The sequence below is a fragment of the Mustela lutreola genome, chromosome 15 (assembly GCF_030435805.1).
Source record: "Mustela lutreola isolate mMusLut2 chromosome 15, mMusLut2.pri, whole genome shotgun sequence".
Classification (NCBI taxonomy): domain Eukaryota; kingdom Metazoa; phylum Chordata; class Mammalia; order Carnivora; family Mustelidae; genus Mustela; species Mustela lutreola.
Genome location: NC_081304.1, coordinates 18583301 through 18720491, shown reverse-complemented (window position 1 = coordinate 18720491; position 137191 = coordinate 18583301). Strand labels below are relative to the sequence as shown.

The 137191-nt window shown below is 52.9% G+C and overlaps 7 protein-coding genes across 17 annotated transcripts; 4 read left to right on the top strand and 3 right to left on the bottom strand.

Moving 5' to 3' along the window:
* Positions 1-4909: 4909 nt before the first annotated feature.
* On the top strand, positions 4910-10140 carry NAGS (N-acetylglutamate synthase). Its single transcript, XM_059149010.1, has 7 exons — positions 4910-5488; positions 6071-6345; positions 6461-6674; positions 6931-7111; positions 7465-7636; positions 7735-7917; positions 8535-10140. The coding sequence occupies exons 1-7, from the start codon at positions 4919-4921 to the stop codon at positions 8686-8688; spliced, it is 1749 nt and encodes a 582-aa protein (XP_059004993.1). The 5' UTR covers positions 4910-4918; the 3' UTR covers positions 8689-10140.
* On the bottom strand, positions 10114-13570 carry TMEM101 (transmembrane protein 101). The gene is made up of 4 exons (XM_059149011.1): positions 13393-13570; positions 12910-13090; positions 11906-12052; positions 10114-11128 (listed from the first exon to the last, which is right to left on the bottom strand). Exons 1-4 carry the CDS (start codon positions 13527-13529, stop codon positions 10820-10822), a joined length of 774 nt encoding a protein of 257 aa, XP_059004994.1. The 5' UTR covers positions 13530-13570; the 3' UTR covers positions 10114-10819.
* A 12182-nt stretch (positions 13571-25752) lies between these two features.
* Positions 25753-47435, bottom strand: LSM12 (LSM12 homolog). Its single transcript, XM_059148500.1, has 5 exons — positions 47231-47435; positions 45262-45395; positions 29739-29848; positions 28223-28349; positions 25753-27429 (listed from the first exon to the last, which is right to left on the bottom strand). The coding sequence occupies exons 1-5, from the start codon at positions 47352-47354 to the stop codon at positions 27337-27339; spliced, it is 588 nt and encodes a 195-aa protein (XP_059004483.1). The 5' UTR covers positions 47355-47435; the 3' UTR covers positions 25753-27336.
* Positions 47436-50007: 2572 nt separating this feature from the next.
* G6PC3 (glucose-6-phosphatase catalytic subunit 3) lies at positions 50008-54531 on the top strand. Of its 4 annotated transcripts, none has more exons than XM_059147537.1 (7): positions 50008-50116; positions 50292-50543; positions 52379-52485; positions 52910-53000; positions 53184-53302; positions 53492-53633; positions 53863-54531. In XM_059147537.1, exons 2-7 carry the CDS (start codon positions 50326-50328, stop codon positions 54224-54226), a joined length of 1041 nt encoding a protein of 346 aa, XP_059003520.1. In that variant the 5' UTR covers positions 50008-50116; positions 50292-50325; the 3' UTR covers positions 54227-54531. The 4 variants fall into 4 exon arrangements, with proteins under 4 accessions (XP_059003520.1, XP_059003522.1, XP_059003523.1 ...); XM_059147538.1 differs by lacking the exon at positions 50008-50116 and adding an exon at positions 51026-51183 and having other exon boundaries at positions 50406-50543; XM_059147539.1 differs by lacking the exon at positions 50292-50543 and having other exon boundaries at positions 50096-50116.
* Positions 54532-56468: 1937 nt separating this feature from the next.
* Positions 56469-92985, bottom strand: HDAC5 (histone deacetylase 5). 7 transcript variants are annotated; one of them, XM_059147533.1, is made up of 28 exons: positions 92829-92985; positions 87166-87375; positions 81307-81466; positions 80013-80084; positions 68495-68751; positions 68236-68380; positions 68038-68152; positions 67624-67754; positions 67376-67522; positions 67164-67276; positions 66718-66849; positions 66282-66504; positions 64062-64273; positions 63492-63788; positions 62582-62747; positions 61848-61981; positions 61375-61495; positions 60902-60951; positions 60631-60738; positions 60183-60238; positions 59945-60032; positions 58655-58774; positions 58299-58396; positions 58004-58122; positions 57346-57479; positions 56976-57060; positions 56686-56851; positions 56469-56593 (listed from the first exon to the last, which is right to left on the bottom strand). In XM_059147533.1, the coding sequence occupies exons 4-28, from the start codon at positions 80077-80079 to the stop codon at positions 56554-56556; spliced, it is 3324 nt and encodes a 1107-aa protein (XP_059003516.1). In that variant the 5' UTR covers positions 80080-80084; positions 81307-81466; positions 87166-87375; positions 92829-92985; the 3' UTR covers positions 56469-56553. The 7 variants fall into 7 exon arrangements, with proteins under 7 accessions (XP_059003516.1, XP_059003512.1, XP_059003514.1 ...); XM_059147529.1 differs by lacking the exon at positions 81307-81466 and having other exon boundaries at positions 80013-80087; XM_059147531.1 differs by lacking the exon at positions 81307-81466 and having other exon boundaries at positions 68236-68377; positions 80013-80087.
* A 15597-nt stretch (positions 92986-108582) lies between these two features.
* HROB (homologous recombination factor with OB-fold) lies at positions 108583-124370 on the top strand. Of its 2 annotated transcripts, XM_059149581.1 has the most exons (11): positions 108583-108834; positions 110194-110244; positions 111663-111727; positions 113495-114631; positions 115775-115858; positions 116940-117080; positions 117873-117981; positions 118169-118254; positions 118546-118671; positions 120872-120989; positions 123747-124370. In XM_059149581.1, the coding sequence occupies exons 4-11, from the start codon at positions 113696-113698 to the stop codon at positions 123836-123838; spliced, it is 1692 nt and encodes a 563-aa protein (XP_059005564.1). In that variant the 5' UTR covers positions 108583-108834; positions 110194-110244; positions 111663-111727; positions 113495-113695; the 3' UTR covers positions 123839-124370. The 2 variants fall into 2 exon arrangements, with proteins under 2 accessions (XP_059005564.1, XP_059005563.1); XM_059149580.1 differs by lacking the exon at positions 111663-111727.
* Positions 124371-128244: 3874 nt separating this feature from the next.
* ASB16 (ankyrin repeat and SOCS box containing 16) lies at positions 128245-135957 on the top strand. Its single transcript, XM_059150125.1, has 5 exons — positions 128245-128635; positions 130457-130724; positions 134213-134705; positions 135092-135205; positions 135669-135957. Exons 1-5 carry the CDS (start codon positions 128335-128337, stop codon positions 135852-135854), a joined length of 1362 nt encoding a protein of 453 aa, XP_059006108.1. The 5' UTR covers positions 128245-128334; the 3' UTR covers positions 135855-135957.
* Positions 135958-137191: the final 1234 nt, after the last annotated feature.

The following is a 137191-nucleotide window of genomic DNA, read 5'->3' as shown; positions in this document are numbered from 1 at the left end:
CTGCTGAGCATGGAGCTTCTTCCTTTTATCCCTCCCCACTGCTCGTGATCTCTCTCTCTCTCAAATAAATAAATAAAATCTTTTAAAATAAATTAAAAAGGGCACCTGGGTGGCTCAGTGGGTTAAAGCCTCTGCCTTCGGCTCAGGTCATGATCCCAGGGTCCTGGGATCGAGCCCCGCATCGGGCTCTCTGTTTGGCAGGGAGCCTGCTTCCCTTCCTCTCTCTCTCTACCTATCTCTCTGCCTACTTGTAATCTCTCTCTCTCTGTCAAATAAATAAATAAAAATATTTAAATAAGTTAATTAATTTAAAAAATAAAAAAAATAAATCTTTTGGGGGGGCACCTGGCTGGTTCAGTCAGTTAAGCTGTCAACTCTTTTTTTTTTTTTTTTGAGAGAGAGAGAGAGAAAGAGAGAGATCATGAGCAGTAGGGAGGAATAAAAGGAGAAGCAGAATCTCTGCTGAGTAGGGAGCTCAATGCTGGAGTCAATCCCAGGAGCCTAGAATCATAACCTGAGCCTCAGGCAGATGCTTAACCAACTGAGCCACCCAGGCACCCAAACCACCAACTCTTGATTTCGGCTCAGGTCATGATCAGGGTTGTGGGATTGAGCCCCATAACAGGCTCCGAGTCTGCTTGAGATTCTCTCTCTCCCTCTCCCCCTCCCCCAGCTTGCACTCACTCTTTCTAAAATCAATCAATCAATCAATCAATCAATCAGTCTTTTCTAGGGAGAGCCCTGGCTGTCTCAGGCAGTAGAGCATATGATTCTTGATCTCAGAGTTGTGTAGAAATTACTTAAAATAGAATCCATAAAACACACACACACACACACACACACACACCCCTTTTCATCTACTCCGCCCTCCTCTCTCTTATTCTTTTCCTTGTAATTTACCTGTTGAGGAAACCAGGTTGTCTGTCCTATGGTTTCCCACAGTGTGGATTTGGCTGACTGCGCGCCCATGGAGAGCTTTCCGTCTTCACTACTGCACATGAGATTAAGTTTTATTCTCTTTCCCCCCCTTTTACAGGGGAGACAACGGGGGCCCAGAGAAGTTAAGTGCCTTGCCCAAACCCTGGCAACCAAGGAAGTGGCAGCACCAGGCCTGCTGGTCTCCAGCCAGGGAAACAGGACTGCGTCCTCAGAGCACCCCGTTCACGACCAGGCACATAATACGTGCTCACAAAACTGTGGTTGACCAAGGCCTCTGTTCTCTCCCGCTGGGCTCTCCCTCCTCACGGACGGAGAGGGCCACCTTGGGGCTGTCGGGTGGTCCTCGAGCCAGTCCCACAGCACAGGGTCCACAGAGCCAGGCTTCCCTTTCCACCTCTTTCCTTCTGTCTTCTCTTTCCTTCCTTCCTTCAATGTTTCCTGGCCACTTCACCCATGCCAGACCCCATCACGGTGTGTGAATGAGTACAGCTCTGTGCCTCTGTCTGTGCGTAGACGTGTGTGAACTCGGGCCGGGGGGGGGGGGGTGTCCGCCTCTAACTCTGTATGTAGTGTGTGTGTGAGTGTGCGCGTGCCCACACACACACAAAAGTCCACATACATTCATGTCTCCAGATCTAAGTGTCCCCATAGTTGTCACTGGTAACAGCTGGTATGTCTTTGTGTGTTCTCAGCCCCTGCCCACATGTACATGTCTGTGTTCCTATGAATGACCCAGTGGCCGCGCGTGTAAATTGGCATAATTCTGCACATGAATGCGTGTCTGGGTGGACCCGTGTCTCTCTGTTCACCTGTTGTGCCTGTACATGTGCATCTCGCCATGTGTACACCTGTGTGACAACGAGTGGTGTGGGTCTCCACTGTTCTGTGGATCTCCGTACACTTGTGTGTCTAGACATCTGTGTTTCTGCGTGCAGCCTAGTGGATGGTGTGGGATGTTACATTTGTGTACTCTGTGTGTGTGTGTGTATCTCCCCTCAGGTGCTTTGATTGGAACCGTCAGCTGTCATCCCGGCCCCTAGACTGGCTGTCACTTCCTGTCACTCCTGTCACTTCCACGCCTACCTGTCCTGAGGGGCAGCCAAGGAGGGCTCTAGTAGGAGGGACAGCCTGGCCCTTCAAACCAGCTCCCGTGCTCAAGGCTGCAGCCCGTGCTGAGGGAAGTGTCTGGAGGAGTTGGCGGATTGTGTCTGTTCCCAGCATCTCCATGACCCAGGGCCTGGTGAGAAGACAGGAGCCTGATTCTGGGCACAATGACAACAAGCTTTGCTCTGAAAAACAAAACGACGGCCTGCTTTAGGGGGAATGAGGAAAATTCTCTCTGGAACCCAGACCCCCAGGGATCCTGGCGGCCTTCAATTCAGAGGGGTGGGGTCGGGTAGGGGTGTTGACCTCTTACACCCACACTCATCTCCTCCACAAAGCAGGGCCAGTTCTCCAACCAGAGGCTGGCCTTCCCCCAGAGAGAGGCAGTGAGGACACAGTGGCCCCAGGGTCACTGGGCCTAGAGTTAATCATCTACTCAGGGTATCCCTGGGCCCATTGGCTGCCTGGGGACACGGCCCTCTGGGCTAAAGCCCAAGGCAGTGGGGCAGTAGGAAGCAGTTCCCCAGCCCCTGTCTGCCCCACCAGCCTACGGGAAATGGGGCTGAAATGGGTGGGCCCCTGGTCGGAGGGAGACATCCACTCTGCCCTCAGGGAGCTCCCGTCTGAAGTGAGAAGTCAGCCTTGCTCTCATGGAGGCCCTGAGTTGGGAGGAGGGGGAAAGGGCCTGGAAGAGGCATACGTTTGGGAGAGGCGTGAAGAGAGGACAGAGCTGGGGCAGAGAGACAGGAAAGGAGGAATCCTGAGTGGGGCAGGGCCAGGGAGGGTGGGAGCACCGATGAGAGGCTTGGAAAGTGATTAGTGCCCCCAGGAGCTAGGACCACCTCCCTTGGGGGATTCTGGGAAGTGTAGGGAAGTAGGGGGTGGGCAGGAGTAAATTGCAAAGAGACAGAAGGCCCTAGAGGTGCCCCCACAGAGTAGGGGGTACAGACCTTCCATGCTCTAAGGGAACCCAGGATTTCTAAGTAGGAAAATGGAAAAGTCATTGGACAAGGTCACAAAGGTCAGCTCCACCCTCCCCCTGCCAGGAGTCTCCTGCCCAGGATAGCACCTGTGTGTGTTGTGTGTGCGCACGTATGGGTGCAGGCATGAGTGTGTTGGCGGGGGATCCTGGGACAGGGTGGGCGTGTTCCCCCAGCATCCTCTGAGATACTCAGGAGAGAAGCAGCTCAAGCCACCACTGGCGGTTCAGGCAGAGCCCCCAGAGTCCTGACCCCCAGCCCAGGGAGCACAGAACTGCATGGAAGGAAGAAGTGAGCAGTAGCGAGAACTTAGGTTGCCCAACATCTGGCAGTGACGCTAACAGCAGTGTGACCTTGGCCAAGTCACTGCTCCTTCACACTTGCTTTCCTCCTCTACAAGGACAGCGTGTGGGGGATCCAGCACCCAGTACAGTACGGAAGCGCAGGATGTGTACAACGGATAGTGTGGGGGGTGCTTCTGGCAGCAGGCGGATACAGTATCAAGTCACAGTGAATCACATCCTGTGAAAGTTTTCAGGTCCTTTTCAAATCTTGTTTAGGAGCATGCAGCTGGAGCAGAATTGCTTTGCTTCAAAGAACAGCCCCACTGTTGATGAGAGGAACAACCTTGGCCTTCCCATTGTTCTGTGCCTTGATTTCCTCACCTGTAAAGTGGGCAGAATAATAATACCCATCCTGGCGTCATCGTGAGGACGAAATGAATTATTATATGTGAAATGCTTTGCACAGTGCCTGGCATTCCACATGTCAGCAGAAAGCCTCCCAGGCTGCAGGGTGCTTCTGACACTGGGCACTCGCCGGCCTTCTGTGTTACCAAGAGAGCTGGCAACACTAGCTGGCTGGAACTGATTAAGATTTCGTTCTGGCTTTATTCTTAAGGCTTTCTTCTGATGATAGCAAGGGGATACTGGTTTTCTAGTTACAATCTTGACAGGGATAAATTTTGATAAATTTTAAATTTAAAAAGTTTCCTAAGGGGCACCTGGGTGGCTCAGTGGGTGAAGGCCTCTGGCTCAAGTCATGATCCCCAGGGTCCTGGAATTGAGCACCGCATGGGGCTCTCTGCTCAGCAGGGAGCCTGCTTCCTATCACCACCCCCTCCGCCTGCCTCTCTGCCTACTTGTGATCTCTGGTCTCTGTCAAATAAATAAATAAAATCTTTAAAAAAATAATAAAATTAAATTTAAAATTTCATACTAATAAGGGGTGACTCCCCTTTCGGTTCCCTTTCCCATCAGATCTGGACGCTTGTCTTGGTGGAAAAGGGCTTATGTTTGGGAAAAGGAGGGAAAAGAACACTGAAGCTGGCTTCCCAGTGCTTACAGTCTCGAGCATATAGCTGATGGCCTGGTTTCAAACAAGGTAATGAAATAAAATAAAAATAAAAAGTAAACTAAAATAAATAAGAAGGGGTGATTTAAGAATATGACAAAATTCTTCCAAGTGGTACCCACTGTCTGGAGCCTGCAAACCCTGGTAACCTCATAACTCCAATCTTCTTTGATCTCCGATGATAGGACAGAGGCATCCCCGCCCTCAGCAGAGCTGGCACACCTGCACCTTCCTTCCACTCCTCCCTGCCTCTCCTTGCAGTCTCCTCCCTCAGTCCCGTGGCAACAGCGGCAGCGGCCACTTGCTCTCCCCTCCTGCCCTCCTCACACTCCCGTTTAAGCATCCAGAACCCGCAAACCGCCAAAGCCACCCTGGGTCTCCTAAGCCCTTCCTGGAACCGGCCTTGGCAGCAGATGAAAGACACCTCGCCACCCCTTATCTCTGCCGCGTGACCGGCGCTAGTGGGTTCCGCTCCCCCCCCCAGGGGCGGGGGATACTGGTGGCCCCGCCCCCTGACCCATGCCCTGCCTGACCCTCCTCAAATGCACCCAGAGAAGACTCTGCGCCCCCAGTCCGCGCCCCGCCCGGGCTGGTCCAGCCCCGCCTTGCAGCAGGTTAAGAGCCCCCCAGAGCCGGGAGCTGTGGACAGAAGCGCACTCGTGGGGGGACCAGCCAGTCTGGTTGTCATGGCGACGGCGCGGTTGGCCTGGGCCCTACGGACCACCTCCGTGGGAGGAAGGCTGCGCGGTCCCCGAGGCCCTGGGGGTGCCCGGAGACTGAGCGGCAGCGCACGACGGCGGACGGCCAGGAGCGCCAGCCCAGGTCGCCGGCTCAGCACCGCCTGGGCGCCGGCCCAGCCCGCACGGGAAGGGCCCGAGGGCGCCGAGGACGACCTCCGCTCGCCTGCCCCGGAAGAGCAGGAGTGGACACCGCCCCCGGCGCCCCCGGGCCCTCCCGACCCCCCGGGGCCCCCGGCCGGCCGCTCGCTGGTGCAACGAGACATCCAGGCCTTTCTGAACCAGTGCGGAGCCAGCCCCGGGGAGGCGCGCCACTGGCTCACGCAGTTCCAGACCTGCTACCACTCCGCAGACAAGCCCTTCGCAGTCATCGAGGTGAGCGGAGGCCGGCGCCGGCCGTGCCACAGCGACGGGATGTATGGGGGCTGTCCGGCGACGTGTCGCCAGGCATGGCGGGACCCGCTGCGCCTCTGCACAGCGGAAGCTGAAAGGGTGAGACGGTGCCGGGACGAGTGCCCGGCGCCGGGTGAAGCTGCGCACTGCTTCCATAGTCTCACGCCCAGCCCAGGCGAGGAGACTGGGGGACCGTAATCCCCCAAGTGTGATGCGCTGGAGAAGTCTCCCCACCACGCACACACACCGTGGGCGCGATTATGGGTTCAGATGGGAACCCAAGTAGGGAACTTGGACAGGAGCTGCCTGGGTTACCCCTCCCCCCAAGAACTCATAGAGTCCAAGGTCGCAGGGAGGCACAGAGGGAGGAACACCAATGCGAGATAAGGGGATGGCAAGACCCAACGGGGCAAAGGGCGGAGCAGGTGGGCGCCGGTAGCCAGGAATGGGGCCTGACTGCTCCTGGGCAGGGCAGGGGACACCGACAGGGCTGGGGGTGGGGGGTGGTCAGGCTGCGGGAGTCAGGGCCAGTGTTGCCCCTTCTGAACGCTCCCTCCCCCACAGGTGGACGAGGAGGTACTCAAGTGCAGTAGCGCCGTATCCAGCTTGGCCTTCGCTCTGGCATTCCTGCAGCGCATGGACATGAAGCCCCTGGTTGTCCTAGGGCTGCCCGCTCCCACGGCGCCCTCCGGCTGCCTTTCCTTCTGGGAGGCCAAGGCACAGCTGGCCCAGAACTGCAAGGTGCTGGTGGATGAGCTGCGGCACAACGCTGCCCCTGCCGTGCCTTTTTTCGGCGGCGGCTCGGTGCTGAGCGCGGCTGAGCCCGCCCCTCACGCCAGGTTAGTGCGGGTCCCGCGTGCGCCCGGCGTCCTTAGACCTCGCCCGGCCGCCCGCCCCGCCCCAGCCCCGCAGGCCTGGAGGGGGCCCTCTTGAGCACAGCGTCTGGCCCCACAGCTACGGCGGCATCGTCTCCGTGGAGACCGACCTGCTACAGTGGTGCCTGGAGTCCGGCAGCATCCCCATACTGTGCCCCATCGGGGAGACGACGGCGCGCCGCTCCGTCCTCCTCGACTCGCTGGAGGTGACCGCGGCTCTGGCCAAGGCGCTACAGCCCACCAAAATCATCTTCCTCAATAACACAGGAGGCCTGCGCGACAGCAGTCAGAAGGTGTATCCCCTCCGTTCGGGCGCCGCTCGCGGGACCCCGGTCCCGGCTGAGTCCTTCTTGGGCTCCCTGCTCGCTCGCCTCCCTGACGGGCCCCAGAGTCAAGCCGGGTGGCTAGGGAATGGCTTGGTGCCCAGTTCCGAACCCTCCTCAGCCGAGGACTCCGGGAGGGTGCGAGGGTAAAGGGGTCCGTGGGGGTTAGGGGCGCCGTCCGCGGCCGGCTGCGGGCCAGAGGCTCACCCCCTGGGCCTGGACGCAGGTCCTGAGTAACGTGAACCTGCCGGCCGACCTGGACGTGGTGAGCAACGCCGAGTGGGTGAGCACCAAGGAACGGCAGCAGATGCGGCTCATCGTGGACGTGCTCAGCCGCCTGCCGCACCACTCCTCGGCCGTCATCGCCGCCGCCGCCACGCTGCTCACCGAGCTCTTCAGCAACAAGGGTGCGGGCCGCGCCGGGGGGCGGGGCGGGGGCGGAGACCAGGCAAGACAGGGTTTTGGGGGAGGCAGGCGGGTCTAGGGGAAGTAGGTGGGACTCCGCACGATGGACCGAAGTTGAGGGACAAACTGCCAGGAGAGAGCTTCTCCCCGTATGAAAATCCTGCACGTATCTCTGCTGACCGCAGAGATCACTTCATCGTGGAGATCTTCCCAAGAGGGCCACTGTCCCACTGGCCCCTGTCATATCCGGACACCCCTCCCCCCTCCGACGACCAGGCAGAGCACAGGCAGGAGCTGATGGGCCCTGGCTCTCGGGCTAAACTAACCAACCCCTCGCGCTCTGCGCCACCCCCAGGGTCTGGGACCCTGTTCAAGAACGCAGAGCGGATGCTGCGGGTGCGCAGCCTGGACAGCCTGGACCAGCGCCGCCTGGTGAACCTGGTCAACGCCAGCTTCGGCAAGAAGCTCCGGGACGACTACTTGGCCTCGCTGCGCCCACGGCTGCACTCTGTCTACGTTTCTGAGGGGTGAGCCTGCGGGACCCAGGGGACAGGGACCGAGGGACAGAGCTGGGCAGCTTGTGGCCTAAGAGAGGTCCCAGCCTGCCTCTCCCCTGCTGCGCCAGGTACAACGCGGCCGCCATTCTAACCACGGAGCCCGTACTGGGAGGCACCCCATATCTAGACAAGTTTGTGGTGAGCTCCAGCCGCCAGGGACAAGGCTCGGGCCAGATGCTCTGGGAGTGCCTGCGGCGGGACCTGCAGACGCTTTTCTGGCGCTCCCGCGTCACCAACCCCATCAATCCCTGGTAGGTCCCGCCCCCCGCCCCCGCCCCAGCTCTCCACAGCCACGCCCCCCGAAGGCTGGGCCTCCCCCAAGGAAAAGGCTCCACTCCATGTGATCCCACATTCCCCAAGGAGCAGACCACACACGGAATCTGAGATTTCCCCAGAAGCAGAGCACACTTAAACACGCTCTGTCCCACTGCAGTGGATTCCTTGAAGACACTCCCTGACTCTCCCAGAGTCCTTAGAAGAGTCCTGATCCTCCAGTCTCTATTCCCGGCCTAATGGCCAAGCGCTGACCCCAGGCCTACTGCAGCTCCAGCATAATGGTCTCTCCTTTCTCTTTCCTTCTACAACTATGCCCTCATCCAGCTGTGTGGGGACCAAGAGGTGAACAAGAACCCCTTCCCTGGAGGCACAGAGCAAAGGACGTCCTCAGTCTAAGCTTCCTAGCTTTGGGACTCTGGCAGGTCAACTAGCTTCTCCGGGCCTTAGCTGCTTCTCTGTGCAAAGAGCATACCACACCACCAGGCTCTTGGCGGCTGCTGTAAGGATGAAACCGGATAACAGCAGGGTGCCTAGCATGTAGATGGCATGCCTAAAAGCTTGCCCTAAAAGCTGCCTCCTTCCCCCCAACCAGGTACTTCAAACACAGTGATGGCAGCTTCTCCAACAAGCAGTGGATCTTCTTCTGGTTTGGCCTGGCCGATATCCGGGACTCTTATGAGCTGGTCAACCATGCCAAGGGGCTGCCGGACTCCTTCTGCAAGCCAGCTTCTGACCCAGGCAGCTGACCCTCACTGCCTGCCCTTCAGGCCCTGGGACAACCAGGGTGAACCAAAGTCATGCCTGCTGGAGGTGATGATCCCAGGCAGCCACAGGCTGGACCAGGCTTGATGGCTAAGTGATCTGCAGAGAAGGAAGCGGCTCCTACTCTACTCTGTCCAGAGGGGGGCGCCCAAGAGGGCACAAGCCCAGGAAGAAGGGTGTGTCCAAGACAACCCCCCACCCTCACCACTGGCTCCATAACTATAACCAGATGGCCTTCCTTTTTCAGTCTAGAGATTTGGGAAGCCAGGGTCGAGGGCTTGCCGGTTTGCCTTCAGGGCGAACCTTAAAGGTGGGCCAGTCTCTGTGGCCTCCGTTCTGTTTCGAGACCCCCTTATCCAAAATATCACCCCCATTTGCTTGATAGTCCACCACTTACTTTAATCCCTTTGGGTCTTACAACTTTTCAGGAGGCCTTGATTAAAACACAAATACTTGTCTGAGAGTCAGCTCACACTTGAAAGGAAATGAGCAGTGACCTTCTGGGAGCAAGATCTTGAGGGCTGGAGAACCAGGGGGCTCCCAGAGGGAAGAGAGGAGCTAAATGAGATGGAGTGCCTCCAAGATGAATGCTGTCACCGTCTCCCTCACCTGGATGTCAGCAGCCCCCAGTGGGGCTCCCCTCCACCCCACAGACCAGACCAACAGCAGCCCCAGCTCTCTTTCCAAGCAAGGCCCAGACTTGGATGTTTTCCCCTAGACCCACTGGAGGCTGTGTCCATCTGCTGAGAACACCTCAGCCAGCAGGAGCCCAAAGCCAGAGGTCTCATTCCACATTTTTGACCCCCGCGATGTGACAGGCCCGATGCTGGTCGCCAGGCTACTTTCAATCAGGAGGTGCATGGACAAGCAGGGAGAGGACCATCATGGCACAGCAGGGCCATGACAGAACCAAACCCCAGGAGCAGCTTCTGCCTTCCCTCAGAAGAGGGGTGACAGAGCGCACAGCTGTGTGTGGGCATTAAGACAGGCCCGACCTGGAATCCAGCTGTGGCTGCATTTGCTCTGTGGCTTGAGGGAAGCTGCTCACCTTCTCTGAGCTTCCATTTGCCCCATCTGTAAGATGTAAAATCCTCAGAGTGGACACTCAATGCTAGCCCCCCTGCCCCCTGCCAGCTGCCCTCACCAAAGATTTCTTCAAAAGAAACCAGGAGGAAAAAAGGGTAGGCAGAGACAAGCTACGACACAGGGACCGAGGCGATGGATCAAAGGCAGAATACAGGGAGGATCTTGACTAGACAGTCAAAGGCCTGTGGGAACCCTCAGAACAGGGCAGAGATCACGGGGGAACCAAAGTGGGGCTTAACCAGATGCGGTCTCTCAAAAAACCCAAGATCAATCCCAGCCAATGGCAATGTAACCTGCAGGGAGAACAGAGAAGCAAAGCCAAATGTCTATATAAAATGTTTATTTTTGGAGGACTGTGTGGTCTGGTCTTTGGGAGGGCACTCACCCCAACCAGGCCAACCATAGAGCTGGAAACAGCAGGCAGGAGGCAGGAAGCTAGCCACCGCCTGCCCTACCCCCCGCACACCCCGGGCAGCGGCCTGCTCTGCTTTCAAGGTGGGGCAACAGCAAGTGCTGTTTCTGCCTCCAGCACACCCTGAGAACGCACTCCGCGGCACCTGGCCCCTGGCTCCTCCCAGCCCCGAACACGTGTCAACACACACAGTCTCAGTCTCAGTCTCCAGAAAGCACTGTAGAGCCTAGCTGCGCTTGGCCAGGTTCAAAAAGGAATTTTTCACATCTGCTCACTTCTGGTTCATGGTCTTCCTCTGTCTTCCATTCTCAGTAGCCCCCCCCCAAGCCCTGCCTTACTCCCTTCTCTGAGACAGGAGACCCAGGGAGCAGCTGGCCTCAGGTCTCCCACCACTGAACAGGAAAAAGCCCTGTAAGGCATCATGAGCGGGGCTCCCACCCACCCAGGGCCGAGCCCAGGTACCAGGGAAGAGACTTGCCTCTTACCAACACATACACACACAGCAAAGAACCAAACCAACAGAGTGGAAAGCAGAAGGAAACAACGGGGCCAGCAAGCAGGAAGGCGGGTGGCCCTCGGTGGCTTGCTGCGCCCATCTCGGCCTCTCCCCGTGCCACTCAGCCATCGGTGGCCAGGATGACGGCAGCCCCAAAGATGCCCACACTCTCTCCAAGGAGCTTCATCTGGTTCCAGAACTCAACGCGCCGTGTGTTGTGCCAGTAGGCGACATTGCCATCAATGAGCAGCATGACAGGGGGCAGCAGAATGGCCAGGATCTGGGCAGCCAGGGTCACGTAGTAGCCCGAAAGGAAGGCCAGGGCCAGGACGCCGTACAGCACGAAGAAGAGCTGGATCATCAGCTCCCCTCCCGGAAGATGGTTCAGATAGGCCAGCCGGTCCTCCTTGCTGTGCTGCAGCGAGTAGGCCTAAAGACACACCATCCTATAAGTCTCTCCTGCAGGCTGAGGAGCCTGTCTGGGGACAGCTGGCCCTGAGATGCCAACTGCAAGTCAGCCTCTGCTAGCGGGGCCCCTGACTCCTGGCTCAGACCTGGGGCTCTCTAAAAGGAGGGCCTGCATCTCCCCCCACACAGGCTAGGGAACTCCGGAGGTTAGGGCCTGTCTCTCCTCACCTTTGGGGCTCAGGAGGGCAGAAGCGTGTCTCCGCTGCCAGACTGGGGCTCTCACCTCTGAGTACAGAGCTCTGCACATGGGATATGGTGCCCAGGAACCAAGATGAAGCCAAGTGACCTGGAGCCTGTCCAGGTCCCCAGCCACACTGGCTCCCCCTAGGTCGTCCACTAGGGAGTACCATAACTCACTACTCCAACCAACTCTAAGCAACAGAGCCCCATCTGGTGTCTGAATCCCACCAAACCTCTCCTTTGCTCCCTCTCCCAGTCCTCTGCAGGCTGAAGCCACGAGAGGACCAGTCCACCCTGTTCTGCTGACTCTCAGGCTTGGGACTGGACAGTCAATCCAACCTCTTCTCTCCCTGGTGGCAATAATGCTGGAAGAAGGGACCCTCAGCCAGGTCTCAGGCACTTGAATGGTTCCTGAGCCCAATAGCTGGCTGGGGCAGTGTCCAGGAGGCAGACCATCAGGAACTATATATGCAGGGCCTTATTCTGCCCACCTCCCTGGGTTCTGCCTCACTCCCAGGCAAGCACTTCCAGCCAACCTACCAGCAACCCCCCAACCTACCACGCAGATGAGGTAGATGCCCAGGAACACCTGGCCGGTGGACTGGAGGGAGCGGCTGCGGGGCTTCCGGCGGTACAGCTCCCCAGCGCCGCTGGCCAACACAAGAAAGCCGCCGATGATAGCAACTGTGCGCGAGTACATCCGGACCTGGACCGAGGCGAGGGGACCCCAGTCAGGAACTGCAGCCACCACCTTTCTCCTGGCTGTCTAGAGCACAGCACTGCCCATCTCTATACATCCCATTCCATCCGATGAACCCTCTTACCGTTTCCAAGTGTGGTGGGCAGGTGCAGCAGAGATAGAACTCTTTTTATCAGAAGTGGAAACTGAGGCCCAGGGGATTACTAAAATTGTCCAAGGTCCTACAGAAAGTGTCCAGATACCAAGAGTTGCCCCCTCTACACCTCCAGGTGTACAGACTCGAATCCCAATGTTCTTTCTGCTATAGAGTATAGTCTATCCCATAAAAAAAAAAAAATCAGGGATCCCACTGTCCGGTAGTTGTTCGCACATCTGCCACCCCCACTGGACTGACAGTCCCTGCCTCTGTCCAGGATTATCTACACACCTGCAGCACCTGGTACAGGTTCTGGCACTTCAGATTTACATGCCGCCCTAAATTAATTAAATTTCATGAAATCAGATGGCTGGAACCAGTACTCTCCAAGGTCCCTTTTGCCCTATATTCTGACATTACTAACTAATGGCATAAAGGGTTCTGGCCTCACCTGCAATGCTAACTGTCGTGTAACTTTGGGGAAGTCTGTTTCTCATCTTTGCACCTCAGTTTTCACGCCCTGAAAGACAGTCTTGTGTGGTCTCTGAGGGCCTTTCATCTTTGCAGTCTGTAACAATCTCCACAAGCCTAGGGGTTCTGCCTTCCCAGGCTTCACACTATGCAACTGGCTAGCACCATGCATTACCCGCTGCCCCGGGGTCACTGGGCACTGGCCTCGGGCTCCCCAGCCCCCTAGCGAAGTCCCGCCTTGGGCCGAGGTGCTCACCTTCAGCCAGTCCCCGTAGTGGACGTAGCCCCCGATGTAGGCGGCGTAGGTGCTAATGGCCAGCTGGAGGGCGGCCCCCAGCGCGAACCAGCGCCGCTTCACTCCAAAGGACATGAAGCTGGCGCACAGCACGGCTGCCCCCAAGTCGAAGTACAAGTAGGGCACTGGGATGTCGGGCTTCCTGCGAGCCGGAGAGGGGAAGAAGCAACGAGGACAGAATGAAGCGGGAGAAGAGCCTTACGACCCCCTAAGTTCCCACAAGCTCCCCTGCGCCCCTGAACCGGAGGCCCTTCTCACGGCCAGGACCCCTGCGCTACGCTCAATGCCCACCCTGCCCCAGACCAGGGCCCCTACCAAGCCCGAGATCCCAATTCTTCCCCAGCCCAAGGGTCCCAACTTCTTCCCCACCTCACTGCATCCCCGTTCTTGGGACGGGCCGTACCGCCACCCCACCGCGCTCGGCGGCCGCGTGGGCCCGCTCACCGGCGCGCCTCGGCCCTCTCAGCGTACAGCATGAGCTGGCTGAAGCACCCCCAGAATGGGCAGCGTGTGAGCAACACCGAACCCAGCTGCATGATCAGCTGCAGCATCCACCGTCGCGAACCCATCTTCGACGCCATCTTGGGAAAGGGCAGTCCGCTGCGGCGTCACCCCCGACGGGGAGGCTGGCGCCGGGATGCGACACGCAACTTCCGGATCTCGCGATGCGGCGGGGGCGGGGCTGAGGGCAGCATTTTTCCCCTTCCGACGGGAAATAGTGCTCTCGCTCTCTAGTTCCGGACAGAAGGATGTGTTCCAGCTGCGGAGTTCATCCTTTCTCCCTGCTCTGGGGCTTAAGGACCCCTCCTCGTGGATGCAAAATTGAAAACTAGACCAGAGGAAGGAACAGTGGGTGCAGGATATCAGCGCCGTGGACGAACTGGTGTTTGCTGCTAAACCTGGGCTCCAATCCTAACTCCAACCCTAACGGACTTGGGGCATATCCCCTGCACTTTCTAAGACCCATCTGTAAAATGAGGAGGCCAGGGGCACCTGGGTGGCTCAGTGGGTTAAAGCCCCGCCTTCAGCTCAGGTCATGATCCTAGAGTCCTGGGATGGAGCCCCGCATCAGGCTCTCTGCTCTGCGGGGAGCCTGCTTCCCCCTCTCTCTCTTCCTGCCTCTCTGCAAACTTGTGATCTCTGTCAAATAAATAAATAAAATCTTTAAAAAAAAAAAAAAATGAGGAGGACATCCACTTCCCAGCGTAGTTCAGTGCTTTCAGTGTGGCAGTGATGGTACCAGCTCATAGCAGAGGGTAGGTAGATGGTGTAAACATACACAAAATCTCTCTTCTTCTATTTAATTTTAGAGTAAGGTGTTCCCTTGGCTAAGTCACTCGTGGAGAAGTTTGGTCTCTGTCTGTCTTCCCTCTATCCCCTGAGAGAAAAAGCAAGATCCGATGTGGACACAGGGGACATCTCAGATCAGTCTGTTCTCTCCAGCTCCAGTGCTCCTGCTAACTTCTATTGGTTTAACAGCAGCAGGCTTCCAGCTGGCCTCCCCAGCTTCTCCTTTGGCCTCCTTGTTAATTCTTAGCCCCCTATTTTAAGTTTTCCTGACATCAGATACCCTTCCTTTGAATCCCTCAGCACAATGGCAATTATATATTTTAGATTCTTTGTTAACGACCAGATTAACCCTAGATTGTGAGCTTCGTGGGGCCAAGGACAGTCTTGGATTCCTGCTTACTATGTCCTCGCAGCCTAGTAGATGAGCTGCATTCAGGAAATACATGTTAAATAGATAAATGAACAGAAGATGTGGCCAGTAGGTCTCATTCATGGTAGGTAGTCAGTAAGTAATTCGTTCAGTAAGTGGGCGAAAGTTCTGGGCACTCCAGGATTGCCACCACAAAGCCACCCCCACCTATCTTCCTGCACCCCCTACCACCACCCTGCCACACACAAATTCATCTTCCAGTATTGAAGTTAAGACTACAAGCACTCCCACCAGGCTGTTTAATTCGGGTCTGTTTGCTTCCAATTGCCTGAGATGGGGAGAGGAGCCTCATGTGAATTAAAAATTCCCACTCAGCCAGTAAAGCTACATACAACACCTCTCATATCTTATTTTTTAGTCCCTGGAATAAAGCCTGGGCATAACAGAAACATGAGGGAGAGACAGATATATCCATCTAGGATATAACATCTAGGAAATGGGATTATTGTGTACCTATATGCTGGGGTGGGGGTGGGAAAGAGGAATGTCCAGACGAAGGGAATGAGAAAAAACTTGGATTAAAGGCCATTTTGTTTACCTCCCCCCATGCACCAGTGACAAACACGTGAGGTGAGTTTTCCACAAGTACATAGTACAGAATCAAATTTTCCCTTGGCTTTATTTTTCCATCTCTTCACCCATTCCCAATTCAAATGTGACAAGAATGCAGAGCCCTCAAGAGGAAGCTAAGGTGTTGAAGACTGGAACTGGGACACTGTACGCCCACAAAATAGTTGTAGGAGCCTGACTGGGTTGTCCCCACGGGAACAATACCCCTACCCCATCCCACCACCTTCATGACTTTATCAACAGCAGTGGCCAGGGACATGTGTGGGGAGGGGCAGGAGACGGATTCATGAAGCTTCCCTGGGTACCCCTCCCACCTTAATTCCCTCTGGTCTCCAGTCTCTGCCTTCTACTGCCCTAGTCCCTAGAAGGTTGCTGAGAAGTACTAAGGGTCAAATCCCTTTCTAGGCTTGGGAAAGATGCTAGCATTGTGCTAAGGCAGAGACCAGGTGAGTGGGAGGAATGCCTGCGAGAGGAACACAGCCATTTGTTGCCCCCTGCTGCCCACCCCCTCATTCTTCCCACTCCTGTCCAGGACGACAATTCAGCTGGAAAGACTTCTGAAGAACAGCCTTTTTTGTCGTCTACATCTCTACCTGATGTCCACCTCTCTATCTGCTTTCCCTCCTCCTGCTGCCTTCACTTCCCTTTGCAGCAGCCCCTCCCTCTCCAGAAGGCTCTCCCACTCCCCAGCTCCCCTGGAGCCCCACCTGGGCTTGTGCACTGCCATGCCCAGAGCCACAGTGACCAGCATGGTGCCCAGGGTATCCAGCACAATAGCTGTCTCAGGCAGGCAGAGCCGGGCCTCCGCACCGCTCAGCACCACCCCCAACTGGTGAGGGCCAGGAGAAGTCAGGTTGCCCAGGTTGACCACCCACAAGTGCCACAGGTGGTCCAGGTTTCCCAAAGGCCTACTGCAGGTCAGTCTTGCACCCAGGGGTTACTAGCCAGCAGCAGCCACATGCCTGCCATCTAGGTGTTTGCAGTCACCTTGAAACTAAGGTGTGGCAAGCAGTCGTCTACTGGAGAGAGGCTGCCTGGCGCAAATGAGGCTGCAGAGACCTCAGCTTCCAGCACACTGATGTTACTCCTAGCCACAGGGGACCTCCAGGCCTGCATGGTGGCCAGGCCACTCATAGCAGTTTCCAGCCAGCAAGAGCTAGTGTAGACAGAAGAGGCCCCCAAGCCTGGCTCTGCCCAGCTCGGTCAGCCATTTGGGACTTAGCTTGAACTGCTCAGGTTCCCCAGGCCCCACAGGCTGCAGGGGTCCAGGATGATAAACAGGTTGTGAGAGAGAGCCAGGAGGAGCAGAGAGTCTGGGGTGGTGAAGACGTCCAGGGGCAGGCAGGCCAGCTGGTTGTGGCTGAAGTGCAACCACTCCGGGAGACCCAGGCACCCCAGGGCTCCACAGCCAGATCCCACAGCAACACCCAAAGTCCCCACTCAGATTATCGTGGCTCAGCTCCAAGAGTCACTCTGCCAGAGAGCCTGAGAGGGAGGCTGAGTCGGGGGAGAACTCTCATACCCCGCACTTCCTGTGACTGGACAGGTGCACGGTGCTGGGCTCACTGCCACCAGATTCCTGAGTAAGGCCATAGCCACCATATGGAAGGAGTAGCCACACCTCCCCCATCCTTGCCCCATGAGGGGCTGGGAGGATGATAGCCTCAGGCCTGCATCAGGCTCATGGATATACAGACCTTGGTGCCTCACTCCTCCAGCCAGGACTCTGGGGAGTGTGGGTATGCTAGGGAGAGGAAAAGCAGATACTACTCAGGGGTCTCACCGTTTGCCATGTCCCCCAACATGGTCTTATGGACACCTCCCTCCATCTCCCATAATTTAACCTGCTACCAAGGCTCTGGCAAGTGCCATTGCAGCCTGAGACGCCAGCATTCTGATCCCCTACCCCCGCCACCTGTCATTCCCTTATGCCTACTAGGATGAAAAACAATCAGGGAAGATGGCCTTTTTAAAGTCTGGCACCCCTTCTTTCCTCTCACTCCATACCCACCCCCACTTATTTCCCACAGCCCAGGAGCACCTCTGCCTTTTCCTGGCCCTAAACACTCCCTGCGTCACTCAACCAGCCAACATTTGCAGAGTCCCTGTTCTGCAAGAAGACACAGCCTTGACTGGACCCTGGCTTAATCTGGCCGCTGAGGTCAGAAGTGCAAGGCACTCCCTTGTATTCCTGGCACCACCTGCCAAGTGCAGCCCCAGCCCAGGAATAGCAGTGAAAAGAATCTCAGCTCTAGTTACCTGCCCTCCTGGCCTCCTGCCAGAACCCCAGCCCCAAGCAGCAGAGACTCGATCTTAAGGAAGCCACAGCGCTGAGGGTGGGGATGGGGCAGGGGGCAGGTTGAGGACATCTCCAAGGCCTTGTGGCCTTATAACCAGGGGAGTAGGATCCTGCCCTGCCTAAGACCACCAATCCTCACTCCCCACACCATGGCCCTCCTTTTGAGCCCCACATCCTGGCCTATCACTTGTCAGGATGGCAGCCTGAGGCCCCTAGGAGGCCTCCACTCAGCACATCTCACATCCACAAGTCAAAAAGGGGCCAGGCATCTTCTTTTCATTCTATACTGCCTGCCTAAGAAATATGCCATCATCTATAATCTGCATATATATATATATATATATGCACATATATATTCGCCCATCTATAATCCATCTTCTCTGGACACAAAGGAAAGAAATACTCTCTCTCCTCACTGGGCCAAAGGTCAAAATACTCTGTTCTGGCCTTTGAAGAGTGTCCAGCATTGTCTCCTGAAAACAGACTGGTCTGGGGACAGGGTGTCTGTACCCACCACTTCTGCTTTCCCCTAGGAGGCCAACCAAGTTTCTTTCTGGGTTCCCTAGTGTGCTCACCAGCCCCACACAGCAGGTCTTAAGAGAATCCTAATGGCCATATGGAAGACATGGTTACCAAGCGCCAGGCATCTCATTAAAGGCTTGATTTAATCCTCAACTGAGACACTCATTTTACAGAGGAAACTAACACTCGGCAAAGATACATAGGCTGCCAAGTCACACTGTTGATCAGCGGCTGCGGTGAAATCTGACATGACCTAGACCTGTCTGAATCCGGCCATCCGCCTAACCACCAAACCACAGTGACCAAGACTGGGCCACTGTCTCACTTGCCAAACACCCCTCAAAAAATTAAGGTCTACGGGTGAATAACACAGATTATCACCAGAATGGGAAAAGCAGCTGAGCCACCATCAACTTAGAATATGAATCTGACCCTCTGACCCTTTGATTGATCAGATCTGGGCCCCTTTGAATTAGTTCAAGGGATCTGGTTCAAGGAAATTAAAATGAAAAATTTGAAAAATCACTGTCAATAATCTTTAAGGGGTACCTGGCAAGCTGTCGCTGGAGTGTGTGACTCATGATTGTGGGGTTGTTGAGTTCAAGCCCCACCTTGGGTATTGAGATTACTTAAAAAAATAGAACCTTATTTAAAAATTATAATAATCTTTTTTTAAAAAGATTTTATTTATTTATTTCACAGACAGAGATCACAAGTAGGTAGAGAGGCAGGCAGAGAGAGAGGGGGAAGCAGGCTCCCTGTTGAGCAGAGCCCGATGCAGGCCTCGATCCCAGGACCCTGAGATTATGACCTGAGCCAAAGGCAGAGGCTTTAATCCACTGAGTCACCCAGGTGCCCCCCAAATTATAATAATCTTCATTGGATGCCTGGGTGGCTCAGTGGGCTAAGCGTCTGCCTTCAGCTCAGGTCATGATCCCAGGGTCCTGGGATTGAGTCCTACATGGGGCTCCTTGCTCAGCAGGGAGTCTGCTTCTCCCTCTCCCCCTGCCCCCTGCTCATGAGCTAGCTCTCTTTCAAATAATAAATAATAATAAGATCTTTTATTTAAAATTTTTTCAAAATTAAAAATTATAATATCTGAGAAAATATTACAAACTGAAGGTTACCAGAGACGAGCTCGCTCATCAAAAGTTCCAACTTTCATTAAGTCAGACAAGTGTAACAACAGTTAACAAAATTCAAAAAGGTTCATTGAGCATGATGTGTGAGCAGTTACCTAGGACACAGCGACTACCAGGTGCCCGCATGAGGGCACCAAAAGTAAGTTATACTCAAACAACTTCGATTCCTTTTTTGATAGGCTAACTAGATGACTATCTCAGACAAACATCTGGATCTTATTAAAGTCTCTCATCACATTCCTTGCGATAATGAAAACACAGAAGACAGTTTATACAAACTGGAATTAATACAACACTGGGATGGATAACCGCTATATTATAGAATCAAGATTTTTTAAAAGCTCTTAACAGGCTGGAATAGTTGGCTGAAAAAAGCCATTTCACGCTCCCAGTCACATCTGTGTGCCCCTCGGCCGGGGCCTATGAGGAAAGGAAATATCCTGAAGAGCAGGGCCAGCTTGCTGGACACCTGAGCTCTAGCCATGGCTCTAGAAAGGAGCTGCTGCTTACAGGACAAAAGGACACAGTTTCACAAAGCAGTGAGCTCCCCATCAATGAAAGAGGTCAAGTAGAGACAGACAGTCTATTGAGGATGCTGGAGAGAGGATATTTAAACTGGAAGATGCGGCGCCTGGGTGGCTCAGTCGGAATCACCCTTGGGTGATTCCGGGGTCCTGGGATTGGAGCCCTGGGTTGGGCCCCCTGCTCAGCAGGGAGTCTGCTTCCTCCTCTGCTCTTCCCCCTCCCATGCTCTCTCTGTCTCACTCATTCTCTCTCTCAAATAGATAAATCTTTTTTTTCCCAAAGATTTTATTTATTTATTTGACAGACAGAGATTACAAGTAGACAGGCAGAAAGAGAGAGAGGGAGAAGCAGGCTCCCTGCGGAGCAGAGAACCCGATGTGGGGCTCGATCCCAGGACCCTGGGATCATGACCTGAGTCGAAGGCAGAGGATTTAACCCACTGAGCCACCCAGGTGCCTCAAAATCTTTTTTTTAAGATTTTATTTATTTGACAGAGAGAGAGCAAGAGAGAGCACAAGCGTGGGAGCGGCGGGCAAGAGGGAGGGAGAAGCAGGCTCCCCATTGAGCAGAGAGCCTGATGTGGGACTTGATCCCAGGACCCTGGGATCATGACCTGAGCTGAAGGCAGACGCTCAACCGAGCAACCCAGGTGCCCCTCAGATAAAATCTTAAAAAAAAAAAAAAAATTATAGGGGCGCCTGTGTGGCTCAGTCATTAAGTGTCTACCTTCAGCTCAGGTCGTGATCCTGGGGTCCTGGGATTGAGCCCCACATCAGGCTCCCTGCTCGGCGGGAAGCCTGCTTCTCCCTCTCCCACTTTCCCTGCTTGTGTTCCCTCTCTCACTGTCTCTCCCTGTCAAATAAATAAATAAAATCTTTAAAAAAAATTATAAACTGGAAGGCTGGACTATTCCCTATGAGCTGCAAAACCCGTGACATTTCTAAGTTAGGGTATCTGTGCTGAGCTTCTTATACCGCCTGGGCCATCCCGGCCCCAGAAGCCTCCTCTTTCTGCACACTGTTCACATACTGACTTCTGGCTTCTCCTTCCCATAGCCAGGACACAAGGAGGACAGTGGGACACTTTCAGAAAGAGTAATCTGAACAAAAGCCAAAATGTATCTGAGAACAGCTTCCATCTGCAGGGGTGAAGAGTCCATTACTGGATCCCAGCCAAACTGCCCCTCCCCCTACAGTGCCCACCTGATGAACACCCTTGGTTGTGCCCAGCTCTCCACCTTCTGTGTCCGCACCTCGGCCACTTGGCGGGACAACCTCAAGGTCACACAATGGGCATCTGGTTACACGCTAAATGCATGAGTTTGGACCTCAGCAACCATGCCATTTCTCCCGTGTCTACTGAACCAGTGGACATGCCCTCCTTTGCCCTCACCTCCCCGTTAAATCTACAAACACCAGCAACTGTACAGTCTTCTCCTTCCTTCCTCTTTATAGTGGAAGGAGAGCCTCTTCCCATCAGAGGCCAAAACATCTGTGGCCATGGATCTTGTCTACGACCTTCTGGAGTTCACGATGAGGTAATGACTCTGAAACACCCCAGCTGCAGCCCAGTCCCTGCTGAATGCCAGGCTTGTCACCCACCTGTCCGGCTGCCATCTGCTCTTCAGGGTTTCATGGGTAAGACAAATATGGCAGAACAAGACTCTTGATTTTTCCACAAAACTCTTCCTCTCTCATTGTTTGCCATCTACCTGGTAGCTGCTCTCATTCCTTTCCGCCCACCACCTCAGCCTCAAACCTTCTTCATCAGCAAGCCCTGTTCCTCTGTCACCACCATGTCGTGCCTGGATGACCGGAATGCAGCGATGTGATTCCACCTTTGCCCCTTGACAGACTAAAGCCCTCGACAGCTTCCAACCCTCGAACAGCTCCCCACTGTGCCAAGAACAGATTCCAGTCCCTACGATGGCAACGAGGCCCTGCCTGATCCGGCTCTTGCTCACGGGGCTTCAGCCACCTGTCTTCTAGTCATTCCTAAACACCCCAAGTTCCTAGCACCCTCACTTAGCACCTGCTGCTGCTCCTATCCAAGCACTCTTGGCTGGCACCTCGTTCAGATTTCAGCTTATATGACATCTCAAGGGGCCATTCCAGAATGTTGTCTTCAGAGCAGTACCTGTACCTCCCCACAATGACCAGGAGCAGCTACCTGAAACCAGGACAGAGACCAGAACAAAGGGGGCCGGATCCGAAAAGAAGCCACCACTTACGAATTCCTCCACTAAAACTAACTGCAGAGTCAGCATCAAAAGGGTTGATGGGACAGGTTATTTGAGAAGTCACTAGAAATATGCCTCACCCTCGCCTCACTTAACCAGTCAGGAAGCGAGTTAGTTCCCTGTTAAACTTTTCAACAAAATTGAAAATGACAGGAAAATGGGACGGGGAGGCCACAGCCCGCCCAGGGTTGGTCCCAGCCGCCGAAGCATGCACTCAAGAAACCTGAGGGAGAGCCCCGCTGCTCCCACCTTGCCCTTCATCTCCCATGTCCTTTGCTGATCCCTTGTCCTCTTTTCAAGCTGGACCTCCAGCCTTCCTCAAATCCCACTGCATCCTGGATGGCTTTACGTCTCCTCCACTCAGGCAACTCATCTAGTTATTAAACTGGTAACTTTCGAACTTCTACCTTCAATTATATTCAACAGCCGGGTGCTAGGGAATACTACAAAAATGAGGAAGTCATTATCCTTGCCTTGGAGCCTCAAAATTCCCCCATCAGACCACGCAAGGCAAACCTAAACAAATAACGTATAATGCACATCATACATGCCCCATGACGTGAGTAATACAAAAAAATTCTAGGAATCGCCTTCTACCTTAATTATCGAGGATGGCTTCCGAGGTGGCTCTAAAGCAAGGCATGGTAGGATAAGACAGACAAGATAAAATAAGACAGGCTGGGAGTAATCGGAGAGATCATCTATCCCCGTGTTTCTTCGATTGTAACAAGTCTAAGATGCTAAGATTAGCATGCCCTTCGTGAGCTGGGGATGAGGCAACCACAGCCGGCAAGTTTCATCCGACATGAAGCACACTGCAGTGTAGAAGTGCAAGGGGTAGGGATAAAGAAATGTTTTAGAATCTGGAAGTTTCGAAAGATGTTAGCCATCAGGGGTGGGAGTGGGAAAACGTTCGCCTTATTTTCCAGCTTTCTCTAACGAGCCATGTAAGTCTTTTAAAATAAAAAAGAACAAACTTGTTTTGAAACTCTAGCCCCAGTAGTCTATGACCAGTGGACGGCAGCCAAACAGCATCCTTTTCTCCCCTTAAGGTCCCCTGTGCTCTTAAGCCGAACCCCTTAAGTTTAGGCTGTACATGCTGATGATTCCTTTTTTTTTTTTTTTTTTTAAGATTTTATTTATTTGACAGACAGAGATCACAAGTAGGCAGAGGGGCAGACAGAGAGAGAGAGGAGGAAGCAGGCTCCCTGGATCATGACCTGAGCCGAGGGCAGAGGCTTTAATCCTCTGAGCCACCCAGGCGACGCCATGCTGATGATTCTTAAAGGAGAAATCTCTGGCATGAGCAGCCTCTTCCAGCAGTGATAAGAAAGCAAACGCACCATGTAAACAATGACCATCCTCCAATCCCAATTCCCAGACCTGCCCCGGCCTCTCTCCCCACCACTGCTCACCCTGCACGTTGCAGGTCCTAGCCTCATTCGTTCTCACCACCGTGTCCCTCATGTCAAGAAGACAGGCAGTTCTATCCCTGCGTAGGACTAAAAGATCTCAGTATCTTCCTTTACTCACTAGTAGGTCTTGTGGAAGAACAGATTGCAACACACACACATTCTTAACTTCAAAAATGTAAAGGGGCCTTTATCCTTCATCACGAGTTCCAGGCTGGAGCTCCTGACCTAAGACCACAGTGCCTGAGCAATTTTCAAAGCAGCAAGAAACTGCTCGGCCTCTTCACAGGACAGACTCAGCATCGGCTCCCTGTGCGCATGCTACCTAGAACGTCCTGACTACAGCTTTGCCACAGTAGTAAACCCGAAGGCATGCAGCCACGGGGAGGGGAAGTCATTGAGCGCTGGGGTAGGGAGGTCGGTGTGTCCTGCGGAGCTACCTGCACACGGGTCATCAGAGACGTGAGCCCTCCACACCATACTCTTCAACAGTTCAGTGCTCGTCCAATCTAGCCGGCCTTTTCTGCCACTCTGCCCTGTCTGTGCCCCATCCTACACCTGGCAAGCAAGTGAGCAGGGGACATGCCATCAGTTTGGAAAGTCAGAGCGCGGCAGTAGGAGCCCACATGTGGATGTAAGCCTGAGGTTTTGTTTCAGCTCTGTCAGCACAGGTAGCAGTGGTTCTCAGGACAAGTCACTTAGCCCTGTGGAACCCACTCTCCTTCTGTAAAAGGAGTGGTTTTCATATTATAATCAAAGGAATTCCCCTCGACTGCAGGGCAGAGGTAGAGGTGAAATCGGTTAGAAAAAAGGCAGGACTGAGACAACCCCCTCCCTTGCCCAACTGCTTTACCTTATCAACCTCATTTAAAATGCCATATAAGGGGCCCCTGGGAGGCTCAGTTGGTTAAGCCATTGCCTTTGGCTCAGGTCATGATCCCAGAGTCCTAGGATTAAGTCCCACATCGGGCTTCCCCTGCTCTGCAAGGAACCTGCTTCTCCCTCTCCCTCTGCCTACCACTTCCCCTGCTTGTGCTGTGAAATAAATAAAATCGTTTAAAATAAATAAATAAATAAAATGCCACATAAAGGGGCGCCTGGGTGGCTCAGTCGTTAAGTGTCTGTCTGCCTTCAGCTCAGATCATGATTCTAGGGTTCTGGGATTCACCCCCACATTGGGCACCCTACTCAGCAGGAAGCCTGCTTCTCCCTCTCTCACTCCCCCTGCCTATGTTCCCTCTCTTGCTGTGTCTCTGTCAAATATATAAATAAAATCTTAAATAAAATAAAAAATAAAAATAAATAAAATGCCATGTAAAGCCAGGCTTCCAAAACAAAGCCAGAGCCTCTGATCTCCGTCTGTCAAATAAATAAATAAAATCTTAAAAAAAAAAAAAAAAAAGGAATCATCAGCATGTACAGCCTAAACTTAAGGGGTTCGACATAAGAGCACGAGGGACCTTAAGGGGAGAAAAGGCTGCAGTTTGGCCTCTGACCAGCTAACATTTACAGAGCACCTTCCGGTAGCAAGCATTTTAAAGATCTTTAGCCTTCCACACCAACAGTAGGGAACAGGTATGAGTTCCACGTTGACAGTGGGGAACCAAAGGCTCAGACTGGTGAAATGATTTACCCACAATCTCAAAGTGAGGAAAGGGAGGGTGGGGATTCCAGCCCAATTAGTTATGCTTCCAAAGTCCTTGTTCTTTCTTCTTTACCTCACTGCCTTTTACACTGTCTTAACTCCACATTTGAAGTGCTTCAGGTTCCCCATCATTTCATAAACTAAAACTGAAGAGTCAAAAAAGTACTGTCTACCAGAAACAGTTGGTACCCACAGTCTTCCACTCACACCTACAGACTAATGGGGAGGAAGTGATGGTGTGGATACATGACACAGACCTTCCTCCCAGGCTTCTATTTTCCATTAATCACATTCAATCCTTTAATGGCATCTCTTACGGTTTCTAGAGCTTACAAGGCCTCCCTTCTGCCTCCCTCTTTCACCTTTTCCAGAAGCTTACACTTCCATGCAGACTAAATTGAAGGCCTGGTACTTTAAATCTACAAGTACCAGGCAGATGAAAGTACCCTTCTCAGGCTTCTCGTTTTTCTTCCAAACAGCCCATAACAAATGGCCTCATGTATGTGTCCAGCTCTGTGTGCCCCTACCCCACTCACACACACCTCCCAACCCTGGATCCCCTTCTCAAATTATACACTTTGCACTGTATCTCTGGGTGAGCTCCATGGAGTGGAAAGAGACAGGGTAAAGAGCAGAAAGCAGAGAATCTAAAGGGAAAGATTACCAAACACCCCCCCTTATGCCCCCACCCTCTGGGGTCTCTAAAGCACGTACAAACCTGAGACATGAGTGATGGTTAAAAAAATTTGGGTTTTATTGTTTTTGCTAAACAATACTAAAAAAAAAATTTCATTTTGAAGGCAGGGCTTGAATTATTTAATTTTGATCCATTTATTTAATTAAAAAAAAAAAGGAAGGGGAAAGAGATCATGGCCAAAAAGATAGTAGTTAACCCCCACCCCACCCCCAAAGCTCTAGCCAGTCACATGAGCATCACCCACTTCCCACTAGGTGCCTGATATTCAGCTGGTGGCACACTCGGCCCCACTGGACTGCCCTGAAGGCACAGGGGCACCGCGTGCCAGTTTTTGCGCTCAGCAGGTTAGTCAAACCAGACAAACTGGTGGGCTAAAGTCCAGAAGTTCTCTCCAGGTTTTCTGCCCATCGGCTGAGCACATACAAACTATCATAAGCTTGTAAAATTTAAGGGGGTGGGGAAGGGCATAAAAGCAGGAGGTTGGTGGGAGAAGAGAAACTACAGGTCACCCAAGCTTTCTCCTGGGCTAGTGGCTCTGGATACAGACTTCGAGAGACCCGGAGAGGTGGGCTCCAGGTTTCTTATGGAAGAAAATCATCCTTCGAGGAGGAGCTGAGACGTGCCATGCAAAAGTTTTCTTCCTGCAGAGGGCACAGGAGACAGGGCAGCGGACTCTCCCATCTAGGAGACAGGAGAGTGGTGAGGAAGTTCTTCTAGTACCATGAAGTAAGACAAAAGGCAGAGGGAGAATCCTGAGGTTCTGGCCCAATGTGAGACTGGTACACACACACGGTTAAAGACTAAAAAGCCATCAGGAACCCTCACAGCCGAATCCCACCTGCAAACACTGGCTCTAGAAAGTGCTGCAGAAGATTCTTGCTGTGAACCAAGTCAAGTTAGTTGCCTGGCTATAGGTGGTGGGGAGGGTAATACGTTTTTATTTTCGAAGGGATGAGGTGGGAAGAGCGGCCATGATCTAGTAAAAAGAGACCTGCAAGAAGCAGAAAATATTTAGAGAACATTTTAATATATATTTTCATATATATATTTAAAGTTAAGAAAAATAAAACTAATTCAAGCCATGCCCTGTGCAAAAAAAGGAAAAAAAAAAAAAAGAAAGAAAAAAAAAGACAAATTTAAAGTGAGACCTCTGTCTGCTGCTCTAGTCTCAACTTAAGTATCACAGTCAGCTTGTTACTTTTATTTTGGAAGAGAAGATGTAAAAGTTTCTTTCGATCACTCAGAAGGCAAGTGTAGCCACTTATAAAAACAGAATGGCAGGGACAGACTAGGAAAGTCAGAGGTGAAAGGGCAGAGCAGGAAAGGAATTTTCAAAAATAAAATTAACAAGGTGACTGTTCCAGAAGGGGGCTGTGAAAAGGACATGGTGGACCGAAGTCTGTTAGTCAAGTAATGATTCAACTTTTAAATTATTCTCTTGTTCTTTTTTGTTGGGTGTTTTGTTTGTTCAAGTCTAAGATTTGGAAATGCCGACCCTTTGTTAACAAGAGCCAACAGGAAATATAGGATCCCTTCCCTCCCCCGGCCTGCCTCCGCCGAAGCCACCACCATCGCCTCGTCGGCTGGATGCTGGAAGAGTCCTCCGTGTGTGCGGACTCAGGATGACAGGGCAGCCTCCTTCTGTGGTTGCTGGGCTTGTGAACGCTGCAGTATCTTTTGGCTTTCCACGTCTCTAAAATGTTTTTCAACCTGAAAGAGACCAGTTCAGCCTAGGTCAGAACAGGAGATGGGCACCAAGGCCTCCCAAACAGTTCATGCCAGGCCTCCACAGCCTGTCCTGGCTGTCCAGCTCAGGGACCATTCAGGCCCCTCTGCCCTCGCTATCTGCGGGCCTTCTTGGCCAGGGAGAGGTGGCGGCCTCTTTGTTTCAGCCGCATGTGCTGCACCTTCAGCTCAGACTGTCTAAAAGAAAGTGAACCGGTAAGCTCAAACGCAGTATGAAAAGAGATTATTTTGACCCCAACTCCCTCTCCCCTCTTCATGTAAGTGCAGAAAAGCTGACAGGGAATTCACAGTATTAGACTTTTTACACCCACAATGTTGGTCTCTTGATGCTCAGAGTGTTTTTACAAATGCTGCAACTCAGTCGAGACAGTCACATGACATATGCAGGGTCACAGACGCCAAAAGCAACTGATTGATACCAACCAGCCCATCCTGAGAAGAACCCAGCCTGGGATGAGAGGAACTGCTCAGGCGCAGTCCCATGGAATGGTCTGGCTAATTCTGAAAAGCCACACTGCCGAGGACATGGGGCTGAGCGCTCACTTTATCACACTGCCCAGTGGGTTCCCTCCCCACACAAGTGGCCCAGGCACAGCAGCGGAGCACTGCAGCACAGGGGACAGGGGACTAGGCAGGGCTGCTCTCGGTCTGGCATGTCAGAGCAGGCAGAGACTGCAGCACAAGGGCCTGCCCTGAGGCCGGAGGGGTGAAGGCCAAGGAATCCCTCTCTCTAAAGGTTCCCGGCTCCTTTACTTACTATTTTGCGTACATGGCTCAGTGCACTCCCCTCTTTGCCTTTACAGTTTTCCACTTGATATGGGGGTGTAATAACAACTTCTTCCATGACTACGATGTTTTTTTCTTGCCATTTACAGTCTTTAATGCTGGAAGGAGAAGAAAGCAGGTGAAAGTTGCCTCTTGGAGGCATCCCACACCTCCTGCCTGATGAATAAGTAACTCGGGAAAACTGACCCCAACTTCTCAGCTCACAGCTCACACAGTAACCAGAGGCCAGCAGCCCGTAGGGTGCCGTAGCCAAGAAAGCCCCTGGGCATCACTGGCTAGGAAAAGCAATGACATGATGCACATTCATTCCAAGGAGAGCCCAGAAGAATTACTCAGAAGCAATGGGGACCTAGAAAACCAGAGAAACCTTGGTGGCAGCCTCAGAAGTCTAATCCAAATTGAATTCAAATGAACAGCGAGGCTCAGGCCACTAGATTCAACTAAAGTAGCAGCCTAGGGCAGGGGCTGGCAACCTTTTTCTACAGAGTCAGACAGTAAGTATTTGAGGCTGTGAGCGCCATCCAATTTCTGTCATAACCACTGAATTCTGCTGCTGTGCCTACTACAAAAGCAGCCACAGATGATACATAAAGAAAGGAGTTGATCTGCCTGCAGTTTGCCAACCTTTGACCTAGGGGGAAATAGCACCTTTAGAAAGATGGGAAAAGAAATTCCCCCAACTTGCTATGATCTGCACACTGTCCCCTACCTCCCGAAACGGAAACCGCTCCTCAAACCAGCCCCTCTCAATTATCAGACAGCTGGGCACTTGCCAGACTGGGAAAACCCATTCCAGTTCACACTTGGGGAAACGCAGGGCAGCTGATATTCCTCAGAGTTCCCTCACATACCTGTAAATGTTCAGACACTCATACCACGGCCTCAGACAGCTCTGATGCCAGCTGCCATCTGTGCACCAGACCCAGGTGGTTAAATAGGGTAACAGAAGGCAGCAGGGGGGAGGGGGGAGTGTCAAATGTTTCAGTTTTTCAGCAGCTAGGGAAGCTAGTGGAGAGTCAAATGACTTCTGCTGTGACAAAATGTCTTTTAGGAGGTGGTAATAAGGTGGCCTTCTGCTTTCCCTAAACCCTATATACACCCCGATGTACAATTAATTAGAAAGAAACAGACACGTAACTCTCCCTTAGTAAAACTGCATCAGCTTCTGGAGAAAGTTACAAGATCAAAATAATAAAGAGAAAGAAGCCACGAGTTCTAAATTATTGAATATCAGTTCTGAAAGGGATCTTCAGGAAAATCCAATCCCAAACGAAGTTTTGCACTTGAAGGCACGAAGGCCAGGGAAGACAACCTGCCCGCGATTCCACCGTTCTCCTGGACGGGAAAACCCACGTCCCTGGACACCGAGGTGCTGCCGACACACTACCCAGCACCTCTGCTGACCTTCAGGAACACGACTACCACACAGCGCGGCCAGGCAGCATCGCCCCCCGGGGACAAGGGACCCCTATGCTCCCCCGACTCACGTCTTGTGTATGGTCTGGAAGAGCTGCTGGCCCTCTAGGGAAACACCAGCGCTGATTGCATAGGCCTGGCTCAGCTTCTCCTCCTTCTCTGTCCGTGCTTTGCTGGCAAGCTAGGGTGGGGGAGAGGAAAGAGACTCAGAAAAGCATTCACCTTCATTCTTCCCAACAGTCAGGACCTGTTGAGGAAAGGAGGCTAAGAAAGACTGGTTTGGTAGCTTCAGTTTTCTCAGAGTCCAAAAGTGAAACAAAGTGCACCCCAAGATGCCTGAATAGTTACCGCTACAGTGGCAAACATTCCTTCCATCCACTTACTGAGCGCCCACCAGGTACCCATGCACTGTGCTAGGCTAGAGATACAGCACGGAGGCGGGGAATGGACAGAGACCACGAACAAAAACAGAGTAACTTCAGACGGTGCTAAAAGGAGCTAGGCAGAAAATAAAGCACAGCAATGTTACACAGTGGGACTGGGAAGTGACAGTCGGGAAAAAAGGTAACGCACACATATCTATGAAAGGAGAAAATTAAGAATTTTTATCAGTCACTGCTAGAGTCTCAGGTTTAGAAATTAATGCCTATGACACCTTCAGAGACGAGAATTTTAGATTCTAAAGACGACCTTTCTGGTACCACTATCTGTGCTCACATGGGGAGCCAAAACTCAAGTAAACCTAACCCATGGATACTGTCGACCTTCAACTTAAAAGACCGATATCCTACTCTTTAGAATATGGAATGGTTTGCATTCTACTTTATGTTCATTCCTTATCTGCCCTCTAGTGGAATGCTCACAAACTGATCAAAAGAAATTCTAACAAACTCTAGTACAGTAGTTCCCCGCCCCTCCCCTCCTCTTATCCAGGGTCAACCTTGGTCTGGAAACAGCTGACGCTCCTCCTGGACATATCATCAGGTCAGGTCAACAATAACCTAATGCTACATCACAGTGCCTACATCATTCACCTCATTTCATCACATCACAGAGGCATCTTATCACCTCCCATCAGCACAAGGGTGAGTAAAAACAATACAATGAGGTATTCTGAGACAGAGAGAGAGACCATATTCACGTAACTGTTATTACAGCATATTGTTATACTTTTTGTTATTAATAATTATTGTTGTTAGTCTTTACTGTGACTAATTATAAGTTAAACTTTATCATAGTTATGTGTGTACAGGAAGGAAAAAAAAACAACTAATACATATAGGGCTCAGTACTATTTCCGGTTTCAGGCATCCTCCAGGGTCTTGGGACTACAAACCCTGCAGATAAGGGGAGACTACTGTAGTCTACTAAAATCTAGTAAATCCCTTCCAACAGGGGTGGGTTGCCCTGTCAACCCCTACTGTCCCTCTAATACACTTCTAGTCCCCACCCTACTGTACTCGTTGCTAGAGACTCCAGAAGTACAAATTCGTTTCAGTGTGGAGCAAAACAAATGTGCTGGACAAGATGGTTAAAATGAAAGGCAGAAAATACATCTGAAAGTCAAACAAATGATTTGGAGATTTTTCAGGCCCACAAACATGAGCACAATGCTGCAGCTAGTACACTAAAGACATACAGACACACACATGAGAACAAACAGTTTGTCCCCAAATACCAGCTCCTTATAATAGAGAGTCACACCTCATACACATCCCCAAGTACCTGGATATTTGGAATTCCTAAACATTTCTATTCCATTTTAACAGTGACCCCTCAAACCATAGACCAAATACAGTTTGTTTATTTAGGCAAAGTATCTAATTGTTAGCAAAATGAAGCACTTTATTAAGGTGTGGGTTTGACCATGAAGAAGAGAAAAGGAGACCTTTGGGTTATGGGGAGCACTGCCTCTGAGTTTCAAAAATCATCTGAGGGGTGAGGGGTATGAACACAGAAGAGAGAGGTCATGCATGCTGTCATTTCAGTGTCCCCAGGGAAAAGAGGAAAGAAAGGCCAGAACTCTGCAGTGATCTGAAGCCTGAGCTCCCTTTTCACATAGTCCCCAGCACGTGGAGAGAGGCAAGTACAGCAGCACTAAATAAATAATCTTTCAAGCCTGGTCCTGCCATTCTGGCCCTACCAGGCTAGAACTCCACAGAGAAAGAAATGCACAGGGCTGACAGTATTCCCCAGAGCCTCAGCAATCCCAACTGCAGCAAGAAAGCTCTTGGTCTCTATAGAAAAAGAACCACTGGGGCGCCTGGGTGGCTCAGTGGGTTAAGCCGCTGCCTTCGGCTCAGGTCATGATCTCAGGGTCCTGGGATCGAGTCCCGCATCGGGCTCTCTGCTCAGCAGGGAGCCTGCTTCCTCCTCTCTCTCTCTCTCTGCCTGCCTCTCTGCCTACTTGTGATCTCTCTCTGTCAAATAAATAAATAAATAAAATCTTTAAAAAAAAAAAAAAAAAAAAAAAAAGAACCACTGATGGCCTATTTTAAGCAGCAAAAAGCAAAACTTAGTCACCCAGAAAACCCTGATAATAAGGAGTTTCCCTGAGTCTCACTTGCCAAACAACCCTGTACAAAACCTGAAGTCTTCAAGGAAAGAAGGGAAAACCAGGGGGCAACAGTGCTCCCCTGGATTAACCACACTCTCCCAGGGCTCCTATGGAGCGCAAGTGACCAGGCAGCTATTTACCTTACCCTGTGAACAGGCAGGAAGGTCTCACTTGCAGGTCTTTTTAAAAATGTTTATCCCACGTGCTTGGGTGGTTCAGTGGGTTAAGCCTCTGCCTTCGGCTCAGGTCATGGTCTCAGGGTCCTGGGATGGAGCCCACATCAGGCTCTCTGCTCAGCAGGGAGCCTGTTTCCCTTCCTCTCTCTCTCTGCCTGCCTCTCTGCCTACTTTTGATCTCTGTCAAATAAATAAATATAATCTTTAAAAAAAAAATGTTTATCCCTGGGGCGCCTGGGTGGCTCAGTGAGTTAAAGCCTCTGACTTCAGCTCAGGTCATGATCCCAGGGACCTGGGATCAAGCCCCACATCGGGCTCTCTGCTCAGCAGGGAGCCTGCTTCCTCCTCTCTCTGCCTGCCTCTCTGCTTACTTGTGATCTCTGTCAAATAAATAAATAAAATCTTTTTAAAAAATAAATAAATAAATAAAATCTTAAAAAAATAAAGTTTATCCCTGGGGCGCTGGGTGGCTCAGTGGGTTAAAGCCTCTGCCTTCAGCTCAGGTCATGATCCCAGGGTCCTGGGATAGAGCTCTACATTGGGCTCTCTGCTCAGCGGGGAGTCTGCTTCCCTTCCTCTCTCTCTGCCTACTTGTGATCTCTGTCAAATAAATAAATAAACTTTAAAAAAAATTAAAAAAAAAGTGTTTATCCCTGGAACGCCTGGGTGGCTCAGCATCTGTCTTCAACTCAGGTCAGGATCTCAGGATCCTGGGATCAAGTCCCACATAAGGCTCCCTGTTCTGCAGGGAGCCTGCTTCCCTCCACCACCCAACGTAGGCCTCTCTGCCTACTTGTGATCTTTCTCTTTCTGTCAAATAAATAAATAAAATCTTTTTAAAAAACGTGGGTGCCTGGGTGGCTCTGCTGGATAAGCAACTGCCTTTGGCTCGGGTCATGATCCTGGAGTCCCAGAATCTGAGTCTCGCGTTCCCTGCTTAGCGAGGAGTCTGCTTCTCCCTCTGACCCTTCCCCCTCTCATGCTCTCTCTCTCTCTCTCCCTCTCTCTCTCTCTCTCAAATAAATAAAATCTTTAAAAAAAAAAAACAAAGTTTATCCCTGAAAACCAAAATCATCTCCCTGTGTTGGATCAGACAAAGCTGCTTCTATAAAGCTTGTGTTGACTAGACAAGAGAGGATACCCCCAGCAAAATATCCTTGTCACCTACATAGCAAATTAAAAACTAACCTCACCCATTCAGTAAGAGAGGAAATGGCTCAGGAAACCAGGCACCTATGCTGAATGTTTAAGAACAGAACTGACAAATTTAGGCTAGAAGAAGAAGGAAAAAGGCTAGGAAAGGAGTCACTTTTGAATTCTTGCCAGAGGCAGAATAAAACGTATATAAATCTCAGCCAGAAGTGATTCCTTTGGACAGCCTAAGTAACAGCAACAGTTAGAAAACAAGGATTTCAAAATACGCTTCCAGCCCCCCAAAATACCAGGTGTATAATCTCCTCTAAAGGCTCTGAGAGCAAAGGAGAATAGACTAGATGATTCTCTATTTCAACTCATAGTGCAAACAGGTCCCAAATGCTAAATGATAAAGTGCCTTAGAGGGGTACCTGTGTGGCTCAACTGGTTAAGTATCCGACTCCTGTTTCAGCTCTTGGTTTCAGCTCAGGTCGTGATCTCAGAATCGTGAGATCAATCCCTGCAGCAGGCTCCGCACTCAGTGCGAAGTCAGGTTGTCCCTCTCCCTGCCCTTCATCGCCCTTTCTTGCTCTCCAATAAATAAAATCTTTACCAAAAAAAAAAAAAAAAAAAAAAAAGAGCCTTAGAAAAATCAACAGAGGGGCGCCTAGGTGGCTCAGTGAGTTAAGCCTCTGCCTTCGGCTCAGTTCATGGTCTCAGTATCCTGGAATCAAGCCGCGATTTGGACTCTGCTCAGCAGGAAGCCTGCTTCCCCCTCTCTCTGCCTGCCTCTCTGCCTCTCTCTCTCTCTAATAAATAAATAAATCTTTTTAAAAAAAAGAAAGAAAAGTCAACAGAAATCAGAGTAAACTGACTGTATTTCAATTTGCCCCAATATTCTCAATTACTCTACTTGTACCTGCAATTGTGCTCTGGGGGATCTGGATGCAATGCAACCTTTGAAACCTCCTGCTGTCTGTTTATGAATTGTATTTTCATGGCAATCTGAAAAATGTTTTTATCTGATTCAGCTACATAGATCTTCTTTCACCTGGAACTTATACAAAGGGGTAAATTTCTCCCTCAGAGGAGCCTAACAAACAGGAATAAGGATGGTTACCCTCACAAAAGGAATCCAGAAGTCTCTCAAAACTGGGGGTGAGATTACCTTGCTCTTTTTAGGCATGTTCCTGAAAATTCATGAAAACCGTAGATAAGACTCCTTTTGTAAAGCAAATGACTATCACTCTACCCTCAAGTTAGCAGTTACTTAGGTTTGAATCCCCTCACATCACTCATGCATATGTATAAATGGTCCAGTTACTCCTAGATAGTAAGTTTACATTTACTGTCAAACCACTAGAGGGAACCAATAAAAGCTGCCCTCAGTAGAGGTGTAGGGTGTATAGGGTGTACCTTTTAAACCTGGGAAGACTGCACCTGGGTGGCTCAGTGGGTTTAAGCCTTTGCCTTTGGCGCAGGTCATGATCTCAAGTTCCTGGGATGGAGCCTCACATCCGGCTCCATGCTCATCAGGGAGCCTGTTTGCCCCCACCCCCCGACTGTCTGTCTGCCTACTTGTGATCTCTCTCTGTCAAATAAGTAAATAAAATCTTAATAAATAAACAAACTTGGGAAGATAACCAGGATAGCAATTTTTAAAAATTCAATGACTACCACCATACTACATCTATTTTCAGTGAAGCATGCTAGCTGCTGGCCTCTCTTCCAATCAAAACTGAAGTACTGGGGCACCTGGGTGGCTCAGTGGGTTAAGCCGCTGCCTTCGGCTCGGGTCATGATCTCAGGGTCCTGGGATCAAATCCCACAGTGGGCTCTCTGCTCAGCAGTGAGCCTGCTTCCCTCTCTCTCTCTCTGCCTGCCTCTCTGCTACTCGTGATCTCTCTCTGTCAAATAAACAAAAATCTTAAAAAAAAAAAAAAAATGAAGTACTAACTGTTGAGAATCTCCAAGACTATTAAAGGTAGCACTTTACAAACTGAGTTCAGGCAAAGTGAGAAGCACAAACCTATGAGTACTTATTACTAATGTGCATGTGGCTTCATTGAAATGACTGCACAAGACAACCTGTGCTTACCTGCCTCTCCTTTTATTTTGTATGAAACTCAGTGGAAACAACTATTCCTGGTCTACTAACCAGTGCTTCCTCCCGTGGCCGTTCTGGATATAGCAACTTGATGTGGGCAACAGAGAAAAGTATGTGAACTTGATACCAAAGCACATCAATATTAAAAGGCATCTAGTCATGCCTGCTGCGGGGTAACCCTTGAATGAGTGAACTAATGCACAAACCTCTCCTCCTACACTTAGTGACATGGAGAAAAGGAAGCAGCCACAACGACAAAATCTAAGCGATACGCACTTCATCTTGTTACTGAGTCACCAGCTGGGCCAGCTTAGCCCCACACACCCAGACTGGGGAAGCACAGGCGCTGTGGGGAACCCAGACAGGTTCCTACCGCAAGTATTTAACAGGCTGCGACAGCTGAGACAACAAGGGAAGCAGAGTCCAAAGAGGAACACACTGGATGTGACCTACTGACTCCAATGAGCCACTCTGAGTTTGTCTCATGTGTGCACGCGGGCCGTCCAGCCAGCTGCCCTCACACGGAGGCGAGGAAGCACTGCAGCTGCCACCCGGGACCTGCCGGCACTGGCTATCATGCCTGTGGAGGCGGACGGATGACAGACCATGGCGGCTGAGAACCGTGGCGGCCAAGAACCACCAGCATCCTAGGGCCTGCGCTTGCCTCTGCGGTCCCCATCCTGGGGTGCGCCCTCAGAAAGCCCTCCTTCCTAGCTAGCAACAAGCAGGCTCTCAAAAATATTTGTTCCAGCCTCCAATCAGTTTCCCCAAGTCTTCCTGTTCCCTCGCTGAAAGCTCCTATCTGACAGTTTCAGTAAAATACTGTTCTTTACAACTTTGGATAGTTGGGAACTCCAAAAATAGAGTACCCCACTTGTCTTCATATCTTAGAATATATAATAATGTATAAAAACACTGAATCAAATAGGAACTATAGAGCCTAAGAGGCTTGATAGTTAATATTAAAATTCTAAGAGCCAACCTGCTGAATGAAAGCCTACTCCATCCTAGGCACCAAGCTACACACCTCACGTGTATTAAAACATTTAATCTGCACAATGGGGTGCTGAGTGGCTCAGTAGGTTAAGCATCTGCCTTCGGCTCAGGTCATGATCTCGGGGTCCTGGGGTCAAGTCCCATGTTGGGCTTCCTGTGAGGAGTCTGCTTGTCTCTCTCCCCCTCCCCCTTCCCCCCACCCCACTTGTGCTCACTCTCTAACAAATAAAATCGTAAAAAAAAAAAAAAATCTGTACAAGCCTACAGAATAGGGACTAAAATTCCTCCTACTTAATAGATGGAGAAACTTAGTGACTTGGCCAAGTTTACCAAGCCACAAGTGGGAATCTGAATTTCAACCCAGTCTGACTCCAGAGCTTACATTTTTTTTTTTTTTAAAGATTTTATTTATTTATTTGACAGGCAGAGATCACAAGTAGGCAGAAAGGCAGGCAGAGAGAGAGGGAGGAGGAAGCAGGCTCCCCGCTGAGCAGAGAGCGCGATGCGCGGCTTGATCCCAGGACCCTGGGATCATGACCCGAGCTGAAGGCAGAGGCTTTAACCCACTGAGCCACCCAGACACCCCCAGAGCTTACTTACATTCTTAATCCTTTGCTACAAACAGCTTCACCTAAGTAAGTCTAAATTATTGTTGAAAATATAAATTTGAATGCAAAAGAAAATACTTTCAGAAAGGAAAAACATTTTTTTTTCCAGAAAGGAAAAACTTTTAAAATTCAGCTGCCACCTTCTCTTTTTGTCAACGTATTCTGGCATTTCCACCAATGTCTCCAGTTCAGAACAAAGCTATCTGCCTTCTAGAGAAGGACTGCTCTTACCTGAAAAGGGCCCCAGTCTCACCCTAAACGTCAAGAACATTATTTTTGTTTTGTTTTAAAGATTCTTTTATTTATTTGACAGACAGAGATCACTAGTAGGCTGAGAGCCAGGCCAGGGGGGTGGGGGAGAGCAGGCTCCCCGTCGAGCAGAGAGCCCTATGCGATGCGTGGCTTGATCCCAGGACCCTGGGATCATGACCTGAGCCGAAGGCAGAGGCTTTAACCTACTGAGACACCTAGGCACCCCTTTATTTCTTTTGTTAAAGGTAAATCATAAAACTGTTTTTCAGAAAACACATCTTGTGTGACAAAGAATTTCAGGCCAATAATTGTAAGTACTCCCTGGACCCTCATTTTCTATTTTTTTTTTTAAATATTTATCCAGGGGCACCTGGGTGGGGGGAGTGGGGTTGAGTATTCTCTCCATCTGCCCCTCCCCTGGCTCATGCTACCACTTTGAAATAAATAAATCTTAAAAAAAAAAAAAAGAAAGAAAGAAAGTGGAGTACCTGGGTAGCTCAGGGGGTTGAGCCTCTGCCTTCGGCTCTGGTCATGATCTCAGGGTCCTGGGATCACGCCCCACATCGGGCTCTCTGCTCAGCAGGGAGCCAGCTTCACCCCCTCTCTGCCTGCCTCTCTGCCTACTTGTGATCTTTATGTCAAATAAATAAATAAACAATCCCAGCACGTAACAAGTCCATTCCCTCCCTCTGAGAACTAATAACCTCCAGGTTAGCTTCCCGACAGAAGAGCAAAAGCTTCTAAACTGTAGACGGACAAACTGAGCACCTTCCAAATTAGCTTGATTCCATTTAAGTTCCTTCCTTTTATTATTTGCTCTTCAAGACCCTACTCCACTATTACAACAGAAAAGCCTTCCCTAAAATGTTTACCACTCTGCGCCAAGGGTTGGCAAACCAGAGCCTCTGGGCCAAATTCAGCCAACCACCTGTTTTAGTTATGCCATATTGGAAAGACCACACCCACCTGTTTCTGTATCATCTATGGCTGCTTTTGCTACAAAGACAAAGTGGAGTAGTTGTGACAGAGAATGGATATCCCACAAACCTAAAATATTTACTATCTGGCCCTTCACAGAGAAAGTTCGCTGGCCCCTGTTCTATGCGCCCACAACACCTTGCTCACACCTCTCGTAACACGGACCCCACCGTACTGTCAGCAGCAGCTAAATGCTGCTCTCCCTCGCCACCACCAACACACATGGGATTCTTGAAGGCAAAAGGCGGTCTTAATCATCTTAACATTCCCAGTGCCTGGAAGGGAAGGGGAATGAGAGGAAAAGAGGATAAAAGGAAAAGAAACCTCAACTATCAGAATTTCACAGAACAGTTCGCAGTTTTAATAAGTGACTAACACATGGTCACACAATTTAGCTGCTGGAAGAACTCAGCTCTTCAAACTCCCCACATTCGACCACACACACAGTTGGCTTTTGACACAGTGTGCAGATCCTTTCATTTTCCACTTCAGGTACAATTTGCTGAACTCTCCAGGGTAGTTTCTGATATTTACCTAAGTTAGTCTCAAAATTCCAGGGCTAGAACTTGACTGCATCACCCTTTTCTCCACAAGCCTGTTCTGCAGCTGTAAGACCAAAGAGTTAGGATGCCCTTAACAGCAGAAGCGATACCCCCACTGACCCAGCAGTACAGCCCTCAGTTTAAACCACCTCCATGTCAGAGTGCAGAGGTGGCTTCAGTCACACACAGGTGGCGCACTCTGCCAGTAACTTGGGCCTAGCAACTGTCTCCACACCCCGCGATGTCAAGAAAGCCCCCTTTGCAACTAAACCCTTAACAACCTAATGAAGGCTCACAGGACTGGCTGCTATAGCTAACTGAGCCACAAGCCCCAGCCCAGAGCACTGCATCCCCCGCTATGGCTCTGTCATTTGGACGCTAAAGTTTGAATGCCACTGAATGTGACACGCTTCAGAAGGCCAGTGATTGTTTAGACAGGCTTCCTGCTGAACCACGGACCCCAAGGCAGAGTTTGAACTCAAGACACTGAGATCAAGACCTAAGCCAAGGGGCACCTGGGTGGCTCAGTTGCTTAAGCGTCTGCCTTTGGCTCAGGTCATGAACCCAGGGTGCTGGGATCAAGCCCTTTGTCAGGCTTCCCACTCAGCGGGAGTCTGCTTGAGATTCTCTCTCCCTCTCCTTCTGCCCACCCCATGTGCTCTCCCTCTTTCTAAAATAAATAAATAAATCTAAATTAAAATAAAATAAAATGGCAATCACTCGACCTTGCTAACTTCATCTGATACCACTCACTATTTAACACGTCCTGTCACACAGCAGTAATGGGCTCTTCCTTTTCACCCCCAACCTAAACCATGACACTTTCATAAGGAAACAGCTGTGTCTGCTCACAGCCACGGGCAAAACACTGGTGGACTCTAACCTGGTACTGGGGCCTTGACATTACACTCTAATCAAGTGAGCCAATAGGTTATATACAGCTTCTAAAAGCTAGAAAAATTTTTATCTGACAAAAAAGACTTGCTTTCTCTAGAAACATAATTGTTTCCATCGGTGCTAACTCCGTATCTCCACACATTAGGGTCACGATATGGTCAAGGGCCCACCTGACAAGACAGATCCACGAACAAAGGCCGTAAGGCAGCAGCTATTAACCACTCCAGAAGTGTACTTGTACTTGGGAATTAACCCTCAAATCACTGGAAAGTCTATGGCTATGCTAAACCTTACCTTATTTTTTTTTTAATTTTATTTATTTATTTGACAGAGAGAGACAGAGCAAGAGAAGGAACACAAGAAGGGGGAGTGGGAGAGGGAGAAGCAGGCTTCCTGACAAGCAGGGAGCCCGATGCAGGGCTCGACCAGGGATCATGACCTGAACTAAAGGCAGATGCTTAACGACTGAGTCACCCAGGTGCCCCTAACCTAAACCTTAGCTTTGAAATCGGGAGAACTCAAAACAAAGAGTAAGCCAGCTCTTCCCTGAATACGACAACTACCTAAAGGTAAACAATTTTTTTTTTAAAGTGAACTCTGTGACTCTTTTGTTTTCTCAGCCGTTCCAGAACTACCCCCCTGCTACCGCACCCAATCTCCAAATACCCTTTTTTATCCAAAGGCACCCAACTCCTTCTTCATTACCAGGGGCTAATGATAAGCTTTTTGAATCTCTTCTTCCTGGGTGCATCTGGTAACTCAATGCTTGTTAGCAAGATCTAAAGAGGTAATAAATGGATAAAAGAGGCTGACAAATTAGTCAGTGGTTTGGTAAGGGAGGTGGATACCTTATCTGCAGATTTCAATTTCTATGCTTTGTCAGTTTTCCTGCCTCCCCCCACAACTCACAAATATCTCTTCAAGAAAGTCTTCTCCGACTCAGCAAAGTGAGAAGATGACTTACATCTCATTCAATGCACTGGATGCATTTATCTTTTTTTAAAGATTTTTATTTATTTATTTGACAGAGAGAAATCACAAGTAGTCGGAGAAGCAGGCAGAGAGAGAGAGGGAAGCAGGCTCCCTGCTCAGCAGAGAGCCCGATGCGGGACTCGATCCCAGGACCCTGAGATCATGACCTGAGCCGAAGGCAGCGGCTTAACCCACTGAGCCACCCAGGCGCCCAAGGATGCATTTATCTTAATACATACATACACTTGCCTTGGCTATGTCCATGAGTTCTTTCCTAAGGGTCTCAGAGGTTGAAAGCACAGCCTCCTAGGTTCTGTGACTACTCACTCTAAACTCCAGTACCCAGTCAAGTGTTAACTACACCACCTGGTAACACTACTCTCGAAGTTCAAGATAATTCTGGTCACCAAGAAGAGATCTCTTAAAAATATTTAACTCTGTTACATATTAATGGCATTCAATACAATTTTGATTTTCCCCAATCTTGGGTTGGCAAGTTCGGATAACTGAACAAATGTCGATCCAAAACCAGGAAAGACTGACAGAGTAATAGCATTCATGTTCTTGGCTGCCTTCCCTTAGTCACAATGCCCCCCCATCCTCCCATCGTGCCCCTATGCCTATTCAAGGAACATCAGTTGGCTACAAATAGCTAAGCAGAAGAACAGAACTAACACCTGCCAATTCTAATCAATTGATCTAATCCCCGCAGCAACTCTGTGAGATAGGTTCTAACATTATCCCATTTTTACAGTCAGGAAATTCATGCTTAGTACAGTTAAGAGGCAGAGAAGTAACTTTAAAGACTTACCTGCTTGGTTCCTGCTTTTTCTACTAGACCACAATGCTCCTGACCACACACACAGGTTTCTCTACGTAGAAACATTACTAACATGGGACTTGGCAGTCAAAACATCAGACCTGAGTTCAAATTCCAGCTCTGTTACTTAGTAGGTAGATGATCTTGAGCTAGTGACTCGTTCTCTCTGAGCCTCAGTTTACTCTCTTATGAGATGCTGATGGTACCCATACCATAAGAACTGTTAGAATTAAATGAGATGTCTACCAGTTGCTAGCTTAGAGTGGCACATAAAAACATTAGTTTCCATGCTACCAGCCACGTAACCCAGAACAAGTCACTTAAACTAATAAGCCTGTCTTCTCATCTGTTAAATGAAAAGAATACACTCTAAAGATCACACGGTGTGACTGAGATAATGGAATGAGAGGTGTCCAAGTTCTTTGCAAGTTGTGGTCCCCAGCAGAGCTTACCACAGCGCCTTGCACAAAATAGATTTCAGGAAATGTTTTATAATGCTACACAAGAGCAACCTTGTTAATGCTGACATGTCCCAAATCGTCTCCTGAGAACACTACTAACCCACGGGTAATCTCCATCCCCAGAGAGCAAGAAGCAGAGTCAGTTCAAAGGAACTTGTTCAGAAACATCATACTTCATCCTGCCACGTGGACACTACAGTTCTTCTTGTCCTAAAGAAACATTAAACCTTCCCCATGACAGAATAAACTAATAAGCCACAGGGTGAGTAATCTGAACCTCACTTATGACTGGCTTTGATGTGCTTTTGTACTTCTATTGAAATGCTTCTGTCTTAGAGTCAGGAAATTCAGAACACTTTAACAGGGTACCACAGTACTATGGAGAAGATCAAATGATACCTGTAACTTCCACCTTCAGCAACCCTACTGTCTCTCACATCCCACATCTGTGGACAGACACAGGACTTCTTAGCCAGCAGTGAACTGTCAATGGAAAGCAAAACAGACTCATCTCTTAAAAACTGCTAGTTCGTACCTTCTCTAGTTGGACTGGAATTAAGTATTTTCTTTAAAAGTCCTTCTCCCCCCCCCCCCAAAAGTCCTTCTCTTCCATTTCCTGCTGGGTCAGAGTAAACAAATATCCAATTTATATCAACGGGATTGATTAAACGGAGCTCTTACTAGATCAGCAACATGAGCCAACATGTGATGGTATCTTCCTACTGGAAGTGGAGCACATAAGTGGTGTTCCCTAAGACTGTGAAAGCAACAGCTTCCTTCCAGGGATCTCTGAACACTTTAGTTCCCTCCTAACATGCTTAAACAACTCTCCATCTTAAAAAATCCCCAAGTCCATGTTCTTCAATGGGATGAACTTCTCAGGTCATTCAAGCAATACGCAAACAACTGCCCAGATTTAAGTTTTCAGTAATAGTACAGCAGGCTCTTCTAAGTCTAATTGAATCCAGGGAATCACAAAGCCTCCTCAAACGATAGTTTCAAGGGAAAGCCAATATAGCTGACTCCTCAACACGTCTGGGAAGGGAAGAGTGAATAAATGAAGTCCAAAGATAGCCCTCCAACCTAATTTTAGTTTTTAGTTTCTGACTCCTCTTCCCAGCAAACCTTTTTCAAGACCTGGCAAGCATGCCACAAAATAAGAAAAGTAAGAACTTCTGTCTTCCCTAACCTATTGATTCCTGCTGCTTTCTTGAAAGAGTGGGTAAACAACTAGTTTACAACAATACTAATAATCTAAAACTGACCAGCACAAAGCAAAACCCTAAAGACAAACTCCATAACCGAGAACTATTTATATTTGAGGTCAAGCATAAGAAAATTACCTCTTAACAGTCCCCCCCATAATACTCCAAGCCCTCTAAATGGGGGCACATACTGGTCCCAAGAACAGAAACTTAGTCCTTTACATTTGAGAAAATCATCCCCCTTCCAGATAATCTTTCCTCTAATACTCACTAAACATCCAGTTATTTAGTAACAAACTTCTCATACCTTATAGACACCAAAAGTAACTACTTTCTCTTCAATATACTAGGAATAAACAACTTCACCTGAATCTTTCTAATCTCTTCAGTCAAAAAAAAAAGACAACCACTCAGGGAGCTCCTACATTCTAGTAGAAGGTACCTAAGGCAGGATTTAAAAAAATCTATAGATTTCTAAGAATGGGACATTCTATATGCAACAGCCTTTAACATGAAACCCAAGACCCTCCCAAATCTGTCTTCAGCCATAACTAAAAAAACAAGTGGCATTTCCCTGGAATCTGAAAAAAAGGGAGCTCCAGATCACAGGTAACTATATTCCACCAGCCTCAGTTACCCTCTATTGTTTCAGCTGCCTGAGTGTTTCCTTGCTTTGCTGAATTGTAGCCAACATACCACATTCCCGAGAGAGAAGCAAGAGAATATACGTTATTACAAGACTCCTCCAGAGGGAAAAACTTCCACCACACTAACTCAAGAGACTTAAGGAAAAGCAGCTGCTACTAAAATCGAATGTCTAATAAGGTTTAATATTCATTCAAAAATATTAAGCACTTATTCTGTGCAAGGCTCTGTATATTCAGCCATATACAAAACAGGGATGGTTCCCAACCTCTGAACAAAGTTTGGTGAGATAGAAAAGCAAAGAAACAATACACAATTATACTTATAAAAAGGCTGCAAATAGGGTTATCTTAAATTTCAATTTGCCCAGGACACACTGGTCTATACTTGCCCCACTGTCCCAGCGTAAAACAAAAGCACTAACGCTTTACTCTCAAAAATGTCCCAAGTTGGACTATAAATGCTGCCACCTTAACTCTAAACGATAAAGTACTGTAAGAGAGAATAATGGGAGCAAATTACTTTAGCCTGGGTGATCAGAGAAGACTTCTTGGAAGAGGTGCTGAAGGATGCGGCTCCAAATTCCGGAAGAAAGAGTGTTCCAAGTAAAGGACAGCAAAGACTACAGGGCATGGGGGTTGTATTATTACTAATGTTATTATACATGAACTTTCACTCATAGAACTGGAGAGTCAAAGTGATTTGGGGGTTCCCACATTATCAACATATCCATCCAAGATTAAAATATCCTAAGCCTCTAATTCTGTCAGACCTCAAAATACAAACATAAAGACAAAAATGAAGCTCTAACGCAGTAGTTTTCAAATTTTTGTAGGTCATGAATCAGAGATCTGCAAAGTACTCCCTATGTTCACCAAAATCACATATATTCATGTGTGCACAATTTCAGGAGGTTCACAGGCCACACCCCTACCCAACCCCACCAACACCAGATGTTCACACATGGACTCCAGGTTTAAAAAAAAAAAAAGTCCTCTTTCACAAAGGACAAAAGCAAACTCTCAACTTTCTCTATTTGGGCATTAAAAGGTTTCTTAAGTCTTCTGAGGATACCCAGGAATAAAGAGAACACCTAAACTGACAGGTCTTTCAAAAAGGTATCGGAACAATTTTAAGTCAATGAAAAAATGAAAAACAATGGACAATGTATGTATGACCAAAAGTCAATGAATCTCAAATCTCCCCACCATTCTGGAGAGCCAGAACTGCCCTCAAGTCCTTACCTTACTAACATTGAGTGAAGCTAGGGGAGGAGGGGTTTCTGTTCGGTCATTAATTATTTCCACTTCTGAAACATACTGTAAGTTTATGAGCAAGATGTCTGCATGGTTGGGCTTTCCACTGGAAGAGGGACATTCTGGTGAGAAAATAAAGTTAAGGAAAACAGGGGCAAACCGAGCACTGACACATCCCAAAAGGGGCATGGAAAACACAATTCACACAAGGCTGGTGTAACAGGTGTGCCATGAGCAAGAGGGGGGAGCCTTGCAAGAATCACAGCTCTCCTCAGGGAATCTCTGCCGGCCACCTTCTGCCCACTCAAAACCCAGAACCCAAAGATCTCAAGCTTTTCAAAGCCAAATACCACCCAAAATTGGAAACCTCAGAAAAGGTTTCTGTCACCTCTCTGGTTGGAGGGAGGGATAATGCAGTGTTAATGCCGTATATATAGTTTGTCTAGGACCTAAGGAACCACACAGGAGAGGCAGTACTTTCTGTTCTTGGTATAATACTCCTTTCATCTATATACTGCTCTTTTCACTTTTTTAGATTTCAGATTTCCCATTCTGCAGAGGAGAAAACTACAGCACTTGGAAAGGAGGCTCACTCAAGGTGAACCCAGCTAAATAAATCATTCATTTATATATATATATTCATTCATTCATTCATTCATTCACTCACCTGCCCTCCAACTATTTATCAAGAGCATATTATATGCCAATTAAAAGTAAAGGAATTCCTCATGCCAAAACCCTTCCAATTAAACCACTATCATAAAAGGTCTGTTTGGTCCAGATCTGAGTTCTTATAAAAAAAAAAAAAAAAAAAAAAAAGGCATGGCTGTTGCTGTCGTTTCAGAGGATGTCCTCCTAGGCTACAAATCTACAACTAAGTGATTAAATAATTTAAAATACTTGCCACTCAAATGCAGCACTCGGTAGGGAAACTTCCTTTTGAAAGATGCCATAAAAGATTACTCTTCCAAAAAAAAAAAAAAATCCAAATAAACCCACCTGTGGCTCAGAAAGGGGAAGGGGTGGCATATTTATTACAATCAGGAAGTACTATAATTCCAAGATTGAGTTTCCTGGAGTAATTCAGAAATCATTTCCACCCCAAAGAAGCAGGCCTTCTTTTCCATTCTGTTTAACACCGCCACTTCCAAAACAGGAGGCAACTACTATGGAAAAGTCAGGACTCCATGTGCTGGGCTGAGGAGGAGAAGATAACTTACTCTTTCACCTGTAGCCCACACAACCCTACGGGAGCCCCTAAAAAACGTGGTCTTCTGTCTGGACCAGGTTTCCTATGCAAACATTCTCAAAACAGCAATTTTCAAATGACTGAGAAAGCAATTTAATTCAATACTCCCCGCCCCCAATAGCACCATGCACACTCACCAGCAAAACAAGCCCCTATCCCCATTTCAGATACAAACTCTGTCCTGCACTTACTCTCCCCCAAAGCAAGCAAGGCCCATTTGGTCACCACCCCACCGCCCTTCCTTGGACCAAATCCCACCAGAAGACACCCCTTCTTAAACTATACCCTTGAGCTACTAGCAGTTCCTTGATCTGCACACCCCCTCCCCACATGATTCTACCCGCCCCCCTTCCATCCGGGCTCCAATCCACCAGCCCCCTCCCACGACCACCCTCTCTCCGGATCACCGTGTCCCCTCTCACAGCGTTCCCCCGAAAAGGCATCCTCGTGTCAAGCTCCCTTCCACCCACTGACCCTCGCTCGGGGCCCAGCTCCCACAAGGGGTGGGAGACAGGGTCCCCAAAGCGGACCGAGGGACACGCGAAGAGGGGGAGGGGAGCTCAGGCCCGTGCGCATGCGCTCCGGGCGCCGCGGTAGCCGGTCGCCCCTAGGCCCGGAGAGGGCCCCAGCCGCCGCCGTCGTCCCCCACCCCCCCACCACCGCACATACACGCCGGCCCGGCCTCGGGCTCCGCGCAGCGAAGGATACTTAAAGCCAGCATTTTGGACTGGTAGTCGAAGGCTACCACCTCGCCCTGCAGCCGCTGCTCCTGGCACGTCCGGCACGACACCTGGCTCCCAACGCTGAAGTACTCGCCCGGAGGAGCCGCCATCTTGGGAGAGCAGCCGCGGCCGGCGGCGGCGGCGGCAGCAGCGGGCGAAAGCCGGGCCCCCAGTGAGCGCCGCGACGCGACGCGACGCACGAGGCGCACTGACGTCACACGCTAGGGCGTGGCCTCGCGCTGGGTGGGGCGGGAGCCTAGGTGGAAAAGGGAAGTAGAGGAAATAAAGGGGAATCTGAGTTAGTGTGTTAGTGCAACTGGGGGCCCACTTGGTAAAGTCTTTGCAGAGTCATTTTCAGAAGTTAATGATAAATGACCTATGTGGGATGAAAAAGGGAAGGAGGAGAGAGCTGCTGTTTACGTATGTGCGCACCTTGACACAAGGGTTTAATGAATGAACTCTATATTTTATATATGAGGAATGTGAGGCCCAGAGGACTTAAGGAAACTTGCCCAAAATTATTATACCCAGTTATAAAGTGGTAGTGGAAAGAACATTGCTTATAGGATTAGCTAAACTGGGATCGGAATCCCAGGTCTGCCACTCGCTAAGTTCTATGAATTTGAGCAAATTACTAAACCTGATCCTGAATCTTTATTTCTTCCCTCTTACTACTTACTGAAAATCCAATAATCTTTTGGGATAAGAAACACCACCTTCATTTTACAGAGGAAGAAACCAAAGTCTTAGACTGAACTTGGCTGGGGTCACACAGTCAGAAAGGATTTGGTCTGCCTGACAAATACAATTTACAAAGATGGTGCTATTTACTGCTCTGCTATACTAAATAATACTGTCTAGAGTATTTTTTAGTGAGATGATGTGTACAAATGAATGGTATGTAGTAGGTCTTTAATAAATTGTTGTTCCTCCATGATCACCCATCACCCTTGGAACTTGAGAGGTTTCCCCATTTCCCATCTTGCCCTCTCTAGAAAGCCAGGCAAAGGGCAGGAATGAGAAGCAGTAGTGACAAAGGTGGCCTTGGGGCAGGAGTTTTGGCCCTCCCCCATTAGTGTCCATCTGACGTATGAAAGTTTAAACATGCAAGATGCAATTTTCAAGCCCTGTCATCACCAGTTTCTATCCCTAATCCACCTACTGCCCCTCCCTCCATGGAAATTCTGGAGTCTCATATCTGACCAACAATAGGCTGACCTTTCTCTAGTCCAGACAGAGGCAAAGGGCCAGCCCTGGTCCTACTTAACCTGAACACAGTTCAAAAGTGTTTCCTTGCCCTGCAAGAGACATCAACTTCTCAATATTGGGTGTATAGTAGTACAATCATTGTAATAGGAATAAATATACTGCTCCTTCTTAGTTGTGTTTTTTCAGAGAACTTTCAAGCCTGACCCTCTCAAGTCACATGTAACTGCTGCTCCACTTTTTATATGGTAGCATGATTATAGGTTTTCATATATATGACTGTCAGGTACTGTTAGGAAAAGCTTCCTAGAGGAAGTGAAAAAATCTGAGACCTAAAAGACTAGCATGATCTCTAAAAGGAGAGAGAGACTGGTGATTTCAAGGAACATAAAGTAGTTCAGAGATATGATGAAATGGAGTTGTGGGGGTAGGCTGGTTAAGGTTGTCTTGGTAGAGCCTGAGCAAACTTTTAAAGACCTAGAAAATGTAGGCTTTCTCCTTGGGGCAATTGAAAAACATTTAGCAAGGAAGTGAAATGACATTTGTATCCAGCTTCCCTTCCCCACACCTTTTTAATTAGTGAAATTAATCTTTTATTTATTTATTTATTTGACAGAGAGAGCGATCACAAGTAGGCAGAGAGGCAGTCAGAGAGAGAGGAGGAAATAGGCTCCCTGCTGAGCAGAGAGCCCAATGTGGGCCTCGATCCCAGGACCCTGGGACCATGACCTGAGCTGAAGGCAGAGGCTTTAACCCACTGAGCCACCCAGGCGCCCGTGAAATTAATCTCTTTCCAAGAACCATATTTACATTCTCAATTTCATCCACCCATCAGAAAACTCTCCAAGAAAAAAGTTGCTTGAGGTAGGAAGAACTGGGGAGCCACTCAACAGTCTCCCACCCCAGCTCTGCCTCTAGGCAGAACCTCGCCTAGAATAGCTGAGGTTTCTATTTTGTGTGTGTGTTCCTGGAGAAGATTATTCCAAATTTTGTCGTGGGTGTGTGCCCCTCCTCTTCCCATACCAACCCAGCTACTACCTCACGGTTTTACCTGCCCATCGGGGTTTTGGAAGGCAAAGAAATGAAAGGAGGAAGGTAAAGCCAGCTTAGAAGTGGGAGGAAGTGTGACTTAGACTGCTACGTGTAAGAATTCGCAAGTGTTTACAGAAGACTCCTCAAAATTAAGAGGCTTATCTGTCAGCTTCCAAATCAATAACGGATGAATTTGGGCGGAAGATTCTTGGGCTGGGGGAGAAGAGCATGGTCTGATTAGAGGTGTACGTAAATTTAAGGTCCCGCTTCAGCGCTGACCGGCAATGCCTGGCAATGCCGATGAAGCAGTGCCCGTAGCCTTCTCTTCATGAAATCTCAGAATATCTCTGGAGGGTAGCGGTACCGGAGAAAAGAGGTCTGGTACGGAAGGAATCCACTTGTCGGTGATAACACATCCACCTCGCAGCGGCAAAGCAAGAACACCGGGCGCGTTGCCGACCCGCAAGTCAGTCCTTCCTTTGACCCGGAACAGCAGCGAGAGCCGCCTCTGCGCCCAATGCCCACGTGCCGGCAACAGCGGCCACGTGGGGCTCTGCGGAAACGCCTTCGCAAAGATTTGTCCCCTGCGCTGCCCAGTAGAAAGGAAGGCCCGGGAAGAGCACTGGAGGAAACGGTACCGGCTAAAGGCCCGGCTCGCGCGAGTCTGGGACTGCTGAGGGGCGGGGCAGGAGGCGGGGCTCTGCGCCGGCCGCGGGCAGGGGGCGGAGCCGGGGGCTCAGAGAGGTGGGCTTTGGGCCGCAGTGGGGAGCCGCTTCCTTGTTTCCGACACTCCTCGGCTTCCGCCTTAGAGCGTAAACCCGCCCGGCCGGCCCCTGGGTCGTCATGGAGTCCACGCTGGGCGCGGGCATCGCGATGGCCGAGGCACTGCAAAACCAACTGCCTTGGTTGGAGAACGTGTGGCTCTGGGTCACCTTTCTGGGCGATCCCAAGAGCCTCTTTCTGTTCTACTTCCCCGCGGCCTACTACGCTTCCCGCCGCGTGGGCATCGCAGTGCTCTGGATCAGCCTCATCACCGAGTGGCTCAACCTCGTCTTCAAGTGGTGAGACAGCGAAGCCCTCGGCGCCCTGGCCCCCCAACCCCTAGGGCCCTGAGTCCTGGGCAAGCCCTGATCTCTCTAAGCAGGTGCCTTAAAGGCTCGGACATCCCCCGCCAACCCGCCCCACTGAACCCATAGCCTTAAGACCTCCTGTCCCCTACCCCGTGTCCCCTGACTTTTTTCCTTTGAGCATCACTGTGCATCTTGGCCTCAGACCTCACAGTCCCCATGTTACTCATTAAACCCGTATTTCTCAAACAGGCCTGACCAGAGAAATCACCTAAGAGGCGCCTTTAGAATGCAGTACCTCATCCCACTTCAGACATACAGACTTAGAAATTTCAGGGAAAGGGTTGGGAATCTGTATTTTAAGAAGAGGCTAGGGCAGCTTAAGTAGCAAAAAGTCCTGCTTCTCAGCTCACGCTTTCATTCATCTAGTCATTCATTTATTTGACATAGTTGCTAAGAAGCATGCTTTGTGCCAGGCTTCACAATAGCTGCTAAGGTGCTGGAGAATTAAGGTGCATTTCCTGGACCAGGACCAGCAGCTTGGGAAGCCCTGGCAAACTTGCTAGAAGTGCAAGATCTCAAGCCCCAGGCCAGAGCTACTGAATCAGAATCTGCATTTTATCAAACACCTCAGGTAATTGGAGTGCCTAGTAATACTTGAAAAGCACTGCCTCCCAGGGAACACTTGCTCCTTCCTTTTCTCCTCCGTTTACTAGTGGGCTCCTCACACAGACTTAGAAGCTGGGAATCCCAGGCCAAGTGTGTGGGGCCCCCAGGGCTTATCTCTTGGTGCCACCTGTTCTCTCAGGGGTGAAGAGGGGAGCTATGCCTCCCTCTGGGTGTGAGCTGCTCCTCCCCATTCACCTCATCCCCTGTTGCCTGATGCCTTGCCTGGGGGAGGGGAGTTCAGAGGAGACATTTGAACAGGCTGAAATGACTTGCTGAAAAACAAAATAGGAGTTACCCTCCCCTCCACTCTTCTCTGCAAGAGTTTCATCCCTCCTGAAAAGGAAAAAGCAACGGTCTCACCATTTCCTTTTTGCCTAATTGCCTTTGCTTTGTGTTCTCTCTCTGCTCAGAGTCTCTGTGAGCTCTGTTGGGTAGACACATTCAGTGCTCCTCCCCCACGTGACAAAGCCCTTGTTCATTTCCTAAGTGTGTTTGGAGCACCTGGTGTGTGAACCTGGTGGCAAGGAGAGGCAGCTCCCTTTCTCGTGTCCCTCCCCAGCAGCATCTTTTCTGGTCTGCCATCTTTTCTCTTTCTGGTCCCAGCAGCATAGCCTCTTCTGTGTGCTGTTTCCCAGGGTCCAGCGAAGCACCTGCCAGGCCAGGGGAACTTGAGCTTTTGGTCCTCCTTGTTCTTTCTCAGTTTCCTCTGTCCATTTCCCTTTCCTGGTTTCAAACACCGGAGACCCACCTAAAGAGTTCACATGTAGGTAATTGAGGCTGGAATTTGGGGAATAGGAAGAGGGAGAAATAGGAGCATGAGTAGGGGTCTGGGAGCAAAAGAGGCAGGTCCCAGGCTCACTAGGAGTGAGAAGAGTAGGGCTGGCCTTGCAGTGGGGTAAGAATGAAACTAATGAACATTTCTGAGTGTGCACTTGCACACATGTGCACACACATGGTCTCTTGTCTCCTCATCACTTCTTTAAAAATAGCGTGCATTCTCTTCCAAAGTTAAAAAAAAAAAATCACTGCAAGGTAATGCACAGAATTGGACTCCCCTGCAGACTCCACCATGCAGGCCTTCCAAAAACATCTTTTTGCTCCCTGCCTGTTCCCCTGGCTGCATGTGCGTGTAATGTCATCTTGCATCTGTTCTCTTCTAGGTTTCTGTTTGGAGACAGGCCCTTTTGGTGGGTCCATGAGTCTGGGTACTACAGCCAGGCCCCAGCCCAGGTTCACCAGTTCCCCTCTTCTTGTGAAACTGGTCCAGGTGGGAAGCCCCAAACCTCCCTGTCCTGGTGTGGTTAGGGTTTGGTGAGTGTTTCAGAGTGCTTTTTAGCCATGGTGGCCTACCCAGACACCCAGCCCCTCTGTTACTGATCCAGAGAACAAAGAGAGCCCGGGAAGACTGAGTTGAATTCTGGGAGGAGAGCACCCAGGCCAGAGTGCAGCTAACCACCCTGTTTTGAGTAGAGCCAAGAGATACAGGGCAAAGCAGAAACCTGAGTGCAGTGGGCTCAGGCAGCGGTGAAGTAGGCTGCAGGGCCGAGGGAGCCTGGACCAAGGTGGGGCGGGGTAGGGGCAGCGGTGGGGGTGAGGGGGACGTGTGCAATGGCAACTGCATTCAGCTATCACCAGGGGCTCCTGAGTTCCACGCTCATGCTCTCACCTCAAGCTTCTGGATCCCCTGGCAGGCAGCCCTTCTGGACACTGCATGATCACAGGAGCCGCCCTCTGGCCCATCATGACGGCCATCTCTTCCCAGCTGGCCACGAGGACCCACAGGTACACCTCGGCATTGCCTACCATCCCCCCAATCTCTGGATCCAAAAAACCCAGCAGCAGGGCAGCCTGGGAGCTGGAGTTCTGGGGGCCTTGGGGTATTTGGTCAAACCATGAAGTGCTTGAGTGCTGGGGGAAGCCGAGCTGTGTATGGACACCCCCTGAACTGTTTGCTTTTCTTTGTAGCCACTGGGTAAGGATGATACCCAGCCTGGCTTACTGCACCTTCCTATTGGCGGTCGGCCTGTCCCGGATCTTCCTCTTAGCACATTTCCCTCACCAGGTGTTGGGTGGCTTAATAACTGGTGAGCACCTGGGGCCCCAGGGTGGGCCTGGGGGTGCCTCGGCAGTGGGAGGACCGGTATAGGATCTTCCCTTCGTACAGTGGACCCCAAGGTGCCCTTACAGCTCAGACTATTTTGCCAAGCTGCCCTACAGCTCAGGGGGTTCATATCCCCAAACCCCTTGAAGCTGCTGTTACCCCACTTCTCTAGGTGCTGTCCTGGGCTGGCTCATGACCCCCCGCGTGCCCACGGAGCGGGAGCTAAGCTTCTATGGATTGACCTCACTGGCCCTTTTGCTGGGTGCCAGCCTCATCTATTGGACCCTCTTTACACTGGGCCTGGATCTTTCTTGGTAAGTCCTGCTTTGAAGCTTGGGCAGGCTGGGGCCTGTCCTGCTTCGCCTTTACCTAGCCTTGGTAGGTCCCTGGTTTGCTGTAGCTAAAAGGGGACACGTTCCTTTTCACAAATAGACTCTCCCGGGGTCACAGCAGAACATGGGGGTAGACTCCAAAGGAGCTAAAAGCCATTGGTCCTCATGCTTCGAGGGGAATCTTTCCTGGCAAAGACCCTCCTCCCCATAGGTCCATCAGCCTGGCCTCCAAGTGGTGTGAGCGGCCTGAGTGGGTGCACGTGGATAGCCGGCCCTTTGCCTCCCTGAGCCGCGACTCAGGGGCCGCCCTGGGTCTGGGCATCGCCCTGCATTCTCCCTGCTATGCCCAGGTACGGCGGGCATACTTGGGATATGGCCAGAAGATAGCCTGCCTTGTGCTGGCCATGGGGCTGCTGGGCCCCCTGGACTGGCTGGGCCACCCCCCTCAGATCAGCCTTTTCTACATCTTCAATTTCCTCAAGTACACCCTGTGGCCATGCCTGGTCCTGGCCCTCGTGCCCTGGGTGGTGTACACGTTCAGTGCCCACGAAACACCACCTGTCCGCTCTTCTTGACTTCAAGTGCTTCCTGTTCCCATTTGCATTCCCCACCCCAAAAAGCCAATACTCCGTGATCTCCACACTCCGGAAGGCAGCCCCATTCCCTTTCCAGCTCCCAGCAGGCCTTGCTCATCCTCAGTCTCCCACTGCTCCGTCATCTGGTCTTAGCCCCAGAGAAGGGCCTTCTCTCCTCCCAGAAAGGCTGGTCATCCTGCCTTCCCCCTCTGAGCTCCCAGGGAGCTAAGGCAACATCAAGACCAATGGGCTCCTGTAACACTGTGAGGGGCTCAGAACAGCCCCAATAAAGCCCTTGAACACTTCCGGATTCTTTTCTTGCCTATGCGCACATTTCCACTGATCTTGCCTGCGTGTGTCCCAAGTGAGACCCTCGCCAGGCCACCTGTTCTGCACCCCCCACACCCGTTTCCACGGAGACCTTCCGCCTGGGCCCTCTCCCCAGCATCACCACCTAGGCCACAAGAGAGGTCCCATGAAAGGCTATGGCTAGGTTTGGTGAAACCTCGTCTCTAACCTCTGAGGACAGAGACACTGCTCCCTAAATTGTTTCCTAAATTGGCTACTCCAGGGACTGGAGAAAAGCAGAGCAGTTTTTTGGGCCAGGATGGGGAATAAGAACCTCTATTCCATTTGGAAGCCCAGAGAAGAGAGACAACAGCCCCAGAAGGCACTGCCAGAAACAAGTTTATTTACATAAGGACACACAGTGTTAACAGATTACAAAATACTTAACTGAAATCCATATCCAGGGAGACAAAGCAAGGAGTGGGGTTACATGAGAACCAGACCAGCCATGGGGAGAGGGAGGGTTAAGGGCCCGGAGCTGGGGCTCAGCAAGGAGAGACTTGCTACACTAGGCCTAGCCCCAACTGCATCCCCCAGGAGGATCTAGAACACACTAACAATACACAAGACACAGCACACAATGAGCCAATGGTGGTGGGACTCCTGGCCCTCTCCTAGCTCCCTCAATCCTACTCAGGCCCCCATTAGGATAATAAATATGTAAACAGGTGAGGCCCTCAGGATGGGGTGGAAAGAAATTATGTGTGGTGTTGGGAGGAAGAGGGAGGAAGACTCAGCCCCCTGGGAACCGCTTCTCATCTTTGGTTTCCTACAGGCTAGACTGTATTCCCTAGAAGACTTATGAGCTCCCCAACCTCTTAAACAGAGGGCTAGGCTGGGCTCCTGGGAAAGAGAAAGGGTGCTATTCAGTCCCTCCCTCTTAGCTCCCTTGGGCTAGTGACCAGCAGAGGAAGCCCAGGAGGAAGGGAAGCTATAGCTGAGGGCAGATTCCTGGGTTCCTGGGTTCTGGCCTTGCCCCTTCTAGAACCCCTACCCTCACCATCCCTGGGCTTCAGGGTCAAAGGCCCCAGGAGGGAGGTGGGCCACTGACCCTTCTCATGGCCTGCTGGATGGCTGGGGTAATGTGGTCCTGAACAGCAGTGGGTCTCTCACCAGCCTGGGGTCCCCCTGCAGGGATCACCTCCCCCTCCCCAGGCTGTGCCAGCAGAGGGCCAGGGAAGCCAAAAGAGTAAGGCAGAGAGCAGGCCTGGTTCTGCAGCTCCCCCAGTCCCACAGAACCTAGGAGTCCCGCCCCATCCCATCTCCACTCTGACCCTCTCCAGCCCCTGGGAACGGAAAACAGGCCAGGAGAAGCATGAAGTAAGATTGCCTGGCCCACAGACCACAGGCCCACCTCTTGGGGCAGAAGCCCTCCCCTCAGTGCTGAGGCCAGGAGAAAGGAGGGGAAAGGGGTCTATGCGGAGATGGTGAGGACGACAAAGAGGGAAAAGGGTGGGGAACTGCAGGGTGGGAGACCACCTCCCTTCCGCTCTGTCTCACACTGTAAAGCAACCTTCCTGATCTTCCCCCGAGGTTGGGAGAGGGAAGGAGGGTGAAATTAAGGCATTTCCCCCCAAGTCAACTGAAGCCAAGGCACCAAACTTACTGTTCCCTGTTCCGTCAGGGAGACCCCAAAACCAGACGGTACTATCTGGGCCCCCATGCCCACCTTAAACTGGCCCAGGCCCCAAGGAGGAAAAGGATAGCCTGCGGGAAAGTGGGCATGGGACACAACACGGATGAGGGGCTGGAAAGGGCACCCCCCACACACGCCTTACAGGGGAAGCAGACTTCTAGAATGGAGACGTGGGCCACGCTGTGGGAAGTTGGGGGCGAGGCCCAAGACAGCTTGGAGGAGCAGGGGGGCAAGGCTGAGAGACCCACACGGCACACGTTGTTGAATGTGTGACTTTTTGTTTTTAATAGAAAAAATAAACAAAATCACAATGATGAAGCCCAGAGGATTGGGGGCCAGGGTGTCACAGGGCAGGCTCCTGTTCCATGGGCTCCTCTGGCGGCCTGGAGGAACAAGCACAGGGTGATTGAGGGGGGTGGGCACTGAGGTAGGGGCACCAGCTTGGGCAAGGGCAGAAGTCAGAAAGGAAGCTTACCTGGGGCTGTGCTCCCGGGCTGCAGCAGCCTGGGCCTGCTCGGCCCCCACTGACAGCAAGGCCATGGCGCTCACAGTCTCTGCCTCCTCTGTCTCACCTGCCTGAGCCTCCCGCAGGGAACGGCCTAGACCAGCGGCGAACCTCTGGACGCAGCTCCAGTGTTTGCCTGTGGACAAGGGGCAAGCAGGGGTCAGGGAGGACAGAGAGCCCCATACTACATCCCCAGCCCTGGTAGGCCTGTAAGCTTCTGCCCCCTTGGCTGGCTGAGGTCTGAGCCTCATCTCACGCACTCTGGATCTCGATGACTTTCTCTAGCGTGGCCACTGCGTTGATGTTGGGCTTTTGTTGCAAGATTGCCTCATCCAAGGGCTGCAGCTGGAAGGGGAAAGAAGAGAAGGCTCATGGTGGGGAGTGAGAGCCAGGGTGGAGCCTAGTCCCCTAAACACCCCACATTCGGCCCCAGAGATCTCCCATGATTGGGGCAGACCTAGCTTTCTGGAGGAACCCTGGGTCAGAAAGCCCTCCCTGGCCAGCAGCTGTCTTCAGGACCCAGGAAAACCTTCCCACCTTCTTGATCAGTGTTGCTTGATCAAGAAAGGGGCCCTCCCTTACTAGCCTCTCCCTGGCCCCTCACCCCCACTGCCTCCCTGTACCCCTTACCTCTACACTGAGCAGAGCTGAGACACAGGCCTCAGAGGCATCACAGATGGCGGTCAAGTCGTGGCCTCCCTCCAGGGCCAGCACCACCCGGCCCCCTGCCAGAGTCATCAGCTGCCTGGTCAAGTGGCCAAAGCCTTTAGGGATGGGTGAAGGGAGGAAGAAGAAAGAAAGAAAACAAACAACAACAAAAAAAAAAAACAGGAGAAGGTAAGGAAGAAGAGAAAATAAACACAAGAGGTGGAACAAATAGCAGAAAATAAGATGGCAGATTTAAGCCCCAATACATCTCCATAATGAAATTTAATGTCAATGGACTAAATGCTCCATTAAAGATAAAACAACAGATGAGATTTTTAAAAATTCCAATTATACGTCCCAAGGAGCACCACTGAAACACAAGGGATCAACAAGCTCTATCCCTATGATCTGGGAGGAGACGTACCCTCTGCTACCCCACACCCACCTGCTTGTCCCCAAGTCCAAGACAGGCAGAGGGAGAGCGGGAGGCTCCTGCCAAGATGATTCCAAGTCTCGGACCTGCCCCCCAACCCTGCGTCCATCATCCCAGCCTCTGCAGTACCAGTTCCTTCCTGCTCTGTGTCCCCACTCAACCCCCTCCTCACTGCTCCTCAACCTCCCTCCATCCCCCAGCACTCACATCTGGCGGTGACAGAGTAGCCACCCAGTGGAGACAGGTGTCCCTCAACAGCATCAAACCCGGCAGAGACCAGGACCACATCAGGTGAGAACTCGTGGGCAATGGGCATCACCACTGTCCTGCAAAAGGAGAGGGACCAAGCTGACCCGGGCGGGTGGCTAGGCCAGGCCTCACCTAGCTCTCTAACCCACCCAGAGACAACCCCCTCCACCTGCACCAAACTGAGTGCCTTCTGCCCCACCATGGCAGGGCCCAGGGGGCTCCCACCCCACCCTTGGCCCTTCTCAGTCCCCACCTGAAGGCCGTTAGGTACTCCACGTCTCCGATGGGGGGGTCCACACCTCCCGTCCATGCCACGTTCACATTGTACCCCACGCCCGGCCCTCCGCCAACCTGGCAGCACGGTGGGGGAGGGGTTATTCTTACTGCCTGGGGATCCCAGACATCGCCGCCCCCACCCTCAGCCCTGATTCCAGCCCTCGCTCCACTCACCGCTGCTCTGCATGGAGGGGCAATTGGCCTGTGTGGTCCTCCCACTAGGAGCCCAGACTCCCTGGGGACCCAGCACCACCACAGGCCTCCGGGGCTCCCTGCCGGGTCCTGTTCTGCCACCTCCCCAAGGGGCCCCACGTTTGAGCCCAGGAACCTTACCTCTTCAGGGGCCCCCGAGCCTGGAAAGAAGTTCCCGTTGTCGTAGCGATGCAGGGAGATGTAGAGCACAGAGGGATCATTGTAAAACGCTTGCTGGGTGCCATTGCCGTGGTGAATGTCCTAGTGAGGAGGGATGGAAGCATCAGAAAAAAAAAATCCCAGGCTCTGGCCCCAAAGGTCAAAATTCCACTTGCCCCCCACCTCCACTCTACGGTGAACACTCGGGGGGTGCAGCCCATCACTGGCTAGAGGGCATCGTGTTCCGTTCACCACGGTATCATCCCATGCTTCTCTACCCGGGGTCCATGGGTCACTGTGCAGACACACAAAGCTGCGGGATACGTATGGTGGACCTGCCTGCAAGCCCATTCCACTCAACAATTGGGAGGAAACATAAGAGCTGGTAAGGAATTGAAAGCAGATACATTCTGATGAACCCAACGTTTCCATGAATTTCTAAGCCAGATCTGGGCTTCAAAGAGATGTCGTCTTTGCTGATGACTGCTCCTGGGTACTTTCCAGTCACCAGGAGTGGTGGGTGCCTTTCCCGCTGCCCTGAGAGGTGGGGTTTGAGAAGCGGTGCCCAGCAGCAGGAACACAAGCGTCAGGCCCAACACCCCAAACTATGTGACTTTGTGGCTATGTCACCCAACAGCTCAGGGTCTCCACTTATAGAAATGCACATCCATACTTGTTTGTACTACTCGATGCAGCCAGGAGCAGTACTGTGTGTCCCAGCAGAGTCCACCTCCCCCCCCCCCCCCCCCACATCAAGAGTGGCTCCGGGACGCCTGGGTGGTGCAGCCTGTTAAGTGTCCAAACTCTTAGTTTCAGCTCAGGTCATGATCTCAGGGTTGTGAGATAAAGCCCCGCATGGAGTTTCGTGCTCAGCACAGAGTCGACTTGGGTTTCTCTCTCCCTCTCCCTCCACCTGCCCTTCCCAGCAGGCATACACACTCACTCTCTTTAAAACAAATAAATAAATCTTAAAAAAAGAAGAAGAGTGATTCTAGCAATGCTGGTAATGGTCTATACTATTTAAGGTAGAAAACCTCGGTTGCTTGAGGCTACAAGGTGGGGGCCAAGATGGACCGGGGCTAAAACCACTTTTGAGTCTCTTCGTGAGGAGGGAGCCCCACGGGAATGGGAGGGCTGGGCGAATGCTCCAGCAGGAAGAGCTGTGGTAAGGCCTCAGGCCCAGCAGTGGTGCGGGCTCCTGAGGAAAAAGGGGCAGTGTCGGCGTGAGGCCCTCCTGAAGGCAGACCCCGACCCCAGCAGCCCACTGCCTACCCAGTCCACGATGAGAACCTTGCTCACGTTCAGCTTCTGCTGCAGGAGTTTGGTTGTGATGGCTACAGAGTTGAAGAAGCAGAAACCCCTGGTGGCCGGGTCGGGGGAGAAAACGGTTGGGGAGGTCAGCTGTAGCAGATGTTTGCTCCCGGAGCAAAACAGACACATCAGCTCAGCTGGGAGGGAAAAGGGAAGGGGGGAGGGCAGTGGGTCTGGCGGGGGCAGAGGGGGTACTCACATGGCTGTTGACTCTTCCGCGTGGTGTCCCGGGGGCCGGATGATGGCAAATCCATTCTGAAGAGGTGCAGACGGAGGGTCAGAGACAACAGACAGACAGGCAGGCAAGGTGGCCACAGAGAGGGTGGATACAGGAGGAAAAATAAACCAGGCAGGGAAGAGAACCCTCATGCGAGGAACACAGCTGCAGGCCACATGCACCAGCAGGCACCATCTCTGACCTCGAGATACCCCTGAGAGCATCAGATGCCCGTGCCTCCTTCCCAGTCCCCACTGGATGCCTCCCTAGCTGGTCCAGGAGCTAGCACCTCCCCCGCCCCCGACTCCGGCATCCGATAGTTAAGGCACCCAGGGACAGTGCCTTGCTCTAGGGAAAGGCAAAGTTGTCCCTGTCCTCCACCCCTGAGGACCAAGCCAAGGCGGGGCCGTGGCCTTGGGTACACACTCACCTTGAGCTCTCCTGAGGCCACCTTGAAAGCCAGCTCCACCAGGCAGCCCACTGCCATGCGCACAGCACTGGAGGAGTGCATTTCATTCCACACAGTGTCACTGTCCACCTGCGGGGGCAGGAGAGCAGGCTTCAGCGTGCCCCCTGCAGGGGGAGGGCAAGAATGGGGGTGGGCACCTGGACAGTGGGCCCAGCAGCCATGGTGGGCAGGAAAGGCGGGGCAAGAGCTGGGAGAGCCACCCACCCACCCTATTAGCAGGTACCCTACTCACCCCAATGCCCCCGCAAGGCAGCACGGCGTACATCTTCTGGCTGATGGGGCCTGCATAGAAGAGGGACAGAGCTACTTGGGAAGCTGGGGCCCGCAGAGGGTGGCGAGCGCCATGCCTGAAAAAGGCGGCCAGACCCAAGCAAAAGATAGGCCTCTGTGGCCTGCACCGGCTGGAGGAGGTCTGTGCTCTATTCTGGGGAGGGGACACCTTACTTCTGGGGCAGATGGCAAGAAGAAAAAGGGGACGATCAGGGAGAAAAGCAGAGCCCTCCCCTATCACTGACCTGCTCCTTTCTACCAGCTGTAGTGCACCCCACCCGTGTAATAGTCTATGTGGACTGGAGACGCGCACCCTAGAGATGGGCAGTGCAGCAAGGGGATGGCCTGTGCCCTAGGGGGCCCACCTCCCTACCCTGACAGTTCCCTATCTCCACAGGGCGGTGGACATAGCCCGGACCCCGCCTGCCGGCTCACCGAGCAGCTTCTTGCTGTCCAGCTTCTGTCGGTTGAGGGGACTGGTCCCATAGAGCAGGGTGTGGTACTCGGAGTGCACCGTCTGGATCTCGTCCAGTGTGGCTTTGCGACCCCGGATCCGCTGTGCGGGGAGAGCAGAAGAGCCCGGTGAGGGGACACGCCGAAGGCCCAGCTCTCCCTGAGGCCCACACCCTCTCTCTGCCCCACAGCCTGGGACGCATGGAGCCTTCAGAGAATCCAATGGTTTTTGTGAATGTGCGCCCTGACCCCCAGGCGCCCCGGTCCAGGACCGCCCCCAGTTAGCAAAGTGGGCTACAAGGGAAGGGACAGAAAGGTGGCTGAGGGGACAGACCCTGAGATCAGGGGTTGAACGAAGGATGAAGATGACACAGAGAGAGGCTTCGCGGACGGGGAGATACAAGGGTTTTGGCTGGGTCTGGGCTGGGGGGTGGAAGAAGGAAAGGCTCCCTTACCTCACACTTGCTAAGCAGGCCCGTCTCCTGCAGCCGTGACCAGATGCTCTGGATCCGGCCGGCGTGCTCAGGGTGCACGTGTGTGTTCCCACACATGCACTGGTGCTTCAGCATGAACGTGTCGTAGACCACACCTGGGCCGCACACACACCTGTCAGCCCAGCCAGCCGCGACCACCCTCGGCAGGGCTCCCTGGGCTCCCGCCAGCCCGCCCTGTCCCGGGGACCTCCTCACACCCTGCCCCCCAGCCACCCTGCCCCTCTTATCTCTGCCTGTGGTCCCCTTCACCTGTTACTGCCCCTCAAAAGCCTCCCCGCTCCTCAAGCCGCAGCCAAAACCCCCACTGGTTTTGATTTCTGCCCACCATGCTCTCAGCACTGTGCCCCCTCTGGGGCACGGCCTCCTTTTCCCCCTTCTGTCACAGCCCGTGTGTGCCATGCCCCCAACTCCCGACACCCCACTGGTGGGGTCAGACCATCACCGGGCATCTGTGCCCCCTGAGCCCAGTCCATTCGGGGACGGACTGAGGCCTCACTTTTGACCTCACAGAGAGGACAGGGCCCAGAGAAGGCCAGAGCCCAACTGAGACAGTAGGTTCTCGGCACCCAGGGACCCAGGGCTTAAGGGATGATGGCACAAAAATCCCGTGGTCCCTCAGCCGGTCGTACAAGGCTGGGTAGCCCACAGAGGCTCCTGGTACATGCGGGGAGGACCACTGGCGTGGCGGGGCTCACCTGTGGTGAAGAGGTGCTTGGCGGGCTGGTCTGGGGGGCTTTTTAGGCCGCCAGGAGCAGCAGGTGAGGACTGGGTGCGGCCCAGGGCCTGGTGGGGCACAGTGGCCAGGCTGAGGGGCGCCTGGAACACCTGAAGTGGTTGCAGCTGCTGGGCGTCGGAGAACACCTGCACAGGAGGAGAGCGGACAGAAGATGAAAGTGAGGACAAGTGTCCTGGGGCCTCTGGGGGGGCCCCCCTGTTCCAGCCCTTCTCTTCCAAACCCGCTCCCCATCTCCTCCCACCAGAGACAGGAGGCACTGCAGCCTTCACCACCGCCACCTCCCAGGAGATGGTAGGGGGGCGGGGGGACGTGATGAGTCAGCCAGAGTAGCACTGAGGTAAGAGGCAGGAGGGACGGGGGCGTGGGAGGGGGCAGGATGACTCAGGCCTGGAGGGCTCAGCGCTGTCCGCAATGAATGGAGTGCTGCTAGGTGCGGGGCAGACGGGAGTAACAGCGGGGGTGTGTGTGTGTACACACACACACACACACACACACACACACGTGTGCACATAGAGACCGATGCACAACTGGCCCAAAGCAGGCGGAAACACATGGGCACTCGCAAGTACACACACGTGCACGCGCGCACACACACACACACACACACACACACACACACAGCTCAGCAGGGGGGCAGTCACAGTGGCAGCCAGGACTGGCTGGTGGACTGGGCGGAGGAGGCTCTCCTGAGACCAGCACAAGCAGCGCCCCCTTCTACCACCCCCTGCCCCCTCCTCCTCCGTGTTTGCCCTCTACACAAAGCCACCGTCCCCCCACCCCCTCCCCCGCATCCTGGGCCACACAGAGCGGGGAGATGGGGATGTGGGGGACAGAGGGGCAGTGATCAAGGGCTGGGGTGGAGGGGTCACCTTTTTGTAACCAGCACTGGACTCATCCAAGTCGGGCCCCTCCTCAGGGCCACTCTCGCCCTCCTCATCCTTGACCTGGATGCAGTCCTCCTCCCCCTCTTCCTCCTCCTCTTCCTCCTCTTCCTCCTCCTCCTCCTCCAGGTCTTCCTGCGTGCTCTCGCTCTCCGTGGAGCCTTCCCGGGGGATGGTCAGGGCTCCCTCCCCAAGCAAGGCCTCCTGCTGCTCGGTCAGCTCCTCCTCCGTCTCCTCGGGGTGGGTGGTGGGCTGCCGTGACAGCTCCCCAGTCTTGGTGAGGATCTGGAGGAGCAGAGCGAGGGGGGACATCCGCTGGGAGGGGGCGCAGCCATGCAGCCGTGGCCCAGGATGGTCTGCCCTTCCCTGGCCTCCCTGGCAGCTGGCCAGCCGTATGGAGCCTCTCCAGGAGGCCAGGTGATATGTTGGAGCAGATGGAGCCTGGGGGATGGCTCAGGGCATTAGCCCCCCGCTCCCCTCGCTCCTTAGCTGCCAGACCAGTGCCCTACTCTGCCCGGCCCCCAGCACCGCCCTGGCCCTTGGCCGCCCCCAGCTCACCTTGCCCAGCTGCAGCTGCTGTTGCTTCTGCTTCTCCAGGAACTGCTGGTGCTGCTGCTGCATGACGAGCTGCTGCAGGGCCTGGGGGCTCTGGGGCAGCGGGGACGACTGCGTGCGGCTCAAGGGCCGGTGCCGCGGAAGCTTGCCCACTGTCCGCATGCTGGTGGCCACACGTTCACCTGTCACCAGCGGGGACTGCCCGTGGAGTGGCACTGTGCAGCGGGAGGAGGGGAGGAACCATCACTGCCAAGGTGCCAGGCACCCCCGTCCTACCCCAGCTCTCTCCCCCTCCTAGAACGCCACCACCTACATAATCAGGAAAAACCCTGGAGGGGCCTGGGGGCACCTGGCTCCCCAACCTGAGCCCCATTCTTCCTCCTCCCCACAATGGAACGGTCCTGTAAGCTCAGAGTCACTGCCTCCAGCAAGCCTTCCTGGATTCACCACTCTCTCCCTTGGATTCCCTTATGATTGCACATATAGTCTTACGCCCTCAGTGTAGGTAAATAATAACTTGTTTCCTCCAACTGCAACAAGACTGCCCTGATAGTAGACATGGATACCATTAGGTGGGGAAGCCTGGGGCCAGGATTGTATGTCTTTTAGGCAGAACCTCTTCTAATGCCACTAGCTGCTGAAGGTCTGAATGTCCAAAACTATGCTGTCCAGTTGTGGGATGCCAGCCACTTGTAACTACTGAGCACTTGAAATGCAACCCCTCTAAATTGAGATGGGGACGTCTGAGAGGCTCAGTCGGTTGAACATCTGATTTTGGTTCAGGTCAGGATCTCGGGGTCATGAGATCAAGCCCCACGTTGGGCTCCCTGCTCAGCACAGAGTGTGTGTGTCCCTCTCCCTCTCCCACATACATTCTCTCTCCCTAAAATAAATAAATAAGGAACCCTGGGGAGCTCAGTCAGTTAAGCATATGCCTTGGGCTCAGGTCATGATCCCAGGGTCCTGGGATCGATCCCCCAACAGGCTCCTCGCTCAGCAGGAGCTGAGCCATTCCCCCTGCTTGTGCACATGCTCTCTCTGACAAATAAATAAAATCTTTAAAAATAAATAAACAGGGGCGCCTCGGTGGCTCAGTGGGTTAAAGTCTCTGCCTTAGGCTCGGGTCATGGTCCTGGGATCAAGCCCTGCATCGGGCTCTCTGTTCAGCAGGAAGCCTGCTTCCCTTCTTCTCTCTCTGCCTGCTTCTCTGCCTACTTGTAATCTCTGTCAAATAAATAAATAAAATCCTTTTTAAAAAATAAATAATTTTAAAAAATAAAAATAAATAAACAAAATACAATCTAAAAATACATACATAAATAAGGGGCACCTGGTGGCTCAGTCAGTTAAGCTTCTGCCTTTGGCTCAGGTCAGGATCCTGGGGTCCCAGGATCGAGTCCCACATCGGGTTCCCTGCTTGGTGGGGAGTCTGCTTCTCCCTGTGACCCTCCACCCATCTCATGCTTGTCCTCTCACAAATAAATAAAATCCTTTAAAAAATGACAATATTCCAGATTTACTGAGTTAAGTATGTTATTAAAGTTAATTTTAACAGTTTCTTTTCACTTTTTTTTTTTCTTAAGATTTTAATTTTAAGTAACTGCTACACCCAACATGGGGCTCGAACTCACAACCGTGACTGAGATCAAGAGTCATGTGCTTTCCCAGCAGAGCCAGCCAAGTTCCCCATTTTACATATTACTACATGGCTCTAGAAAACTTGAAGTTGGGGTGCCTGGGTGGCTCAGTGGGTTAAGCCTCTGCCTTCAGCTCAGGTCATGATCTCAGGGTCCTGGGATCAAGCCCCACATTGGGCTCTCCGCTTGGCGGGGAGCCTGCTTCCTTCCTCTCTCTCTGCCTGCCTCTCTGCCTACTTGTGATCTCTGTCAAATAAATAAATAAAGTCTTAAAAAAAAAAAAAAAGAAAACTTGAAGTTTCAAGTGTGGCTCATGCTGTAGGTCTACTGGATAGCGCAGCTCAAGGACGTGAGCACGTGGCGGCTGTGGATGACCTCGAGAACAGTGCCTGGTGGGCTGTATGTACTCAATCATGTCTGGAGGACACAGGAGAAGTCACCGATGCCCTGGAGGGCAGCTGGGACAGAGCTGGAGAACGACCCTAGCTACTCCCTTAGGGCGGCCCTGCGGGGCCTCTGCAGCAGCCTGACACCCAGATGCACCCCCCATCGCCCCCGCATAGCCACCCACCCCCCGCCCACTCACCAGCGATGAGGGTGCTCTGCTGCCGAGCCTGCTCCAGCAGCAGCACGTGCTGCAGTAGGGAGGCGTGACCGTGGGGGCTGCTGTCGCCCTCCAGCGCCACGCCCAGCAGGCAGCCAGGGATGGAGGATGTGCTCATGAACTTGCCCGTCAGTGCGCCACCCTGCCGCAGGGACTGGAGGGCCTGCCTCTCGGCCTCCTGCTGTGTTGACAGCTTCGGGGAGGCCTGTGGTGGGAAAGGGAGGTGGAGATGAGGGAGGGGCTTATATGGCCCCAGAGTCCTGCCAACCAGGATCAGCATCCCTCACCCACCCTCTGCCCACCAGAAGGCCATCTGCTCTCACTCGGGGCCTTGTGTGGACCAAAGCCCCAGCTGGAAGCATCCAGGACAGCAGACCTCAACACCAGAGGGAGGAGGAGGCACACGCCCCATACTTACGGTGAGGTGTGAGTTGGTGACAGTGACTGTGGCCTGCAGCCCTAGGGAGATGTTGGGCAGAGAGGGAGACGTGTAGAGGCTGAACTGGTTGGGGGAGCTGTCCAGAGGGAGGGCCCGGTGCTGGGGGAGCATCTAGGGAGCAGTTGGGAGAGACAGGCATGAGAGCCAGCAAAGGAGGGCTTTCTGGGGCCAAGGGCTCTGAATGGTGCCTCGCTCTCCCTGCTCCCCACACCAAGTCCCACCTGGGGGTACTGAGAGATCACAGTCCTCCAGAGGCCCATGGGACAAGCCCACCTAAAAGCAACAGGTCCCTCTAGCCTGTCCACATGGGCAGGGAGGTCCCTGCTGGATACTCTCAACGAGACAGACAGGAAGGAGCTGCCTTTCTTCTTCCAAGGGAAATGGAGCAGGTTGGCCCACCCGCCCAGCCCTCAGCAGGCCTGTACCTCGGTGGGGATGTTGGGGACTGAGCCAGTAAAGCCATTCTCAGCAATGGTGCTGTGGGAGCTGTTGGGAGAGCTGGGGCCGGAGCCTGGCGCACTGTTACACACGGACGACACTACGGGAGAACTGGCTGTCACTGGGACATGCTCAGAGTCACCTTCCCCGCCCCCCCACTCCCAGGACCTCAGAACAGGAATGAGACAGAAGTCCTTACCCCCAGGCCCAGTGCCAGTGATCTCAACAGCTCTCTTCTTAAAGGTGCTAATGACTGTTCCATCCTTGCGTCGCAAGAGGGGACTACTTCTCCGCTCAGCCACCTTCTGCTTTAGCCTCGAACGCACTTTCAAGTTGGGTTCAGAGGCTGGGGAGAAGGGAGCCAGGGCTCAGATGCACCCACACGAATAGGTACACACCCACCTCCAAGGAGCCATATTCTAGAAAGCCAGGCTGGCCACCACACACCTGTTTTGCGGAGGGGGAAGTCATCGCGGCTGTCATAGGGCCCAAGCAAAGGCAGTTTGTAGGAGGGAGGCGTCCCAGGGGGACCACTCTGGGGAGGGGAACTCTGGTCCAAAGAAGCATGGTGGGCTCCCCTGGGGGATGTGGGGTGGGATAGAAACAGACCTAGGTTACTACCCAGCCAATGGGGCCTCCCACCCAGCAAGCACCGTTAGGAAATGCCCAGCACATCAAGGGATAAGAAATGGATCCTGGGGAGGGAAGAAAGGAAAAAAGCCAGGGGTGGGAGTTTCATCCCCTAAGAAAGACTGCAGGGCCCGACTGTGGGTTCCGGCCAGGAGACCCCCTGCCATCCTGCAGCCAGGCAAGCTCCTGAGCAGAGCAGCTCTGTGTCCCACGCCTGCCAAGGGCCATTACCAGCATTTGGGATGCTGTGGGAGGGAATGGTTGAGGCCGCCTGGCGTGGGCTCCTTTGACTTCGACAGGAGGAATTCCTGGAGCCTCAGCTTCACCTCAGTGCTGGCGATGGCACCTGCAGGACAGGGCACGGCTGACCCGGGTGCTCGGCGCCCAGACCCCTGGGCTGGGGGACGGTGCGGGAGGCCCAGGTCTTACTCTCTTTGCTCTTCTCCTTGTTCCGCAGGATGAGCAGCTGCTGCTCCAGCCGCTGCTTCTCCAGCTCTTCCTGCCGCTGTTGCTCCCGCTGCCGCTGCTGCTCCAGCTCCTGTTGCCTCTTGGCCGCCAGCATCTCCTGCTGCTGCTGCAGGGGTGCGGTGGGGGGGAGGGGAGAGGGACGACGGGACGGACCCAGGGTGAGCCAGGTCCGGGCAGGGGTCGGAGGTCTGGGCAGCCCCCCCGCGCCCCCCTCGCTCACCTTGAGGTGCTTCTGCAGCTGGACCTCATGCTGCCGTGTCAGGTGGTCATGCTGTTTCTGGAACTCGGCGAACAGGAGCTGCTTCTGCAGCTGCTGCTGCTGCTTGAGCGCCAGAAGCTCCTGCTGCAGCTGCTGCTCCCTCAGTGCGGGGTCAACAGGGCCTGCCAGAGCCCCCCGCAGCTCCACGGGGCTGGGGCTGCCTCCCCCACCCCCCATGGAGCTGGGCATGGCTCCTGGCAGCACCGGCTTCACCTCCACTGTGGGGACAAGAGATGGGCGTCAGGGAGCCCAATGGCAACACCGTGACACCTGGGCAGCCATGTTGGGGCCCCAGAAAGCCACCAGCCAGGACTGCCAGATCCAGGAGGGTAAGTTCTGGGAGGGGGACAGGAAAACCCCTCTGCTCCGCAGAACCACGTTCTGTCTTAGCTGAAGTCAAAGACATGAACTTCAATAAGAAAACATGCACAAGGGGCACCTGGGTGGCTCAGTGGGTTAAGCCTCTGCCGTCAGCTCAGCTCATGATCTCAAGGTCCTGGGATCGAGCCCTACATCGGGCTCTCTGCTCAGCAGGGAGCCTGCTTCCCCCTCTCTCTCTGCCTGCCTCTCTGCCTACTTGTGATCTCTGTCTGTCAAATAAATAAATAATATCTTATAAAAAAAGAAAAGAAAAGAAAACATGACAAGCCGGGACACCAGGGTGGCTCCATCGGTTAAGCCTCCACCTCTTGGTTTTGGCTCCAATCAAGATCTCAGGATCCTGAAATTGAGCCCCACAATGGGCTCTGCACTTGAGGGGGGGGGGGGGATTCTGCTTCTCCCTCTCTCCCTCTCCCACTTTAAGCTCACTCTCTCTCTAAAATAAACCATTCAATCTTTGAAACAAAAAGAAAAGAAAAAAAAATATGCTTAAGCATGAAGCACAGTCTCTGGGAGACTGAGTCCTCAACCTGTGATACTGTCATTGACGGTTAACGCCAGTGGGCATTTTATAGGAACTCCTTTACGGAAGAGGAAACTGAGCTTTAGGAAAGTTGAAGTACATGACCAAAGACACACGGCCAGGTGACCGACGAACTGAATGTGAATCCAAACCCTACGCTTGCACCCACTGTCCTTCCCAGGCCTCCTCCCCACCTTTCAACATCACACATTCCCTGCCAAGAAGCCTATATTGGAAGAGAAACTGAAGCCGAGGATGGTTCTAGAACTCAGGGGGCTGGGAGCCAGGGCTCTTAGTAAACCCAGGAGAGACCTGTGGGGACCCTCTGGACACCCCTACTCTTGCCTCCCCCCTTCTCTCTGTCCCACACCCAGATGGGGCAGATGGGGCCCAAAGGAGAGGCTATGAGACTGGGGGTGGGGGGTTGGAGCAGGAGGCCTCAGGGAAAGGGGGTGCAGGGCTGCACGAAACCGGGGACAGGAGGGGGCTGGGAGTCAGACTCTGCTTCCTTTGCTGGATTATCTCCTTTCAACAGTTTTATTGTAATTACCCTGAAAATGCCGCTATATATAGAGTGAGCCAAACAGCAGCTGTGCCTGGGGGGAGGGGGAATGAGAGAATGGGCGGGCGGTGCAGGGAGGAGGTAGGAGGAGGAGACAGGAAAGGAAAGGGAATCAGACAGGAAGAAGGTAACAGCATGGGGTGGGGTGGGGTGGGGGGACGGAGGCTGGAGCTCAGGCAGAGATCTCAGAACTCCAGTCTCAGGGAGAACCAGCAGGGAAGGGAAAGGGGTAGAGGGGCCAGCTAGGTCCCAAGACCTTAGGTCCAGGCCCCCATGTGGACAATGGATCCCTGGGCAAATGTTCCAAGGGGCTCATGGAAGCATGGGTCTCGACTTCATCCTCGTGCACTGTCCTCTGGTCACTCAATGTCACTCCCCACCCCTGCCCTGCGGTTGCCAGGGCAACTGGGCAAACACCACACCAGCAGGGAGCCCTAAGCCCAGCCCGAACTCCACAGAGCCTCTGGCAGGAAGGGAAAGACAGGCTACCCACTGCCTGGAAAGGAGGAAGTTGAGAAAGGCAGGGCCAACCCACCTTGTTTCTCTTCCATTTCTTTCTCCAAAGAAAGCCCTCACTTTTCTCACTCCAGCCCAGGGAGGCCACAGGGAGCTGGGAAGACCTTCCTGTGGCAAGGCAGCCCACTCCAGCCTGGGCCTGGAGAAGGAAGGACCCCAACATGCTGGCGGCTACCAGTGTGCCTCCTGCCCTCGTGAGCAGACCTCTCTGCCCAGGCTCCCATCCCTTATCTTCACTGGGAGTGGACAGGGAGTTGGAAGGGGACAGAGGGCTGAGCTAAGAGAGGCTTCCATACCCTGCACAGTCTGTGGGTTTGGATCTCTCCAGTGACACTGAATGAGTTATCACCCAGGCAGGGACCAGGCCTGCTGAAAGTTCGGGCCCTGCTACGACCCTCATGCCTGAACACGGCCTCTGGGACAGGCTAGGGGAAGGTAAAGCCTGAGCAGAATAGCTTGGTCCCCGCCCGCCTGTTCTCCGCCCAGCACTGCTAGGCACGTTCCTCTGTGGTTTGCCCGCCAGCCACACTGACGACTCTGTGGCCACGAGGCCTGAGCCACATCTGCAGGAGTGGCCAGGAGGGCAGGGCTACATACAAAGACACACACTCACTCACTCCCTTTCCCTCCCAGCCCCCGTCCTCCCCCAGCACCAGGAGGAAGGGCCCTTGGAAAGGCCCTGCAACGGGGCTTTCCTGGAGGTGGCCGACCCCATCCAGTGTGCAAAGCAGGGTGAAAGCAAGGACCCAGCAGACAGCCTCTGGTCTCCCCAGCCCTGGAAATGCTCAGTAAAGCCCCAAGCTGCCTGGAGAGTTATCTATTCCTCGGCATGGCTTGGCCCGTGGCACTCGGACCGCTCAGCCAAGAGAAGGACAGGCTTCAACCTGCTGCTTCCAGCAGGCCTGGGGCTGTAGGAGCTGGACGCTTGCCAGCCTGCTGCCTGCCTAGGGAAGGGCAGGGGTCCAAGCGCTCCTGGCTCCCAGCAGATAACCCGGCTTGGGATGCAACTGCCGCCAACAGGGCTGGCTTCCCTTGCAGGAGCCCCGCGGAGAGGGCACGGGCTCAGGCTCGGGGACCCTCCCCCCGGGGTGGCAGGGAGAGTAGGCCCCAGCTGTAGTGGGAGCCACAGCCCCATGGCTCTGCAGATAGCAGGACAGGCCGTGGGCTCTACCACACCAGCCTCGTTCCCATGCAAGTAGGAAGCACAGCCGATGAGGGAATATGAGTCCACAGGTGCTGTGGTGGCCCGGACAGAACACAGCAGCCCAAGGCCTACCCGCTCAGCCCAGCTCTAACGGATGACGGCTGAGCGGCTGGAGTCCAGGAAAAGGTGCGGGGGAAGCACAGAGCCTCTTGAATGAAGGCTGCTGGATACAAAACCTGCAGCCTGGCTGGCCTTGCACGCCCTAGAGGATCTGTGCCCTCTGCCAGCGGGGCGTGAGCCGAGCATATGGCCATGGTTACCATTAGAACCAAGCACCTGGAAGGTGAAATGGGTGTGTGAAGACAGGAGGAGGCTCTCGACCGCCTCCTGGTGGACCAAGACAGTGGGAGGACTTCCGACGACAGAAGAAAGCAGGCTGAGGGGCACTGCTCCCTAAGAGGAAAGGCCAGGAATTCTAGCTAGCAAAGAGATCCCTGAAAGGCCAGGAGAGGGGTCAGTAAGAGGGTAAGGCCCCGGGGCCCCCATGCCTCCCTCAGACAGAGAGCTGTAGAGAATACAGAGGAAGTCAGATGGCCAACACAGTCACCTTCTAGAGAGGGAAAATGCAACAAGGGTCCAGGTCTACCCTCCTCCAGACTCTGCTCCTGCGGGACTCTGACCCTTCCTCTTGGGAGCAGCGGCCTTAGGAGAACGTTATCATCTTATCCTTCGGCCTTCTGCAAGACTGACTCACACTGCCTCCACGGAGAAGCCCCAGCCAAGGTAGATGAGTGGGCAGGGCGGTGTATTTCTGGAGTGGCCTCACGCAAACCAGGCTCTGCCCGAGAGGGGCTGCCCTGCCCAGTCTCGTGGGCCCACCTGGGCGGTGCCAAAACCTTAGTGAGGATGCTTGCCCCACCCCCACTTCTCCGCGAGCCCCACCAGCCAAAGGCGGGCTCCCGCCGCAGAGTCTTTAGGCAGCATGCCCAGGGATAGATAGGCTGGCTCCTAGGTAGAGACAAGGCAGGTGCTGGCGGGACAACCTCTGGGACGCGCACCAGCACAGCCTTAGACTAAAAAGAGTGTCCAGACAAAGGGACGCAGCCCCCAAGCAGGCAGGAGCTCTGGGATGTAAGCAGCAGGTTTTAGCAACAGCTTTAGGAATAAATAAATAAATAACACATCTGGCTGCCGGAGGGCAAAGCCAAGCCTTCCCCCTGCTCGGAACATACCTATAAGCCATGCCCCAGCTCTGAGCCCTCAAGTGGAGAAATCACCAGTTCCAGAATCCCTGTGACCCAAACCCTGGCAACAGGGAAACCGGTGCCTTCTGACCCACCCCTGGAGAAGCCAGAGATGAAAGGGCAAGCCCAGTGTGTAGACCTGCCCCACAGGCCAAAACAGCTTACCGCTTAGCTCTTTAAAGACCCTGCTCCCTGGAGCCCACCACAAAGGGCTAGGGCAGAAGGAAGGGACCCAGGGTACGCGGAGTAAGAGCCAGGGGTGCAATGAGCTATTTGGAAAGTCTACACAGGACAAAAAAAAAAAAAAAAACGAGGCCTCTGCAGGTAAGACCTGGGTCAAAGGAACTACCCTGCTGAAACGGGGAGAAGATGAAAAAGGCCTTTGCAATCACCTGCCTCGGGCCCCTCTGTGCACAGATGAAGAAACCAAACCTCTTGGGCCACTGTGCAGAAGATCCCGGCTATGCAGTGGGGACTCACACCCTCTGAACACTTATCTAAGAGCCTGACTCCACCACAGGGCAACTCAGGCCCTCTGCACCAGCCCGCCTATGGAACCAGGCCCTCTGGAGAGCAGCACGCTGCCAGCCCACCCGGAAGGCAGCGCCTTCCCCTGGCACCTGAGCCTCGAGGAGCTCCCTCCACAGGCTGGGCGGTCCCCAGCTTCCTTCAATGTCCAATGCCCTCGTTCTGTCCCTCTGGAGAATGGGAAAAGGAACTCGTCCCTTCCTTGGCCTTGAGGGATCTTGGAAGGAGGCAGGGAACAGCATCTCTCACTCCTCCCCGTGACGCTGATGACCCCTCCCCACCAAGGACGGTTTCCCATCATCTATTTCTGGGCTCTTACGTGACTAGGGAGCCCAATTTAGGCTCAACAGGTTCTACCACAATTCAGACAGTATTTCCCCATGCGCAAGCTGGGGAGGACTCTCACCTAGCAATTTTCGCAGTTCCTCACGTAAGGCAAGCTCACACACACCATGTGATAGTTAAGAGCCACGGCCCTGGAGTAAGAAAACGCCCGGGTACAGGTCAGGCTGCGCCACTTCCTAGCGCAAGGCCCTGAGCCCCTCTCTGTGCTCCAGGCAGGCATCTGTGAAACAGGAGTAAGACCAGCACCTTCCTCCCAGAGCTCTTAGGCTCAGGAAAGGACTCCCAGGGGAGCCTAGCCCCAGGCCCAGGAAGATCTCAGGGGTAGCTGGTCAGGGTGATTACTAATGGTTCCTGCTATCTGTGTGTGTCCCAGACCCCTCTGGCAGTCTGGACCACTTCTCAGAATGTTTCTCAAGTTTAGGAAAGAAAATATGTAGAACTCAGGGCACCTGGGGGGCTCAGTTGGTTGGGCATCTGCCTTCAGCTAGGGTCATGAACTCCGGCTCCTGGGATCAAGCCCCCACATCGGGCTCCCTGCTCAGCGGTGAGTTTGCTTGACCCTTTCCCGCTCCCTCTGCCCCTCCTCCCACTTGTATGCCCCCCCAAAATAAATAAAATCTTAAAAAAAAAAAAAATACTTAGAACTACTCCAAGCCAGAGGGAGGCCTTAGCTCTCTGGTTTCAGATCACTCCAAGGTCGCTCTGTGGTCCTGATCAAAGCCCGGCCTGCGCGCCCCACACAACATACCCTGGGGTGGCCAGCAGCTAGATCCCTGCGCTCTAGCAGGGATCTCTGGGAACAGCCTCCTGCTGACCACAGCATATCCAGGCTGTCTGTCCTGCCTCGCTACATCCCAGAAGGGCTGCCCCGTCCTCTGTAGCACAGCCCACAGGCCTCGGCCTCCCTCGGGTTCCTCATAAGCATTACTTAGCACAGATGCGCACAAGTGTGGCTCCCTGCTCTCAGGGCCCCAACCCCAAGCAGTCAGAAAGTCTTCTCTGGTCTCCTGCCTCCCTGTGCCAGCTCGCTCTCCAGTACCATCCCACATCTTCTTGGGCCCCTCTTCCTGAAAGGCAGAAGCAAAGTGCAATCGACTTCAGAGGCTCTTAGAACGTCTGAGCAGGAAGGGCCTGCTGATGAGCAACTCAGCTTCCCAAACCAACAGAGGCCAGGGGGCCACAATGAAAGGGTTTGTCCCTGGGGCGCCTGGGGGACTCAGTGGGTTAAAGCCTCTGCCCTTGGTTCAGGTCATGATCCCAGGGTCCTGGGATGGAGCCCCACATCGGGCTCTCTGCTCAGCAGGGAGCCTGCTTCCGATTCTCTCTCTGCCTGCCTCTCTGCCTACTTGTGAACTCTCTCAGTCAAATAAGTAAATAAAATCTTAAAAAAAAAAAAAAAAAAGAAAGAGGTTTGTCCACATCATCTGGAAAGGAGGCAGAGTAAGACTTAGGGCTTCCACAGGGTCTTCTCTCTAATAGCCTCCCAATAAAAAACAACAACAACAAAAACAAACAAACAAACAGAAAAACCACCAGGAGAAACCATGATGGCTGCTCCGGCATTTAATGAGAGATGAAGAGAGGAGCCAAACTCTGCATTAAGGATGCAGGGATCTAGAGAGAGCATCCATTAGGCCCCCAGCACACCAGGGCCCAGGAGCGCAGGGGAGAAGGGGGCTGGGTGGTTTGAACCCCCAGAAACCTTGAGGCAGACGATGTGTCTGAAGGACCTCAAGCCAGCAGGTGTGTGGACGCCTGCTGGAAGGCGCGAAGTGTCTCGCTGAGGAAGAGAGAGTCACTCACTGACCTCGGCTGCTATCTGGAGGAGAAATGGACTCACTTCTCCCAGCCCAGACATTTCCAGGGAACATTGGGGTGCCCAGTTAGAGGCAGCTAAAAGGCACGCTACCCATTCAAAGGCTGCAGCTGTTGGTGGGACTGTCCACTCCACACTTGGGGTGGACAGCAGGGGCCCCAGGCCAGGGGATCTGCTTCCATTCCCCAAGTGCAACTCAGCCTCCAGCAGGGCACCCTGTCCACCTGGTCACCTGGCCACTTGCCATAATCCACCCCCCCAGCTGGGGTTGAGACACGGGCTGCCCAGCGTCTCAAGACATTCTCCCTCTGCAGGCCGCCAGGCTGCTGGGGGCTGGGTGTGCCTCTGAATGGGGCGATAGCCTTCTTCCCTCTGCTCCAAGGAGTCCCAGAGCCTGTCCAGGCCTTCCAGGGCTGCTGGTGACATGCACTGGCAGGCTGCGAGGCCCCATGACTGTGTCCACCCGACTTCTGTCCACACAGCCCTTACCCCCAGCATGGTCTAAGTCCATTCGCATCAGAGTCACTGGACATATGTCCAAAATGCTGGCTCCTGGGCTGCCCTACAGAATCCGAACCCTTCAGGGGATGGGGGGGCCAGGCTTGGAGGTCTGCACTTTAATATATAAATTCAGTATATGTAAAATCAGTAATTCTGATGCAACTGAAAGTTTGAGAACTTTCTTTCTCATGGTGTCCCCGGGCGGGTGGGCTGCACGCACTTCTGCTGCTAACCTGACAGCTGTTACAGCTGTGTGTGTGGACACAGTTAATCTGATTTCCTGTCTGGCAGCTGTATAGCAAGGAAGGGACAGCTGAGGGTCTCAAACACAAGAAGAGTGGATGGGGGCAGGGGAGCTGGTCTGATCAGGATGGAGTGTTCAACTTCACGTCCAAGGTCCCTTCTCCCTTGAAATACCTGCAGGAGGGACAGCGTTGACCAAGGAGTCCCCAATGTTCACAGAAAACAAAGTCTCCTCTCTGAGAGCTCAGGAGCACCCCCCCCACACACACACACACACAGAGCCACACTGGTCTCTATTCCTGAGATGCTTACACTCAGGAGGCACTAAGACAGGTCGTGTAGACTGTATACTACACAAGGACACCCAACCCAAGGGGACAGTCAGGACTGAAATTGAGCCCACGCCTCAAGGGCAAAGCCACCTGCTCCGGCATGAAGATGTACACCCTCCCCAGAAGAAGGGCCACCTCTCAAAAGCGTACACAAAGGAACAATTGTGTGGACCTGAATCCGAATCCCAGCTGTCACTTACCCTCTGACCTTGGGCAAGTTCCTTAACCTCTCTGATCCTTCTCAGTTGTACAACATGGCTAATAAAACCTTCCTAAAAGAGACAAGGTAAGGAAAGCCTGATATGCTCGTGGCTTAGGACTTAATTAGTTCCCTTCCCACCTGAGCCTCGCCCTTCCTACTTTCCCCACACCCCTCCACCTACACGCCCACACACCCCGCCAAGCTTGGAATGGCCCCAAGAACATGAGCAAGAGTATCCAAGGGAAAACCCAATACCGAACCCAAACGCCATGGCACTTCCCAGCATTCACAGCCTCCTTTCCTGGCACAAGCAGGACTCACACCCTCCCTCACTGGGGAAAGGAAACTCCTCTTCCACGTCTGCTCCTAAAATCTTGCACGATGCCCGTATCAGCGCTGCCCAGTCCGGGCCACAGGGGCATTCAGGGCCCACAGGAAACAGGGGCTCCCCCAGCACTGTGTCCTGGGGAATCCCACACAGGAGCTCGAGCCCCGAGGCTCCCCAAGCCGCAACGAGGCCTGAATGATGGGGGTGCCCTCTGTGTGGTGGGCTGTTGCAGAAAAGTCCAGCAGAGATCCCATCCGTCAAGTAAGATCCCTAAAGGGCTAGAAGAAAGCGATGCCTGGTTCCCCTCTTTGAGCAGACACAGCACAGAGCGCCTGGCAGCCCCCGTGGGCTCCCCGCTGCCAAGGCTCTGGCTCACCCACTGGGGCAACTCAGCATATCTGTCTGCTCACCCAGATGGCCAAGCCCCAGAGTAGAACCCAGGAGTCCTGACCTCAGCCCTGGACACCGGCCCCTTCAAAGCAACCTTCATTTATCCACGCGCCAGGCTCTGTGCTACACAACGGCCATGCACAGACAGCAACAGACAGCTCCAGGAGCAAAGGATGGCCCAAAAACAGAGTTCCAAAGACCTGCTGGTGAAGCAGCCAGCCACCCTGGAAAGCCCTGTTCCCCAGCCTCTCCGGCCAGGGAGACCGGGCGACACATACTGCCCAAGAAGCGTTCCTGGACACCTGTTTTTTTAGCCATAGGCTTCGGCCTCCTGTTTGGATACTGATCAAGAGATAGGGAGAGGAGGCGGGCGGGGGCGGGGGGAGTGGGGGGAACACCGGGCTGCCTGGGCCCTCATGGCCGTGTTTATCCGGGGTGGATTTTTTTTTAACCCAAAGGTTAAAGCGTTTCTATTTGAAACATCTATTTACATTCCAGAGTCCAAAAAAAAAAAAAAAAAAAAAACACAAGGCAGCCGAGCTCCAGGCCTATATCTGTCCCCAGCCGCGTCACAAACACAGCATCAGAGCTGCGCAGGGGGAACATTCTTAGCCCTCTCCCGGAGCCGCTGAGGTGACTCACACCTCCCTCCTGCCAGCATGGACCACACCGCCGATCAGAAAGCTAGGCAATGCATGCGTGAGCGTGTGTGTGTGTGTGTGTGTGTGTGTGTGTGTGTGGTAGGGGGACACAGGGATCTGGAGAGAGGGCTGGCCCAGAGGAGGTCTATGCAGGGACAGGCAGCCTTAGGGAAGGGACAAGAGCAGCAGGGCTCCAGCCTGTGAGGGTTTTGGGGTCTAACTTGAAAGAAGATAAGAGAACATGCTGAGGAGGCAACTTCAGACCAACTGCCAGCCGCTGCTGGGAAGCAAGAGACAGCAGGGTAAAAGGGCAGGATGCGGACCGAAATGTGCATGATGGGGGAGAGCTGCCCGTCAAGTCCTCTGCCCTCCAGGGGACCAGCTCTCTGAGGCTTCCAGGCAGGGGTCCGCAGGCACTTAGAGCTTACAACTGAGAGCTGCCGACTCCACCAGACCAGGGCTAGAGCTCTGGGTTTACATTTCCTCCCAGGGGATGGTGTCGGTCCCCCGCATGGCCGGCCCCCAAGGTTAGGCCCCCATCCCAGGGGCCTGTGTGGGCACACTGCAGGGCTGGCTCCTAAGGTTAGGCCCCTACCCTAGGAGACTCTGTGGTCATCACTGCCCAGGCAGAGGGCAGGCCTTATTCCAAGGATTTTCCAAAATTTCCCAAAACATCTGTCCTCTGACGCATCTTAGTCAAGCTGCAACATTATCCCTGGACAGCTTAGAGCCAATCACAGGCACCTGCAGAGACACACAGCTCCCACCTCCCAATTCAAAGCTTGGGACCCCCACCCACGTATCCAGAGGCCAAGACTCCCAGTACACAGGCATACAGACACCCACACCTAAGTGCCAAGCCACTGCCAGGAGGGGCCAAGCGGGCAAGGGTCCAGCAGGCCCCTCCCTAAAAGAAGCATCTCGCGGTGCCGGCCCAGTGGGAAGGCTGTGCCAGAACAGCCTGATGATGCCAACAGGTTCCTGGGAGGGAGGGAGGGAGTGGCCCAGCTCTGGGGGACCCCACCCCCAGCCAAGAACCAAAAATGTCCCTGCTGAGAAGGTGGCAGGATCAGGGGGTCCTCAAGCCCAAATGAACTGTGGTAACACTCCTTCGCCATCACGAGATGGGATGAAACCAAGGCCTGAGGGACAGAGAGATGAGGAAGCTAAGAGAGCCAGGACCCCCGACATGCCAGCTGCCAGCCTCTACATAACCCTACCACACAGTCTCTACCTAACCCTACCACATAGCCTCTATCTAACCCTACCTAACCTGCATCACATCTGATTCCCTGGGAACTCCTGACTGGGAGACTTGCAGAAGCCACATGCTCCCCAAGAACCCAGCCAGAGGAGCTGGGGTCGCCTTTAGTCTTGTGGATCCTCAGCTAGCTTATTCCTTTGCCCAGACCTGGGAAGCAGGCCCCTGGGAGGCAGGTCACTGACCCACTTCCTCCCCTCCAACCACAGTGCCAACTAGGCCAGGATCCTCCAGCGATCCATGGCCCCCAGCAGCTTAAGCTGACCCTGCCGGAAACCAGAGAGACTCTCGAATGCAGCACAGTGTGGCTGGAGGGTACGGCGGGGAAGGCAGGGTCGGGCCGGGGAGAGCCACAGAGCCCACCTCAGGAAGCCCAGCTCCCCCGACCGCCCATCTTCTCAGCAAAGCCCTCCACAGAAATCCAGGCAGGACCCCAGCTGGGCGATGCTTAGAGCCAGAAGCTTGGCCCAGGGACAAGGATGTGTGATGGCAGAGGGCAGGCGGGGACACCGAGGCACTCACCTGCCACAGGGATGCCGTGTAGAGGGGTCCGAGGCAGGATTTCCAAGGCTGGTTCCCGGCCTGACATCCCATCTGCTGAGAAACAGGATTCCGTCTCATAGATGGTCTGCAGCATCTCCACGAGCCCCTGAGCCTTGGGCACCAGCAGCATGCCAGGGAAGGGCCCGCCGGAGGCGGGAGGGGGCTGCTGGAGGCGTGAGTCGGCCAAAGGGAAAGGTGGTCGGGCGGGGCCCTCGCTGCTCAGGGGCTCCCCCAGGCCACTGCCGCTGGGACCCGGGCAATGGGGAGGCGCCTCATCCGGCCTGGGCGCTCCAGGCAGCAGGAGGAGCCAGGAGGCCCCAGAGCTACAGGCCCGGCTCTCCGCTAGAGGGGCATCAGACCGCGGGCCTTGCCCAGCTCCCAGGAGCTGGGCTATATGGCTGAGCACTCAGGGGACAGGAAGGGGAGCTCAGCAGGCAGGCGGGCTCTCTGTGTTCCCTCCCAGCCCTGGGTGACAGCTCTGGGCCTGGCTCCCTGCTCCTCCTTCCCGAATGAGCCGCCGGCAGCTGGCAGGAGACTGAAATAGCAGTTGGGGGAGGGCCCTGTCTATAAATAGGTGGAGCATGCTCAGGGAGCCGCCGGCCGGCTGCCAGGAGCCCAGGAGCCCGGGCTGGCGGAGGCCCCAGGGGGGGGGAGGCGCGTTCCACCCCAGGAGGAAGCGCCAGGCAGGGGGATGGGGGCCAGGGGAGGGCCCACACTCGGGGCCAAGGCCACAGAGCGGGGTGGCCGGAGGCTGGGCCGGGGAAGGGCACAGGCCAGAGTACCCATGTGTCTGGGACCGGCTCGGGTGCTATCCGAGGGGCCGGAGACCCAAACACCAGATTCAATCTCCACATTCCCTCTCGCCATCAGAGCAGGTAAAGAAACCAGAAGGGTCTGGGAGAGGGTGGCAGACAGGGCCACTTGCCCTACCCTCACATCTTCCCTGGAGCCCTCCTACCATACCAGCCAGATGGGAATTGATTTGATTTCTGTCCTCCCTCAAGAGCTGGAGGGTGCCTCCCCACCCCCTCAGTCAGAAGGGAGACCCCTGGGCAGCAGCTGAATGGCAGCTCCCTCCTACCCCTAACCCCTGGAAGGGTGTCACCTCCAGGGGCTGCTCAGCTGCCATCCAGGGAGCAGAGGCGGTCTTCCCGGATAGGCCTTGGCCCTCACCACGGAAGGGGACCAGGGAGCACCTGCCCATTGTGGGAGCACACACAGCTCCTCCCTGGCAACATACCAGGGGCGACGCTAGCAACAGCACATACATCACCTCGTTTACTCTGCACGATGACCTCAGGAGATAGGTGCAGGTGGGGAAACTGAGGCAGAGAGATGCAGTCACTCACTCTAGGTCATACGGCTGCTTAAATGGTAAGGCCGGGATGTCTGAGGCTCCAGTCTGAGTGCTAACCACCACAGCCCACTGCCTCCTACACAAAGGAACACATGAAGCTGCCCCAGGGTTTCCATGAACAGGTACGATGACCCCCAGCACCCCAGGAGACACAGGCATGAGGCTGGGGCCCCTCTAAGAACTTAGGAAGCTGATAAAAGCCAGCCCTTCCCTCCCAGCTCCAGGCCTAGCACAGCAGCCCATGCTCCTGGGGCCCTGACGGGACCTCGGGCTAGGGCCCCACAAGGACCGGTGATGCCCGCCTACCCTGCCCACTGCTGGCTCGTCCCTCCTCCTCAGGTTGTGCCTCCCACTGGTACAGAGATCCCACTTGGCCCCCTGACCTCACTGGAGCCTTTTAATAGCCTGGTTATTCCTGGGTCTGGATCCCCCTCCCCCCTTCCTGATGTCACAGTTGCTATTTTAGAGCCCCCTCCTGGCCCCTCCTTGCCCCCGACTCCAGGCATGGAGCCAGGGACACCTGTCCTCTCCCTGGACTGGATGACCTCACCCTCCTGTCGGGAGCCCTGGAGGAGCTGGCCAACCAAGGACACAGTAGCCATGGCGCCCGCGGCCCATCTTCCCAGCCGGCTCTCCGGCCAGGCAGAGAGGACGGCAAAGGGGTAGGTGAGGGGAGCACGGGGACAGGGGAGGTGGCGGAAGTGGACTTTCCCAGGCCCTGGACTAGCTGATATTCTATGATAAGATGTACTTTGAGGTGGGGGATGGGAAACAGGACCTGAACAAAGATCCAGAGCCTCAGCTTCTCTGCCATGGTTGACTCTAGAAAAATGGTGATGGAGCAGTGCTCCCCATGGGGGTTTGGAGTTGAGAGACACCCCAGGGGTAGGCCTGGGGACCTCATTCACGACCTCCCGCTCCAACCTCATCCTGGCTGACCAGACTCTCTGAAGAGGAAGAGAAGGGAAGACCAAGGCGCCCCCAGCGGGGTGATGGGCAGCAGACTCAAGACAGCCCCAGAAAGCCGGAGGCAGCAGCCCCTCCCAGCTCAGGACTCCACCCACCCACGCTGGGAGCAACCAGAAGGGCTGGCTAGCCCTGTCCCGGCTCTCTCTGCCCCAGGCACATGAGAGTATGGTAGAAGAGCCCTGTTCTAGAGGAGGAGAAGTCATCAGTTACAGTGACTCAAAAGCAGGGCCCCCCGAACCCAGAGCAGCAAAAAACCCAAGGAAAAAGAACTCCTTGGTAAGGGAAGACAGGAGCACCCAGGGGTTTGGGCACCCAGAGGTGGTCAGAGCCTGGGGCTCAGGGCAGGTGCCAGCACCGTCAGGACTTCCGGTAACAGCACGAGGTGGGAAGCAAAGTGCCAGACAGCCAGATAATCCTCCATGCACTTCCCAGAATCCTCCAGGGGAATTAGAGACAAGACCTGGGGTGGGGACAAGTGTCTTCTTTTCCTCTGAGATTCAAGTGATACAAGGTCCTCTTAATGTCTAACCTCAATCCTTCCTGCTTTATAGCCTCTCTCTCTGCGGTTCATTCATCTTCTCCGTCCCAAGCCATCCAGCTCTCCCAAGGGTCATCCCACAAATCTTCCAGAGCACCCACCAAGCACAGGGTGCGTGGGCTCCACTGGGAGCAAGCACCACCCTCTCCAGGCCACAGTGACCTCATTCCCTTCCTAGAGGCTGGCTTCGGGCCTCCCAACCCTCTAAAGGTTAGGAGGGGAAGAGCCCAAAGCTGGCTTCTTGAGCTCTTCTAGGCTACCATTTCCTGGGTACAAAAGGTTGGGGGAAGGCCCTGACCTAAAAGAAGAAAGCAAGTCTTCTTCGTGCCCATTACAAATCCAAGGGCTGGCTCAGGAGCGCCCTGGGTAGAGCAGAGCGTGCCGGCTGTCCCAGGGCCCCCGGAGCCATTAGGCCTGCCTGCCCTCCAGTTTTCTCCTGCCCTTGGAGGCCCATCATGCTGGAGCCCGTTGGCACTGCCCGGGAGCTGCCAGGTGCCAGGTTCCGTGCCAGGTGCTGGCTGAACCCTATCGTCTGAAACCCAGTCCCGGAAAAACGTGAACACCTACTTTGGCCTCTTTCACATCCCCTTAGGGCTGACCCTGCCTCTGACTATCCCATCTGAGCCTTCGATGGGACTTTCGACTGATGAAGCGGGAAGAGGAGGGCGGAGCAGATCCCAATCTGCAGGGAGCACAGGTGCACCAGGGGGCACCTAAGCGGAGACCGGACGCCAAGAGTCCACTTCCCAGACCCCCCGGGCCAAGCCCGCACTGACCCACTTTCTCCTCTTCGGGGCTGGCTGCCTGCCGTCCCCGGGGGCTCCGAGGCAGAGCCTGAGCCCGAGGCTGGGAGGCAGGACGCCGAGGTTCCTGGCTCCACCCCACAGCCATGCCCCAGTTTCTCTGGTCACCCAGAGGGGGCAGCCACTTTCTCTCCCTCCTTCCTGGGAAAGGGAAGGAGAGAAAGTGTGGAGCGTGCTGGGAGGTGCTGGGCAGGCCGGTGTGGTCATGAAGCTTGTCTCCCCTCCCACGCTGGGGCTAAGGAACCTGGCTGCCGCCTCCTGGGGCCCTGTCGCCGGCCGAACTGGCTCCCACAGCAGCCCTGGTTCTTGCCCTCCTTCCTAGGCAATGGCACAGAGCACAGGGCAGAGATCAGAGCAGGCCCAGCTCCCAGGGCCCAGGGCCCACGCCAGCTCCTCCAGTCTGAGCCCCGACAGGGGGCAGGTTCTGTCTGTCCTTCAATCCCACGGAGGAGAGCAGAAATGACCAGTTCCAGAAAAAGAAAGCAAGCCTCCCTCCTTGAGCCCCCTTCGGCCTGAGGAGAAGCCAGACACCGGGGAGCAGCCTCCTCAGGGAAGCAGAGGCAGCCCCATCAATGGCCTCCTCCTGTACTCCCAAGACTGCAAAAGAGGCAAATCAGGTCAAATGCTGGCGTGCAGCCCAGCCCAGAGGTAAGTCAGTCAGCTCCCACTCCCTGGGGAGGAGGGGGGAGCCCCAGAAGTACACTTCTCTCCCCACCTGCCGCCCCTCACCCGGGACCTGCTCTCTCACTGACTCGTCTGCTAGGGGGGCAGGGATGGACCATCTTCTATTTTTCTTCTGTTTCCCCGCAGGCTGAGCTCCGGGTTGGGCGTGTTGGGGATACTCAGGCACTTGCCAGCCGGAAAGCTCCCACACTGAGAGAACTGGAGGGAGGCAGGAAAGGACGCTGTTCTGTGGCCTGAGGATAGGCGAGCGAGTCTCAGGGATGCAGGAGAGGGTGCGTGCGAGGTGCTCCGGGCCAGGGCAGCCAGGTCCCAGGGACGACCCATTCTCATCACTCCCACCTCCCCCCCCCCCCCCCCGGCCCCAGGGCCCCGTGCTCTTCCTAGCGCTCCCGTCAGCGTATCCATAGCGAAGTCAAAACCCATCTGCCCAGCTATGGTTTCATCTTCCCTCTGTGGTGTCCAAAGGCACGTGGACCGCAGGCTGGTGCCAGACGCCGGGCACCGGCAGCCCCAGCCCCGATGCCACTCTGAGCTCTGGTAATAGCAGGTGCAGGGCCCCTCAAAAAGGAGAGCTATGTGGAAGCTGGCCGCCTCCCTGGCCCAGAGCAGCTCTCCTTCCACAAGGAGAGGCAGCCCCAGAGCCCCAGGGAAACTGGACGGGAAGAGCCTCTGGAGTTTGCCCCCAGGCCTCTCTGCAGGCCTAAAATGCAGTTCCGGGTATCTGGCCCCCTCCTCCTCTCCCTCCTTCCCAAACACGAGAAGACAGCATCTCCCCCTGCTGGGGGGAGCTGGAAAGCCAGCCAGAAGGTGAGACCAGCTCTATCTATAAGCCCCACTGCAGGGGCGGGGGTGGGGGGAGGCGGGGGTTCCTGAGCCACATGCGGACCCCCACCTTCCATCTACCACCATACTCTCACCAGCCCTGGCCAAAGTGGCTGCAAGAGGACCTTGGAGCACCAGCATCTGGCAAGGCAACCCAGTGGCCGCATCTAGCCAAGGTGGACTGTCGTAGCCTTTCCCTGTTCAGGGAATAAAATCCCAAAGCTGGGAAATGTCCTTCCCAAGCCATCATCAGATACCTCTGGGCAGTTTCTGTTCCCTTGGCCCACGGTCTGACCCAGGCTCAGTGTGACTGTAGGTGGCCCTAGATAGGTCAGCACAGTAGCTCAGAGGAAACAAGCCATTGGCATGGCGGCCGGTGTCCAGGAGGGGGGCGAGGGACTGGGGAGAACCCACCAGGCCTCTCCCTTCCCTTGGCCAGACCAGCCTCAGAGGAGGAAGAAGGAGGTCAGAGCTTGACCGCCTGTTCCCCCCCAGCCCCGGTGTCCCTCAGCACCTCTCCGTGTCTAACTCCTAGCCACAGCCCCTCCAAGTTGAATGAAGGCAAGGACAGAGGCAGGGGGAACTGCACACACTGCAGGAAGGGGTTCCCTGGGCAAAGCTGACCTGGGGAGTCTTGAGGGCCCAGCCCTCAACCGCTGACACCCTATGCTGCCTGCAGCCATGCCCTGAGGATGTCATTACCATGCCCCGCAGGACAAAGAGGAGGGGGCATAACCTTGACCAAAACAAAGGGCAAGAAGCCAAACAATCCCACCAACTCCCAGCTTCCCTGAGTCTACTGGAACTTCCAGGAGCCTTGTCAGGACCTCGACCACATTGGGTCCCCCCAAGAGAGAGCATCAGGTCCAGCAAACTGCTGAGAAGCAATGAGATGGGAGGCAGCCTGGATTCGCACCCCCCACCCCCACCGATGCCACTTCCATCCTGCAAATCAGTTTCCATCCCCAGGTCCTAGTTCTCTATCCCTAAAAGAAAGGGAAATATCCCTCTATCCCTCCGGAAAGAGACGTGGAGGTTCAGGCTGGGCCGTGGGGGGTTGAAGCGGAACAAGATAGATTCTGGCCCTCTAAGACTGTGCAAAAGGAGACAGCCAGGGAGAGAAGGCAGTTATTACCCTGACCACACTGACCCATGACCCTCCTGGGAAACTCCTGAGGGTCCAGCTCAGGCTACTTGGACACATCCTCACGGGCATACACCCAGACCCACCCATACATAAAGCCGCCTGGAGTCCCACCCATGGACTATTTCTGGCAGCACAAGGCAGCCTCCTAGGAACAGAGGGGAAAAGGACATCACAAAGTCAAAGTCCCCAGATCCAAGTCTGGGGACCCCAGTCCAGTGCCCAAGAAGAGAAGGAGTGGTCCACCCAGATTCAAAGGAGAAAGCCAAGACTCCTCCATCAACATGACATTGCATCCCCCATCCCAGTACCACACACCCCAGCAAAGGCCGAGGCCAAAGACCCTCCCCTAAGAAAAAAGCATGGAACAGAGAGAAACTCCACCGGGATAAGAAGCACCACAAAAACGAAGCTCCATTCAGCTATTGTGGAAACCTTCCAACATCATCCTCGGCTGGCCCAGAGATATCCAGGGACACATATCCCCTCTCAGGCCTGCCTGTAGTGGCAAACGGGACCGCGCAGAACCGGAACAGCAGGTCCCCGCGATGAGACAGCAGGCATGGGGACTGAGTTGGACCCTGGGTCCTCCCAGGGCCAGGCTGGACTGTCAGCCCATGTTTCCAGGTCTATCCCTCAGGTCAGTCACTTCAGGTTTGCCTCGTTCCTTTTCTGGAAATGCTTCTCCAGTCCTGACCCCCTCGTTCCCTTACAGCTCAGACCCCGATGGTCAGCTGGCCTGGGCTAGAAACTCACCCAGCCCCCTGAAGCCAAAACCACCCCAGGGTGCCCTTCTCTGGCCTTCCAGCTCTTACCCGACTCGGTGGGAGAGTTCATGCCGGCTCTGGGCCCACAGGAAGCTGGCGTTGGGGGCTGGGATGGGAAGGGGTGGAGCTGCGGTGATGTCAAGAGAGACAGACGATAACAGACAGACGGACGGGACAGGAGCCCGGGGCTGCTGGCCTCTACTGCCCATCAGAGGCCATCCTTCGGGGTGAGGCAGTCAGGCACTCAGAACGGCATCCCTAGGGAGAGATGGAGCAGGGTTAGAGGCCCCCAGCTCGGGAATCTGAGAGAGTTGAAGGAGACCTCGGGGCTTGTTGGGTTACACTTGGGGAAGAGAGGAGGGACACCTGTCCCAGGCTTGGGGGGGGGGATGGGGGGCAGCGGAAAGCAGCAGCACTGGCCAGACCCTGGCTGCTTCTCTTAACTGTGAGGCTGCCAGCACTCAAGGAAAGGGAAATGGCTACAGGAGCCACACCCAAAATCCTTTTCAGGTGACAGTGTCCATGGCCAGGTGGGAAGACCTTACAGACCCGCTTGGGTGCCTGACATGGGACTGGGTGTCCACAAAAGGAGAAAAGCACAGGCAGATTTGAACTCTTGTCTGTGGCAGTGGGAAGATGCGGGGCTGGAGTCCCGGGAAGAAGGTCAGGGAGACACTGCTCTCCCAGCCCCAGCTGCCTGGGTGGGGACCCTCAGGCGGAGTGCCACTTTCTCCTTCTTCCCTAAGTCCCGTGCCACCCAGCTCGGGAACTGTGATAGGCTTCTGTCTTGGTTTCCCCCATTCAACATCGAGTCCAGGGAAGAAGGTAACCACCTCTCTTCTACCCATAACCCATGCTGTTTCCAGGAATTTAGAAAGGCAGAGACACGTACTCCACATCCAGCACTCCCCAGACTGGGGTCCAGGACCCAAGCCCAGGGCTTTGTGTGTGTTGGACAGACAGTGCCCTGTGCAAGGAGTTCTGAACACCAGCCTTGGCTTTGCCTGCCAAGCCATGGGTCATCCAGGCTGAAACCACCCAAAATAAAGGACACCTTTTCCCAGTTTGTACAAAGGTGTCAACAGTGTATCTGCCCAGACCAGTACAGTAGTGGGGGATATCCCAGTATTACAGGACCGTGAGTTTGCCAACCTGTCCCACTCCTCCAGCTCCTCGCCTCCCCCTGGCCCCATGGTTAGCCTTCCAGCCTCAGATGCTACGCCTGAACCCACCTGGGCCCATCCCTGAATGGCCCGTGAACCACCCCAGACATGACCTCATTCATTCTCTTCCAGATGAAGGCAGGCCCTCCAAAACCCAGTGATAAAGTGAGGTAGCAGGAGTGATCCAGTGAGGCTGAAAGGAGTGAGATGTATAAGCCCAGACTCTGCTTCCCCAGCTGGGGAGGGGCAATCAGCTCTCCACTCCCCACCCCCAAAACCCCACCTCCTGGCAGGATTCACTATTGTTAAGCCTTACATTCTCATCAAAGATTCCCAGGAGTGCGGTCCATTTGGAGCCAGTAGCTAGGGAGTCAGGCATGGCTGGGACACAGGAACACGAAAGAACACACACACACACACACACACACACACACACACACACACACACGTACGCATGCGCAGAAGACCTCAAGCCTTCCTAGGCCTGCTGCCCCCTGCTTTCACCCACAAGGCTGGGCCTCAGTAGCAGAGAAAGGTGCACTCAGATAGGGAGTTAGGAGGAGGCAGAGAGAAGGGGCTGAATTGCTCCTGGCAGGCACAGGTATGGGGCAAGGACAAAAGAGGCTGCGCAGGGCTCAGGCCAAGCTCAGGAATGTGGCAGGTGGGGCTGTTGGTGCCCTGGCAGGGCCCGCGTGGGCAGGCGGCTCAGCCCGTGCCCACCCCAAGGCTGGCGCCCAGTCCTACTCACACCCTTTCCCGTGGGCTGGGGAACACAGGTTCAGAAATTCCCACGATTCCCAGCAGCCTGAGTGGCCCAGCCCATCTCCTTAGTGAAAGGCGCCTCCACAGCAGGGCGCTGAGAAGGGGCAGAGTCTCAATGGTACAAAAATGGAAGTTAAGATCAACTCTGACGCCCCCTCCATCATCTTCACCACCCTCCACAGAGAAGAGGAAGGGAGGGGCTCCTAGAACTCCATTTGGCTCGGGATTCAATTAGGCCACGCTCCTCCAGGCTCTGTAGGACACAGCAGGACCCCTGGGCCCCCCGTTCGCCCCACAGCACGGGGTGTCTGCCAACACCTCTATCAGGCCTCCTGAATGAACAGGGGCCTCTCTGGGAGACAAAGCAGAGTTCACTGCCTGATCAGGACAGGTACAGATTCTTGTCTGGGTGGGGCATGAAGGGGGAAAAAGGACAGGGGGATGGTTAAATCTGGTTTTCTGGTGCCTACTCTGCTGCCAAAATTTCGCTGTTGCCTACAGTCATAGGAGGGTCTCTGTGGGCACTCAGGGCCATGTCACTGCTGGATGACAGCACAGGTAGATGCCAAACCAGTGAGCAGCCTGGCTTCCATGACTCCTAAGCAGGCAGACCCCCCAGAGCCCAGTCCCCATCCCATCGGCTCTTGTGGTCAGACCTCCAGCCACAATGGCACGGAATGAAGGAAACAGGGTACATCTCCTCCTACAAGCTCCCGGCTAGACATGGGGTGGGGGTAGGGCAATCCCCCACGCCCACCCCATTCATGAGTAATAAAAACTCTGGCAGAAAGTGGGAGGAGAAGGGCAGACAAGTAAGGGAGACATGCAGCAGCGTAAGGACCCAAAGGCCACAAGTTCACGGAGCTGCCCCACAGGTATCTGTCCCTGAAAAACTCCCTCAGCATTCCTGGGGAATCAGGTGTCCCTCTGAGGGCCTCTCTGGAACCTGGACTCCAGCACCACCAGGCAGCTTTCTCCCCAGCCCTGAGCACTGCAGCCTGGAGTCCCCTCCCCAGGTCACAGATGGCCTGGGGAGCCATCTGAACCAAACCCTGGGAACTGAGATTGCCCAGAATCGGAGATCTGTGACAAAGACCTCATCAGAGAGGTGCAAACCCACACATCCCATCCCAAGGCACAAAAGACCTCTCATCTCAACCCCTCCTGCCTGGGACCAGAACAGATCACTTTCCCAGCCAGAGTTTCCACCACCTGGTACCTCCCTCGGGCAGGGCCACCAGTAGCCCAGGATTATCAGAGCCAGGAGGGGGTGCTGACTTGGATGTCCAGGCTTCAAACTAAGGGAATGGGGAGAGAACAGGAAAGGAAAAAAGGCACCAGGCTGACAAATTCATTTTTGCAATCGGCCCATTTCTGTTTGTCTGCTCAGACGCAGCTCCAGGCATCTGCACAAGCCAGATGGAGGAGGCTGCTATTTCTAGAAAAAAAAGGGGAGGGGGGAATGAGAGGGGAGGGAGGGAGGAGGTGGAGGCAGAGGGCAGAGACCGGGTCTGTTTGCCCTAAAACCTCAGGCAGACCCATACCCCCTCCCCAGCACTACCAGACAGGGTCCCCATTCAAAAAAGGGCTGGGGCGGGGGCTGGGGTGAGGTGGGGTAGGGGAGAAGAAAGGCAGAGAAAGTTTAATTAGCCAAAGTCGACTACAATAGGCCCCCTCATGGGCTGCATCAGGTTTTCATTCATGAGCAAGCGACAGTGCTCCCAAAATGCCAAGAACCGCCCCCCCTCGCAGTCTCTCTCCCCCCCCCCACCCAGGAGTGCGTCCTCTAGCAGGCTGGCTGAGCCTGATGCTGTGTTCCAGACATCCCTCCTCAAAGGGATGTGAGTAGGAAGAATTAATTATTAAAGAGCAGCTGGTACTTAGGCACCGACTGCACTCCCCCCAAGCTCCGAAAGCTGATTCCCCCTCCCCCTTATGGAGAAACACAAACTATACCCCCCACCCCCATCCCCAGGCCCCACTTCCAAACACTGGGCTAGGATGCCACCCCTAGGGAAGGAAAAGCAAACCTTTGTTTCTGCAGCTACTTGGAGTGGGTGGGGCATGTGATACCCCCCCACCCCCATTACTCGGCCCAGCTACTCCCCGAGGATATACTGGGGAGGAAGGGAAGGCTGGCACAGGGAAAACATGTCCTCCAGCCTTGCCCCCAAGTAACTTGCACCTGGTACGTGTCTCTCTGATCCCAGGCACCCATACCGGACAGAGTGGGGATACTGGGGGCCCACCCCTCTAACTCAGAAAGACCCCTACCTGCCCTGTCAAAATAGGTCAGATTTAACTCCAAGGGGAGACACAGCAAAGAGAGGATTAAAAAGGGGCAGGGGCAAACTACGATTGTCCAAGCTTTGTGTTTAGGAGGGAGAGGAAGGAAAGAAGACTGGAAGAAGGGAGCAGCCCCCAACATGGCTCACTCACCAGCCCAGCCCAGCCCAGCCTCTCAACTTACCCCCCTCATCTCAGGGACCCTGGTGCCTGGAACTCTGATCAAGGACCCCCTCTACCTCTGTCCTCTGACCCCAAACCGGACCAGGGCAGGACCCAGCCCCCACTCCCCCACCCCGCGCTCCAGTCCTGCAGGGCAGTACAGTCAGGAGCACCTCTGGCCAAGACTCCTGGATCTCCCAACCTCTGCCTTCTTTTGTTCCTCCCATCTGGCACCTTTCTCCCCTCCCAGGTGACCCCATCATCACCATCATCGAGCCCAATCACCAAAACGAATTCCAGGTCCCAGAAGCACAGTGGTCACCTTCAGGAGTGGTGGGTCTCTTGAGCACCCCTCAAAAGTAACTGCAGCTGCTACCCTTCCTCTTGGGGACACAGGTCGTTTCAGAAGGCCAACAGTGGGGGCATCAGGTGGTCACCTCTTACCCCAAATGGGGCACTCCCACCTTCCCCACTTCTCCCTGCCCCACAACAACCAGACTCCCAAATTAATTACTTATCGCCAAGCCAGCGTTCATCACCCCCTCTCCCCCCCACCCCCACCCCCCACCACAGAAAAGGGCGGGGTAGGGAAGCAGCCTCCCTCAAGTTGAAAGGCACAAGCAGTGTCCCTGCCTTTATGAGACACGGACCCAGGATTAAAAATTGGGGGCATCCACCCCAGACAGGAAGGAGGGGAGATTTCACCTCTCCCTGGCTCCAGGGTGTCAGACGGAGAAGAGGGCGGGAGCAAACGCAATAACGCCTCACCGGGGAAGGGGTGAGAATAATGGGAAAGAGAAGTAAGGTGGACCCGCAGGCCCCCTCCTCACGCACAGAAGTCAAGGACACAAAATCAAGGATGCGTTCTTAGGTCTGGGTGGAAGCGCTGTGGGGTGGGCAGCGCCCCTCACCTCAGAGTACCAAGAAAGGAGTGTCCAGCGAAGAGGGGTCTGCACAGAATCCGGGTGCAGGGCTCAGATCGCTCTGCAACGCAACACGCGCGGCCCGGGAAGGGGCAAATCAGGCAGCCCCCGCCGGGCTCCGGGCCGTTTGAGGGTGCGGGTCGCGGGAAGGCGGGCCCCTCCCTCACCTGCAGGGAACGCGCCCCTGCACGGGAGGGGCGTGGAGGGGCGCGGGCAATACCCCGAGTCCCGGCTCCCGGGCTGGCGATGCTCTCGGGGGGCGCCGACTGGCACCGGGCGCCGGGAGGAAGCAAGGGGGGCGCGGGCGCGCGCGCGCGCGGGGAGCCCGCGGGCAGCGACGGCAGGAGGAGGGGGCGCCGCCTCGCGTCGCGGGGACCCGGGGGAGATGGGATCTGGGCTGGTGCGGCGCGCTCACCCCCTGCGGCTCGAGCTCCGGCTTCGCGGGCGGCAGCGGCAGCAGCGGCGGCGGCAGCAGCGGCAGCGCCTCCTCGACGGCTCCTCCATCTTTGCGGCGGCTCCTCCGGCTCCGCTCGCCGCCGCCACCAACAACAACATTCGGAGACGTCACTCCCGTCACGTGACCCGACCCGGAGCTAAAAATAGACCCAGACCGCCCCCCCCCCCCCCGCTCCTTCCCCGCCCGCCCCAGCTTCAGCCACCACCAACTCCTCCCCTCCTTCTCGGCCCTCCCCGCCGGGCGGGGCCAGCAGCGCCACCGTGACAGCTTCTTAAAGGGCCGGCACTCATCGAAGGGCAGGGCTGGGGAGGGGGTGGAAGGCCAGAGGTCCGAGCCCCGCGAGGAGTGGTGGAAGGAGCGTTGCTGGGGACCTGGTCCGGCTGCTGGGTCCTGGCCTTTGGGACGCACGACTTTCCTCCCTGCGCTTCCTCTACTTCCTTTCAAACCGTGGATGGTGCAATCGTTGCCTGCCTAAGCTTCTCCCTAACACGTCCTCCCGCGATGGGGGAGGGCAACTAGGGATGGATTCCTAGGGACTGGGAGGGCCGCGGAAGGCCCCACCTAGGGGGCTGGGCTGGGGTCGGATGGCTGGGGCCGGTCTTGAAGCCACCAGATGCCACCGCACACACTGCGTCCATGCCAGGGAAAGAAAAGACTGGAAAGGCCAGAGAATGGCTGTAACAGCTCAGGGCCTTCAAAAGGAAGACTTCCGGTTCCTGACTGATGCCATCCTCCTCTACAACTCCCCTTAGGACCCAGTATGAACATATGTGATTAAACCTAGACAGTTTGTCAATGACCCAGTCATTTCACTAACAAAAATTGATCCTAAGGAAATAAGCATTGTGTTCAAAAATAAGTGGAGACGGAAAGAGGTTGTTTATAATGGTGTTGGAAAAGTTGGAAACAACACGAATAGTCACCGGCAGGGGATTGGCAAATAAACTAGTGTACGCACACTCAGCAGAATATCATCCAGATCGTATATATATATACGTCTGTATGGACCTGAAAGATGTTCATGATACATTGTTTTCTTGAAAATCGGGTATTAGAGAATTGTTCCATTATTGTAAAAAATAACAAATTAGATCCAAATGTCTGAATACATATTGTATATTTAAAAGCTTAAAAGAATATATACCAAAATATTTACCTTTTGCTTTCTTCATCTTTGTATATATCTGAAATTTTGCAACGATCATGTATTACTTAATCAGAAAAAGTAAATGAAATAAATATTTCTGTAATGAATTTTAAAGGTTGTTCCTACAAAATATCTCATGACTCAGGCCACTCCACGACCCCCCCCCCCAAGACCACCCCTCCCCCGGCTTGGTCTAAACCAAATCATCCCTGGCCTGAGACATTTCTGTGTCCATTCCTGCCTCCAACCCAGGGCCCTTCCAAAGCCAGAGTGACCCTTTTGGAACACAAATCTAATAGAAGGGCTTAAAACCTTTCCAGTTTGTCACTGAAATCTGTATCTGACCCGGAAAAGTGGCTTCCCAACTTTAGGATACTTACAAAGACCTTTTTCAGTGGGGATGGGGTCCACAAATACTCAATTTTAATAAGTACCCCAGGGGATTTGCTGCAGCTGGTCCTTCCTTCATACATGGGGGAAAAAGCAAATAAACCACCTAGAAGCTTCTATGTACATGATCTGGTCCCTGACCACCTCACTCTCTTCCTCTAGCTGCCTTTCCCTTATGGCCTTGAACTGTGTGCCCTTTGCACCTCAGGGCCTTTGCACAGCCTGGGCTTTGGTTTGGTTTGGTTTGGTTTGGTTTTTTTGTTTTGTTTTGTTTTTCTGGAATGCCCCCCTCCCTCCTTCTCTTTGTCTAGCTAGCTCTTAGTCATCCATAGAACTCAATTAAATATCACTTCCTGAAAGTGCCCTTCCTTGGTTCTTTAGCTAAATTGATTCCCCTTGTTATATATGTTTTAACTGACCCTAATAATGACTTGGAAATATGCACCTATTTGTGGCATTATAGGGTCAGTGTCCGTTTCTTCCTCTAAACTGCAAGCTTCTTGATGCAGAAACCGCACATCTCCTCCCAGCAGAGTGCCTGGAACAACAACGAATAGACTTAATGAGTATTTGTTGGGTGAAATGAATGAGTATTAAAAGATTAGGTCAGAGCCAGCACTTTGTGATTAGACAATGGACTCTGAGCAGAAGGACCACCTCCACAGTCACCCCAAGACAGAGATCCTCTTGCCTTCACCCCCATTGCTGTCACTCTTGATCAACCTTATGTTGTCTCTAGGGCAGTTGGGTTGGGCTGGGATTTGGCTTTCTCAAGGCTTTCATTTCGCCTCCCCAGAGCATGGGCCACTTGAGAAAAGAGGTATGATCATATTTCTTTTTGCCTTTCCAGCACTTAGCACATCACCTGCGCAGCAGGTACTAAGTCAAGGCCTCGGGATCCTGAAGAGCTGGAATTTCTCCTCTCAAGATCTCAGAACATGGGGAACATCCCCCATGGGATGATAGAGGTCAGTAACCATCATGGAGCACCCTGGCTAAGCACTTCCTATTCTATAAAGGAGGGGACTGAGGCTCAGAGAAGCTAAATAACTTGCCCAAAGTCACAGAGTTCATGCAAGCAGGAACTGGGATTCAGACTCAGGTCTTGGGGTGCCTGAGTGGCTCAGTCAGTTAGGCCTCTGCCTTCCACTCTGGTCATGATCCCCGGATCCTAGGAGCCTGCTTCTCCCTCTGCCAAATCCCAGCCCAACCCTTGCTTGTGCGCTCGCTCTCGCTCTCTCTACCTCTCTCTCTGTCAAATAAATACAGTCTTTTTTTTTTTTAAGATTTTATTTAATTATTTGACAGACAGAGATCACAACTAGGCAGAGAGGCAGGCAGAGACAGAGGGGAGAAGCAGGCTCCCTGCTGAGCAGAGAGCCAGATGCTGGGCTGGATCCCAGAACCCTGGGATCATGATCTGAGCCAAAGGCAAAGGCTTAACCCACTGAGCCACTCAGGCACCCCAACAAATAAAGTCTTAAAAAAAAAAATAAAAACAACAACCTTCAGGTATCTCGGTCTCCCAAACACAAAGGATAGGACTTGAAGGAGTTGGCTTCCAGTGCTCTAGCCCTCTCTTCTGGAGGTCCCTGAGATGATCACCTCCGTTCTCCAAGAGCCAAATGCCCCAGAAGTTATAAGAATTCACCATACAGGACCCTGATGAGCCTTCAGATTTTCCCTTCTCAGCTACATGGGGGTTAAATAATCCTGTACTTCCTGTGTTTTTGAGTACCAGTGGTAGGTATTAGAGATCTAGAAATGAATCTGCCTTTGAGGAACTTAGAGCTCCTCACAGAGAATAAAACTGCCTTTTGCTATGACTTATGAGTCTTTGCTTGGACCATTCACCATGGAAACGAGGGTCATGGGGCTGTCTCATTAAATGCTACCTCAGTTTCCCAATGTCGAGTGAGACTGCAGATAGAATCCAGTAGCCAATTAGGGAACTTCCGCCCCAGGGATCCAATAGTGAATTTGGCCTCTCCGTAGAAAGAAAGGAAATCACTTTTGGAGGAAAGCTGAGCCTTTAACCTATAGCCTGACAGGTTGTTAGCACTAATAGACTTTAAGAAGAATGCATCAGGGGAGAAAACTGGGGATGCTGAACAACACTGCTAGGGCCTTTGGGAGTAGCAAGCCCTATCCGAAATCATGAGAAATGCCCCAGTCAGTACCTGGAGCAAGAGAGAGAATGAGCTTTCACCGTGCTCAGCAGATGCTGTTGAACTGATAACACCCATCTCCAGCACACCCACTCTTGCTCACCCAGGCCTAGGCCCTCTAAAGTTAGCCTTGCCTGGGGGAGCCTGATTGGCTCAGTGGGTAAAGCATGTGACTCGTGATCTTGGGGTTGTGAGTTCAAGCCCCACGTTGGGTGTAGGGATTACTTAAAAATAAAGGCTTTTGGGGCGCCTGGGTGTCTCAGTGGGTTAAGCCTCTGCCTTTGGCTCTGGTCATAATCTCAGGGTCCTGGGATCTCTGCTCAGTGGGGAGCCTGCTTCCCACCCACCTGCCTGCCTCTCTGCCTACTTGTGATCTCTGTCTGTCAAATAAATAAGTCTTTTTTAAAAAAAAGTCTTTTAAAAAATTAAAAATGAAAAAGATAAAGTTAGCATTGCCTGCGGCTCAAACAGGGCACCCGGTTCAAATGTGCCCCCACTTCCACACTCTGACCTAGAATTTTGTATGCAGTGGAGATCCTCAGATCCATGCCCAGGATTGCAAAGGCTCTGGCCAGAGTGGTCTAGCCCACTGTTCCAGCCTTGGGTGGGGCAACACTTATGTGGTCCTGCGGGCCTCCAAAGAGTGCCTCGGGTGGAAATAGTCCAGTTGTGCCTAAATATAGCCTTAGGCAGAAAATAATATGGAACAAGGGAAAACTGAGCTAATAAGCCCAAGCAATAGGCATTTATTATCAAAGGAAATGTGCATTCTTTAAATCTATCCGTTACTAAGGCTCAGTTACTATAGGCATTTTGTTTTTAGTTCATCAGCAAGAAATTACTGAGCATGTTGAAAAGTTATGAGACCAGCACAGTGTAAGGTACTGTGGGGACTGCAAAAATAATAATAATAATAATAATAATAATAAAATAAGAAAACAGGACAGGAAGTGAGACAATCTGGGTCCTCCGATCAGCTCTATCCCGGTGTGTTTTTGTATGAGTCATTTTCCCTCTGGACCTTAGTGTCCTTATCTGGGAAACAGGACTTAGACTTCTGTTCTCTGAGGTCTCTTTCAGTTCTGACATTCTGTGAATTCCAAATTAGATGTGATGGCAGATGTGACCACATCCAGCATAGCTCCGGAGTTCAAAGTTTGGGCTGGACCTTCATTCCTTGCGATGCTTAAGGTCCCGTCCTGCCCTTGGGCTGTTTACAATATGTTCAAGAAGCCAGAAGAGAATTTATTTCAGGACAGACACTTCATATGTCCCGAGGCACAAAGCAAAGGCAGTCACTGAGGACTGAATCATGCAGAGTATAATGCAATGTCCTCCCCACTCCAGGATGCCTGAGTTAGGCTCAGGTCTCCCTGTGTGACCTGAACAAAGGCCCTTCTTCTCTCTGGGTCTCTGTTTCTTTATCTGTAGGAGGAGAGGGTTGGACTGGATTTCCTCCCTTCCAGCTAGAGACTTTTCTGGATGGCCCAACAAGGTAAAGTTGAGAAGGAAAGACAGAAGAGGAGTTCCTCCTTCCCTCCCTTCCTCCCGTCTCTCCAGGGTCTTCTTCTCTGAACTTAGGGCTGAAAGGAACTGGTTCCAGGCCAGCATCCAACAAGAGACCTCTTGACTGAGATGGTTGGGAACAAGGGACAGATAGGTACCTGGAAAGCTGCCATTCATTCCTCTGCTGGTTTCCTCATCTGTAAAATCATATGTTTGGATGGATAACTTCTTTTTTTTTTTTTAAGCTTTATTATTATCATTTTTAGATTTTTATTTATTTATTATTTTAGAGAGACCACATGAGCCAGAGGAGGAGAGAGAGAGAGGGAGAAAGAGAATCCCAAGCGGACTCCTCGCTGAGTGCAGAACCCGACACCAGGCTCAGTCCCAGAATCCCCAGATCGTGACCTGAGCTGAAACCAAGAATCAGACACCCAACCGAATGAGCCATCCAGGTGCCCCCGGATGGATAGCTTCTGAGGTTTTTTCACTAGCCCTGCGAGCCAACAATTCTAGAGTTACAGCTCGAAAAACCAAAACCAAAGCCAAGAAGGCCTAGCTGGAGGCAAGAGCTTCAGTCATTCACTTGAAAGTGTTACCTGGCCCTCAACACCTCTGTCACTTCCTAAGCTTCCCAGCTCCTGCCTTCCTGGACTAGAGATTGGAAGTAGGTCCCTGTCTCTACACTCAGCAATAACCAAGCCTGGAGAAAGCCAGAATCATGGCTCATAGACTAAGCTATGAATTTGTATAAAAGTGGACTGTTTGGGGGGCACCTGAGTGGCTCAGGTCATGACCTCCCGGACCTGATCTCCAGGTTCTAGGATCAAGCCCCAGACCCTGCATCTGGCTCCCTGCTCAGCAGGAGCGACTTCTCCCTCTCCCTCTGCCTCTTCCCCTGCCTGTGTTCTCTCTGTCTCAAATGAATAAATAAAATCTTAAAAAATAAAATAAAATAAAAATAGACTGTCCTGGGTGCAGCTACCATCATTTGTCACAGTGCATTAAACACACACATACACACACACACACACACACACACACACACACATTTAAAGAGAAAGAGCGGGGACGCCTGGGTGGCTCAGTGGGTTAAGCTGCTGCCTTCCGCTCAGGTCATGATCTCAGGGTCCTGGGATGGAGTCCCGCATCAGGCTCTCTGCTCAGCAGGGAGCCTGCTTCCTCCTCTGTCTCCCTGCCTGCCTCTCTGCCTACTTGTAATCTCTCTCTGTCAAATAAATAAATAAAACCTTTAAAAACAAAAAAAAGAAAGAAAAAGAAAAAGAAAAAACAAAGAGTAGGGGTGCCTGGGTGGCTCAAGTTGCTTCTGGCTGCGGCTATAGCCCAGGTGAGCAGGGGACAGAGCCTGCTTGGTTTAACCACTGGATTCTGCCCTCCATGAGACGGTAAAAACCCAATCAGGACTGAAGCTCTGCCATTTCCTAGCTGTGAACTTGACATTTTGCATAAGAGGCACTTGGGTGGCTCAGTTGGTTAAGTGGACTGCCTTTGGCTCAGGTCATGATCCTGGAATTCATGGATGGAACCAGCACTGGGCTCCTTGCTCAGCAGGGAGTCTGCTTCTCCCTCTGACCTTCCCAGCTCTCACACGTGCTCTATCTCTCAAATAAGTATATAAAATCTAAAAAAAATCTAAAAAAATCTAAAAAAAAAAAAACTTAAAAAAAAAAGAAGAAGAAGAAATTCTACTTAAACTCTTCAAATCGATTTCCTCACCTTTAAAACATCCTCTTCCGTGGGTAGCTAGCTAGGGCATGACAAGAGCACTTGTGTGAAAGCCCAAGGGGTGGGGGCAGTCAGCCACAGGGTAAACCCCACCCTCTCCCCTCCCCAGCCTCTGTGTTACCCCTCCGGGGTTCTGTGGTGGTTGACAGGCTACTTACTGGCCACACCCACTCCTTGTGCAAGGTACTCACCTTCCACACCTGAAATGACTCCTGCCCCCACCTGCTCTCACCTTGCTGTTTCCACCTGAGCTCCCCATCCCACTCTCCCAGGCTTTGTAGAATTGCCCTAGGGATGGGTGGGGATACAAGCTCATACAGCCACCCCCAAGTCTGTTTCCCTGCTCCAGGAATCCTGCAGAACCAAGGACTCCAGGCTGGGTGCAGCGAGAATTAGCAAATAAAAATACATACAGGAGGGGCACTTGGGTGACTCAGTTGGTTAAGCGACTGCCTTCGGCTCAGGTCATGATCCTGAAGTCCCTGAATCCGGAGTTCCGCAGCGGGCTCCCTGCTCGGCAGGGAGTCTGCCTTTCCCGCTGACCTCTCTCCTCTCCTGCTTTCTCTCTCTCTCTAATAAATAAATAAAATCTTAAAAAAAAAATACGTAAAGGATGCACAGTTAAATCTGAATTTCAGATACACGAGGATTAATTTTGTATACTTATATTAAGAGTTCATGACTTTTTTTTTTAAAGATTTTATTTATTTATTTGACAGAGAGAGAGATCACAAGTAGGCAGAGAGGCAGGCAGAGAGAGAAAGAGGGGAAAGCAGGCTCCCTGCTGAGCAGAGAGCCCGATGCGGGGCTCCATCCCAGGACCCCCAAGAGTTCATGACTTTTTAAAACTTGTTTATTTTTATACTTATATTAAAAGATTATTCCTGGGCACCTGGGTGGCTCAGTGGGTTAAGCCGCTGCCTTCGGCTCAGGTCATGATCTCAGGGTCCTGGGATCGAGTCCCACATTGGGCTCTCTGCTCAGCAGGGGGCCTGCTTCCCTTCCTCTCTCTCTGCCTGCTTCTCTGCCTACTTGTAATCTCTGTCTGTCAAATAAATAAATAAAATCTAAAAAAAAAAAGATTATTCCTTATCTGAAACTCAAATTTAAGTGGGTGTCCTGTATTTTATCTGCCATCCATTCCCCGACCCGTTGGAAGACTAACCTTCATGGCAGACAGCCCTGCAAATGATTTTTATTAAGAGTTTTTGAACAATTTTAAGTATCTTTTTACATAATATAAAATGTACCCATTTTAAGTATACAAGTCAATTTTTTTTAGATTTACCAAATTGCACAACCATTACAAAATCCAGGGGTTTTTTGTGTGTTTGTTTCTTTTTTTAAGATTTTATTTATTTGACAGACAGAGATCACAAGTAAGGCAGAGAGGCAGGCAGAGAGAGAGGGGCAAGCAGGCTCCCCGCTGAGCAGAGAGCCAGATGCGGGGTTCTATCCCCGGACCCTGGGATCACGACCTGAGCCAAAGGCAGAGGCTTTAGACCACTGACCCCCCAGGCGCCCCACAAAAATCCAGTTTTAAAACATTTTCATCACCTCAATAGATATCCACTTACAGTTAATTCCCATTACTGCCTCCCACAAATTGTTTTTTTAAACATTTAATAAATTAATTGTTACTTCTGCTATAAAAAGTCACAGACTCTTATGGAAGAAATTCTGGGGGAAATAAATCAGAGAAAGAGAAGAAAGTAAAATTACTTCTAAGTCTCTGGTCTCATGAGGACAATTGTTAATAAATGTTTCTAATCTTTTTTTCCATGTTCCTATTTTCTTTTTTTAAAATATTTTATTTATTTATTTGACAGACAGAGATCACAAGTAGGTGGAGAGGCAGGCAGAGAGAGAGACAGAGGAGGAAGCAAGCTCCCCACTGAGCAGAGAGCCCGATGCGGGGCTCCATCCCAGGACCCGGGATCATGACCCAAGCCAAAGGCAGAGGTTTTAGCCCACTGAGCCACCCAGGCACCCCTCCATGTTCATATTTTCTTAAGAAAAATGGTATCAGGAACACTTGGGTGGCTCAGTTGATTAACCCACTGCCTTCAGCTCAGGTCCTGATCCCAGCGTCCTAGGATCGAGTCTCACATCAGGTTCCTTGCTCAGCAGGGAGCCTGCTTCTCTCTCTGCCTCTGCCTGTCACTCTGTGTGCTTGTGCTCTCTCTCTACCTCTCTCTCTATCTGACAAATAAATAAATAAATAAAATCTTTAAAAAAAAAAAAAGAAAAAAGATATCACACTGTATACAATATCTTACAATCTAATTTTTTAGGTAATACATCATGAAAATACTCCCATGCAATCAAATCTTCTTCCACAATATCATTTTCAGTGGTTACATAGTATTCTGTTGTGATTTTACCACTCTCTTTATTTGCTCCCCTTTTGGGTTTTTTTGTCTTTGTTTTAAGATTTTATTTATTTATTTGACAGACAGAGATCACAAGTAGGTGGAGAGGCAGGCAGAGAGAGAGAGAGAGAGGAGGAAGCAGGCTCCCCACTGAGCAGAGAGCCCGATGCGGGGCTCCATCCCAGGACCCTGAGATCACGACCCGAGCCGAAGGCAGAGGCTTTAGCCCACTGAGCCCCCTAGGCGCCCCCAATCCCCTTTTGATGAACATCTAGTTTGTGTCCCATCTTTTCACCATTTTAAATAACGCTGTGGTGCATGTTCTTATAGCTAAATCTTTGTATACATCAATTACTACTTAAGATAAATTCTTAGAAGTGGAATTGTTTTGTCAAAGTGTCCACACATTTTTAAGGCTTTCGATGATATTTTCTGACTCAGTAAGGGGTACTGCCATGGGACCAGCTGTCCAAGTCAGAAGCCTCAGAAAAGTTTCAGTCCAAGAGAAGGCGGCTGACTGACGGGAAGAGTGGTACTGGGGAGACCACTATGGGGGACTTCTCTGGAAAACAGAGGAATACTCCTATCCCCTCCAGGTCCCCTCTTCACCAGCAGCCACAGCTGCTCCTGGCAGCACCCTTCAGGAACTCCTTCCCTGCCACCCCCTGTTCTTCTTGGTGTTCCTCCAAGAAGGCTGGATGTCACCTCCCTGAGGTCCAGCCAGCCACAGCCTGCCCTGAGCCCGCCCCACCCCCCAGCCTTGAGTGGGTCAGCCTGGCTGCCAAAGGCAGACCCTGGCACCTCACCAAGGGTCCAGCCTCCCTTCCGATCCCCTCCCCCATCACCACCCCAGCTTTGGAGGAAGACCAACTGGGAGAGGTCAGAGCAGGTGGGGGTTGGATTGGGGGCGTAGATCTTGAGATGACTCAAACGCCAGCCACCCGAGGGGAGAAAGGGGCTGGGGGATGAATGGATTGCAAACCAGAAGGAGGGGCTGAGGAGATGAGCTTTGGTGCCTTGATTCGCCCGCGTCAGTTTCTTCAACATCTGCAGTGCGTGGGGTTGAGCGATCCCACTGGGGGGTTGTAGGGGGTAGGGCTGGGAGGCTGGCTGACGTTTGCTTCCCGCCTGCTGGGTCGGCCGAGCAGTTCATGAATGACTCACCTCATTGTCAGGCTGATTCACTGCTCTCCTGGGGACTGGGGGGAGGGGGGGGGTAGGCTGCAGCAGCCCCCTCAGTTCGACTCATACTGTAGCACACAGGCGCGCACAACGCGCACACACGCGCGCGGGCGGGGCCCCGGCGGGTCCACTCACCTGCTGGGGTCAGGACCCCATAAAAGGGTTTCCGGGGTGAGAAGGAGGGGGATGCACACCACTTGGTCTGTGGAGAACAAGTTTGAGGTTTCTATCTAGTCTACCCATGGCTATTTACATTTAAATTAATTAAAATTAAATACAATTAAAACTTTAGTTCCTTAGTCTGATCAGCCACATTTCAAGGGCTCAGTAGGCACATGTGGCTAGTGACTACTCTGGGGGGCAGAGTGGATAGAAAATACTTCTATCCGGTGGGTGGGTGGGTGGCTCAGTCCATTAAGCTTCTGTTTTCTAAGCCTGTTTTTTAAGCATCTGTCTTGGGCTGGTGTCATGATCCCAGAGTTCTGGGATGGAGCCCCACTTTGGGCTCCCCTCTCAACTGGGAATCTTCTTCTCCCTCTCCCTCGGCCACTCCCCCTGCTTCTGCTCTCTCTCTCTCTCATAGAAATAAATTAAATCTAATTTAAAAAAAAAGAAAAGAGAAGACGTCCATCAACACAGAATGGTCTATGAATAGTGCTAGTCTACACAACCTTCAGCATACACAAAGCTGAACAAGCAGATCAGCCCTCCCCCAGTCCCAGACACTCAGCACCCCCACCTTCTATGCAGCACACAACAGACATTTAACTGCACTCACTCACCCAGCACACACCCACCAGCACAGCCCAGCAAGATTCTCAATGTGTATACACATCTGCGGTGTATGCCAACTGTCCGTACCAAGGCAAATGTAAATACAAACACATAAACACACATCATCATCACTGATTCACATACAAGGGCTCATACAATAAAAACGCAAATTAGGGCAAAATGCACTTGCAAATATGTTGAAATAGATACAAACTCAAACCATGTGGCTCTCATAACGAATCTCAGCTTGTGTTCACAAACTCAAGTTGGAGTCGAGGGAACCCACATTGCTGAGCCCCTGCCAACGTGCCAGGCATGGAGTTACCATGTCGATGCATTAATTCATTTAATCTCACAGCAGCCTTGCAAAGGGCGATGTATTATCCCATTTTTATAGATGAGACAGCTAAGCTTCAGAGAGGCAACGGAACGTCGTCAAGTGACAGCACTTGGTCTGTGGAGCCTACTCCCCCCTCCCCCCAGTGTCCCCACAAATATAAACCAAGATTCGTCTGACTTCATAGCCAATGCAGCACGCTATCTCCAAACACATGTGCATAGGTGTGCATATGCATGCATACACACACACTCAAGGTGTGCCCTCCTTTGTATCTAAGAAAGTGAGTCTTGTTGTCCAGCAACTGCAGGGATTTGGGGAAATAAGCATGGAGTTGCCCAGGTTCATTAACATTCCCTCCTGTGAAATGGCATTAAGTCATTCAACAAACCCTTGGCTGAGTGTCTTCCATGTGTCAAGTCCTATGCTAAATACTGGTCACAAAGGAAATGCCACAGCTGTTGCCCTGAAGGAGTTCAAAGTCCAGTGGAAGGTGTGAGGGAAACCTATAGACAATACAGGGCACACAAGAGACCCAAGCTATAGTGAAAGTAGGCCCCAAATGTAGGGAACCAAAGAGAGGGTAAAGCTAGGCCTCCTGGGGTCGTAAGGAAGGCTTCTTTGAAGAGGCATCCTTGGAGGGGAGGGTGAAGAAGGAGTGCGAAGGAGATGGATTGGTATTGATTGAGAGATTGGTTTGAGAGATTGAGAGATTAGCTAGGGCAGGGGGGAAAATGCCAGGGCAATGCAGGCCCTGGGGATTTTATATGTCATTCCCCAGTAACTGGGGGAATTAAAAAATTTTTGCGGTGGGAAATAGTATCCCATTTGCGTGTTAGAAAGAATGGACAGAAGGAAGGACAGCTTGGACTAGGGAGAACATTCAGGAAGCTACCACCATAGCTCAGGCAGGAGCTGGTAAGGCCTGGTGTATAATGGAAGGTCTCTGGACAAGGTGAGGGATAGACAGGGATGGGGAAGTTGGGGTCTATCCTGGTCCTGAGAAAATGTAACGAAAGCCTGGATTCTCTCTCAGAACAAGGCATTTATGCATAGGCAAACTATCTTTTGCACATAATTATAGGGGACTTACAGTCCCTGAAGCCCCAGATTAAGAACCCAGTTCCTTGGAATTCTAGCAGGCCAAACAACATGGTGGTTAAGCCTGTGGAGGCTAGAATCAGACAGCTGGCTTCATCATCTCTGAGCCCCCACCTATTACCTATATGAACTGGGAAAGGACCTTGACCCTTTCCTCTTCTGTGAAGCAGAAGTGATCCTAACACCTATATTGAGGCTTGTTACAATGATTAAGTGAGCCAATATGTGGAAAGTTCCAGAACCTTGTCTGGAACAGAAAGTGCTCAGGAAGTACTGGCTGCTATTATTATGAGTTAAATCAGAGTGCTTTTGAGACCCCACACCCCCGCCATGGGGCACCTGGGTGGCTGAGTTGCATTAAGCATCTGACTTTGGCTCAGGTCGTGATCTTGGGCTCCTGGGACTGAGGCCCGTTTTGGGCTCCCTGCTCAGTGGGGAGTCTGCTTCTCCCTCTCCCTCTGCCCCTCCCTCCCACTTGTGCATGCTCTCTCTCTGTCTCAAAAAAATAAAGAAAATCTTTTTTTTTAAAAAGGCCCCCTCACTACACTTATTCTCCTTGTATCCCACTTCCTAGCTGGGGATCTGGTGTCGTCTAGTGCCAGCCTGAGACCTGGCACCCATTTTGCCCTTTTCCAGAACCCACCTCTTCCTTTTTGGCTTGAGTTTCCATTATCCTCAAGCCTGGTTCTTAGAGTTTAACATTAACCTCTCTTCTAAGAGGAGGAAGGGGAGCCTGGGTGGTTCAGTTAGTTAAGTGTGGGCTCAGGTCATGATCAGGCTCAGGTCATGTTCTCAGGGTCCTGGGATCAAAACCCCTGGCAGTCTCCTTGCTCATCAGGGAGTCTGCTTCTCCCTCTGCTCCTCCCCTCTGCTTGCCTGTGCTCTCTCTCTCTCTTTCTCTCTCACTCCCAAATAAATGAATAAAATCTTTAAAAAAAAAAAAAAAAAGAGGAGAGAGAAGAGGACATAGGCACCATCACCATGGAGACCCAGTTCTTGCCTTGACCATAAGATGACAGCGCTGGGGAGAAGACGTTTGATTTGGGGGAAAGGGGACCCTTCAGCATGGGGGTCCTTCCCAGCTCTAAAATCACAGACCACCTCTTCACTGTGTCCTGCCAGCTCCTCTCTAAAATGTCTCAGGTCCACATTTTCCATTAGCTCTGACCACCTCCCCCACCCCCCATCCAAGCTCTAACAGGAGGTGGGGGCCATAGATGTCAAATTCATTGAACTTAGAAAAGTGATGGAGGAGAAAACAGGATTTCCCATTAGAAGATCTACCACTGAGGGACTGTGTGGCCCTGATGGGCTCTCTTACCTCCTGGGCCTCAGTTTCCTAATCTGTAAAATAATACCATGCCCCCCCCCCCCATTCTTCCTGGGACCTTTGTGAAGACAAAATCAGGTAGTGGTTAAAATTGGAAGCTGCAGACTTCAGGGTGGGTAGGAGTTGCTCTTAGCCCTCTTGGTCTTTTGGGCTCTGTGATCTCCCTTCAGCTGGAGCTGGCAGAGCCCAGATGCCCCAGGACCCCAAATGGGTCTCCAGGGCTATCCATAGCTGAGCAGAATGAGCTGCACTTAGGAAGAGGAGGTCTGTAAGTGGGATACTTGGGATTTTGTACCCAGCTCAGAAGAAGCACAGAGGCTGTGAGGGAATTTCTAACTTGGGTGAGAGTTGCAGGGGTCCAGCTTCCATCTCCCATCACAATTCTGGCTTCCATTCTGATGTGGGACAGGTAAACTGGTCCCCAAGAAGCTATGATGCTTGCCCAGAGGAGAGGCCAGGCCAGGCCACCCTGGGGACGATCCAAGGTTGGCTCAGATCAGATCATTAAGAACTTGAGTCAGCTACCTTCCTCCTGTCTTTTGAGTCCTCAAAATTATGCAGCCCTAAGCTCTCTCCAACTAGCTTTATAGTGACAAGCAAGAAGAAGAACAGAGGAAGGACTGAGGGCTGGCTCATGAAGGCTAGCTTTGCCAGCTCACAGCATCCCTGCCCATCTCTCTGCACAACTAGCCTAGACTACCTTTTGACCTGTCTCCCTAAGTTGTAAAGCTGAGGGCACAAGGAGTCTTAAGTTTCTCTATCCTCAGTGTTATGTACTATGCCAGATACACGGCAGTCATTGTAGAATTCCTCCAATAATTCTTTTTTTTTAATATTTTTATTTTTATTTATTTAGACAGAGATAGATCACAAGTAGACAGAGAGGCAGGCAGAGAGAGAGAGAGGGAAGCAGGCTCCCCGCCCAGCAGAGAGCAGAGAGCAGAGAGCCCGATGCGGGACTCATCCTAGAACCCCGAGATCATGACCAGAGCTGAAGGCAGCGGCTTAACCCACTGAGCCACCCAGGCGCCCCTCCTCCAATAATTCTGTTGAGCCTTGTGCTAAGTGCTGGGGACACAAAGTTGAACAAGCCAGACAAAGTCCCTGCCTTCATGAAGCTCATTTTTGTTTGTTTGTTTGCTTTTTGTGCTGAACCCCAGGAGCTCGTATTTTAGGGAGGAGGACACGCAATAAAGATGTATATCATGACAGTTATAAATTATGGAAAGCGCTGAGAAGGGAACAGAGTGTTGGATGGGGGAGGGATGTTACTTGAGAAGTGACAGGGAAGATCTGAGATCTAAGTTGAAATATTAAGGGTTAAAAAGAACAAGACCAAGAACATCTTTGCTTAATAGACGTGTTGCAAGTATGGGTGGATAGATGAACAAACAGCCAGTGGGGCGGATTCTAATGTGAATGAGAGTTATGCTCCAGGACCCCGTCCCTAGTGTGCTTAACTCTGTAGAGGAGGATGGGCGGAACTGGGGACCCAACCTGCGGTCCCAGAACTCCTGTTGAACCAACCAACCTGGCCCGAGGGGCCGCTGGGGGGCGACCGAGAGCCCACTCATTTCCCTTTAAGGCCGAGGCGGAAGACAGAGGAAGAAGAGTCTTTGCGTCGGCGGGATAGAAATAGGCCCGCCCCTTTAAGAGGCGGAGACGCCGGAGTGGCGGCCACTTCGAAAGCAGCCACGGGCTTCAGCCCCCGGCTTTCCGGCGACCCCCTCTCGGCCCCCGCCCGAGTCTCAGAGTCGTGACTTTCCGACCTCGCTCCAGAGACCCCGCAAGTCCGGACTCCGACTGTCCCGCCCGGGACAAGTCCGAGGCCCCGGCGACCCCTCGAGTGGGGGGCCTGCCCGACAAAACACTCTCCCCGCCCGGGGTCAGAGGCCGCCCGCCGTCGCCATGGTAATGCCGCGCCCCAGGCGGTGGAACTGCCGCACAACCGGGTTAGGTTTGGGTCAGAGCTTGGTGGCCTCGGAACACCTGGGCTCTAGTCAGGGCTTGCCTGGAGACCCTGGGAAGGTTCTCTCCACGCACCTCCCTCTGGGCCTGCTTCCCTCCTGCTGCTCTTACCTCTCTTCTTGGAGAACTGCTCGTGGTTCTCGGTGTGCCCGAACGTCACGGCCCCAGAACCGACCCCCTTCCCCCGCAACCCCGTACCTCCTGATCCTTGGGCACTGGGTTGCGGGGGTGTGTGTCACTATAGCTCTTGCTGCTCTGGCAACGGGGGGCGGGGGTAGGCACAGCCCGCCGCGCTGGGCTTGACACGTCTAAGAACTACCCACAGCAGCCCTGCTGCCTAGAAAGAAGGAGCTCTGGGCCGGGGCATCCAACCCTCCTGGGACGCTGGCTTTGGTGCGTGGGATTAGATAGAAGGAAACCACTTGCTTCAGAAACAAGACCACTGTACTGGGCATGCTTGGATTTATGGTAGCCTCTCTGACGTTTCACATAGGTTCCCCAGGCCAACTTTTTGGGATGTTGCAAAATCCTTCAGCCCATGTGCCCAGTGCTGAGGCTAAAGAATGACCCATGCACCCTTTTAAGCCTTCCCCTTGCCTCTTCCTCCCTCTTCCAAGGTGAATACAGATGGACCCGAGTGGATTATTTTGCAAGAAAGGATTCCAAATCCTCTAAATCTTTTTTTTTTTTTTTTTAAAGATTTTATTTATTTGACAAAGAGAGATCACAAGTAGGCAGAGGCAGGCAGAGAGAGGAAGGGAAGCAGGCTCCTTGCAGAGCACAGAGTCCGATGCGGGGCTCGATCCCAGGACCCTGGGATCATGACCTGAGCCGAAAGCAGAGGCTTTAACCCACTGAGCCACTCAGGCGCCCTCTTTTTTTTTTTTTTTTTTAACATTTTATTTATTTGACAGGCAGAGAGGCAGGCAGAGAGAAGGGGAAGCAGGCTCCCTGCTGAGCAGGGAGCCCGCTGTGGGGCTTGATCCCAGGACCCCAAGATCATGACCTGAGCCCAAAGCCCAAAAGCAGAGGCTTAACCCACTGAGCCACCCAGGCGACCCTGAATCCTCTAAATCTTTTTTGTTTGTTTGTTTGTTTATTTTTGAATCCTCTAAATCTTTAAGTAAATCCCATCTCTTCCTTCCTCATCCCTTATTCCTCCCTCAACACTAGGAAAAAAACAAAAACAAAAAACAGTACACCCGATGGTCTTGTTAGAATTGGAAAGAAGCGTAGTGAGGACCGAATGTACTTGTAAGCAGTATCTCTCCTCCAACCTCAATTGCTTTGTTTTCCTTTCAGGCATGCAGTTTGCAGAAGCTGTTTACTGTGGAAGAGGAGTTTGAAGATGAGGTAAGGAAGTGTTGGTGATCAGAGATAGCAGAGGACGTCTTGAGTTGTCAACACCCAGACCCAGAAATTTTGAAGCAGTCTTCCCCAGCCTCCTTTTACTTGACATGTATAGCTTTTTTGTCTGTGAGAGGCTGAGAGAAGATGAGACATGTAAACAACCTACTTAACTGTTTTAGAGACAGAAAAACAGAGATGTGAGCTGCCTAATTGACATACCTTTAAATTACTAGGGCCCTTGCCTGGAAGCTGTGTCATGTGGATGATTCAGTTCACCTTTATGATGGCATACTTGAGGTGGGAAGAAAGTTTATGGAGAGCCACAGACAACACAGTTAGTGGATAGCAGGAGGCTTGGGGTCACCAAGTCGCTACATGAGCCAGGGCAAATTACTTCATTCTCTGGCCTTCTGTTTTCTCTTCTATAATAGGAGGGATGTTCTTCTGCCTTAAATACTCTTCCCTCTAGCTCAGAAGATGAGGGATTAGACTGTATCAGAAGCTGGCACGTCAGAATCACCCCTGCTGAGGCCTTTCCACACACCAATTAAATCGGAATTTCTGGGGATAGGCCCAAGCAGGGCTGTTTCTAATCTCGGGGTATAGTCAGAGATCACTGAACTAGCTAGCACTCCCCGCAGCTCTCTTCCCGCTCAGATCCAAAGGATATAGTTTGGTCTGGGAGGCCCCAAATCGCTACCTGAAACCCTTTTCAGAAAGAGGCAAGATTTAAGCAGGCAAAATGCAAAAGAGGTAAAATAACCTATTTAAGAACACACCACCAACAACCAGGGTGAGGTCTTGGCCTCCTGATTCTAGGCTGACATACATAGATACTAAACTATATTTATAGAGTAGAATTGCTTTCTTTTATCAATGACAAACCTTTCAAACTTACTTTTTGTCTCCCAGCACTGTGCTTTAAAAATCGAATTTAGGATTTGTCAAGATGCCCCATTTGTACCTAGCCGGGTGATGAATGCTGCACCGGGGACCCTTCTGGCAGCCCAAGCCCCGCACTCCTCTTCCTTTGAGGCTTTTGGAACCTAAGGTTTGAAAGCGAAGACAGACCTTCCTTAGACCTCTTAAAAACCCGTCTCTGGCTTGTCTCATTCATTGAGGCCCTAAGACATAGTGACAGGGACACATATGGCTTCTAGTCCTAGTTCTGTGAAGTTATTTAACTTCTGAGTCTCCATTTCTGCATCCATAAAATGGGAATAATAATAACACTTATTAGGACCATCGTGAAAATTCATTGAGAGAATTCCGGTAAAATGTGTATGGGGTCCCCGGCACCCAGTGCCATTTCAAATTGTAAGATGTTTTTGTCATCACTTGGGGACTTGAATTTTGCTTTTACAAAAAATTCAAAATTGCCAGCTTTGTTGAGGAGATGTGTCCCTGTCTTTGTCTTTCAGCTTTGGAGATGTGTAATTACAGGCTGAAAAAGTGACTGCTAAGTGTCCCTTTCGGGTCTTACCAGGTGATGAGAGGACTGTGGGGCTGGCAATGGGATTAAGAGTGAAGGTCTCTGTGGTACCTGGCTGGCTCAGTGGAGCATGTTGGCTCTTGATCCCGGGGTCTTGAGTTCGAGCCCCATGTTAGGCATAGAGATTACTTTAAAAAAAAAAAAAAAAAAGAGTGAAGGACTCTGACAGTTCAAGTTTCTGTTCTAAGAACAGCCCCTTTCCTCCTTCCTCAGGCAGATGACATCATGTCTAAGCTCTTTAGGAGAAAAGGATTGTCAGGATTTCACTGCTGCTGTAATTCTAATATTGTTATTGCTAAACCCCATGGCAGTCCCGCTGGGGTATGCCATTCTCCTGACAATACACAAAGCAGGGAAAAACCCTTCTCTGGCCCAGACAATCCAATGCAGCACCAAAGGATGGGGGTGGAGGGGACCTTCCTGTCAGTTAAATCAGCAGTTCTGACTCAAAAACACCCTCAGAACAGGTCTGTTGCTCTCGAAGGTGTCAATCTCACCTTGCTTCCCAACTGGAATCCATACTTAATTTAACCTGCCTGAAAAGCTATATTTAACGTCTGCCTATTTTGCTGGATCCAAGGCCTCTTCGGCTTACTGAAGGTTGTGTGTGTGTGTGTGTGTGTGTGTGTGTGTGTGTGTGTGTGTCTTGGGGCAGGGGGAGAGGAGTGGGCTGAGGACAGGCAGCATGACCAGCTGGAGAGACCCCTGTTGCACAGGCTGGACACCAGAAAACTTATTTCCTTGAGATGGGTGTGTAATCTTGGGTGATTCGATTCCTTGGTGCCTGGTATGTTTGCTTCTGCCTACTCCCCTGAATACCACTGCTCCCCCACCCCCCAAGAGAAGCTACCTGTAAACTTAGCCTTAGAATTTTTTTTAAGACTTTTTTCTTCAAAATTTTAATTAATTAATTAGTTTATTTATTTTTAGAGAGGGGAGGGGCAGAGGGAGAGAGAAGGAATCTCAAGCAGACTCCATGCTGAGCGTGGAGCCCAATGCAGGGCTCGATCTCACAACCCTGAGATCATGACATGAGCCAAAATCAAGAGTCAGACGCTTAACTGACTGAGCCACCCAGGCGCCCCTCTTCATATAGTTATTTAAGTTCTAGTTAGTGGGGAACCTGGGTGACTCAGTTGGTTAGGCATCTGCCCTCAGCTCGGGTTGTGATCCTGGAGTCACATTGGTCTCCTGGCTCAGCAGGGAGTCTACATCTCTCTCTACCCACCCTTGCTCCAGCTCATGCTCTCTATCTCTCAAATAAATGAATGGAATCTTTAAAAAATAAATAAAATAACTTCCAGTTAGTTAACATACAGTGCTAAAGGTTTTATTTTTAAGTAATCTCTACATGCAACGTGGGACTTGAACTCACGACCCCAAGATCAGGAGTCACATGCTCCATCCACTGAGCCAGCCAGGCGCCCCTGGATGGTTCTGGTAGAAGTCTGGGGGTGGTGGGGCGCCTGGCTGGCTCATTCCATGGAGCATGCGACTCTCGATCTTGGGATCACAAGTTTGAGTCCCATAATGCATGTAGACATTACTTTAAAAAATAATAGTAAAATCTTTTTAAAAAGTCTGGAAGTGGGCTCATGGGCAAGGTCAAAGGTGGTAAAAGACCCCACCACGGCCTTTCATGCCTTGGTTTCCTACTTCCATGTATCTGCTTCCATGTACCTACTGCATACCTGGAACAGTAAAAGCAGAGTGTTTCTTGATGTCCGGATGCCAAGACCCACCATCTTTGCTTCTTTGTAGGACTTCTTGTCTGCCGTGGAGGATGCAGAGAATCGGCTTGCTGGCTCTCGGTCTGTGAAGGCTGGGTGCCTGAGACCCTCCTCTTCCAGCCCACGGGACTCCGGGCAGGCACAGTCTCCCGGGCAGCTGCCATCCGGCCCCACTGCTCCTTCAGAGGCTTTGGGCCCATCAGCCCTGGGACTCCGCCTTTCTACCTCCAGCATGCCCGCGGCCATCAGGGGTCCACCTTCTGTAGGAACAGCCTCCCTAAGGCCTATCCCAACTTCCAGCAGCTGGACTGGCCATCAGAGACGCGTGGCACTGGCAGAAGTGCTCAAAGTGCCACCTAGACACCAGACCTCTGCCTCCCACTCCCTGCTCAGGTTTGAGAGCCAGCAGCCAGTAACTGGAGGCTTCGAGGGGCCTGAACAAGATGAATTTGATAAGGTCCTCGCAAGCATGGACCTGGACCTTGGAGGCAGCAGTGAGGCCCCAGGAATCTTGGCCACATGGCATCAGGAGGACTCAGCAGTGGCTAAAAAGGCCCGGGTCACTGAGCTGAGTGGGTCTTGCCTGAAGGGGCCTGTGCCTGCCCCCAATATGACTAGTGTCCTGTCAGCCCATGGTGAGCCTCCAGAGCCTGTTGTCCACTGCAGGACTCCAGAGCCCCATGCGAGATCGGCTGCCACCAGTGACTTTCCCATTCCTGTTCAGCAGCCCCGCTTGGAAGCCTGTCGGAGGGGCCCCCTTCTTCAGGCACCACAGCCTCTCCAAGCAGCTGGCGGGCCTGTTCAGAGCTGCCCTCAAAACCGTTTTCCTGGTCACTCATTCCAGTGTCCAGACGCCTCCATACCTGGCAAATCTCATTTTCCCGGGCCACGGACTCCCAACTCCATGTGCTCTGCTCCCTCAAAGACTATCTCCGGATCGTTTCCTCAGAGCCCCTTACGACCCAGAGCACCAGTGTCTTCTGTCAGGTGTCCTCTCAGCACCCCAAAGAGCTCCCATTCCTTCCCGGTTCCCCAGGCAGCTCTGCAGACACCCATCGTCACCAACCACCTGGTGCGGCTGGTCACTGCTGCCCACCGGACACCCCAGCAGCCCACCAGCCCCAAAACACGGCGCTTCCCTGGCCCAGCTGGGGTCCTGCCTCACCAGGTGAGGGACAGTTGTCCCAGACATGGGGGGTGGGGAGTGGGGGAGGAGGGAATGAAGTGTGGAGAGAGGGTTTCCAGAGCTTCAGAAGAAGTTAAAAGAAGTGGGAAGGAAGAACTGAATACCGCAGGTGAGAGAGGCGCTCCGGGCTCTGAGAACCTCACGCCTTTCCTTTGTTGAGCACCTACTGTTTGCTAGCACTGGGGCAGTAAGAGCCATTCACTTATATTTGCTAATTTGGAGCTGAGAACACAGAGGTTAAGATGGGCATGGCTCCCATCCCAAGTTGTCCACAGCACAGCAGAAGCAGCAGATGCAAACGAGCGGTGATACGTAAAATGCAGAGTGTCCCTGGGTGCTGCGGAGACTCTGGGCTCCTTGGGGTGATTGAGTGGGCTTTGGAGGGTCAGGTAGGAGGTGGATGGACAGGTGCGTGTAACGCTGTGCTCTGGGAGACATCTCAGCAGTGGGAAGACAGGGAAGAGAATGTGCAAAGGCCCAGAGGCAGGAGGGCAGGATGCTGTCAGAGGTACACGGAACGGGCCACTGTGGCAGACGCGTGGAGTCAGCAGGGGGAAGCTGTGCTATGCTGACCATTTGGAGTCAGTGGTGGTGGAGGGACAGTTTCCGTCAAACCATCTTGGATCAGATCCTAGATAAAGGGACCCTGAGCGTCTGGTCTGGTTGTAATTGGTGCACTCTTTCCTCTCATTTTAAGGCTGGTTCAAATCATTTCTGCCCATTCCTTGCCCTTCGCTGGCACTTTAAGGGAAATCCAAGGAGGCCATCCACATTCCTCCTGGGCTGGATCCCTGCGGGGAAGGGTTAGGTCCCTGAGAAGGGACTTGGGGAAAGCTGCCTCTGTGCCTATCCCAGGCCTCCCTATCCGGGTCATTGGCTCCTTCAGGAAGCCCTGGGTTTTGCTCCTGGGCCAGCTCCAGCTTCCTCACATTCCCCAAACAATCCCCAAAGCATCTTTTTTGAGCTGCCAGCAAGGCTCCTGAGACTTCGTTAGGAGAGCTGTGATATGTGTTAATTGTCCCTGATAGTTTCCTGAACTCATTATGTAACCCAGACAAGAAGCTGTACTTGTAAGTAACAGCTGCCGCGCGTGCTCTCGCCTTCCCCTTCTCTCTCCCCTTGTAGCTCAGCGGGAAGCATCTGGAGGAGATCATGGTTTCCACACCCCAGACTCCAACTCATGGTGCTCTGGCTAAATTCCGGACAGAGGTAACTAGTTCCATGCATATGCTGACTTTCTGGGCGTTGTTTAAGGGTGAGGGACACCCCTGTGGGTTTCAGGAGTTGAGAAGCAGAGTTTGGGGTACTAGGCCTGTTCCGGGGCTCCCACACCAGAGGCACATGGGGAAGGCCATTTGGGGATGTGGTGGTTTTACTAGCCGAAGATGAAGCCTGTCCTGATGCCGACCCATGTCACGCGTCCAGTCTTCTCTCTCACCTAAGAAAGAAAGGCCCAGCTAACTCCCATCTTCCCTCAGAGGAGGGCAGTGTCACAAGTATTAGGAAATTGTGTCTCGGGAACCCTCCTCGCAGGTTTCTGGGAATTGAGCTGGGAAGGATCTGCCTTCGTCTGGCCTCCAGTGGGTTCCTTTTGCGGGGGTGAGACCCATCTTCCCTCCTCACCGGGGTTCTGGTTGACCTGCTCTACCCTCAGACCCACTTTTGCTTTTAATTCTCTTTGCTGCCCATCCACAGATCCATCTGGTTACAAAACATTTTCTTTTTTAAAGACTTTTTATTTATTTATTTGGGGGAGGGCAGAGGGAGAGGGACTAGCAGACTCTTCACTGAGTGCAGAGCCCAGCACTGGGCTCAGTCCCACAACCCGAGCAGAAACCAAGAGTCAGACGCTCAATCGACTGAGCCACCCAGGCGCCCCAAAGCATTTTTTAATGTAAGAAGATTAATAGTTAAGCCAGAGGCAGCCCAAATAAAAATGTGACTGGTTTCAAAATGGCTAAGGCACTCTGGAAACCTGTCAATGTGGGGGCGGGGGCTCGCCGGCCCCAATACTTCTCGAGTCTGTTACACAAGTGACATAGCCTTTTGCTTCAGTGCAACCAAAGTTAGGACCTGATATAAAATAAAATAAACCTTTGGTATTGCTGCTTAGTGAAAGATATGCTATGCAGCAAAATCTCTCATACCATTTTGTGAGGTGGGAGAGGAAGAGACTGGTTACCATGCTGCAGGGAATTCGACCTTCCCTCCCAGCCCCCCATCCTGTCTCAGTCAAGGTCAGAAGGGAGTGGATCCACTCACATAGGCCCCCTTTGCTCTGTGGTACCAGATTGTTACCAGTTCCCAGGCATCAGCAGAGGAGGACTTTGGACGAGGGCCGTGGCTGGCCATGAAGTCTTCTCTGGGCTTAGACGAGAGAGACCCCACCTGCTTCCTCTGTGCCTATAGCATTGTCATGGTGCTGCGGAAGGTAAGGATACTGGGTGCTGAGCTGTGCAAGAAAGACCATTTCTTTTCCTTTCTTTTTTTTAAGATTTTATTTATTTATTTGACAGCGAGAGTGACAGCAAGAGCAGGGGGAGCAGAGAGGGAAAAAACAGGCTTCCCGCTGAGCAGGGAGCCCAGTGCGGGGCCTAATTCCAGGACCCTGGGATCATGACCTGAGCCCAAGGCAGACGCTTAACAAATGAGCCACCCAGGCACCCCAAGAAAGACCATTTCTACCCTTTCTACCAACCTGCTGTCCTCCTCCACCTTAGGAAAGGGGGCTGTCCTTTTGCTCCCTCTCACCCCAGGCCTATCTCCAAGCAGCTACATGGAGTCCCTTTGGTTGTATCTTCTCCTCACCCAGCATTTCACTACTACTGGGCATAGGTGGAAGGTGAAAGTGGGGTATGGGTATGTCTCTGCGTGTCCAGGTCCTGGATGAGATGGGGTGAGCACACTGCTACCCTTCAAGCTGCCTCATGTGAGGACACATGCCCACGGCAACGGAGGTAGAGCTCTGTATAAAGAGACATGCTGGAGAAAGGAAGCAGGGGGTAGTGATAGATGAAGGCCCTGCCAGCCTCAGTTCTGCTAGAGAGACAGGATGAGGCCTTCAGACCACCCTTTTGCCCTCCACAAAAGGAAGATCATCACCATGTCTGTCCTCGGAACCCACTCCCCGCTCCCTCCCCCCCCACTCCAGTTGCCCTGGCCCACTTGGGAACATCACTGGTGGGATGCTGCTTGCTCAGCAAATGCCTCTCCTCGTAACCAGGCAGCCCTGAAGCAGCTTCCTAGGAACAAGGTCCCCCACATGGCTGTGATGATCAAGTCCCTGAGGCGGAGCGTGATGGACGCCAGCGTGGTTTTCAAGGACCCCACAGGTGAGCAGTCAGGCCCTGAGCGGGTCTGATGAGTGGCCTTCGCTGAGTTCAGGGGATGAGGAAGAGTCGTCCTCTCTATCTGCAGACGGGAAAATTGAGGCAGTGAGCGGTCCACTTCCCAGCCAGGGCCCAAAGCAGTCCCTGTGCTGCCCTTGACCCAGCCTGATGGGCCACGTGGTATTTGCAGGAGAGATGCAGGGCACGGTGCACAGGCTGCTGCTCGAGACCCGCCAGAGTGAGCTGAAACCTGGCTCGGTGCTGCTGCTAAAGCAGGTGAGGGGCACCCCAAACGGGGACCTGCTCTCCAGCCTTCCCACCCTGGAGAAGGTCCCTGAGGGCTTGGCCTGGCTCCCATCCTTCGGAGGTGGGTGGGGATGAGGGGTGGTGCTGTGAGGGCCGGAGGGTGCAGTACTTGGTTCTGCTCTGGTCCCAGGGCTGGGGTGAAACCATCTGTGTGACCCCGGTGCCGAGGCCAGCGAGAGAGACGCAGGCGGGGACCGGGTAGCATCTGACCATGTCTAGGGCTCCATGAGGACACTGACCTTCCCCCATCCCCGGCTCAAGGTTGGAGTGTTCTCTCCGTCGCTCCGGAATCACTACCTCAACGTGACGCCCAACAACCTGGTCCGTGTTTACAGCCCAGATTCCGGGGATGGGAGCTTCCTCAAGCCGTCTCAGCCCTTCCCCAAGGTAAGAGGAGCAGGATGGAATGGGGGCTGACAGGGCCTCTCTCTGGCTGGATCTTCTGGTACCTTCCGTTCCTTCACCCTGGGGAGCAGAGGCGTGAAGGGGCCAGTTACCCCGAGGTGAAGAGATGCCTCTGAAAACAGTACAGCATCCTCCTGTTCCCAGGGCCCCCGCCTGCCAGACGGCACAGTAACAGGACCTAGAGCAGCTGGCTACTTGGTGATCTGATGGCAGGCTTGAGCACCAGGGAGGATGGAGTCACCTGAGAACTAACGAGGCTGTGGTTTCCTGGGTGAGGGGTGGTGTGGCCCTCAGTAAGTGACTCAGGGTCAGATCTGCTACAGGCGGCGGGGCAGAGAGTAGGGAGCTGCGTATGGCCTGTCATGTGATCCAGCCCTTGCTCTGCATCTGCCCTCCTGGCCTCTACCTCTACTGGGTGTGGGGGGCACCCGTACAGAACTCAGGAGGGGACACCCCCCTTTGGGAACTAAGGGAGACTAGGGTTCCAGGCAGCTCCACTCCAGGTTAAGAGTGCAGAGCTGGCCCTTGACTGGCGCATGGTGTCCCCTCTGTGGCCACCTCCCCCCTTCCTGGGGTCCTGGGTTGTTGGGCCTGGCCTGGGGGTGGGGAGACCTCCTGTCTCCGCTCTGCTGGTAATTTGTAACTTGACCTTGGCAGGTACTGTCCCCACCCCTGCTGTTGCTTCATCTAAAAAGCGAATGCTCTAGACTTGATGACTTCTTCTCAAGTTACACCTTTCACTCGGTGGGGTACTTCCCATTTCCCTCATCTTTCCCCTTAACCTTCCACATTTTCTCAAAAATCACCCACTCCCAAAACCTCATCCTTCTTTTCCTTTTAAATGTCAAGTTATCCATACACATTGACAACAATTGCAATGGTACAGAATAAAGCAAAACATAAAACTTACTCTTCTTCTTTCCCATTCCCTACGGCAAATGATGGTCAATGGCTTAATTACTGGGGCGCCTGGGTGGCTCAGTGGGTTAAGCCTCTGCCTTCAGCTCAGGTCATGATCTCAGGGTCCTGGGATCCAGACCCACATCCCTGCATCAGGCTCTCTGCTCAGCGGGGAGCCTGCTTTCCCCTCTCTCTCTGCCTGCTTCTCTGCGTACTTGTGATCTCTCACTCTCTCTGTCAAATAAAAATTAATTAATTAATTAAATTAAAAAATAATAAAAAGCTTATATTCTTTTAAAAAACAGCTTAATTACTAATTTCCATTACCTGACTGTATATTAGCTAGTGTGCAGATTCTTTTTTTTTTTTAAAGGAAAGGTTGTTTGTTTGTTTTTTGTTTTTATTTATTATTTTGTTAAGATTTTATTTATTTGGCAAAGAAAGATCACAACCAGGCAGAGAGGCAGGCAGAGAGAGAGAAGAGGGAAGCAGGCTCCCCACTGAGCAGAGAGCAAGATGTGGGGTTCTATCCCCAGACCCTGGGATCATGACCTGAGCCAAAGGCAGAGGCTTTAGCCCACTGAGCCACCCAGGTGCCCCTAGTGTGCAGATTCTTAAAAGGTTTTTTTGGTGTTTTTTGTTGTTGTTGTTTTAGTGAGGGAAAGAGAGAAAGAGAGAATCTTAAGCAGGTTCCACACCCAGTGCATGAGCGTGACATGGGGCTGAATTTCCAAACCCATAAAAGCTCATCTTTTTTTTTTTTTTAAATATTTTATTTATTTATTTGACAGAGAGACAGTGAGGGCAGGAACACAAGCTTGGGAGTGGGAAAGGGAAAGCAGGCTTCCTGCTGAGCAAGAAGCCCGATGTGGGGTTTGATCCCAGGACCCTGAGATCATGACCCAAGCCAAAGGCAGATGCTTTAATGACTGAGCCACCCAGGCGCCCCCTAAAATCTCATTTTTAACCCCAGGCCAAATCCTCAACATATTTCTGAATGGCCTCGTCACTCTGTTCCTGGTATATACAGATTTCCTAAAACACCAGATACCAACAGAATTAGGAAAGAAAATCGCCCAAAAAAGTTTGTGTTTTTAATTACCTGCTCTTTGGGGTGTTTGGTATTTCAGCTCCCTCCCCTCGGTGACTGGCCCCTTCCACACTCCTCTGTCGTGTCTTTCCTAAGCCCCTACCTATTCTTTTGAGGTTGTCTGGGTGGCATGGGACTGTCCAGAGGGATGTCAGGGGCACGGACATTAGTAACCAGGCCCTCTGTCCCCAGAACCCGGGAAGCTTCCCTGGCAGCCCCCATCATGAGACTGCAAAGTCTGGAAAAGGCTTGAGAACAGCACCAAACACAGAGACAGGGGCATCCCTCGAGGAAGAGCTCCCAGAAGCAGGTAAGGCAGTCAGCCTACCCAGGAGCAAAAGCGGTTCTTCTTCTATTTCCTCTTGGATAGCGCAGCCAGGAGAATCTGGCTACATCTCTTCCCTCCTTCTGTGAATCCTTGGGTCTTACAGAATCTTCCAGAAATCAGATGTGGTATCTTTTTTGGCAAGGCTGTAGGCCACAAACTAACTATAGTAGTGTGATTGGGGCTACATAAACAAATACAGTGGGATCCACGGGTCTCCCCTTTTCCAGGCCATGTGGTTACCCACAAGGAGGGGATGGATGGACACCACCCCTGTGCCACACCTTGAGTCTTCTGGGAGCTGATTTCCCCATTCTGACTAAGCTCAGAGATCCTGCAGGCAGGGCTGAGGAGTCAGACATCCATGGGGTTAGGGTGGCACCAAGAAACAGACCTGAGAAGCCCAAACACAGACCTGTAAGGGTATGACCAGCTTGTTCCTCGGGAGGGAGCATCACCCACGTGGAGCGTACACAGTCCAAGTGTGAGCCTTAGCTTTTGGATTCCATAAATTCAACCCTGTCCAGCCCCAAAATTCATGGGATTGTGGGTAAGTGTCTCACATTAATCAGATTCACATTGGACTAATGGATAAACCACATAAGCCAATTTACTTATAGCCTATAGCCTACGAAAGGGTATCTACCCCTCATGCTAGAATCTTCCCTGAGATGTTGCACTCGTTCCTTATAAGTAAGCTGGTTGACAAGCCAAACCATCATCAGGAGGTTACTGGAGCTCATGAAATAAGTGAGGAGAGTCATCTGTAGAATATTGTGGCTGGTGTCACATCTCCATTGTAGGGACAGACTTGCCAAGCAGGCAGCTACTAGCCGTGGCTGGACAGAGTTGGGAGACACCAACACTAGTTCTTTTTTTTTTTTTTTTTTTAAGATTTTATTTATTTATTTGACAGACAGAGCTCACAAGTAGGCAGAGAGGCAGGAAGAGAGAGAGGAGGAAGCAGGCTCTCCACGGAACAGAGAGCCTGATGTGGGGCTCTATCCCAGGTCTCTGGAATCATGACCCGAGCCAAAGGCAGAGGCTTAACCCACTGAGCCACCCAGGCACCCCACCAACACTAGTTCTTACTCTGATTCCCAGTTTCGTAGGCCCACACAGTCTGCTCATTGCCCTTCATTTAACATCGAGTTTCCCTGAACAGTCATAGTGTAATGAGTGAGGGACACCTTTTTTTTTTCTTATTTTTTAAGATGTATTTATTCATTTGAGGCGGGGGAGGAGCAAAGGGAATGGAAGAGAGAGACTCACAAGCAGAGTCCTGGCTGAGGGCAGGGCCAAATGTGTGGCTCGACCCCAGGACCCCAAGATCATGACCGGAGCGACAATCAAGAATCGGCCGCCCAACCGACCAAGCCCCCCCCAGGCGCCCCATCACCTTTTGTTGGTACAATCAAATTCCAGTCTCACTTCCCTAAGTACAGTGCCAGGCACCTTAATTAAATTTTGAATGCTAGGGGCGCCTGGGTGGCTCAGTGGGTTAAAGCCTCTGCCCCCCACCCCCCGGCCTGCCTCGCTGCCTGCTTATGATCTCTGTCTGTCAAATAAGTAAATAAAATCTTGGGGCACCTGGGTGGCTCAGTGGGTTAAAGCCTCTGCTTTCGGCTCAGGTTATGATCCCAGGGTCCTGGGATTGAGCCCCACATCGGGCTCTCTTCTCAGCGGGGAGCCTGCTTCCCCCTCTCTCTCTGCCTGCCTCTCTGTCTACTTGTGATACCAGTCAAATAAATAAATAAAATCTTTAAAAAAAATAAGTAAATAAAATCTTAAAAAAAAAGAAAAAGTCCTACCAAAAAAATTTTTTTTTTGCCAGCAAGTGGACTTCTTTGAGCAGCATCATGGTTGTCAGGAGCTCTGTGCCAGGCCAGAAGCTAGCCTCTGCAGGTGTGGTATCCAATTCTGACCCCATGGGCTGCCTGAGCCCATCCATTACACTGGAGCTCCCTGGTTGGGAGCCGTGTGCTTCTGGCCTCAGATGGAGCTTGAGGACGCTCACCACCAGTTACCTGACCGCTTTAAACTCCATTCTGTCAAAGCAGGGATGGTAAAGAGGAACCACGCCCTCCAAAGGGCTTTGTGAGTTCGGAAAGGGATGAGTACAGCAGGTATGGCCAGGAGCATTGGGTCAGCGAGCGGTAGCTGCTGTTGTTAACTGGGATAGTCCCAGCAGGGATGACTGAGATAGGTGGCTTCCAAGTTCTCAGACACAAGCTTGCAGCTGTGAACTGCAGTCAGGGAGAGGTGCTTTCATTCCACACGCCCAGGAAGGTCCACAGGGGAAGGGGCCCATGTCTCATGCTCTTCAGGTAAGAAAGGGATTCCCGAATGCCGTGATTCTGAATGTGTCTGATGACTTTTTCTGGCCTTTTGCCTTCATCCAATGAGCGGGTTGCATTGGCGGATCCCTGCAGCCTCTCTGGTCAAGCACTGTGCCTCTGGATGGATAGAGGGTCATGCCCAAGGCCAAGGGGAGCGTCTTTCTTGACAGAAAGGCCCAGGCATTTTGTCCTTGTCTCTTGTGATGTGTGTATGTGTGGGAAGCAGAAGGAAGCCGGGAGTCCAGTCAGCCTCAGGCCCAGTCACCACTGCCCAGGGGGAGGGAACTCCCCAACTGTGCAGCCAGGTCCAGAACCCCCTGAGAGGCAGGAGCTTGGGACCCGAGTCCCTTGGAACCCTAACGTCATCACTAAGTCCGTCTACCCTCTCCATGTCCCCCTGCAGATGACCTGGATGGACTCCTCAGTGAGCTCCCTGAGGACTTCTTCTGTGGGACCAGCAGTTGGGACTGCCCCAAGGCAGCGCCCCCGCCTTGAGCAGGCGGCCTCTCGGCACCCAGGAGAGCCTCTGCTTGTGTCTGATTGGGTCCCAGAGAGAGAGGAAGCCCAGCATGATGGGACAGCCAACAAAGCCCAGGACTGTGGTTACCCCCCTGGACGCCTTCCCAGGAACACCCTCGTCCCTCAGATTCTGCACTGCTGTCACTTTGGGTCTTCCTTTGGCATTCTAGAACCCAGCCCCAAGGATGGCCCTTCTGCTCTACTGTCCTCCAAGCCCTTGGATGCCACCATCCCTTCTCCTCCTGCCAACAGGGGAGGTGTGTCCCCCTCCTGCTTCACCTTGACTTTCGAGGACCCTGATCCCTTTATTCCCTATTCCCTGGACCGCTGAGGAGTCACACCACAGTCGTGGTGACCCATTCCTCTGGCTAGAGGAGGAACACACTCAGACCTCCCTCTGCTTTGTCTCTCCAGGCCTGCAGCTGCCCAGCTCACCTGTGCTCAGGGTTCCCAGGTGCGGGGGTGGGACAGGGCTGTGACGTCTTGTTCGGAATTAAAGCAGCTGTCTGCTCCACTCGCCTCCCCCGCTCCTTTCCACCCGCACTGCTCCTTGTCCCGGCTGGCCTACTGCGGCGCCTGGCCGGGACAGAGCCAAGCTCCTCGTTTTCCTTCCCTCTTTCACTCTCTTTTCATGAACTTTCCTTGAGACAGTTTTAGATTGACAGAATTATTGCAAAGATAATCCAGGGAGTTCCTATATACCCCCCACGCAGTGCCCTCTGTCATTAGCCTCTCATACTAGGATGCACACAGCTTACAACTGACCAGCCGCTGTTGGGACACTACTACGAACCGACCTCCATGCCTTTTTCAGACGTATGCGGCTCCCCTGTCATCCTTTTTCTGCTCCAGGATCCCACATGCCCTTTAGTCTCCGGGCCTCTTTAGGCTCCTCCTGCTTCTGGCAGCTCCTCAGGCTTTCCTGGTTTCTCCTGGCTCTGACAGCTGCGGGATTTTGTGTTTTGCAAAGGAGGCCACAGAGGAAGGCATAGTCTCATCACACATCAAGGATGGATGTTGACCTTGATGACCTGGCTGAAGTATCGTTTGTCAGGTTTCTCCACTGTAAACTTGCTTCTCCCTCTTCATACTGTCCTCTTTGGAAGGAAGTCACTGGGTGCAGCCCACACTTAAGGAACAAGGAGTTATGTCCCACCCTCTCTAAGGACAGATTATAGATAGATAGATTCTATTATTAGCTAATAACCTCTATAGATTATTTGGAATTCTCCCGCATTTCTTAGTCCTACATTCCTATCAGTCTGGACCCGTGGGTATTGTTTTATGCGCTGGGTTATAATCCAATGCTGCTTTCCTGTGTGGCCCCGCAACTCCTTGTCACCGTAGCTTTGCCCTGCCACCTTTCAGACGGGAGCTGGACAAGGGGCACCTGTGCACTGTAAAAGGCCTAATTACACCAAGTCGCCAACCTTGTTTTTCCTTTCTGGGATGAAGGGAAGAAAGGACTCATCCCCCAGCCCGTGGTGGAGGGAGTGTGGGTTAAAGACCCTATTCTGACCGCCAGCCTCCCCTGCCTTAGCCCCTGCCTTCCCTAAGGGGCTGTGAGTCTGAGGCTCCCTACTGCTTCGTACTACTCTCCCAAAGAAAGGCTGATCCCCTTGATCCCAGTCTCAAAGCTGAAGTGAGCAAGTGCTGGAAGAATTCCACATTCAGCTGGCTGCTGGTTGCAGTGGGGCCCTGTTCTAGAAGGCTTTTGTGTTCCAAGCCCAGGAGCAAGAAGGGGCTAATTCACCAGCAGCCCTCCTACCTGAACAGATGTGCACTTCTAACTCTCCTGCCCACTGCTAATCCCCCAGCTCTGCTGATGCTGCTCAGACCTGGGCCAGAGGCCACCTATACTATATGGTCTTCCCACACCTAAACCACCCCATACCCCGGGCACGCACAACCATGCCCCAGTCAATTCCCTTGAGCCCTGATCTTTAGGGCTCATGGTCCTGACCAGGGTCATGGCTTCTGGGTGCTTCATCACCCTACAGACTCAGCTCCCAGAAGGCTGGGTGGCGATACAATCCCCTAGCACTGAACTGGGCTCCCTATGGGTTCGTGTGTGGGTTGAAGTCAAAGCCGCCTTTTTCTGCCCTCAGGAAGCGAAGGACAAGAGACAGAACACAGGACATCTCTGGGGACTGGGCTGCTGTGAGAGTAGCCTTAGGCTTGTATGACAAGAAGGCTGCAGAGAGGCCGAGGAGGTCAACAGCCTTGCACCCCGCACGTCATGGCTACTGTATGCCTCAGAAGGAAGGGGACGCCTACCCTATCTTGGCCCCTCTTGGCCCCACCCGGCCCTGTCAGCTCCCAGCCCTGGGAACCCAGCTGTGGGTGCTCAGCCAGGCCGTTGGCGGGGCAATTAAAACACTGAATGGGTTCCAACAGGGTTAATCACAGTGGCCTTTATAGAGGCGCCTTTCTCTGAGGATCTCCAAGACCTTGAGGGGCATGATCTCATTCCTCCCTCTGGGATCTGGGAACCCCCCACCCTGGAACACCACCAAGAAGCTGGGCCCGGAGTGGGTGAAGAGCAGGGTAAGGGCAGTGCCGAAAGCGGCCCAGGCTGCTGCCACCCACTAGGGCAGGGAGATGAGTGTTTGCTCTGGCCGAGAACAAGGGCTCTCAGTCAATTCCCTGCACGTTAGGGACCGGCCTGTAATGAGCCAAGCGCTCCCGAATCCCACATTGAGACCTACTGTGTGCCAGGCCCAGGTGGGTTGCAGAGACCCTGCTGAATAAATTCGGGTCCTGCTCTGGAGCCCCCAACCAGCATGGCAGACTTTTGCCCACAGCAGGTCGGGACAGGGCCTTGACGAAGTCCGTGTGTGGTCCTCCCGGAGCAGGGGTCAGGGAATGGCCGGGAAGGCTGAAGGGCCACCAGGAGGCTCTGAGGCTCTTGCCTGGAGAGGGCTGAGGTTGCAAGCCTGCAAAAGTTTTCAAACTAGGAAATGAACCATTTTAGACAGATCCTTCCAAGGGGGCGGCAGAGCACAGAGGCTTGGCCAAAGAGGAACACCAGAAGGCTGGGCAGGTCCCAGTGAGGGGCACTGAGACGGTGACTGACAGCTGAGAATGGGAGCTGGAGCTTGTTTGCGTGCGGGACAGGGAGAGGAAAAAGTCTGAGGTCTCTGAGCAGGGGTGGCTGCTGAGCCAGGGAGGGGAGGAAGTGCGGTGGGCAGGGGAGGAGGGGGGGGGGGAGTCCACTGCGCTGGGGGAGACAGGCCAGGGCGCCCCGGACCAGGGCAACCCCGCGGGGCTGAGGGGCTCCCCGCCAGCACACTGAATGAGGTGGGGGTAGGTTAGCAGAGTTCCAGCGGGAAGGCTGGGGCTAGCACCCTTTCTGCCCCTCCCCTCTCCTTCCCTTCCCGGGCTCTTGGTAGAGCATCATCGAGCGCTATTTCACGGCCTCATTCCTCCCCCTAGAGGCTTCTAGAAGCAAAGCTGCTTTTTCCTGAGGGTGAATGGATTTGTGGCTTGAAGGTTTCTTTGGTCAGAGTCCCCAGAGTTGCCTGGGTCAACCCCTTGGCCTTCCTCAGGCAGGCAGGTGAGCCGTTTTAGGAGCTGGGGGCTGGAGGGACACAAGATTTGTGGCGGGTGGTTTCTAGAGATCGTGCTGTCGTGCTAGGAGGGTGGGGGAGAGGCTCCCATCAATGTCTATCCTCAGGTGGCCACAGCAGCAGGAGCCGAAGTGCTCCATCTACGCCATCTGGCCAGCTGGGTCCTAGTCCTCCACCGCTCACCAACTGTGACCCTGAGCGAGAAATTTTACCTTGTTAAGCCTTCAGTTCCTCATGGTTTAAATTGACATAAAAGCACCCATTTCATAGGTGATCCACTGTGGTCCTTAGCCGGATTGTATAACTCATTGTCAAAAACAAGCTTTTTACCTCCATGAGCCAGGAAGTATGGCCCCTGGAGTAAAAATGGATGTGAAAGTGATGTCATTACCATAAACCCCGTGCGCAAGCGCACAGTTACTGGGACCACTGCAGGCCCTGGAAGGCTGTTTGGACTCCTCTCCACCGCCCTTACTTCCCAGGCTGGGGTCTGCCCTCCAGCCAACATCTGAGAAGCTAGGGGCTCGGGCTCCCCCTCCCTGTCCTGACCATCTCCCAGAGAGACTGTTTCACTCCCCTGGGACCTTGCCAACCCAAGACCTCCTCACTCCAGAGGATTGGGATGATGCTGACCCTGGGGCTCCCGCTGCCCCCTCCAGAGGGTATCAACAGGGGCAGGGTTTGGCCCTGCCCCTGGGCTGGGGGTTGGCCCAGTACCTTCTCTGCACTAGGATCATGCAGTGTTTACCAGCAAGCAGTGTTTACCAGCCCGGGAAAGGACCTATTTATAGCCTCAGCTGCTCCTCTGGCAGGGTGGCTCCTCTGAACGAGGGTGGTAGTCGGGCTGAGGGGAACACGGCTGTGCCTAGCTGCCGCCGCCCAGACCCCCTGGGCCCCTCCCCAATGGCCGAGGAGACCTTCCCCTTCACCTCGTCCACGCTGCGGGCTCTCCGCCTGCAGCGGGAGTGGCTAGAGTGGGAGGACCGGCGGCGGGCTGCCGCCCAGCAGTGCCGGAGCCACAGGTGCCCCCCCAGTGCCCGGGCCCGACTCACCAGGCCGCGCCGCTGCTGCCGAGACCCAGCCGTGCACAACGCTCTGTTCTCCGGTGACCTGCAACAGGTCCAAGCCCTGTTCCAAGAGGAAGATGCTGCCAACATGATTGTGGAGACTGTGAGCAACCAGCTGGCCTGGTCAGCTGAACAGGGTAGGGAGCACCCAGCGGGGCCGAAGAGCACGGAGGGAGAAGAGGGAGGGGACGGGGACGGGGAAAGGCTTGGCCCCATCCTCCTTCCGGAACACAGACTAGAACTTGCTTTTCACTTAGCAGAGATGAGGCATCGTTAGTGGTTTGTATGTCTTTTCAGGATTAAAATTACATTACCATGTGAATTACATAGGAACACAGTTATATTCTAATGCAATCTTTTCTCTGAATATGTGTGTATGTATATTATAATTTGTATATATATAAAACATATATAATTACATATATATATATATAATTTAAATATTTTATTTTTAAGGGGCACCTGGCTGGCTCATTTGGGAGAGCAGGAGACTCTTAATCTCAGGGTCGAGAGTTCAAGCCCCGCAGTGGGTGTGGAGCCAACTTAAAGAAAATTTTTAAAAAAGATTTTATTTATTTGACAAAGATCACAAGCAGGCAGAGAGGCAGACACAGAGAGAGGGGGAAGCAGGCTCCCCACTGAGCAGAGAGCCTGATGCGGGACTTGATCCCAGCACCCCAAGATAATGACTCGAGCTGAAGGCAGAGGTCCAACCCACTGAGCCACCCAGGCGGCGCTCCTACTTAAAATTTTCAAAAAATTTTAAAAAAATTTTAAAAATAAGTAAGATTTTATTTTATTTTTTATTTTTAAAAGATTTTATTTATTTATTTGACAGAGAGAGATCACAAGTAGGCAGAGAGGCAGGCAGAGAGAGAGAAGCAGGCTCCCTGCCGAGCAGAGAGCCCGCTGCCCCGATCCCAGGACTCTGGAATCATGACCTGAGCTGAAGGCAGAGGCTTCAACCCACTAAGCCACCCAGGCGCCTCTGTAAGATTTTATCTTTAAGTAATCTCTGCACCCACCGTGGGACTTGAACTCACAAACCTGAGATCAAGGGGCACATGCTCCACCAACAGAGCCAGCCAGGCCTCCCCACATAATATATAGTTGTTTTTTTTTTTAATTTGAAAGAGAGAGATTGCACATGTGGTGGAGAGGGGGAGAGCGGGGAGGAGAGAGAAAATCTCCAGAAGACTCCCCACTGAGTGTGGAGCCCACTGTGGGACTCATCTCAGGACCCCAAGATCATGACCTGAGCCAAAATCCAGAGTAGGATACCTAACTGACCGAGCCACCCAGGCTCCCTGTCCCTACATAATATTTTAAATAGTCGCATAATTCATATTGTATGAGGGTCCCATGATTTATATAACTAGCGCCCAAATAGACTGGCTAGATTTGGGGTCCCAAGATGAGCCTCTCCGCCCCCTCTTCTTTCCCCGCCCCCATCTCTTATTCCCCCCTCTACTCTTCCCCCACTTCCACCCTTTTCTTCCCCATCTGCCCCAGGAATATCCTAGAACTCCTAACTAGGCTCCTTGGTCACTCCCAAGCTCAGCTCCAGGCCCTTCTATGTATAGCTCAGACCCACCCCCAACCCCACAGCCGGAACACCCTAATGAACAACCAGGAACCAAGGAATCCATCAGGAGCTCAAAGATCCACAAGGTTTCCTTAACAGGATTAACTCTCCTTCCGTCCCCCTTGTGATTTTAAAGAGCAATTGCCTTTTTTTTTTTTTTTTCCTATGACACACATACTATACAGATTGACAAAACCGTTCTGAAAGGCAGTTCCAATACACACTCCCAGTTGAGGGTTTGAATGAGCCCCTCTCCATAGCTACAGCCTGGGGCATGATACATGCTGGGCCAAGGGTACAAAGGAACAGCCATGGTCAGGGCCTGCCCTGTGAGTCTCATGCACCTCTCCCCAACACTGCCTGCTCTTCCCAGGGTTCTGGGTGCTGACCCCCAAGACAAAGCAGACAGCGCCCCTCACCATCGCTGCCAGCCGAGGCTACACTGACTGTGCCCGCCACCTGATCCGGCAGGGAGCCGAGCTGGATGCCCGGGTTGGGGGGCGGGCAGCCTTGCATGAGGCCTGCGCCCGGGCCCAGTCTGACTGTGTGCAGCTGCTGCTGACCTTCGGTGCCAAGGCCAACGTGTTGTCCGAGGAGGGCACGACCCCCTTGCACCTCTGTACAGCGCCTGAGTCCTTGCAGTAGGTACCTGGGGGAGGGGTGTGTGTGTGTGTGTGTGCGCACGCGCGCGTGTGCGTGCACCTCTCATACCCACATCCTCACAACAGTCTGGGAGACAGATCTCATTCCACTGGTGAGAAAACTGAGGCTCAGAAAGGTTTAGGGACTTGTTCAAGGTCACATATGCTAAGCCCAGGAGGCAAAAGCCTTGTTGCCTTTTTGGAAAACCCTGTTCCAACTATAGTCCTCTATCCCCTTTGAGTCCTCTGTAGCCGAATTCCTACCTGTTTTAAGGTGAGCATCAAGAAAGATGTTTCCCAACCTTAGTGCGAGGTCTCCCCCAAATTCCCTCCTCCCACATTTTTAAGATCAACAGGTTTTTTGGAGAGGAGGCATGGAAGGTTGGGCAAAATGGGTGAAGGGGAGTGGGAGATCAGGTTTCCGATTATGGAATGAGTAAGGCTTGGGAATAAAAGGCTCAGTGTAAGTCAGTGATATTGTAATAGCGCTCTTACAGGACAGATGGTAGTTACACTTGCGAACAGAGCATAATGCATAAACTTGTCAAGTCACTAAGTTATACACTTGAAACTAATGTAACATTGAGTGTCAACTATACTTTACAAAACAAAAACAAACAAACAAAAGAAAACGGGCTTTTTGACCTCCTGTGTGATGGTATTTGTACTTTCAAAAATCAGGTCCATAGCCAGGGCTGGACAACCGTGGTGGACAACCCCACAGCCCACATGCTCCGGACTTCTCCCTAGCCAGATCCAAATCAATGGTGGACCCAGAAGTGATTTCAATTTTCCAGCCCTTTCTTGAAAAGCTTTTTTTTTTTTTTTTTAATGAAAATGCTTTAAAAAAAAAAAAAAAGGTTTTATTTATTTATTTGACAGAGAAATTACAAATAGGCAGAGAGAGAGGAGGAAGCAGGCTCCCACTGAGAAGAGAGCCCAATGCGGGGCTCCATCCCAGGGTCCTGGGATCAAGACCCAAGCTGAAGGCAGAGGCTTTAACCCACTGAACCACCCAGGTGCCCCTTGAAAAACTTTTTTAAAAGATTTATTTATTTGAAATTTTAAAAATAAAAAGATTTATTTATTTGAGAGAGAGAGAGAGCATGAGAGGGGGGAGGGTCAAAGGGGGAAGCAGACTCCCTGCTGAGCAAGGAGCCTGATGCAATGCAAGACTGAGCCCCGGACTCCAGGATCATGACCTGAGCCAAAGGCAGTCCCTCAACCAACTGAGCCACCCAGGTGCCCCCTTTCTTAAATTCTTATGAGTGCACAGTGTGCTTTCCAACAGACTTTATCACTTTAAGTGAAACTTACTGAAACCCTACTGAATGAGCTTGTCAATGTTATTTACATGTAGTATTTAGAAACAAAACCTAGCCCATGACTAGAATTGACAGAGGAAATAAGTTCAGCAGTTTCATAGATGGCTGGCGGCTACTGCGTTTTTGCCCCCTGAGCCAAGCTCCTACTGGACCTGTGCACTGATGGAAGCAGGAATTCTGGCCATTTGAGGGGGAGGGACCCTGCCTCATCAGGGTTTCTTTGGGGTTGCTGTGTCTGCTCCTGGGTTTCCAGTGGCTGCCATTCTGGCTTTTTAATTATAAATTACTGTTAGTTTAATGGCATCATTTTTTTTTAAAGATTTTATTTATTTATTTATTTGACAGAGATCACAAGTAGGCAGAGAGGCAGGCAGAGAGAGAGAGAGAGAGAGACGGAAGCAGGCTTCCTGTGGAGCAGAGAGACCGATGCGGGGCTCGATTCCAGGACCCTGAGATCATGACCCAAGCTGAAGGCAGCAGCCCAACCCACTGAGCCACCCAGGTGCCCCGGCATCATTTTTTTTAAAGATTTTATTTATTATTTGACAGAGAGAGAGACACACACACAGCGAGATAGGGAACATAAGCAGGGGGAGTGGGAGAGGGAGAAGCCGGCTTCCTGATGAAAAGAGAGCCTGATGTGGGGCTTGACCCTAGGACCCTGGGATCATGACCTGAGCCAAAGGCAGACACTCAACCGACTGAGCCACTCACGTGCCCAGTTTAATGGCATCATTGAGTTTGTTTCATGTTTGGTTTACCCCCTGGTGATTAATGATACGTATTTGCCTCAACAGTATTATGGCCTTTTCTAGAGACAGAGCATGCGCTCCCGTGAGATGAAGGAAGGATGGGGTGGGGAAGAAGGTGAGAGGAAGAGAGAGAATCTTTATTTATTTATTTATTTATTTGACAGAGAGAGAGATCACAAGTAGGCAGAGAGGCAGGCAGAGAGAGGGGGGGAAACAGGCTCCCTGCTGAGCAGAGAGCCGGATGTGGGGCTAGAGCCCAAGAACCTGAGATCATGACCTGAGCTGAAAGCAGAGACTTTAACCCACTGAGCCACCCAGGTGCCCCGGAAGAGAGAGAATCTTAAGCAGTCTCCACACCCAGTGTTGAGCCCCAGTGGCGCTCTAACTCACAACACTGAGACCATGACCTGAGCAGAAATCAAGGGTCAGACACTTAGCCCACTGAGCCACCCAGGTGCCCCATGCTCCGGCCTATAGTTTTTCCAGGAACTGGGAGACCGTGAAACATGTGCTCCCTAAAACCTGATTGTTGTTGTTTGGTTCCGTTTGTTTTCTCTAAGGGAAAGTGGAGCAGGTCGATCCCCAAATGCCTTCCTTTGCTTGAGCGGGTGTCACTGGTCTGGAAGGGTACTCTTCAAGTTTGGCAGCAGAAGAAAATATTAGGACTTCTATTCCTTTTTCTTTCCAGCCCATACACTTTAATTTAATTTAATTTTTAAAGATTATTTATTTATTTGACAGAGAGAGAGAAAGATCACAAGAAAGCAGAGAGGCAGGCGGTGGGGGTGGGGGGGGGGAAGCAGGCTCCCCGCTGAGCACAGAGCCTGATGTGGGGCTCGATCCCAGAACCCCGGGACGAAGACCTGAGCTGAAGGCTCAGGCTTAACCCACTGAGCCACCCAGGCTCCCCATCCCTTTAATTTTCTATATGTAACATTCATAGTGGACATGGTCATGGGTTTTCAAAACTTTTTGTGCTATCAAAATGTTAGGAGACCACTGGCATGTGATTCAGAACCAGGTCTTGGGGTCCCAATCTACTCAAGGAGTCAGGTTTTGGAACTAAAGATTAGCCCATGATTGGAATTTACCGAGGAAATAAACAGATTCTGGAAGGGACCATCTGAGGCAGAGACTAGCATTCTGGCACAGCCTCTACCCTGCTGTGTGTCCTTGGCTGTACCGCTGTCTTTCTCGGCTGAGTTTTCCATCAGAAGACTGAAGATGCTCCTGGTGACATCGTGGACCTCGCAGCTCTGCTGTCGGTCATGGGGCTTCCGTGAGTCTGATGGTGGACACCAAGGCTCGCCTTGCGGGCATGCAGGGTGGGAAGGAAGGGGGGAAAGGGATGACAGCAGACCAGGTCTTGGTCCCTCAGGATTTGTCTCTGGGACTTGTGCCTTGTCCCCAGGTGTGCCAAGCTGCTGCTGGAGGCGGGAGCGACTGTGAACGTGGCGGCACAGGACAGCGAGGTGACCCCCCTGCACGTGGCAGCGGCTCGTGGCCTGGAGGAGCACGTGGCTCTCTACCTGGAGCACGGAGCCAACGTGCACCTGCGCACCAGCCAGGGCGAGACCGCCCTGAACGCCGCGTGCGCGGGGGCCGAGGGCCCGGGCAGCGGCCGACAGCACCATGCGGCCGCGCGCCGACTCTTAGCGGCCGGGGCTGATCCCCGCGCTGCCGGCCGCAAGCGCCACACGCCGCTGCACAACGCCTGTGCCAATGGTTGCGGGGCCCTGGCCGAGCTGCTGCTGCGCCACGGCGCCTGCGCTGGAGTGCCCAATGCAGCGGGCCACACGCCCATGGACTGTGCCCTGCAGGCCGTGCAGGACGCCCCCAACTGGGAGCCCGAGGTCCTCTTCGCTGCGCTGTTGGACTACGGGGCCCAGCCTGTGCGCCCGGAGGTGCGCGGGGAGAACCTGTGAAAGGAGGAAGCCCCAGTTGGGCGGGATGCCGGTGACTGCAGTTCCCCTACCACCAGGGAAGGGGGGGTGACAAGAGGCTGAGAGCCAGGTCCTGTAGGCAAAGGTCTGTCCTCACCTTGAGAAGGACCACTGAGAACTATAGGGGTGCGTGTGGAAGGAGAACAGCTCCCCAGGAAACTGGTGGGGGCCAAGAGGTTGCAGCCCCCTGAAGGTGGGGTAAACTGGGGCAGAGGAAAGCCTGAGGAGAGACTCAGACCTTAGCCTCCCAAATTTGCACGTGAGGGAGGCTTTGGTTTAGGCTGACCTTGGTTCTGCCCTAGGCTGGGAGAGCCATGGTGATCCTAAGACCCTCTTTTGATTCCTAGATGCTGAAACACTGTGCTAACTTCCCTCGGGCCCTGGAAGTCCTGCTCAATGCCTACCCTTGTGTCCCCTCCTGTGATACCTGGATGGACGCAGTCCTCCCAGAGCTGTGGCAGGTATGTCCACCCCAGGGGCACAGCTCCTTCCTGAGTACTGGGGAGATGGAGAGGAAGGACGAGCCCTAGGCCTCATCCCTCCAGGATGGGCTTCCCAGGGTCTCCTGTGTCCCCCCACCCCCCGCCAAGCAGCTCAGAACAAGCTCTAATCCCACACATCTCCCCAGCCTCTCTCACTGTACCATCGTGGGCATTAATCAGGTAGCTCTGACTCAGAGGGCACTGTGCCAGCATCTGTGGAGTGGTGAGTGCAGACATGGCCGAGCCTCCACCCTACAGAGTGGTCCCGTCTTCCATGACCCCTGCAGGGCTTCTGGGTTCTGAACCCAAGTCTTTCAAGATGCACCAAACCCCAGGGTGGGTATTGCAAATTCCCCGGGGCCCCTGGTGCTAGGTCATCCCCAGATGGAAGGGCAGGGTCAAGGGTGCTGGGCCATCTGATCTTGTTCCACTCCTGGCTTAGGAGCACGAAGCCTTCTACATCTCAGCCCTGAGCATGGCGAACCAGCCGAGGCGGCTGCAGCACCTGGCCCGGCTGGCTGTGCGTGCTCAGCTGGGCAGCCGCTGCCGACAGGCCGCCGCCCACCTCCCCCTGCCCCCTGTCCTCAGGGACTATCTGCTGCTGCGTATTGAGGGGCGTATCCAGTGAGCCCTAGGTGAGGGTGCTCCCGGAGCTCATACTGCCCCCTCCATCCGTCATCTCCCTACAATCCCGGAGGACCAACCCCTGGCTCCCTTGTCTACACGCCCCGTTCACTGGCTTCTAGAGCTACTTGCTGACCTCCCTCCTGACCTGAGCTTCAGCTTCCAACGGGATGATCTGCATACTCAGCCTTGGTCCGCCTCCATCTCTTTTGCTTAAGAGGATGGCCCTTCCAGCCCAAGCCAGTTGGGGGTGATCCTTATCGCCCCCTGACCCATGTACCTGTTTGGCCTCCTAAAGTGTGCGCTACTCTGCTTGTGCCCAAACTGCCTTTGTTGCTTGAAGGGAGGCCCTCCCTGCTTGGTCTTGAAATCCACACCACGCAAGGATGCCGGAGTTTCTTTTGGGAATCACAACTCTGATTCCTGGTGGCTCCTTGCCACGGTCAGGCTAAAATCTAAATTCAGTAAGGGAGACCCATCTTCCTCCCCTGCCTCCGCCAAGCTTTCTGGCCTTCTGATCGCCTTTCTGCCTCTGAGGTTCCTGTAATCTAGCCTCACCAAACCAGGCAGACTTACAGGTTCCTGGATATGACCTGCTCTGATTGGCCTCTGGGCATTCTGCATGTGCTGTTCCCTCTGCCTGGTACACACCCTTCCTAAATTTTTTGACTGGGTCAAAGCTAGTTTGACTCAACCCACTAGCACGGTCTCTTCAGAGCCTTCCTTGGACTGCACTTACTTAATTAAGGGCCTGTGCCTGCCTCAGCTTGACTGTGACTGGGACTGTATTCCTTGAAAAGGCATGTGAGCAAATGGTTGTTGAGGAAGGAAGAAATGCATGATCCCTGGGACCCTTTTATGGTCGAGTCTCCCGCCCCACCCTGCCCCAACCAGGGATGCACGATGTCTTAAACAATGATCCCTACACGTGTGGTCTCGAAGGGCCTGTGACAGACAAGCCACTAGCTGTCCCTTCACTCTCTCATACCCTCCTCTGGTCCCAGAGTCAAAAGTACCATCCTTCATCTTTAAGAGGAATCTTTTAAGCCAAGCCAGTGTTTGTGAATGCAAATAAACAATGTGTGCCCAGAACTCAAGCGTGGATGTGTTAGGTCACATGTGCCTGAGCTACTCCTCACTCCACGTTTATCGCCTCACCACGGAGCAACTGTTGCTCTTGTGATAGGATAAAGGGTATAGGAACAACAGAAGGCCATTGCCAGACCCCAAGCCTGTAGTACCCACCACAGGAGGGTCCTTTGGCTGAGGGACCTGGGCTGTCCACTCCATTACCATTTGGAGTCCCACAGTAGAGACGGGACAGGAGTCCCAGGGTCGGCC

What these genes read in the sequence shown, in the direction of transcription:
- HROB (XM_059149580.1), top strand. An exon ending in CTGGGGTCCTGCCTCACCAG is followed by an intron (nt 114,632 to 115,774) that starts GTGAGGGACAGT and finishes CTCCCCTTGTAG; the next exon opens with CTCAGCGGGAAGCATCTGGA. An exon ending in TGGCTAAATTCCGGACAGAG is followed by an intron (nt 115,859 to 116,939) that starts GTAACTAGTTCC and finishes CTGTGGTACCAG; the next exon opens with ATTGTTACCAGTTCCCAGGC.
- ASB16 (XM_059150125.1), top strand. Translation starts at nt 128,335, where the DNA reads ATGGCCGAGGAGACCTTCCCCTTCACCTCGTCCACGCTGCGGGCTCTC. An exon ending in ACAGCGCCTGAGTCCTTGCA is followed by an intron (nt 130,725 to 134,212) that starts GTAGGTACCTGG and finishes CCTTGTCCCCAG; the next exon opens with GTGTGCCAAGCTGCTGCTGG. An exon ending in CCCAGCCTGTGCGCCCGGAG is followed by an intron (nt 134,706 to 135,091) that starts GTGCGCGGGGAG and finishes TTTGATTCCTAG; the next exon opens with ATGCTGAAACACTGTGCTAA.
- TMEM101 (XM_059149011.1), bottom strand. Translation starts at nt 13,529, where the DNA reads ATGGCGTCGAAGATGGGTTCGCGACGGTGGATGCTGCAGCTGATCATG. An exon ending in ACTACGGGGACTGGCTGAAG is followed by an intron (nt 12,053 to 12,909) that starts GTGAGCACCTCG and finishes GCCTCGGTCCAG; the next exon opens with GTCCGGATGTACTCGCGCAC. An exon ending in GCATCTACCTCATCTGCGTG is followed by an intron (nt 11,129 to 11,905) that starts GTAGGTTGGGGG and finishes GTGTGTCTTTAG; the next exon opens with GCCTACTCGCTGCAGCACAG.
- HDAC5 (XM_059147529.1), bottom strand. Translation starts at nt 87,187, where the DNA reads ATGAACTCTCCCACCGAGTCGG. An exon ending in AGGTTCTCATCGTGGACTGG is followed by an intron (nt 58,775 to 59,944) that starts GTAGGCAGTGGG and finishes CCTCCTCACTAG; the next exon opens with GACATTCACCACGGCAATGG. An exon ending in GCCCGGGAGCACAGCCCCAG is followed by an intron (nt 56,594 to 56,685) that starts GTAAGCTTCCTT and finishes TTGTTCCTCCAG; the next exon opens with GCCGCCAGAGGAGCCCATGG.
- G6PC3 (XM_059147537.1), top strand. Translation starts at nt 50,326, where the DNA reads ATGGAGTCCACGCTGGGCGCGGGCATCGCGATGGCCGAGGCACTGCAA. An exon ending in TTCTTGTGAAACTGGTCCAG is followed by an intron (nt 52,486 to 52,909) that starts GTGGGAAGCCCC and finishes ATCCCCTGGCAG; the next exon opens with GCAGCCCTTCTGGACACTGC. An exon ending in CTGGGCCTGGATCTTTCTTG is followed by an intron (nt 53,634 to 53,862) that starts GTAAGTCCTGCT and finishes TCCTCCCCATAG; the next exon opens with GTCCATCAGCCTGGCCTCCA.
- LSM12 (XM_059148500.1), bottom strand. Translation starts at nt 47,354, where the DNA reads ATGGCGGCTCCTCCGGGCGAGTACTTCAGCGTTGGGAGCCAGGTGTCG. An exon ending in GTCCAAAATGCTGGCTTTAA is followed by an intron (nt 45,396 to 47,230) that starts GTATCCTTCGCT and finishes TTTTCTCACCAG; the next exon opens with AATGTCCCTCTTCCAGTGGA. An exon ending in TGAGCCATGTACGCAAAATA is followed by an intron (nt 27,430 to 28,222) that starts GTAAGTAAAGGA and finishes GGTCTCTTTCAG; the next exon opens with GTTGAAAAACATTTTAGAGA.
- NAGS (XM_059149010.1), top strand. Translation starts at nt 4,919, where the DNA reads ATGCACCCAGAGAAGACTCTGCGCCCCCAGTCCGCGCCCCGCCCGGGC. An exon ending in TCTGTCTACGTTTCTGAGGG is followed by an intron (nt 7,637 to 7,734) that starts GTGAGCCTGCGG and finishes CTGCTGCGCCAG; the next exon opens with GTACAACGCGGCCGCCATTC. An exon ending in ACCAACCCCATCAATCCCTG is followed by an intron (nt 7,918 to 8,534) that starts GTAGGTCCCGCC and finishes CCCCCCAACCAG; the next exon opens with GTACTTCAAACACAGTGATG.